Raw genomic sequence first — 116,292 nt, 5'->3', positions numbered from 1 at the left:
ACCATTTGCCTTGTCTTACCAAGTGCATGTCTTGCTTCTCACATTAAAAAAATATTTGTTTATGTATGTATTTGGTCGGGTCTTAGTTGTAGCATGTGGGATCTTTCATTTGTGGCGTAAGGGACCTAGTTTCTCGACCATGGATTGAACCCAAGCCCCCTGCATTGGAAGCCCAGTCTTGGCCACTGGACCACCAGGGAAGTCCCTTACATTTATTTTTAAGGGCAATAGGGTAGTCATTCTCTTTATAGCTTTTGTTTTACAAAATATTGTTTAAAAGTTGAATTTTAAAACCCTGAAGTTAAAAAAAATTATGTTCTCCCTTACTCATCCCCAGAGATTACACGAGGCAACATTTCCCAACAGTTTTTTCAGAAGAGGTACTGCAGCCAAAGGTGGGGAAAGGCCCAGCCCTGCTGACACCTGCCAGGTCTGGCCAGGATGCTTCTCCATTACAGACCAGGTCAGTGAAACAGACCTCCGTCTCCCCTTCCCCCGCTCTTTTGGTATAGATCTATATGGATCACGGAACAATGAGAAGCATGGACTAACTTCTTAGTCGTTGTTGTGGTTTCTATACTGAACTACACCAAAAGGGAACGTTTTCAACCAGCTTCACTCTCAGGTTGGAAAGGACCACTTACAAAATACAAAGTGCTTTACAGGCAAGATTTGGCCTAAAGTTTTGTGACTTTAAGACCTCCAGTTTTAATAGTTGCTCCTGCTATTGTGTAATGACACGTATATAAGTATGAACCCCCTGTATAGTTCCTAAATCAAGTCCCAGTCGTCACTGCTGATCAGGGAAAGGGGCTACTCACTTAACAGATGGTCAGGGTTTTTTTTCTTTTTGGTCTGCACCACATGACTTGCAGATCTTCCCCCTATCAGGGATCAAACCCAGGCTCCCTGCAGTGGAAGCATGGAGTCTTAACCACTGGACTGCCAGGGAATTCCCTAAAGATTATCTCTTGCTGTCTCATTATTTATGAAACCCCACACTGAAAAAGGCAAAGTATCTGAAGGCCGGGTTCATCTACACAGTGTTTTTATTTTTATTCAACTATAAGCAAACAGCAAAATTAACACAATATTCACCAACTCCAGACAGTTTTCTTTTTTAAACCAAAGTGTGATTAATTTAACAAGCACAGACTTTCAGATTCTGATAACCTCTTACCCAGCCCTGCTGCTCATCTAGATGGCCAGGCTTTAACAGCAAAGCAATTTCTTCTATGGAGCTTTTTCCAGTATTGCTCTTTAAAGGAGCCACAGTAGGACACTGACACGCAGTAACCAGCCTGAGACGTTGGGGTTCCCCTGGTTGTCTTGGTGAGACAGAGCCGTGAAAACACATGCCAGTAGGTACCTTCACACACAATTCTGTGCTCAGGGTCACAAAGGCGGAGACAGTCAATCTCTTTTTTGTTTTCAACCTCCCTTAAAGACTCTTTGAAGTTCTGTTCTAATACTGCAGACCTGGTCTTTTTACCAGAATTTTTTTTCTTCTTTAAAGTCTGGGTTGTTGTTCGTCTATTAACATTTGGATAAACTGCATCACAGTACCAAAGAATCCCCCCACCAAAATGGAGTTCAAATTTGATCAAAACATAACCCCCCTAAAATTATACAATACAGGCAGAAGGAAAGAAAAGTCACCCTAAATCTAAATCTGACCACTCAGGGCTTAGGCAGAGAGATGGGGGAAAATCTACATGCATCACTAAACTGAAACACTGTTTGGGAACTCTGGGACGGTGTCCATCTCCTCTACTTCCCAGACAGCTGCTCGTAGAGCTTGGGCACATAATCATCCCATTCGGCCTGGTAACACGTGCCGGCCACTGGGGCCCCAAGCTCGTACTTTTTGCGGAAAGAGGCCACCTTGAATTTGCCACGGTGGTCTCCAGATCGGTTGCTGAGAATGGGCTCATCACACTTCAGTGGTCCTTCCTGCTCGTAAACCAGCCAGACATAGCGGTGCAGGCCTGGGGGGAGAGGCAGAAGGGAAGACATACACATAGCTAAGCATCTGAGAGGGAGATGTCACCCATTTTCTGAGAATGCACCAACTCGGAGGGACCCAGACCACCCCCCATTTATGAGAGGGGGCTAAGTTCACTGCAACTTTATTCACAACAGCCTGGAGGTGAAAGCACTCCAAATGTCCACTGACAATTGAAAAGATAAACAAAATATAGTATATATGTACAGTGGAATATTATTCAGCCTTAAAAAAAAGGCAGGAAATCCTGTCCCATGCTACCACATGGATGAATCTTGGAATGGTTCTATCAATACATATGGCATGAATCTTATATGGAGCTACTGAAACTTTCTTTCAGTATACTGCTGAAATACTGCTGATTAGAGTATAGAAGTTTTTCAACCATTTTGGACTTCTATGACTCAACAATTCTACTCCTAAGTATTTACCCAAGGAAAATGGAAACATGCCCATAAAAGGACAAGAATGGAAATAGCAAATTTATTCATAATATCCAAACACTAAAATACAAGCCAAATGTCCAGGGAATGGCTACACAAACTGTGGTATATTTGCACAAGGGAATACCACTTGGCAATGACAAGGAAGGAGCTACTAATCTCACTTGGATGAGTCTCACAGACACTACCTTAAGTCCAGAAGACCAGTCACAAATGCATACTGCATGACACCATTTATAAGAATACAAGAACAGCAAGAGTAATCCATAGAGAGAAGAGCCAGAACATGATTAGCTCTGGGAAAATTTAACTTAAAAAGTCCCTTAAGAACCTTCTGGGGTGACAGAAACATCCTACATCTTATTTCCCATGGTGCTAACATGAATTTATGCACCAGTCAATATTTATTGATTAAACCCTTCTGATCTGTGTTTTATTAAATGTAAATTATACCTTACTAAACAAATGTGAAAAGGAAAAAGAAGTGAGTCACTGAAGCTTTTTTGGTTAATGAGAACACAGCTGCTACTTGAGAGAACTGCTTTATTCTCATAGGTATACTTTCCATAATTAAATTGCCTGATTTTATAACTGGCTCTAGAGAACTTAAAGAGATGCTTGGGACAGAGGTCCCTCTTATGAATGCATGAGAGGACTTTGAGCTTCTGGGCCTATAGATAAAACACCAGGTCCCTTGTCAGGGACCTTCTTGTACCTCTTCAGAGTAACTTATGGGTGAACAGTGTGTACAAGATCAAGTGTTCTGCCTCATTCCAGTTCCTTGTTCCAGGAAATGGCAACACCTGTCAGGCACAACATGATAACAGCGCATCTCCCACCATTAGCCTAGGCAGCACTGATCCAACTTGGCAAGGTCCAATACACTATTCTCTAAAAGAACGTCCATCTAACCAGTACCATGGTTCTGGCCACGTGACACTACAGTGGGTCTGAGTGTCCCCGACAGGCAGCTGCTTTAGAGGGGAACGGAGTTGCCTAAAATCTTCACTAGGGTAAGGGCTCTCATAAATATAAAACTCTAAAAGCTAGACTAGGATTTTGTAGCACTTTATATCAATCCTAATATGCACCCAGGCTCCCCTCCCATCTCCTTCCAAATGCAACCTTTACTGACCTGTGCCCTTGGGAGGCCCAGAGCCCACATAATCGGAGAGAACCGTGCCACTGCTGATGTTGTTGCCCTTCATGTTGACCACGAGGAAATGGTGCCATTCCCTGCATGGAGGAAGAGAGGACCATCAGCATCACAGGAAGTCGGTACATACTCACAGGCGAAGTCAGCCAACAGAACTTTAATTAGGGACACCAAAGTCTGAATTTCATGTAATGTCCACATGTCACAAAGTATTATTGCTCTTTTAAAAATGTTAAAATCATTCTCAGCTCATGGGGCTGTACAAAAACAGGCCTGGGCAGATCCAGCTCTCGGCTATTCTAGAATCTTGCTCTAGGGAGCAAAAAGCACACTCAGGTTTAAGCATGGAAGTGAACACCCCAAATCGAGTCTATTTTTTCCCACACAGCATGTCCAGCAAGGGACTTACACACTGCAAGAAGCACTGGGTCACACTGGATGGCCCACTATTCCCCATCTTTCTCCAACTTGCCTGTATTTGGGGTCCTTCCTGCTGGGAGCATCCGGATCTGTCAAGACCAAGGTGTACAATTTACCTGGATCAAGGCCATCCCATGTAATGCTGGTGGGCCGGTTTTTAACCTGTAGGAAGGAACAGATTTGGAGCTTAAAAGTCAGAAATGCTGAAGAAACCAGCACTCTTTCTTTGACCTTGGATTCCTCAAAGGTCAAGCACAGAAATTATTAATAAAAGCTCAACTGTACTGACTCAACAAAGAACCCAGAACTGATGTTTAATATGCGTTATTTATTTTAGTCCCAACAACACTATGGGGCTAGTATCCTAGCATGTTATTAACAGAAAGAGGTGGGTCAGGATTTCAAGGGTTGCTGACTACAACCTTACATTATTTGGAATGACACAATCTCTAGACTGGAGACCACATTATCTGGGGCCTGCTAAAGTGAAATCTGAATTAAGTGTATATTTAAAAGGGCAGAGAAAACCAAGATGGATAGACGTGGACAGTGAGTTTGGCAAAAAGAGGCTGCCAGACGGGCACTTTACACACCCAAAACAAGAAACTCTGTAAACATCTAAATTAATAAACCATCTGAGCACTGTTTATTCGCACTGCTGCCCCGAAGCTTCAGGACCAACTACTGGCCACGGTGTCCGGGCACCTAGTTCCCCCACTTGGCAGCAGCCAGAACCTGGTTAGGCCTTAGCCAAGTGGGGTTGGTGGGCCGGGGGTCAAAGGCCAAACCGTAAAACACGGCCGTTACCCTCGAGCCTTCCAGCTGCAGAACGCACCTACCTTTGGGTGGCTTCCAGCTCCAGACCGTTAAAAACAAAGGAGGAATCACAGGGCTCTACTGCTCACCGGTTACATAATGCGTCAAACGCCCTCGGGTGGGGCTTTTACTCCCCATACTGCGGCCTAATATTCCGGGCCGGGAGGGGACGCTCTGGGGGCGTGAGCAGCCACTGCCCACTTCCTCCGGGGCAAGGCCTCCTCCCCTGCCTGCTCCTCGAAGTCCCAGGAGAGTGTATCAATTTCTTCCACAGGGGAAGCCCCGCCCGCCACGTGCCAGGTTCCGGGCGCCGGTAACGGGGAGGGAGCGGTCAGCAGGCCTGCGGCTTGGGCACCGCGACTCCCTTCCCTAGGTAGATCCGGCGCACTAGAGACCGGAACGTCCTCCCCACTTCCACTGGGTCGCCGACCCACGGACCTGAGAGTCTCCCAGCCTCCAGCAGCTGCACCCCTTCCGCCCTCGGTACCTGGGTGGGTGTCAGCACTTTGCCCAGTTCGTCGACCTCCGCCCCGCCGTATTTGACCTGCAGCGGGTGCTGCGGCCGCTCATCCACTTCCTGCAGGCTCAGAGGCCCGGACCACTTGCTAAGGTCCACCGGCATCGCGGAGCCGAGCGGGTCAGACAGCAGAGAAAGCGGCTTGTGGACTCACAGCAGTCTGCACACTACCGAGGAACCTCAAGTCACACGGCCGAGGAGGGCATGCGCCTGAGCCACCGCCCCGCCTCATCCCTGCTCCTCCAGTCACCGGCGGGGAGGGGCCCCACTCTGCTCTCTGATTGGTCGAGCCCTGTATCGCGGGCCGTCCGGGGCTCCTGGGTCAATGCACCAAGCTTGGCCTTTCTTTTTGCAGAGGGAGATCTAGCTACTCGCTGCTGTAGGAGTTCCGAAGAGTTATGACTGAGCTTGCAAGACTGTTGTTTCAAGAATTGCAATTGAGCTACTTTCGATTTTTTTTTTAAGCTTTTTGCCTTTTTCTTTGTTCAACCTTATAAATGCAGAAATGGTAAGGCCTCGCTTTTCTCTCGCACTTCTTAAAGCAACCCACATTGCCCCGCCTCGTTGTACTTTCGCGCATGCTCACTGGCTTCGGTAACGGCCTGGAGACGGTCTTGCGGGGAGCTTGTCAGCGCTGTTCTCAACCGGGAGGAATATTTGCACATGCCGTTTGATTCTCCTATCCCCTCTTGCATCTGCCTCCAATGCGGGAGACCCGGGTTTGATTCCTGGGTCGGGAAGATCCCCTGGAGAAGGAAATGGCCACCCACTCCAGTACTCTTGCCTGGAAAATTCCATGGACTGAGGAGCCTGGTAGGCTACAGTCCATGGGGTCGCAAAGAGTCGGACAGGACTGAGCGACTTCACTTTCTTTCTGTCTGCGCTTTTCTCAACTGGCAAGAATATTTGCACATAGCGTTTGATTCTCCTATCCGCACTTGGTCTTGCCAAGATTTGGGGGAAAATTTTTTTTTTGAGAAATTATTTTTTAACTTGTGAAACGAGGAATGTTGCTCACCATCTAGTGTGTGTGTGTGTGTTTTTAATTAATTTTTATTGGAGTATAGTTGCTACCATCCGGTTTTAAAAGAATGAAGTCAGCCACTGCAGTCCCCGATTTACAATATAGGTACCCTGAGAGGTATTCGGGACAGAACGAGGCACTTTGTGCTTTGGGGAAGAAAAGGCAAAACTATTAGATAATTAGATATATTCTAAGAATTTTTTTTAAATTAATCCAGATTCTTGCATCTTTCCATACTTCTTTTAAAAAGCGCTAAAATCATGAACTATTTGCTCCTAGAAGCAACCTTATACTAAGACTTAAGCTTGATCGCACATACCCCTTTAGCCAAAATTACATATGTACTGGCTTCTCCCCCTTCCTCTTCCAAGCAGTTCCTCAGAGCTATGCTGTGCATTTTTGTTTTAGTCAACAAACCATAGTTACTATTCCTCCTTTGTTGACAAGTGACTCTGCCTCAAAACTGCTTTCGTTGTGGCCACCAGCTTTATTTTTGCTAAATATGATGGACACTATTTACTAGTCCTTACCTAATATGACCTTAAGGCTTCCCTGGTGACTCAGACGTTATAGAATCCATTTGTAATTCAGGAAACCTGGATTCAATCCCTTGAGGAGGGCATGGCGACTCACTCCAGTATTCTTGCCTGGAGAATCCCATGGATAGAGGAACCTGGCAGGCTACTGTCCGTGGGTTGCTAATTGTGGGACACGACTGAAGAGACCATAGGACAATTTTTGACATTGATCACTACCCGCCCCCCAAGTTGTTTGTTGTTTTTTAGTTACTACTAGGAAATAATACAAGTGCTTTGTAGAAAATTAAGATTAAAAAAATCCAAAGAAATAATTAAGAATTGCTTCTATTCCACTATTTAGACATAAACATCGGTAACAATTTGGGACATATCTTTCCAATTTTAAAATTATGAATAGAAATAATTTTGTTCGTTTGTTCACCAAAACAATTACATTTACTTTACCATTGTAGAATATTTGTTTTAAAAATAGATCTTCATGATACTTCCCTCTAAGTCCATTGGTTAAGGCTTCTCCCCAAATGCAAGAGGTGTGAGTTCAGTTCCTGATGATTGGGGAAATAAGATCCCACATGCCTAGCAGCCAAACAACCAAAACATAAAACAGAAACAATATTGTGACAAATTCAGTAAAGACTTTAAAAATGATCCACACCCTGAAAAAAATTTTTTTAAAACTTCATTACTTTAATGGTTTAGATGCACCACAATTTATTCACTTCTTTATGTTGGACATTTGTGCTTTTTTGGTTGTTTTTTCATTTTACAAACTGAAATGAATGTGTGTGTGAGAGAGAGAACTAGAACCACTTCCATTAAAACAATAGTTGAAAGTGAAAGTCACTCAGTTGTGCCCTACTCTTTGTTATCCCATGCACTATACATTCCTTCAATTCTCCAGGCCAGAGTACTGGAGTGGGTAGCCTTTCCCTTTTCCAGGGGATCTTCCCAACCCAGGAATTGAACCCAGGTCTTTCGCATTGTGGGCAGATTCTTTACCAGCTGAGCTACAAGGGAAGCCCAACAATTCTGCAGTGGGTAGCCTATCCCTTCTCCAGAGGATATTCTATACCCAGGAATCAAACCAGGGTCTCCTGCATTGCAGGCAGATTCTTTACCAACTGAGCTATCAGGGAAGTTGGAACCAGCCAAACTATATTTACTACCATCCATTGTGTGCAGATCAGCCTGTTCCCATAAGGACTGCTGCCATTACCAAGTGCATGCTCCCTATAGGTCAGTTCATTCCAAGAATGACTAACATTTACCAAGCATCCACTGTAGGTATACCCCAGTAACAACAATTATCATTACTAAGCACTGCGTGCAAGTCAGTGTGCTCCAGTGAGAACAACTTCCGTCACCTCATGGTTATCACTTCCCCATGCGAGGCCTTGCCCAAAGACCCTGATGCTCAGAGTTTCATTTCAGCCTCACACCAATCCAGTGTGCGAGGCACTGCTCTTCACCCGTTTCATAGACAAATAAACTGAGACTTGGAGAAGTAGAAGTGACAAAGCAGGTTGAAAGCCCACCTGGCCCCCAGTGTCAGATGGACACAAAGTCCTTAAGCATGCTTTAGCTGGAAGTGCTGGCAGTAGATGAGGCAAGCATGGTCTTTGACTCCAGATAACTTTCCACTGGTGAAGGTTTATACAGTAAATCACCATTACGACCCTGCCCGGCTGCCATGAGAATGCAACTCTCACACCTCTGACTGCAGGGAGAGAAGTTGGCCAGGGCCCCCACTGCTGGTCTCTGCTTTGAGGCCAAGACTATGCTTTGGCAGACTGCCCCCAGCCCATGACCAAACTTGGCAGGGTTAAGCTGCCACAGCTGGGAGGCTCAGGGCTTCTCTGTGGTCAGAACCAGCTTGCCTGTTTCCTTGGAACTGCACCTCAGGCTAGGTTACTACCTTCCCTCGCTCAGGTTCTCTCCCCTTTTTTTCTCAGTCATATCTCCTAATAAATTCCTTGCACATTGAATCCCATCTTGTCATCAGCTTCTCAGATGACCAAGAGTGACACTCCCAAGTTTAAGAGACAGTATGAGGACCACCTGCAGTGGAAGCAAGCTTGGGGTGTGTTTGAGGATGCTGGGCTTGGACCAGTGAGCAGACTGGTTTTGCTAGAATGGGAGATTTAGGTAGGGGCAGATGGATGACATAGCAAAAAAAGCTGAAAGGACAGCGAAAGGAAAGTCCTTTTATTTTTTTTTCAACATATAAAAAAATTTTAACCATCTTTAATATACAAGTGGGCTTCTCTGAAGGCTCAGTGGTAAAGAATCTGCCTAAAATGCAGAAGACTCAGGTTCGATCCCTAGGTCGGGAAGATCACCTGGAGAAGGAAATGGCAACCCACACCAGTATGCTTGCCTGGAAAATCCCTTGGAAAGAGGAGCCTGGTGGGCTACAGTCCATGGGATTGCTGGAGTCAGACACGACTTAGTGGCTAAACCACAACCACTGATACACAGTTAATCAGCCAAATAACATAATCTAAGGGCACAGGAATGGAAATCAGAATGCATTCACAGTTCTAATTCATCACCTAGTACCTATGAAACCTTGGGCAAGGGGAACAGGCAGAAGAATGGCTTCTCAGAGATGGCCACATCCTAATTCCCAGAGTCTGTGAAAATATTCCGTTTATATGACTAGGGGGGATTATGATACCAGATGGAAATAAGGTTGTTAATCAGCTGACCTTAAAATCAGGAGTTTACCCTCAATTATCTGTGTGGGCCCAATGTAATCACAAAGGTCCTTAAATGGAGAAGAAGGCAGGCTTGTTAGAAGGAGAGGGATTCCACGTGAGAAAAACTTGACCAGCCATTGCTGGTTTTGCAGGTGGAGGAAGGGGCCAGAAGCCAAGGAGTGCAGGGAGCCTATAGAAGCTGAAAAAGGCAAGGAACCAGATTCCTCTCGAGGCTCCAGAATGAATGTAGCCCAGCTGACACCTTGATTTTAGCCCAGTGAGACCCATTTCAGACTTTTGACGTCCAGAACCGTAAGATAATAAATTCATGTTGCCGTAAGCCACTAAGTTTCTGGTAATTTGTTGTAGCAACAATAAGAAAGTTATACAGAATATGACCTTTCCTCACTAAGCCTCAGTTTTCCTATCTCTAAAATGGGTTTGTCAACACCCCTGAAATGATCATAGTGAGAATTAAATGAAACACAGGTGGTATGCTTCATACACAACCTAGCACCTCCTGCTGCTGCTGCTGCTGCTGCTGCTGCTAAGTTGCTTCAGTCGTGTCCGACTCTGTGCGACCCCATAGACGGCAGCCCACCAGGCTCCCCCATCCCTGGGGTTCTTCAGGCAAGAACACTGGAGTGGGTTGCCATTTCCTTCTCCAGTGCATGAAAGTGCAAAGTGAAAGGGAAGTCGCTGAGTCTTGTCCGACTCTTAGCGACCCCATGGACTGCGGCCCACCAGACTCCTCCATCCATGGGATTTTCCAGGCAGGAGTACTGGAGTGGGGTGCCATTGCCTTCTCCGAGCACCTCCTAATGGGAGGCTATTACTATTTTTACATTATATAAAACTCATAAATACAAACATAAAATTAATTAACTAATTGATTAATAATCCAACCAACCAAAAGCAATGAGCATCTTATGATTTTCCTTCCAGACTTCGTTGTATATAAATGTGAATATGCATATATGATAATTTGGATTCAATATGAACTGGGTCAAATTATACATGCATGCTACCGTGTAATTTGCTGTTCTTCACTTCCTCCTGTCATGTCCGTGAATAAACTACTACAGCAACATTCTTAATGGCTGCACAGGATTCTATTGTGTCTATCAATCCCTTGTTTAAACACAACATTTGCCATTTGGGAATACTTTAGGTGATCTCACTAGTAGGCTCTAGAAACATCTCACAATGTGTGTTCTTTTACATGTACATATTCTTTACGTGTACACTTACTTGGTTGGTTGTTTTCTCCTAAGGACAAAAATCATAGAAGTGAGCCAAACATTTGCATTTTAAGTTTGGGATACCATATTCCATACTGTGTGAAGTCTCTGTGACTGACTGATTTTTAAGCCAAAAGGAAACCTTGTGATCAACAGATTTATTCTGTTGTGTCTTTTCTTTTTTTTAATTTGGCTGTGTTGAGTCTGAGTTGCGGCACACAGGATGGGCCTTCTCAGCAGTTGTGGTGCTCAGGCTTAGTTGCCCTGTGGCATGGGGGATCCCAGTGCCCCAACCGGGGGTTGAACCCACGTCTCCTGCATTACAAGGCAGATTTTTCTTTTGAACTTTTTTTTTTTAATTTTATTTTTAAACTTTACATAATTGTATTAGTTTTGCCAAATATCAAAATGAATCCGCCACAGGTATACATGTGTTATGGGTATAGCTGATTAATGGGCTTCTATGTTAGCTCAGCTGGTAAAGAATCCACCTGCAATGCAGGAGACCCGGTTCAATTTCTGGGTCGGGAAGATCCCCTGGAGGAGGACATGGCAACCCACTCCAGAATTCTTGCCTGGAGAATCCCCATGGACAGAGCAGCCTGGCAGGTTACATCCCATGGGGTTGCAAAGAGCAGACAGGACTGAGTGACTAAGCACAGCGCAGCACAGCATAGCCGATTAACAGTGTTGTGATAGTTTCAGGTGAACAGCGAAGGGACTCAGACAAGGCAAATTCTTAACCACTGGACCACCGGGGACATCCTTCTCTCATGGTTTTTGTTTGCTTGTTTTTGTTTTACCTTCTCATTTGTCTTTCAATGTTCCTTTCTATCTCCATGAAGTTTTATATTCATGATTTTAACAATATATATAGAATATATTCGATCCACATAAGAACACAAACTTCTGTATTATCTCTTATTTAATATTCTATGTTGAATATTTTCTGTTACTAAATACATTTGAAAAAATTGTTTTTTAAAACAACTGTCAATTATGATGTCATGAATAATTTGATCATGCATTTGTTGTTAGATATTGAGACTGGTTCTCATTTACCCTCCCATAGTTTAGGAAACTGATGTTCAGAAAGCCTCAGGGACTCGCCAAAGGCTGAAATCCAACTGAAAGGAGAACATATCTTGTATGTGGAGAGAGGACTTCTGCCAGCCAGAGCGGTGGAGCCAGGCACACTTGCAGATGCCTCCGGAAAGCCTTGTTTTTGTCTAGAAACCAAGAAGTGCTTTAAAAATCCAGGTAAAAGCTCAGCCCTGGGGGACTTTTTTAGCTCCTGACACTTATTGATGACTCAGGTCACGGTAGAGGTCTTAAAGGAGGTGGAAAAAGCAATTTTTAAAAAGAAAAACAATGTTAGTATTTATGGACACACATCTACTCTGTACATTTGCCTTTCTGGGTTGTAAATTGTCTGTGAGTCTGGGCAAGGAGCTTTTGTAGGGCTGCTCTGGGTAGACTAGAATGAATGAGCCTGTAAAACCACAGGCTGTTTTTGTTTGTTGAGTAAGGGCAGGAAATTCACTGATGTGGTTATTCAGCGGAATGGCTTCATTCCAGTTTTACTCTAGTGCTTCTGCTAGAGAAAGTGTTCATAAGGGAGGCCTGAACAAAGATAAATCTCCCACCTGTGGCCAAAACTTGAGTTCATAAACTGTCATCAAGGCCATTTCAGTGACCTTGGAACTGTGACTCCAGGGGTCCAGGCTCTGGCTCTTGGCCAAGGAGATGGACTGAGACATTGTTCTAGAAATTGACCTTCAACTGGTTTCCATCATTCCACTTGTTAGTTTCTTTTTTTGAGATTTTTGCTTTTCCTCTCCGAGAATTTCAAAACATTTTAAAACACACTCATTCCCATTGGCACCTTCTGCATAAAATAGTTCAGGAAAGAGGCAGAAAATTAATTTTAAAAACAAGGAAATTCTAGTTCTTCAGAAAATTAAAAATGGAATTACCATATGATTCAACAACCCCACTTCTGAGTGTAGATCCAAAGGAACTGGAAGCAGAGTTTCAGAGAGATCTTTGTAAATCGTGTCCACAACAGCCTCATTCACAATAGCCAAGAAGCAGAAGCAGCCAGTGTCCATCGACAGATGAATGAATAGACAAAATGTGGTGTATACATACAATGAAATACTCTTCAGCTTTATAAAGGAAATGCTGACGTAAGCTACAACATGAATGAAACTTGAGCACATTATGCTAAGTGAAATAAGCCAGAAACAAAAGGACAAATACTGTATGATTCCACTACATGAGATATCTAGTGTTGTCAATTCATAGACACGGAAAATAGAATAGTGTAGCCAAGAACCAGGTAGGGAGGAGGGGATAGGGAGTTGTTTAATGAGAATAGTGTTGCAGTTTTGCGAGGTGAAAACGTCCCAGAGGTTGGTTGCACAATGGTCTAATATAATAGCACAATAGAATATTGTAGGCTGCAGTCCATGGGGTCACTAGGAGTCAGACACAACTGAGTGACTTCACTTTCACTTTCATGCATTGGAGAAGGAAATGGCAACCCACTCCAGTGTTCTTGCCTGAAGAACCCCAGGGATGGGGGAGCCTGGTGGGCTGCCATCTATGGGGTCGCACAGAATCGGACAGGACTGAAGCAACTTAGCAGCAGCAGCAGCAGCAGCAGCACCACCCCCCGAAAAGGAATGAAGTGCTGATATATGCTACCATGTAAATGAACCTTGAAAACCCTGGTATAAGTGAAAGAAGCCAGACACAAAAATCAAATATTTTATGGCTCTATTTATGTGAAATATCCAGAATAGGTAAATCCACAGGCACAGAAAGCAGATTGATGGTCACCATGCCTAGGAGTAGGAAATGGGAAACTACTACAGTTTTATTTTGAGGTGATAAAAATGTTCTGAAACCTGATAGAGGTGGTGGTTATACAGCACTGTGAATGTATTAAATGCCACTGCACGATTCATTTTTTAATTTTTATTTATTTTTTGGCCACATCAAGCGGCATGTGGGATCTTAGTTCCCCACCCAGGAATCAAACCTGAGCCCCACGCAGCACAAGCTCAGGGTCTTAACCACTGGACCACCAGGAAAGCCACTCCACACTTTAAGAATGGTTAATTTTTGTTACATGAATCTTCAGTTCAGTTCAGTTCAGTTGCTCAGTCGTGTCTGACTCTTTGTGACCCCATGGACTGCAGCACACCACGCCTCTCTGTCCATCACCAACTCCTGGAGTTTATTCAAACTCATGTCCATTGAGTCAGTGATGCCATCCAACCATCTCATCCTCTGTCGTCCCCTTCTCCTCCTGCCTTCAATCTTTCCCAGCATCAGAGTCTTTTCAAATGAGTCAGCTCTTCACATCAGGTGGCCAAAGTATTGGAGTTTCAGCTTCAGCATCAGTCCTTCTAATGAATATTCAGGACTGATTTCCTTTAGGATCCAACTTTAGGTTGGATCTCCTTGCAGTCCAAGGGACTCAAGAGTCTTCTCCAACACCACAGTTCAAAAGCATCAATTCTTTGGTGCTCAGCTTTCTTCACAGTCCAACTCTCACATCCATACATGACTACTGGAAAAACCATAGCTTTGACTAGATGGACCTTTGTTGGCAAAGTAATGTCTCTGCTTTTAAATATGCTGTCTAGGTTGGTCATAACTTTTTTTCCAAGGAGTAAGAGTCTTAATTTCATGGCTGCAATCACCATCTACAGTGATTTTGGAGTCCAAAAAAATAAAGTCTGTCACTGCTTCCACTGTTTCTCCATCTATTTGCCATTAATTGATGGTACCGGATGCCATGATCTTAGTTTTCTGAATGTTGAGCTTTAAGCCAACTTTTTCACTCTCCTCTTTCACTTTCATCAAGAGGCTCTTTAGTTCTTCTTTGCTTTCTGCCATAAGGGTGGTGTCATCTGCATATCTGAGGTGATTGATATTTCTCCCGGCAATCTTGATCCCAACTTGTGCTTCCTCCAGCCCAGCATTTCTCATGATGTACTCTGCATATAAGTTAAATAAGCAGGGTGACAATATACAGCCTTGACATACTCCTTGTCTTATTTGGAATTAGTCTGTTGTTCCATGTCCAGTTCTAACTGTTGCTTCCTAACCTGCATACAGGTTTCTCAAGAGGCAGGTCAGGTGGTCTGGTGTTCCCATTTCTTTCAGAATCTTCCACAGTTTGTTGTGATCCACACAGTCAAATGGAGAAGGCAATGGCACCCCACTCCAGTACTCTTGCCTGGAAAATCCCATGGACGGAGGAGCCTGGTAGGCTGCAGTCCATGGGGTCGCTAAAAGTCAGACACGACTAAGCGACTTCACTTTCACTTTTCACTTTCATGCATTGGAGAAGGAAATGGCAACCCACTCCTGTTTTCTTGCCTGGAGAATCCCAGGGATGGCGGAGCCTGGTGGGCTGCCATCTATGGGGTTGCACAGAGTCAGACACGACTGAAGCGACTTAGCATAGCATAGCATACACAGTCAAAGGCTTTGGCATAGTCGATAAAGTAGAAATAGATGATTTTCTGGAACTCTCTTGCTTTTCTGATGATCCAGCAGATGTTGGCAATTTGATCTCTGGTTCCTCTGCCTTTTCTAAAACCAGCTTGAACATCTGGAAGTTCATGGTTCACATATTGCTGAAGCCTGGCTTGGAGAATTTTGAGCATTACTTTACTAGCGTGTGAGATGAGTGCAATTGTGTGGTAGTTTGAGCATTCTTTGGCATTGCCTTTCTTTGGGATTGGAATGAAAACTGACCTTTTCCAGTCCTGTGGCCACTGTTGAGTTTTCCAAATTTGCTGGCATATTGAGTGCAGCACTTTCACAGCATTATCTTTAAGGATTTGAAATAGCTCCACTGGAATTCCATCACCTCTACTATTTTGTTCGTAGTGATGCTTCCTACGGCCCAGTTGACTTCACATTCCAGGATGTCTGGCTCTAGGTGAGTGATCACACCATCGTGATTATCTGGGTCATGAAGATCTTTTTTTGTAGTTTTTCTGTGTATTCTCACCACCTCTTCTTAATATCTTCTGCTTCTGTTAGGTCCATACCATTTCTGTCGTTTATTGTGCTCATCTTTGCATGAAATGTTCCCTTGCTATCTTTGATTTTGTTGAAGAGATCTCTAGTCTTTCCCATTCTATTGTTTTTCTCTATTTATTTGCACTGATCACTGAGGAAGGCTTTCTTATCTCTCCTTGCTATTCTTTGGAACTCCGCACTCAAATGGGAATATCTTCCCTTTTCTCCTTTGCTTTTCACTTGTATTCTTTTCACAGCTATTTGTAAGGCCTCCTCAGCCATTTTGCTGTTTTACGTGAATCTTACTTCAATTAAAAAAATAAGCAAATTCTAGAAGTCACCTGCAGATGTTTTTAGGCTCAGAGATTGCTTACATGGTTACTCTGCAATTGGCATGTGCTTTCAGAGACTGGGAAACAACAATAGATTAAGGAATACAGACACTGGTGTTGCCTTTGCCAACACCCATTTCTCTTTCAATTAATATCTCCCCACTCTTCCTTTGGAATCATCCTTCTGTCACTCTCAGTTCCTGTGGTTTAGGTGGGGCTGCAGGGATAATCACGTGACCCAACTCTAGCCAACCAAAGCATTGGATCCCTCTTGTCTAGCCATTGGTTCAGGGATGCACAGGTGTGTCAAGCCAAACCAGTGAGACTCAGTTCCAGGACACTGGGAAGAGTGAATCTCTCTTCCAGCAGTGCTGCTGAAGATAGAATATGTCAGCCTAGAGATGTTGGTGGTCATCTTCCCACCAGGACCAAAGAGGCTGCCTGGGAAAGGAGCCAATACAGAGGAAAGTATCTCTGAGATAGTCATCATGATATGATGACATTGACACTGTTTGACTCCTAGATGGAGCCAAGCATGAAACAAGATCTACCCTTGGACTTTTCAGATACAGGAGCCAGCAAATTCCATTTTGGACGTGTGCCTATTTAAGTTGAATGATTTTCATTTGCAACAGAATGAGTCCTTGATCACTGCAGATGATCTGCTCATCAAAAAGTAGCTAGAAATAGAAACAAGGTCTCCCAAGTCATGCTAAAACTAAGTGAAGCCTCATTCTTTCAGACCTTAAACTATCAAGACAGTGATTATTCAAACTGGAATCTTTACTATCTTCATGAAAAATGGCTTGCCTTATGTCTTTTTTAAAAATCCTAATCTCTGTATCCAGGAATCTGTATTTTTATTATTATTATTTTAAGATTTATTTATTTATTTTTGGCTTTACTGGATCTTTGTTGCTGTGCACCAGGCTTTCTCCAGTTGCAGCCAGAGGGGGCTACTCTTGGTTGCGTTATGTGGGCTTCTCATTGCAGTGGCTTCTTTTGTTGTGGAACACAAGCTCTAGGCATGCAGGCTTCAGTAGTTTCGGTGCATGGGCTCAGTAGTTGTGGCACATGGGCTTAGTTGCTCTGCAGTATTTGGGATCTTCCCTGCCCAGGGATTGAACACATGTCCCCTGCTTTTGGCAGGTAGATTCCACTAGACCACCAGGGAAGTCCCTTGCCTTATGCCTTAAACAAGAGAAGCCATAGAATGCCCAGCCTGCCCACAGCCCCTGGGAAGCCCTCATGAGTCCATTCCTGCCCCACCTGATAGACAGTGCACAGGCCTGTCAAACCACCTGTGAACTAGCCTGGCTCAAAAAAAGTGATGCACACCAATCAGATTCGACCTCTTGAATCTGCACTAGTATATGAGAAGGAACAGGCAGGTGTAAGTAACTGGTAGGAGCTAGCGCAGAAAGGAGAAGATGTACAGATGGTGCAAAGGGGCCATTAAAGGAGTCTTGCGCAGGCTAGAAATCGGAGGCAACAGGGAGCGTGGGTAAAAGGGTAAATAGTATGGAGAAGAAATGGCCCACAGATAGTGGGAAAACAGCAGATTCACAGGGAACAGTGAGTACCGAAGAAATGGCTTCCCTTCTCCAGAGCTGACCACTCCACAAAAAGGCTCCAGGTGGGTTCCAGACCACCAGCACCCTTTCAGCAAACATTTTGGTTTTTAAAATTTATTTTGTCTAACTAAGTATAGTTGATTTACAATGTTGTGTTAATTTCTTCTATATAGCAAAGTGATTCAGCTACATATATATATATATATATATATACATTCTTTTCATATTCTTTTCCATTATGGCTTATCACAAGATATTGAATATAGTTCCCTGTGCTATACACTAGGACCTTGTTGTTTATCCATTCTCTGTATAACAGTTTGCATCTACTAATCCCAAACTCCCCATCCATCCCTCCCGCCCCCATCCCCTTGGCAACCACAATTCTGTTCTCTGTGTGAGTCTTTTTCTGTTTCATAGATAAGTTTGTGTCATATTTTAGATTCCACATGTAGGTGATAGATATGGTATTTGTCTTTTTCTTACTTAATATTTTCTAAATCCGTCCATGTTGCTGCAAATGGCATCATTTCATTCTTCTTTATGGCCGAGTGGTATTGCACTGTATGTATGCACCACATCTTTACCCATTCATCAGTCCAAGGACATTTAGGTTGTTTCTATGTATCGCCTACTGTGAATAGTGCTACTATGAACACTGAGGTGCAGGCATCTTTTTAAATTATGGTTTTGTCCAGATACATGCCCAGGAGTGGATTGCTGGATCATGTGGTAACTCTATTTTTATTTTTTTGAGGAACCTCCACCACACTGTTCTCCACAGTAACTTTCTCAATTTACATTCCTGCCACCAAAAGAAACACCTTATTCTTAAGGTGACCTCAGCACTTCTCTGTCCCAAGAAACCAAAAGAACCTGCCCACGTTATTTTTATGTTAATCAGTACTCTTTCAGTTGCAAGTGACTAAAATGCAGTGCAAATGGAATCCTTAAAGAAGAAAAGGTATTAGTTCTGATACTGGGATGCCAATGGATAGTTGACTTCAGAAGTATCTGGATCCACAGGCTTAAATGGTGCCATAAGTATCCCTTCTATTTCTCAACTTTCTTGGCCTCTGGGCTGGTGTCAATCCCGAGTAGACTCTCCCTTAATGTTACCAGACAGTCATTGTGGTCAGCTGCTTCTAAGACAGCCCCAGTGATCCCCCTACCTCCTGGTATTCACAGCCTTGTGCAATCCCTTCCCCTTGAGTAACCTGCTTCTAATCAATGCTGCTGCTAAGTCACTTCAGTCGTGTCTGACTCTGTGCGACCCCAGAGATGGCAGCCCACCAGGCTCCCCCATCCTTGGGATTCTCCAGACAAGAACACTGGAGTGGGTTGCCATTTCCTTCTCCAATGGATGAAAGTGAAAAGTGAAAGTGAAGTCACTCAGTCCTGTCTGACTCTGCGATCCTATGGACTATAGCCCACCAGGCCCCTCCATCCATGGGATTTTCCAGGCAAGAGTACTGGAGTGGGGTGCCATTGCCTTCTCTGCTTCTAATCAATAGACTGGAGGAAATGGCAACCCACTCCAGTACTCTTGCCTGGAGAATCCCATGGACAGAGGAGCCTGATGGGCTACAGTCCATGGGGTCACAAAGAGTCAGACACGACTGAGTGACTTAACACTGTCACTGTCGCTGTCATGTTAATGGAGGTCACTTCTGTGATTAGGTTATATAAGACTGGGACTTAGCTCTTACTGGCGCAGACTCTATTGCCATCTCCTCTGGTTAAATTTCATAAAATCGCCTGCCAAGTAGAAAGACTCATGTGATAAGGAACTGAGGGTGGCCCTTGGCCAACAGCCAGTGAAGACTTGAAACCCTCAGTCCAATGTCCCACCAGGAACTGAATCCTGCCAACAACCACCGGGTGAGGTTGGAAGCAGATTGCTCCCCAGTCAAGGCTCCAGATGAATGAACTGTCTGGCTTCCAGCGAAAAACCTACGTGTAATTTCTCAGGCCATAGGCAATTCAAAGGCTTTACCTGGCAGGCCTCTGGGAGGAAAGCTGCCCTTCCCACACCAGACCTGGTGCATGGGCAGCAGATTGCTGTCTCTAAGGGAGTTGCATTCAAGGACTCAGCCCCTCTTACCTGTCAAACTCTCATGTATATTGTGCTCCTTGCTTCCTGGGTCCCTTTATCTGAGGTCCTAGGCAGAGGTCCTCTCCAGGCACCTCTGCCAAGGCCTTCTTATGGGGGAGGGTGGGGCATGACCTTGCAGTCACTTGCTCACTCTGACCTCATACCCAGTATTCTTCTACTCTATCCCTCCTCTCTCTCCGTCCCCACCCTGAAAGTCCCAGGGGCTATAAAATCTCTTCAACCGTGAGATGTATATAGGGGAAAATTCAACGGGGAGAGTAGGTACTTCCTCCAGTTTCAGTCTCTTCTCTAAACCATCTAAGCAAATGATCAAAGGCTTAACTTTTTCATTTTCAGCTTGTAGCTTTAATTGGCTACTTGCACACCTGACACTTGAGCACTCTGTCCCAGCTAGACTGGGATCCTGACAAGGAGACCCGCCGCCGCGCCGCGCCAAGTCGCTTCAGTCGTGTCCGACTCTGTGCGACCCCACGGACTGCAGCCTACCAGGCTTCTCCGTCCATGGGATTCTCCAGGCAAGAACACTGGAGTGGGTTGCCATTTCCTTCTCCAAGGAGACCCCAGCTTATGCCAAATCTTCACCAGGGATTGAACTCATGCTTCCTATATTGGGAACATAGAGTCTTAATCACTGGACCACCGGGGAAGTCTGACACATTGATTGCAGTCTTTTGAAAGACCCTGAGGCAGAGCTCCTGGTGCACAGAAATTGTGAGATGATATATAATATAGTAATATTATTTTAAACTGCAAAGTCTGTGGTGATTTCTTATGCAGCAATAGCTGACCAATGACAGCCACCAGCTACTTCAGGCCTGAATTTGTTCAGGTTAGCAACTCCAGCAGGAGGAGGGGTTGCCAGCGGAATACAGGGACTGCCTTTCACTAAACCAGACCAACTGTGGGCCCGCCTTAACCCACTCATTATCACTCTGACCAGCCTGGGTCCTCATCCCCTCCATAGCTCCATTCCAACCCTGTTTGCTTAGAATTGGGGCGGGGCAGCTTTCCAAAGGAAAATAATTGTGCCAATACCAGAAAGAAGAGAAACAGAGGCAGAAAAGCAAAAGCAAGACATATATTCTACAGGTAGCAAGGGAGTAAAAGTATACACCTTTGCAGAGATCTTATTAACCAGCTCAAAAGAGCAACTTTCAAGCACTGTGTTAGTAAGCTTTTTGCATGAGTTCACAGCTAATACTAATACTAATTACTTATGATACTGGCCACTTTTTTACACTCCATCATTACTTATTAAAATTTTATGAGCTTACTAGAACTTTCTGCATACTCCAGAAATTAAGCAACTCCAGCTGACCCTTGATTTGAACTGTGCAGCTCCACTTACACATGGATTTTTTTCAGTATATATATTGAAAAATGTTTTGGATATTTGTGACAATTTGAAAAAACTGGCACATGAACCATATAACCTAGAAATATAGAAAAAATTAAGAAAAAGGTAAGACATGAGTGCATAAAATGTATGTAAATAAATAACATACAGAATTTTAAAAATAAAAATATCACATACAAAATATACATTGACTGTTTATGGTATGAGTAAGGCTTGTGGTCAGCATTAGCCTTGACCATGAAGGAACTGGTACTCCCTAACCAGTATGTTGTTCAAGGGTCAACTGTACATTTATTAAAACATATTAACCTACCATTTGCTTTGACTTCCCCAACTTGTTCAAATTAGGAAGGTTTTGCTGTTAATTAACATTTGTCCAGAAGTTCAAGGCAAGTGAACAGAGATTAGATAACCAAAGGTGCCCAGCTATTTCCCTTAGTCAAAGTTCTAGAAGGTCAAATGTCACAAATACAGAAATATATATGTATATGAAATAATAAATGTATTATCTACATAGACAACTTTTGTAATTTCCACTTAGGAAAGAGAGTTTAAGTTTACTTAAAATGAAATTTACTTTAAAAAAAAAATTATTTCATTTTTTGGCTGTGGTGAGTCTTCATTGCTGCACACGGGCTTTCTCTAGTTGTGGTGAGCAGAAGCTACTCTCTAGCAGCGGTGTGCGGGCTTATTGTGGTGGCTCCTCTAGCTGAGGAGCACAGGCTCGAGGTGTGTGGGCTTCAGTAGTCACAGTGTGTGGGCTCAATAACTGTGGCACATGAGCTTAGTTGCTCCACGGCATGTGGGATCCTCCCGGACCAGGGATCAAACCAGTATCCCTTGTATTGCAAGGCAAATTCTTAACCACTGGACCACCAGGGAAGCCCCCTGCTGAAAAAAAAAGAAATTTACTTTTAAAATTCAAATTGACTATAATGTAAGTAGTTTAGGGAGCTACATGTTTGGCCTTGCTATGCTATCCTATGCTAAGTCACTTCAGTCATGTCCGACTCTGTGCAACCCCATAGACGGCAGCCCACCAGGCTCCCCCGTCCCTGGGATTCTCCAGGCAAGAACACTGGAGTGGGTTGCCATTGCCTTCTCCAATGCATGAAAGTGAAAAGTGAAAGTGAAGTCGCTCAGTCGTGTCCGACCCTCAGCAACCCCATGGACTGCAGCCCTGCAGGCTCCTCCATCCATGGGATTTTCCAGGCAAGAGTACTGGAGTGAGGTGCCATTGCTTTGGCCTTACACACTGACTTTGGACTCCTACATAAGATATGGTATATTCTTCTTCTCAGTTTCCTGTGAGAACCCTTGACTATGATTTTACATCTCAATTGCTGTCATCATCTCTGTAACTCAACCCCTCCTCCACCCACAAAAATTCTAGATAACCCCCTTACACAGAAATATATGTACATATATATGTATATACACACACATACTATCTTCCAATAACCTTTTAGACTAAGATAGAGTGGTTCCCACACTCATATTTTTGCTGAAAAAACTACCCCTAAAATGGTTCTTTGGAGAAGATATATGTGCCTGAAGGAAAGAGATGCAAGAACTAATGGAGATGGGGGTAACAGGGAGGATAAACTGGGAGATTGGGATTGATATACACTACTATATATATAAAATGGATAACTGATGAGGGCCTACTGTATAGCAGAAGGAACTCCACTCAGTGCTTTGTAATGACCTATATGGGAAAAGAATCTGAAAAAGAGAGGACATATGCATATGCATAACTGATTCACTTTGCTATACACCTGAAACTAACACACCATTCTGAACAAACTGTACTTCAGTAAAAGTGAAACAAACGGGACTTTCCTGGTGGCCCAGTGGTTAAGACTCTGCACTCCCAGTTCAGGAGCGCAGGTTCAATTCCTGGCTAGGGAATTAAGATCCCTCATACCATGTGGTGCAGCCAAAAAATAAAATAAGTTTTAAAAAATTAAACAAAGAAACAAAAAAGAAGATTTGGAGAACAAAGAAACTGGTAAATATATGGATAAATATCAATGTGCATCGATTATAAAAAGCAATAACAGGACATTCGAAAGAAGGATAGAGATCATGGTTAACTCTAGGGCAGCAGCATCCAATGAAATAAAAGTTGAGCCACATATGTAATTTAAAATTTTTCAAGTAGTCACTTTTTAAAAATGTGTTTTTTTAAAAAAGCTGGTAAAATTAATTTTAATATTATATTCCAGTAAACTCAATGTACCCCAAAATATCACTACTTCTACCACAAAATCTGGTGTGATTGCAAGTGGGCTTTGAAGTAACTTCTCTTTGAAGTCTAAAATGTACAGCATTTGGACTGTGCACTTCCAATGCAGGGGACACGGGTTTGATCCCTGGTTAGAGAAAATCCTACATGTTGTGTGGCATAACCAAAAAAAGTAAAGAAAAAAAAATATATATCATTAGTAAGGGTCGGCGGGCAATGGTCAGCTGACATACTGTTGGCAGGAGTAGAGAGTAGTATAACTTTTTTGATGAGCAGTTTGGGAAAATCAATCAAAATTTCAACTATTCATGCTTTTTTATCCAATAATAATACCTCTCCTATAAGACTTTTTCCTGCAGGAAATCTCATGAGGTTCATAAAGCCTGAACATTGCTGTGAAGCCATGGGTGTTCATTGCTTTGTAGTTTGTGATAATGAAAAAGAGGAAGCAATTTAAATGACCATTGAGTGGAGGATTAACCGAATTACGGTGAAGCCACAGTATGGAATCATCATAACTACAGAATACTGGGCAATCTTTAAAAGGTATTAGCTGAACCTAAATATAGTGACAGGAAGCCAGACACAAAAGGCCATAGATTATATGATTCCACTTATATGAAATATTCACAGTAGACAAATCCATAGAGACAAAAATTAGATTAATAGTTGCCAGGAGCTGGGGTTGTAAGGGGAGGAAATGGGAAGTGACTACCAGTGGATATGAGGTTTCTTTTTGAGGCGATGAGGATGAGCTGGAATTAGTGGTGATGTTGTACAACCTTGAGAATTTATGAATACCCACTGAATTGTACACTTCATTTAAAAGGGTAAAAAAACAAAAAAAGCAAGCTGCTTAAAAATATATAGTGTGTGATCTCATCTATGCTTTAAAAAAAATCTATTTGTTTACATGTTGTATATAATGTGTGTACAGAAACACACAACTGGAAGCATGCTGCTGCTGCTGCTGCTGCTAAGTCGCTTCAGTCGTGTCTGACTCTGTGCGACCCATAGACGGCAGCCCACCAGGCTCCCCTGTCCCTGGGATTCTCCAGGCAAGAACGCTGGAGTGGGTTGCCATTTCCTTCTCCAATGCATGAAAGTGAGAAGTGAAAGTGAAGTCACTCAGTCATGCCTAACTCTTAGCAACCCCATGGACTGCAGCCTACCAGGCTCCTCCGTCCATGGGATTTTCCAGGCAAGAGTACTGGAGTGGGTTGCCATTGCCTTCTCCGAACTAGAAGCATAAATAACACTTAACTGTGGTTTTCTTCAGCGAGAAATCTAAAATTTAAGAAGATTTGTTATAGGGACTTTTATTTCCCACAAGTGGACTAAATTATTTTAAATTAAAGATTTATAAAATTTCCCTTTAAGACAACATAGCTCTTCTTAGGTGACAAGCAAAAAGCATTTTAAAAGATAGGAGACTAAAGTAATCCAGATCATTAGTATGGTCGTGTAGATTATTTAATATATAAAATGTAGAGAAAATTATAATTTTTATAATTGTAATTGAAAGTATTATAAATTGTAATGTATTATAAACGTACATACTTATAATGTGATATTTACTATCCTATTTTATGAATATTATTGCTGAGGCAATCTGAGCACGGGTTGGAAAAGAATTTCCAGACAGAGTGCATTTCAGAAGGGAGTGAGTTTTTTAAGAACAAAGAGCAGAGATAATGTGAGCACTCTGAGCGCAGGGGGCTGACCTCCTGACAGAGCACGGAAAGCCAACTTTGTGTGGGTTAGTAGCCACTTTTTATAGCCTCGAGACAAAATCCCTCCTGGAAGGCTGCCGTTAGGTGGCTGGTTAGGCTGCTATAGGCTATATAAGGTGTTTACTGAAGTGGGCATCTTTGACTAATTTGGCATAAGAAAGCTTGTTGCTAATGATCAGGGGCTTTTGACAACAGTTACAAAGGAGCTCAATTAGCTTTGGAGGTGTCCTTGGTTCTGGGCTCCATTTCTGTGGCCTTGGGGCAAGACTCAACAATTATCTTTTATATAATTATAATATTATCAGTATAATAAATTATAAAATAAAATAATATTATGTATATTGTGCATGTCCCAAATGACATAATGATATTTATTCAGCTTTCTTCTTTGCCAGGTTCCATGCTAAGCATCTTATAATGATTTTCTCTTATATAATCCTCTCAACATATCCTAAGGTAAGGGCTATACTTATTATTCCCATTTATAGCAGAGGAAACTGAGGCTCAGAGAGATCTCTTAGGGAAGCTTAGAAGCAGTGGGATAGAGATATAAATCCAAGTGTGTTTGATACCAGAACACAGGGTCTTATCCTGCATCCAGTTAGAAAAGATTGGAATGCAGACCAGGGAATAGCGAGCATAAGAAAAGTGAAATGCCAGGGAGTGTTTCTCAGGCTGTACATGGGGAATGGGGGCTAATCCATTGGAGCCTTGGTAATCCAGACCAGGTGACATCTGGTGACCCCGGGCCTAGATCGAAGGTGCTGGCCCCACTCTTTGTGCCTCATTGCCATGTCTGCAAAATTGAGGAAATAAGGACTTACTGTTTACAACCAGGCAAAAGGACCTCAAGCCTGTCAAGATCAAGAAAAATAAGGATAATGTGAAGTTTAAAATTTGATGCAGCAGATATGTTTACACCTTAATTATCACAAAGAGAAGGCAGACAAACTGAAGCAGTCCCTTCCTCCAGATTTGACAGTGAAGAAGCTGAAACGAACCACGTGTGCTGGTTTGAACTGTATTAAAACTTTAAAAATTAAAAAAAAAAAACGAAGTCACTAAGGAGATAAATGTTGAGGACAAGAGCAGTGAAACTTACCTGTGACTTTATATAAACTGAAATGAAGATGACCCATTAAAGATGATCAAAAGACAAGCTGAGCCTGAAGCAGGGAAGATAAGCAACTCCTGGGGAGGCCAGATGTCCCCTGGAAAGGGACAAACTGAACTGATTGTCAAGAAGATAGTTTTGGGCAAACAAGGAACATCATCAAGATTCCAGATCTTTGTGAGCATGAGTTGCCAAAATAAATCCTCTCCTGAGTGCTATATTCAGTTTTGCCATTTGCTTCTGTTGGGACCAACACTCTATTTGTTCACGTACCATTTACTGAGGGCTTCCCGGGTGACGCGAGTGGTAAAGAGCCCACCTGCCAATGCAGGAGACTTAAGAGATGTGGGTTCAATCCCTGTGTGCGGAAGATCCCCTGAAGGAAATGGCAACCCACTCCAGTATTCTTGCCTGTAGAATCCCACGGACAGAAGAGGCTGGTGGGCCAGAGTCCATGGAGTCGCAAAGAGTCAGACGCGACTGAAGCAATTTGGCATACCATTTACTGAACATCTACCAAGCCCTGTGCTAGACTCTGAAGGCAGAGACATGAATGAAACATTGTCCATGCCTTTAAGGAGATTCCAGACTGGAGCAGGAAGACAGACATGGAAAGTGATTCTCACAATTCAGAGTAGCAAGGATTCTGATATGAATTTCCACAGAGTGCTACGCGAAGGCAGAAGAAGTGTATCTGTCTCTGTTGTGTACATTAAGGAAGACTTCCTGGAAGAGGTGACCACTTGAGCCCAAAGAATTGCTGGAAATTAGCTAGGTGGAGAACAAGTAACAAGTAGTAAAGAGCAAGAACATGGGTAAGGGATAAGGAGGTGTAAAGAGTACACCACAGTGTTCATTGTCAGACATGGCTGGAGCTATGGGAATGAGTGTGGGCTCCACCAGGGGAAAGCCCACTCTGTGTTTTGTTCTGCTTTGTTACTGTAGTATCCAGCACAGTGTCTGGCACATGCTTCCTTCTATTTCCACAAATGCTCTATATCCTGTGAAGGTACCCACCTGGAACCCCTGACTCTCCAGAACCCAGTCAAGAATAGAACTGCTAAGTTACAATACAAGGGCATAGAGTTCATAATGGAGCAAGTATTTTTCTTACTTGGTGTCTCTGTATTCTTACTGATATTGTGTGTGTGTGTGTGTGTACACACTTGCTCGGGTGTGTGTGTGTGTGTGTGTGTGTGTATATATATATGTGTATATGTATATATATACACATATATATATATTTAAAAGGTCAGAACTCCAGTGAGGAGTGTAGGAACAGAGGGAAGAGATGGAGAGGGAAGAGATGGGGTCTTCATCTTCCCTTCATGGGGTCTTCAGTTATTCAGTGTGAATAACTTAAGGGTGTACATCTCTAAAAGAACTTTGGCAATAAACATATCTACTGAAAAGTGAAATTTCACATTTCTTAGAGCTTTGCCTTTTGGAGATCTCCTATTTGTAAAAATACAATTTCATTGCTATTTGACATTGGAATTGTACAACAAAGAATGTTGCTCACCATCCGTTTCTACAAGGATTAAGTCATTAGCCACTCCAGTGATTGACCAACAGTGCATCCTGATAGGAATTCAGGATGAAAAACAGGATGGGGCTCTCTATGCTTTGGAAAACAGGCCCCTTAGTTAGGGTGTATTTTTCAGGATCAATTTTAATGAACCCAGATTCTTACATCTTCCCATACATAGTAAAGCACTAAAATCATGAACTAAGATACCTGTTCCTTATGACTAGCAATCATCATTTTACTAAGATATATGCTTGACTGCACGTATTCCCTCTCCAAAATCATACATATATTGGCCTCTCCTACACCTTTGGAGCAGTTTCTCAGAGTTACAGAGAGATACTTTCTCAGACTGTATTCCTCAGTAAGATCCCTGAATAAAACTGAAACTCACAAGTCTTTACGTTTTCTTCTTTCTGTCCACAGAATGGTCAGAAATACATGTTGAAAAGAAAGAAGAGGTCTAGGGAAGTTAAACTTAAAAGTAACTTGCTTGTCAAGAAGTTTAATCTTCCATCTCCCTTCTATGTCCACAAATGCTCTATATCCTTTGAAGAAGGTTCCACCTGGAACCCCTGCCTCTCCAGAACCCAGCCAAGAATCCGAACTGCCAAGTTACAAAACAAAGGTCATAGAGTCCATAATGGAGCAGGTAATTTTCTCACTTAGTGTCTCTGTATTCTTACTGATGTTTTGTGTGTGTGTTTGTATATGCTTAGTCGTGTCCCACTCTTTCTGACCCCATGGACTGTAGCCCGCCAGGTTCCTCTGTCCATGGAACTTTCCAGGCAAGAATACTGGAATGGGTTGCCATTTCCCACTCCAGGGGATCTTCTCAACCCAGGGATTGTCTCTCCGGCATTAGCAGGCAGATTCCTTAGCCCTGGACTACTTGGCAAGTCCCAGATATTTTACCCAGGTCTAATAAGTTTAGTTGTCTGGGTTCTAAGGTAGAGAATATATAAAGCAGTAAATTGACTGGAGCAAGAACAATTATATCAGTAGTTATCAATTACTGAACATCTATTGTCTACAGGGTACTTTACTGGCACATGCCTCATCAAATCCACTCAATAACCCCCGGAAACAGAGGCTCTAAGAGCGGGAAATAACTTTCCTAAAGACACAATGAAATGTAAGCAAATCTGACAGATAGGAAGACCCAAACCCAGTGCCTAATCCGCAGGAGGAATTAACAATGAAACAGCAGTCTGGGGCCATTCTGTGTGTGGGATAAGCTCTTCTAGTTCCCACAGTTAGCATGGTAGCCAATGTTCACATGCAAAAAAGCTCATTCCTGGAATCGTTATGAGAAAAGATTGCATTGTGTCCACTGTGCTCTGTTCAGAGTAAGAGAACTGTGTTACATTTCAGAAATAACAGAATTTGGATAAGTGGGTGAGTTTTGGCTTTGTCCACGAGCTTTGACCTTGAGCAAGCTGCCTAACAACTCTGGGCCTTGTTTCCTCCCCTGGATGGTGAAGGTTATTGTTTGAATCAACAATCTCTGAAATTCTTTGAGTTCCAGGCAACTTGGGCCAACTCCTATCTCTTGGAAGACCTTGGCTGTCGAACCCGAAATCCATTCAGGGCTGAGAGCGCCACCTTGTGATTCAAACTTGTGAGTGAGATTTTTCACTTCCTGTGCCCAGCTAACCCAGTTGACAGTTCCAGTTTAGACCTGCAGGATGGTTTTTTCCCCTAACTCCTGGAAATTGCTTTTTAAAATGTTGTGAATATGTCCATTTTCCTGGAAAGAGGGTATATAGTTTTCATCCAACATTTCTTAGTCCCCCCTTTCTTCAATCGAAGTTTTTACTTCTGTCATTGAATGTGAGGCCCAGAGCAGAAGTGATTCATTCGATAAGCATGGGCTTGAGGCTATGACTTTGTTTGGAAAGTTATTTTATTTCTCTGAGCCTCAGCTTCCTCATTTATAATATGTAGATAAGATTAGTGCCTCCTTCTGAAGTTTGCTCAAAGGATAGGAGAAAATCCATGGAAAGTGTGCCTGGCAAGAGCAATTAGTATATATTATGAGGAAATTTTCTCAAAACTCTTACAAGAGGGACTTCCCCAGCAGTCTAGTGGTTAAATTCTGCCTTCCAATGCAGGGGGCATGGGTTCTGTGCCTGTTGGGGGAATTAAGATCCCACATGCCATGTTGAGCAGAGACAGGGAATTCTCCCAGAGAGGGAATGCAAAAATCTTAGAGTGGAATCAGGCATCATACACTTTGTATTTGAGAAATGTGATAGAACTTATGCAGCACACAGGAGAAAGAACCAAAGCAAACAAAGATCAGATGCTGGGACCCTAAGAGGTTGGGAATTCCTGGCTACACAGCCAAAGGAGTGTGACTTTGGAAAAAGAAAAAATAATGGCATAAAATGCTACTTGACCACATTCCAGGCAAGTGCCTTGGCATACAGAGAGCCCAGTCTAAGTGAAGAGAGGCAGGCTTTTGTAAAATGCCAGCATCTCAGCCTCACAGAAAGTGAGAACAATCTCTTTCCAGAAGATGTGAGTGGAATTATGGTTGAGGCAGAGAGGAAATTAGAAAAGAGGTGCCCCAAGTTCTCTGAGTCCCTTCATAGCTTCAATGTCTGTTGAATGGCCATCACGTGATGAATGGGTTAACACTATGTGGTTATCTCCGTACACTGGAATATAATTCCACCATAAAAAGAAAAGAAGTACTGATACCCGCTACAACATGTTTTGCTAATTGAAAACATGCTAAGTGAAAGCAGCCTATTGCAACATATTCTTTGATTCCACTTATATGAAATGTCCAGAATAGGCAAATCTGTAGAGAAAGAAGGTAGGTTAGTGGTTGCCAGCGTTTGCCTGTTGCAAGTGGAAGGAATTGAGAGTCATAGCTGAAAAAAGTCTGAAACTGATTGTGCTGATAGTTGGATAACTCTGTGACTATACTAAAAAGTTATAGATTTTAAATGGCAGATTGAAAGTATGGCATATGAAACATACCTCAATCATTATGTTGAAAAAAAATTTTATTGAAAGTCACACATCTGGGTAATCCTAATAGATGGATCTTCTATCATTACCTGGGCTTCCATGGTGGCTCAGCTGGTAAAGAATCTGCCTGCAGTGCAGGAGACCCAGGTTAGAGTCCCTGAAAGAGGAAATGGCTACCCACTCCAGCATTCTTGCTGGAGAATCCAATGGACAGAGGAACCTCGCAGGCTACACAGCCCAAGGGGTTGCAAAGACTTGGACATGACTGAGGGACTTTCACTTCACTATCATTACTTCCTATCATAAACTTTGAAAACAAGTGTTACTGGATATATAATATTTCAATGGGTGCATATTAGGTAACCAGCAAAGACTAGTCTCTGGAAGTTGCTGGGTCTGGTTGTCTTTGGGGAAGAGGATAGAAGCCTGGGGGAGGTGGGCAGATGACTTACTTTCAAGATATAACTACATTATAAAAGTGCTTGGATTTTGTTTGATTTTTTAAAATTAAAAATCTTATTTTTATTTTAATTTAAAAATTAAAGTCTTATTTTAGGCTGTTCTGGGTCTTCATTGCAGCGCTCAGGCTTCTTACTGCAGTGGCATCTCTTGTTTCGGAGCATGGGCTCAGTGGTTGTGGTGCTCAGGCTTAGTTGCCCTGCTGCACATGGGATCTTCCTCCACTGGAGACTGAACCTGTGTCCCCTGCGTTGGCAGGCAGATTCTTAACCACTGGGCCACCAGGGAAGTCCTGATTTGATTTTTTCGTCACATCTATTGAAGTATCTCTGTTCTCTGTCCTGTCTATGTATCATTTCTCCCTTCATTGTTTTGTCACTTTCCCATTTTTTTCTGCATTAAAAAAATTTGTGGTAAAATACACATAACATGGGACTTCCCTCGTGGTCCATGGCTAAGAGTCAGCGCTCCCAACGCAGGGGCATGGGTTCCATTCCTGATCAGGGAACTAGATCCCGCATGCTACAATTAAGAGTTTGCATGCTGCAACTGAGACCAGCACAGCCAAATAATAAATAAATAATATACTTTTTAAAGTATACATAACATAAAATTTACTGTTTTGAGAATTCCCTGGTGGCCTAATGGTTAGTATTCTGGGCTTTCACTGCCATGGCCCAGGTTCAACCCCTGGTTGGGGAACTGAGATCCTGCAAGCTGCACGGTGTGGCCAAAATGAAAAACTAAAATAAAATTTACTGTCTTAACCTTTTAAAGTGTGTGGTTCAGTGGCATGAAGTACATTCGCATGGATGTGCCACCATCACCACCAACTATCTTCAGAATTCATCTTGTAAAATGCAAATGAGAGACAAATTAAATATCTCCTCATTTTCCTATTTACCCCCTCTCCCCCTTTACTTTCTGTGTCTAGGAATTTGACTTCACTGGGTACCTCTGAAATAACTGGTATCATACCGTATTTATCCTTTTGTCACTGCCTTATTTCACTTAGCACAGTGTCTGCAAGGTTCATCTGGACTTTTTTTTTTTTTAGCCACTAGCATTTTATTAATTTTCCAGTTTAAAAAAAAATAGTTATCAAAAACACACAAAGTCTACTTTTAATACAGAATTAAGGGAAAAAAGCAGGAATGAAAACTCCCTGTAAAATGTCATCACAACTTTGCATTTAAAAAATCATATATTGGAACTCAGCAGAAAATACTAGAAGTTTCTAGTGATGATGGTAATTACTTCTGGATGACTATGGTTACATTTTATTTTCTCTTTTTTCCCCCATTAGTCTAGAATGAGCATAAGATGCCTATGTTGATAATCAGGAACACAGCAAAAGCTATTTAAAAAACAGACAACTTTGGGGAAATGCTTCATCAAGCTTTCTCAGGGTACCTTGAGTTTGCTAGTTTTTTCTGACCCCGTGGATTCAATACATTTGTAATTGTCAATCCATATGTCCGGATTTGGAATTAAGAAGATAACAGTTATGTTGGCCAACAGATGCACTCAATAGGTGAGGGTAAAGGAATTTCCTGGTGGTCCAGTGGCTAAGATTCCATACTTCCAATGCAGGGGGTTTGGGTTTAATTCCTGGTCAAGGAACTAGAGCGCACATGCCATAACTAAGAGTTCGCATGCCACACCAAAGATCACAGATTCTGAGTGCTGCAACTAAGACCAGGTACAGCCAAATAAATTAATTAATTTAAAAAAAATAGGTGAGTGTGAGAGCAGAGAATAGGACTTCTTTGTTTGTTTTCCCTTGGTCACACACATGCAGGATCTTAGTTCCCCGGCTAGGGATTGAACCCATGCCCTCAGCAATGAGGGTGGCTGTCCTAACCACTGGACCACCAGGGAACTCCTGACAACAGGAGTTTGATGGGAAAATGTATTCACCTGAGGCATCTGATACAGCTGGCTCCCAGGCATTCTCCTCCTGGGTAATCCTGGCAAGTTTCCCACCTTGGAGTCATCTCATAGGAACAAAGTTCCAGTGGTACAGGCTTGGGAGAGCTGACTGTGCTTATGGCTCAGTAACTTCACAGGGATAACTTGTAATTGGCTGTTGTGGAAATATTTACACTATGGAAACTGACAGACACTATACTCTCTTCTCACTGCCAGGAGTGATTCCATGTTCACCAGCACATGACTGGGCTCCTTTCACCCCTTAGGATGAGTGAGTCTTCCATCTCTTGTCAGTCCCTGGTTAACCCTTTCTCAGGGGACTGGTAGGATATTGTCATCCGCCTTTTAGTACTTCTTGAAGCAAGGGGTTCGGAGCCAGACCCCAGGGCCAGGCTGCTACTCAAGCTATTCCTGACTGGCCCATCCTTTCTTGAGCCCCCAAGAGGTTAAACAGAAAAGCAGGTTGTTGCTAAGAAACCTTTCAGCGTTACCTCTAGGGAGGGGACTTGGCAAGAGGAGTAGTGGGGCAGAAATAATAGGTGGCTGGATGGCTTCAAAGACCCAGGATGCTTCAAAGACTGTTGGCTCTGGAGTCAGGCAGGAGCCCCAGCACAGTCCTCCCACCAAGACTGATCAGGATGACACTGCCTCAGATATATGTTCAAATCCAGATTCCCCCTTTAACTTGAGATGTAAATTGGTTTCTCTGAGCCATCTGTCAATTGGAAATTTTAATGCCAACCTCTTAGGGTTGTGCTAAAGATTCAATGAACAGACACAAAGCACCTAGCATAGAGAGAGTTTTTTCAATTCTTAGGAGGTGAAAATGAAAGAAAACAAAAGTAGCCATGCATAGCAGCCTGAGCTAAGAGGTGTTTGAGCCTCATGTTTAATATCTAATTGTGCGATTTAAAAGTCCTGACAGGTTCTGACAGGGTGCATCTCAAATAGAAACCCTAAAGCGATGCTTTAAAGACTGAATCCCTCACTTTATTTTCATGACAATCTCATGATGTAAACATTGACCATGGGGCTTCCCTGGTGGTTCAGTGGCAAAGAATCTGCCTGCATTGCAGGAGATGCAGGTTTGATCCCTGGGTCAGGAATATCCCCAGAGGAGGAAATGGCAACCCACCTAGAGAATCCCATGGACAGAGGAGCCTGGGGGACTACAGTTCATAGGGTCACAAAGAGTCAGACACAACTGAGCACGTATGCAAATACAATAAACATTGACCGTAAGGTACAGATAGCGAAACTACGGCTTTGAAAGACTCCTATCTTGCTAGAGACCCCATAGTGAACCCCCAACTCACCCCCAACATCACTGTACTAGGTAGGGCATTTTCTACTGTCCAGAGTGGCCTGGAACACAACCGGATGTTAGGGCAGGGTGTTTCCTAACAGGTCCTCTCTCAGAGTCAGTCACAGCCTTGCTCAAACCAGAGAGAGTGGGTGTTACCTGCACCAGCCCTGTCCCAGCTCTGAGTGGTCTGGAGGCTTCCTTTGAGCATTGCTTAGGGGAATGCCCATGTCTGTTGGCCTGGTGACACCCAAAACATCCAGAGTGTAAAGAAAGAATTATTGCCTGCCATTCCAGTTCTACAAGGATCAAGCCATTAGCCACTACAGTGGCCCATGACAGTGCACCCTCCAGGAAATTCAGGATGGGAAAAAAAAGCAGGAAACGTTCTGTGCTTTGGATATACAGCCCCTTGAATAGTTAAGATGCCTATCTAGGGACTTCCCTGGTGGTCCAGTGGTTAAGAATCCGCCTTGCAATGCAGGGGATGTGGGTTCAATCCCTGATCAGGGAACTAAGATCCCACATGCTGTGGAACAACTAAGCCCTCACTCCACAATTACTGAGCCTAGGTGCTTGAGTCCTTGTGCCACAACTAGAGGGAGAGTCTGTGTACCCCAAGGAAAGATTCCGCATGACACAACTAAGACCCGAAGCAGCCAAAAAAAAATTTTTAAGATGCATATCTAGGGAAAATTTCAAATGACCCCAAATTCTTGCATCTTTTCATACACAGAAAAAAACATTAAAATCGTTAATTTGATATGTCTGTTCTTCATCATTAGCAGTAATCTTTAGAAGCTTGACTACTTGTTTTTCCCAGCAAGAAAGTTCATATATAACCTGGCTCATCCCTTACCTCTTCAAGCGGTTTCTCGGTGCTATTTGAGAGACTGTCTCTATGGTTGTGATCCGCGGCTGTGCACTTTTCTTTCAAGTCAACAAGACTCTGTATAAGCGACAAGATTGGAACTTGCTTTGGCAGGAATTGGAGTCAGACAGACACGGGTTCCAGTCCTGGCTTTACCGCCAACTGGAGCTTAATCTCCTGGCTGTACTTTCTCGGTGAAAATGGGATTGAATGATTTTTAGGTCCAAGGGTTGGAGGGAGGGACCAGTGAGATTAAGTTTCTAAAACTGCTTTAGAAAAAAGCCCCAGCTATGCAAATATGAGGTGCCTATAATCACTGTTGTAAAACATTGTGTAGGAGGTTGATCCTTCTAGGAGTGGAAAACTGGGTGTAAGAGCAGTGTGTTTGATTCAGCAAATATACCAGGAGGGCGTGCTCTGAGCAAGTTCCCTGTGAGGCACCAGTAGGGTCACAGAAAATTCCAGACCCTCAGCTGAAAAACTTGCCCCCTATTGATTTTATTTGTATCTTGTTAACTTCAGGTGAGGATGTGAGATGTCTGTCAGAAAAGTTTGAGGAGATGTAATATCAAAACCAATGAACTCTCATTTGTTTATTTAACAAATATTCATTGGGTGGTACCTGAGGTAACAGGTGCTAGGAATACAGGACCTGTGCGTCCAGGATAGACTTAACTTTCCATCACCAAGTAAAAGATGAAAAACAAAAGGAGAGGAACGAGGAAAACTTTCAGGAGCTGGCTGAAGACATAAAATCATTGAACAAAAGAGGGAGGAAAAAAAGGGACTGTGCAACTTTATGTCTCAGTTCGTGGGCAAAACACATTTTTATTGGTTTCAAGAGGATTTCCTGATGGAAGAAGTATTTCAATAAGGGGTCTTCCGGCAACAGAATGAATGATTTTCTTAATAGCATTGTTTTCTTTATTTTTTCCCCAACAAAAATTTACAATGAGATGATGGGGAAATTTTCAAAGATAGAAAAGTTGAAAGGATGGGAGCTCTCATATATTCACCTCCTAGTTAATTCACAGTTAATATTTCACTATGTTAGCTGCAGGTTTTTTGTTTGTTTGTTTGTTTGTTTTTTAAGAGTAAGTTTCTGTTAGGCTGTTTCAAGGATCATCTCTTCCTCAGGATGTCATAACCGCATTTTCCCTAGGACAGAGGATGGGTTAGGGGTGTGGCAGGAAGAGGGGGATTTTAGTGTGGGAATGCAGTTCTCTGGGAACCAGACTGGATGGGGGGGGGCGGGGCGGGGGACGACTAGAAAAAACAAAAAAGCTCCCAGCACCCAGTTCCGCTGCCCTCGCGCTTACTGTGTGGTCTCTGCCGGTTAGCCAGAGGACCAGAGTCTCGTGGCAGCTCTTGGCTGGAAGTTCTAAAGGATCATCTTTCTCCTGCTCCAGACCTGCCGTCCTTCTGCAAAGGGAGAGAAAGGCAGCGATGGCGGCCCAGGAGTCCGCCCGGGGCACAGGGAAACAACTGGGAATCCCTAGAACAGCTAAACCGAGGGGACCGTGAATTCTGCAGCTTGGCACCAGCCCGTCCGAGTCGAGACGGTCCTTCGAGTGCCGCAGCCTGAGCGCCCGGGAGGGAGCAGCCGGCGGGTCGAGTGGGGATGCCGTCCTGCGGCAGCTGCAGGGCTCTGCGCCGCCCAATTTCCCCGCGACTCAGGGCCGCTGTCCCGGGCGAGTGGGCTCGGGGAGGGACCAGCCTCGGCGCTCCGCCCCCGGCCTGCCCCGACCCGACTCGGCGCGCCCGGGCGCGCGCCCTTTGCATAAAGCCCTCCTCCTCGGCCAAGGTAGAGGAAGTTGGGCTCCCGCCTGGATGGGAGGCGGGAGGGAACTCAGCTCCTGTTGTTTTCCGTCAGCGGGAGTGGGTGGCGGGCGCAGGGGGCGGGGTGCGCCCTCCCACCACGGGCTGGGCTCTCGGGAGGGACAGTGGCGCTTGGAGCCCGGCGCAGCTTCTAGCCCCTGACATCGGGCTCACCCCAAGCATCCTTCCTGGGGGCTGCGGAAAGTGGAGCTACTCTGCCGTTCCGAGGACTTGGGAGGAGTACTGGGTACCCCTGGGGAGTGCACATCCAGCCGAGCCGGAGCTTGAGTTTCCCGAAGGGCCCCTGCCCGCATCTGGGGCGAGATGGCCGCAGGCGTCCGGGCGTCCGAGTCCTGGGTTCTCGTCTGCTTCGGAGCGCTGCTGGCCCGCTGGGTCGCCGCAGGTAAGGGGAGACGATCTGGAGGCAAAAAGTTGATGCGAGGCAACGGTGGGGAGGGGAGAGCCGGGGACCGAATTCCCTCCGACTCCCTGGATCCAGTCGTGGCCGAGGCCTCGAAGTCGCCCTGGGAGGGTCTTGACTTTCCTGCTCGCAGCTCAGCTTTTTGCAGGAAGGAATTTTACCGAGCCCTTGATAAAGGGCAAGACATCCCTACCCTCCTTAGAGTGGGCAGCAGGCGAGGCTGCAAAGGGCCTGCGGAGGTGAAAATTGGGGAAACTGAAGATGGAAACGTTGAAGAGGTGTGAAATGTTTATTTTTATTCTTTTTTTTTAAAACGGCGTATGTAAATTCGTGGTTTGGTTTTACGTGCTGCGCTGGTTCTCAAACTCGAGGCTCCTTCAGTTTCCTCTCCTCTCCTCCCTCTGCCCAAGGTTGAACTCGCCTTGCACCTGTAACCTGTGATTTCCCTACTCACTCCCGCAAGCCGACCGGTGTGGACTATGGCAAAATTATGCTTTTCTCCATTACTGAAAAGAAACGAAAAAACTTTTACTTTGAAATAATTTCAAACTTATAGGAAACTTCCCCTACACTTGACATTGCCTCTTACTCTTGATATGATTGGCGAAGAGTCTTAACTTGCTTCATCTGTGATCTGCCTTGGAGCAATAAAGAACAGACGGTTGCTTACAAAAACATTTTGTTGTTGCTGTTGTCTTGTCGCTAAATCCTGTCTGACTCTTTTGTGACCCCATAGACTGTAACTTGCCATGCTCTTCTGTCCATGGCGTTTCCCAGGCAAGAATACTGGAATGGGTTGCCATTTCCTTCTCCAGGGGATCTCCCTGACCCAGGGATCAAACCCATGCCTGCTGAATTGGCTAGCAGGTTCTTTACTACAGAGCCACCAGGGAAGCCCTTACAAAAACATACAGAATTTTTAAAAGGTTGAAAAAATATTTTTGAACTTAATTCACCAGTAAATGCATGTCTTTTGCATTCAGGGCAGTGTGACAAGCAGTGAGAGGACCTGAGGTGAGGGAAGGGAGATGGAGTTTGCCAGAATACTTACAGAGCCCTATTTTCAGGAGTCACCCAGTCCAGTGTGGTCTGCTGATCTCTTGTAGGTGCCTAGAGGAATTGCCCGCTGTGAGCTTCCCAGCAGCAAGTGCCAAAAGTTCCTAATTGTGAGGTTCTCACAAGTTTTTGTTTTGCTTTCTTTTTAGCAATTATTTAAAAACAATAAAATTCTCATAAGCTAGATTTCTAGTTTAGGTGGGAAAATCTGAGGATCTTGCCGCTCAGGGCCTGCTTTCCCAATGGAACTGAGTTGTGGTCACCCGTTTTCATCTAGGATAGGTGACTTCAAATTTGTTCCCCGCTCCTGGCTGTAGTATTAATACTAATGCTTCCCCCTGGCCCACTGAAGTCATAGACATGACTGGGCTGGCACCTCCATATGGAGGGGTGGTCACTGTGCTTTGGGGAGGAGAAGTGGATATACCGTCTCCAGTCGGCTGACCCTCAGAGTTAAAGGTGATTGTGTATTCCCTACTTCCCAGCTGTCTGCAGTGTTTACTGTACTGTGGATATCAAGGGCCTGGGGACCTTTCAACCCAGAACCCTGGGTTGAAATCATCATTGTGGAATGAACTGGCTGTAGCTCTCCACACGAGGATGTTTCCTCCATTGCCATGCCCAGGTATTTTGACGCCCAGGTCAAGTTCACCTTTGTGTACAGTGCCGGAGGGCTTTCCTTGCTTGATGTATTTTTGTTCTTTGTTTTTCAAGCTGGGAGTTGTTTTGGGGGAGAAAACCATCTTTCTCCTGTCACTTAACTCCAGACAGTGTTCAAGGCCCTGCTGTCACCTCAGGTTGTAAATCTGGGATCATTCTTGAGAAAAGAATAGGAAAAAAAAAAATAACTGTTTGATATAGTCCCAACTCTGTAAATGTTAATATGATGGCAGCTTTGGAAAAGGGTTGTTTATATTGTTTCTTCCTCTGGTACATATTCTTCTTTTTTTAATTGGATATAACTGTTAGTTTCTACAGTACAACATTGTGAATCAGCTATATATATACATATATCCCTTCCTCTTGAGCCTCCCTACCACCCCTACCATCCCACCCCTCCAGTCCATATTCTGAATTTAAGGTTGGGGGACTTTCAGGGGCCCTCTGGATACCTTATGGACCACTTCTAGTAACGTAGAATGTCTCACTCTTCTGGTTGGGAGACCGAGTAAATTCCTGTGACCTGGCGCATCGAAGATCTGAATGACAGTCCCATCTCTCCCAGTGGCTTTTGTGGGAGCTTAAGTAAATCACTTCGGAGAAGGCAATGGCACCCCACTTCAGTTCTCTTGCCTGGAAAATCCCATGGACGGAAGAGCCTGGTAGGCTGCAGTCCATGGGGTCGCTGAGAGTCGGACACGACTGAGCGACTTCCCTTTCACTTTTCACTTTCACACATTGGAGAAGGAAATGGCAACCCACTCCAGTGTTCTTGCCTGGAGAATCCCAGGGATGGGAGAGCCTGGTGGGCTTCTGTCTATGGGGTCGCACAGAGTCGGACACAACTGTAGTGACTTAGCAGTAAGTAAATCACTTCAGCTTTCTGGACTTAAGTTTTCTCAGCTATAACATGAGGTTTAGGATGATTAAGCATGGAACCAGTGCACCCTCAAGGACCACCCATTCCTTCTCCCTATCAGACATCACTAGTTGATGGCTATGTTCTTCCCTACCGAGCCCTGACTCAGCTTGTCCTGAACTCAGCCCTCAGGACTGAGGGCTCTCTAAGGTCACCTTCAGCGTCAGTGTTTAAAAAGAATGGAGTGAGGAAAGCCAGGAGAAGGGAAATGCCTTAAAATGGTGTAGTTTGTGGTTATGTCATTCTTGTCCTTGGAGGAAAAGACAGTGTTAGCTCAAGTTCCAAGACTAAAGTTTCACCAGGGCTTTTCCAAGGCTTTTTTTATTCCTTTGCCAAAGGGCCTGGGAAGGGCAGGTCTTCAGGTCTCACTAACACATTGTTGCATCTGTAATTCTGCAGTTTTTTTCTCCTCACTGGGGATTCCACTGACAACTTGGGTTCCCAGGCCTAACTATTTAAAAATAATTCTCACTTGTTTTTTAAAGTGATTGTTTTGAAGTGTTTCTTGCTGTTTTGGAATCTCCATCATTAGGTCACATTTTCTGCCTTCCAACAAGTGATTAGAATTTATTTATTTATTTATTTTTTCATTTTACCCTGGCTTCGGGGAATGGTGTAGCTACAATGGGAGAGTGTGGGAACATGCTGTAGCTTCAGCTGTCCTGTGATTTTTCAGAGGTAGCCCCTTCCAACCAGATAAAAGCCCAAATACAGATAACGGTTACTCTTTGTTTTATAAAAGAGAATGAGTTCCAAAGGCAGGTAACAATTTTTTTACAACCTAATTGAGATATAATTTACTTACATACTATATACTTTACCCTTTTAACTGTACAATTCATTGGTGTTTAGTATATTCACAAGATTGTGCAACCATCACCATTAGTTCCAGAACATTTTTATCACAAAAAGATGCCCTCTACTTAAGTATTAAGTCTCTCCTGGGCTTCCCTGGTGGCTTAGTGGTAAAGAATCTGCCTGCCAGTGCAGAAGACACAGGTTTGACCCATGATCCGAGGAGATCCTACATACCATGGAGCAACTAAGCCTGTGTACCACAACTGTTGAGCCTGTGCAGTAGAGCCCAGGAACCACAACTACAGAAGCTCGTGCACCTAGAGCCCATGCTCTGCAACAAGCGAAGCCACCACAATGAGAAGATCCAGCCCTGCAACTAGAGAGTAGCCTCTGCTCACCGCAACTAGAGAAGGCCCAAACGCAGCAATGAAGACCCAGCCAAAAATAAATAAAATTTTTCAAAAGTCACTCCCCACTACGTGCCTCTGCCCCCAGACAAGCCACTTCTCCAGCCCTAGACAACAGCTAATCCACTTTCTATCTCCGGAGATTTATTTATTTGGACATCTCTGTATGTTTGCCTATTTGGACATCTCATAATTGGAATCACAAAATATGTTGTCTTTTATGACGGCCTTCTTTCACTTAACACAGTGTTTTCAAGATTCATCCATGCTATAGCTTTTGGCCTTTTTTATGGCCAAATAATATTACCATTATATGGATATACCACATTTCATTCATTCATCAGTTGATGGGCATTCAGGCTGTTACCACCTTTTGGCTATTATGAATAATCTGAGCATGCATGTACAAGTTTTTGTGTGGACAAGTTTTCATTTCTCTTGGTCATATACCTAGAGGTAGACTTGCCAGGGTAGAGTCATATGGTAGCTTTACCTTGCGAGGAAATATCAAACTGTTTTCCAATGTAGCAGCACCATTTAAAAATCCTGCTAACAATGTATAAGGGTTCCAGTTTCTCTACATCTTTGCCACACTTGTTATTGTCTTTCATTTTAGCCATCCTAGCAAGTGTGAAGGAGCCTGGTGGGCTGAAGTCCATGGGGTCGCTAAGAGTCGGACAGGACTGAGCAACTTCATTTTCACTTTCACTTTTCAAGCATTGGAGAAGGAAATGGCAACCCATTCCAGTGTTGTTGCCTGGAGAATCCCGGGATTCCAGGGATGGGGGAGCCGTCTATGGGGTTGCACAGAGTCGGACACTGTTGAGGTCCTTTAATGGACCGGAACCTGGTGGTCCGGAGTTGACGATAAGAAAGTAAAGGAAAGAAAGAGGCTGATATTCCTTGGTTTGCACAGAAAGCCAATAAAGCCCCTGGCACAGGGCTTGCTCTGTTCACAGAGGCTTCAGGCGCCCTCTTGATGGGGTGAAGGCACAGAGCGCCTTCTCGAGATGGTCTTAGAAGCCTGGGCAGGAAAGTGAACTCAGAGGGCCTCTGTGCTCCAAAGAAATAGCCTAAGAGACAGAGAGAAAGAGAAAGAAAGACATGGGGACTAGAGCTCTGATGGAGCAAAGGTGTTTTATTCAACATTGTGTAGGTATTTATACTGTCTTACAAGATAGCTGTTTTCAGCAGAGATAAAGTCAAAACTTCCAAGTTATCAAGAAAACATGAGGTCATCCATATGAAAGAGAGGGTTGTAAATAACCACTTTTACCATATGGTTCATAAACAGGAAGAGGGTACTTACCACCGTATAGAAAAACTAACGAAGGAAATGCCTGGATTCCTTAGTCCTGGGAGAGGCTTGCCTCTCCTCTTAATTTCTGAATATTCAGGAATTAATAAGGAACAGAGAATTCCTGACAGATCCAAAACAGCACACAGGAAGCCTCCTGTTAAATGCTTCCTGACAGGACACGACTGAAGTGACTTAGCAGTAGCAGCAAGTGTGAAGTGTTAGATATCTTATTGTAGTTTTGATTTGCATTTTCCCTAGTGACTAATGTTGAGCTTTTCATGTGCTTATTGGCCTTTTATTTATCTTTCGGAGAAATGTCAATTTAAATCTTTTGTTCATTTTTACATTGTCTTCTTATTGTTGAGCTTTGAGAGTTTTTGTATATATATATTCCACATACAAATCTCTTCTCAGATGTGATTTGCAAATATTTTCTCTCAGCTTGTGGGTCTTCTTTTCACTTTATTTTTTTGTATCCAAAATGTGTTTATTGGGATGGTTTCCCATTCATCTTGTTTCAGGGTGCTTTTTAAAAAATATTTGTTTATTTATTGGCTGTGCTGGTGTGGGCTTTCTCCGGTTGCAGTGCGCAGGCTTCTTATTGTAGTGTCTTCTCTTGTTGCGAAGCACAGGTTCTCGGGCACCCTCAGGCTTAACCCAAAGTCACAAAGATACATTCTTTTGTTTTTTTTTTCTAAGTAATTTATAGCTTTTATCTAAGTATTTTATAGACCATATAGATCTATGGTCTATTTTGAGTTCCTTTTTTTTTTTTTAACCTCTCTGCCTGGCTTGCAGAATCTTAGTTCCCCAACCAGGGATTGAACCCAGGCCACAGCAGTAAAAGTGCTATGTCCTAACCACTGGACTGCCAGGGAACGCCTGATTTTAAGTTAATTTTTATATGTGATGTGAGGTAAGGGGTCCATCTTCATTCTTCTGTGTGTGGACAGCCAATTGTCCCAATACCACTGTTGAGGGCAGTTTATTTTGTAATGAAATACCATCTTTCACAAAACCCCAGAATATTCACATACTTTGAAAACTTCCAGTGTGGTGGAAAAAGCACTGAATGGAGCAAGAAATCTAGACTCTGGTCGCACACTGCTACCTTCTCATTGTAGGACTTCAGGCCAGCCCACTTCCCTTCTTTGCATCACAGTTTTCTCATCTGTTGAATGTGACAGCATGAGTAAGACTGGTTCTGCCCGTTATTCCTGCGCCTGTGACCTCTTTGTATATGGGTGCTGATTGTGGAGGGGGCTGAAATATTAGGACATTTCTCAGCAAAATGGGCTGCATTCGCTTCTTGTTACCTGGTGGCAGTCTTAATGCCAAATCAGTTGCCTGAGCATTTGTCAGTCTTGAATGCGCATCAGGGTCACCTGGAGGGCTTGTGAAAATGCAGAGTGCTACCTCCCACCCCACCCCTGGGTTCTGATTTAGATGTTCTGGGTGGGACCTGATAATCTGAATTTCTGACAGTGCTGTTGCTGATATGCACTTTCCATTCTGCCTGGGAACACCAGCTTCATCTCTACCTAGCTAGTTCTTTCCTGACCGTCAGATCTCAGTGTGGCTTCCTAGAGGAAGCCTTCCCTGTCACAAACCACAGCTAGACTTAAGAGCCCCTTCTCCAAGCTCCTATCATGCTATTTATCACACTGCATCCTAATTGCCAGTTTATTGCCTGTTTTTTTTTTTTTTTTTGCCATGCTGCATGGCATATGGTATCCTAGTTACCTGACCAGGGATCGAACCCATTCCCCTGCAGTGGAAGTGTGGAGTTTTAACCGCTGGACTGCCAGGGGAGTCCCTATTGCCTGTTTTGTCTGTCATTGGCTCCCCAGTGCCTAGCTCAGAGCATGCCCCAAAGTCCCCACTCTGAGCCCATTCCTGCATGGAGCTGCTGAGTGGTGTTGCATTGTACCTGAGATGGAGAAAGACAGAGAGCAGCAGGAAAGAGGAAACAAAGCCAGAGCCCTCTTCCTTCCACCACTCTGGATTTCTAGGCAAGTAAAGCCACTCGGGTTCTGTATCAGCTATTTATTGCCACAATAATCTGTGTAACAAAGCATCACAGAACGGCAATGAGTGCTTATTTCTGAAGGGCCTGGGAGTATTGGACAGTTGGCCCTGCTGTTCTTGCCTGGGCTCACTCATGTGTCTGGGCATCAGGTGAGTGGCCATAGCTGAGAGGATTGAGGCAGCTGGAGTCCGCACCATGTATTTTTCACCCTCCCCTGCTACCTAGCCCAGGCACATGCATCTCAAGGTGGTAGCAGAAGGTGAGAGTGAGCAAGCCCAATCACACCAGTGCTTTTTAAGTCTCTGCTTGCAACACATTTGTTAACACCCCAGTGATCAGAGTAAGTCACATGGTGCTACCAGAGTCAAGAGTAGGAGGGCTCTGTGGAGTGACATTGTGAAGGGCATAGACAGTGGAGGAGGGGCTTATTAGGACTGTTTGCAGCTGTGATCCACCACAGGTTCACTACTGTCAATTACTGGCCAATAATCCCAACAGGGTGGGGCTCGATGTATTATTGCATCTCAAACATACATGCCTGTTTTGTTTTTTTTTAAATCTTAATGCAGGGGAACGGCAAGAAAAGGAGATTATCTAGGATCAAGAAAGATAGTAACAGCCTGACCTTTCCTTGCACAGGATTGGAGGCTGTCATCATTGGAGAAATTCATGAGAACATCACCCTGCACTGTGGCAACATCTCGGGACCGAGGGGCCTCGTGACCTGGTGCCGCAATGACTCGGAGTCGGTCTTCCTCTTGTCCTCCAGTTCCAGCCTCCCACCAGCCCAGTCACGCTTCTCTCTGGTGAATGCCAGCGCCCTGCACATTGAGGCGCTGAATCTGCAGGATGAGGGGAACTACACCTGCTCTGAGGTCCTGAACAAGACCGAGACCCGGAGGTTCCAAGTGTGGCTGCAGGTGGCCAGTAAGTGGTGGGTGGGGATTGCAACTAGTGGGGAGGTGCTCAGAGCCTTGGACCTGAGGAGGCCTTTGGAGTCAGTAGCCTGGCTTTCATTCTGGGCACTCGCACGTGCAAGCTCTCACATCTGTCATTTCCTCATCTGTATAATGGGGATAATAGGAATTCTTGCCTCATAGAATTGCTGGGAGGAATAAATGCCAGTATATCTACATATATACTCCAATACTTTGGCCACCTGATGTGAAGAACTGACTCATTTGAAAAGACCCTGATGCTGGGAAAGATTGAAGGAGGGAGGAGAAGGGGACAACAGAGGATGAGATGGTTGGATGGCATCACCGACACAATGGACATGAGTTTGAGTAAACTCCGGGAGTTGGTGATGGACCGGGAGGCCTGGCGTGTTCAAGTCCATGGGGTCGCAAACAGTCAGTCACGACTGAGCCACTGAATTGAACTGAACTGATACCTATGTAACTTGCTGTAAATGGCTCCTGGCATATTATTTATTAATAGTTAGCTATTACTTTTAGCTTATTAATATCATCCTTGCTATTAATCTCATTTTATTATGCAACAAACTCAAAGTATAACATAAGCAAGTCAGACTGCCTGAGTTCCAACCCTAAGGATAGGTCATCTTGAGTAAGTAACTTAATATCTCTGAGATTCAGTTTTTCTTATTTGTTAACTGGGGACAATGCATTGCATGCCTTACCAGATATATGCTCTTATGCTCTAGTGCTAAATACAGGGCTTAGTATGAACCACTATTACTACTATCTTTCCTAAGTCAGTCTATCATGTCTGTCAATATATATGCATGAATTTAGACCAATAGTTGGCAAATTATAACCTGTGGGCCATTTTTAGACTGTTGTATATTTTTGTATGACCTGCAAGCGGCAAATATTTTTTTACATTTTTAATGGTTGAAAAAATCAAAAGAAGAATGATACTTGTGACATGTGAAAATTATATGAAATTCAACTTTAGATTCAAATAAGGTCTTATTTGAACATAGCGATGCTTATCCAGTCACATATTATCTCTGATTGTCTTTAGTGCTATAATCTCAGAGCTGAGTGACTGTGAAACTGATTGTATGTCCCACAGAACCTAAACTATTTACTCTCTGGCCCCCACAGAAGAGTTTGTTGATCACTGTCTTAGAGGGATATCTACATTCTAGTTGAGTGGAAATACTCATGTGATCATCTTATTGCTCCCTGATTTTCTCATCTATAAATTAAAGAATTTACTCATTCTCTTAGTCAATATATATTTACTGAGAGCCTGATGCCAGACACTGTTCCAGGCACTGGGCCACAGGAATGGATTGGACAGAGACTGTCCCTACCCACACCGAACTGACATCCTAATGGGGGAAGACAGACAGTCAGCAGGTAAAAAAATGCATCAGGCAGTATCAGAGTGACAGGTGTTGTGCAGAGAATTGAGGTGGCGTGATGTGACTCTCTGAAACACTTTACATGGGTGGGTCAGGAGCTTTTGGAAGGAGTGACATTGGCAGTGAATGATATGTTGGAGCCAGTCACGCAAAAGAGAGAGAGGGATCCAGGCAGAAACTGAACTGGTGCAAGACGAGTTGAACATGGTACATGTGTAGGTGAGAAGGCAGCTGGTGTGGTGGGAACCCAGGATGTGAGCAGGCAGGACGTGTGAGATATGAGAGGCAGGGCCAGACCACGTGGGGCTGGGTAGGACTGGTGTTGTGGGTTGAATTGTATCCCCCAGAGAGATATGTTGATTTCCTAATCTCAGTACTTGTGAATATGACTTTATTTGGAAATAGGCTCTTTGCAATTACCGTCAACCTAAGATGAGGTCATCGTGTGCTCAGTCACGTAGTGGTGTCCAACTCTTTTGTGACCCCGTGGACTATAGTTAGCCAAGCTCCTCTGTCCATGGGATTTCCCAGGCAAGAATACTAGAGTGGATTGCCGTGCCCTCCTCCAGGGGATCTTCCCGACTCAGGGATTGAACCTGCATCTCTTGCATTGGCAGGCAGATTCTTTACCACTCTGCCACCTGAGAAGCCCAGAAGATAAGGTCATTAGAGTGGGCCCTAATTAAAATTGACTGTTATCCTTATAGGAGGAAAATGCATGCAAAGAGAGAAAATGCATGCACACAGGGAGAACTCACACAGTGGCAGGCAGAGATTGGAGTAGTGCAGCTGCAAGCAAAGGAATGCCAAAGACAGATGGCCACAGCAGCAGCCACGAGGAAAGAGGCAAGGAAGGGTTCTCTCCTAGAGCCTTGAGAGGAGTATGGCCCTCCTGACATCTGATTTCATACTTCAGGATGGTGGGAGAGTCAATTCTATTCTTTTTTTAAAAAAATATTTATTTGTGTATTTGACTGCACTGAGTCTTAGTTGCAGCATACAAACTCTTTAGTTGTGGTATGTGGGGTCTAGTTCCCTAACGAGGGGTCAAACCCAGTGCCCTGTGTAGGGAGCATGGAGAATAGCCACTGGACCACCAAGGAAGTCCCAATTTCTGTTCTTTTAATCTGTCTAATTTGAGGTACTTTGTTAAGGCAGCCCAAGGATACTAATACAACTGGCAAAGATAATTGGGACTCTTATTCTAGGTGTAGGAGGCACCCCTGCGACTGTAAGCTAGCAGGGGTCTTGTATCATTTAAATTACACATAATGGATGTGTCTCATCACAAAGAAAACTGGTAACATAAAAAACAAGGAAGCCAGTCAGAGGTGCAAGATGTTAGTGGTCAGAGTCAGGGTGAAAATGTACAGTTCAGAGAATATTTTGGAGGGAGACTGCCAAGATTTGCTGCTGGGTTGGAAATGGAGGATGAAGGAAAGAGAGGCTTCGAGGACATGTCTAGATTTTTGGATGGTTTCTAAGGTTCCCACCAACTCTCAAGGCTTATGGAATTTGCAAATACAATGTTTTTGGGTCTGGATAAATTGCTGAATGACCCAGAATGAATGTGGGTGTATCAAAAAATGTCACCCAATTTGGCCCAGTTCTTATTTGTTCCTGACAGGTGCCAACAGACCTCCCTCACTCCAGCTGCCAAACAGTAATAATTCCTTTGGGACTACCCTGGCGGTCCAGTGGTTAATACTGTGCTCGCACTGCACAGGGCACAAGTTCAATCCCTGGTTGGGGAACTAAGATCCTGCATGCTGCATGATGTGACTAAAAATAATAATAATTCCTTCATATCAATGTCAATAAATGTCTTTTTTTTTTTTTTTTTAAATTTTTGGCTGCACCATGAGGCATGCAAGATCTTATTAGTTCCTTGATCAGGGCTTCAACACACACCCCCTGCAGTGTAAGTGTGGCGTCTAAACCACTGGACCACCAAAGGAGTCCCTAAATGTCTTTGCTTTTGACCTCAAGGAGTAAGGTGGCATTACAACTTTGGGTTTTATTTTATCATCACTCTCTCTGATTTATGATGATTTTATCTGACACTAACTTATTAATCATTGGCTAAGTTTATTGGAGGATGGATTAGTTTCATTATTGCCCTGAGGGAGATAAATGCAAGGTCTTCTTGTGATGAAAGTGAACTTATGTTTTTTTAAAAAGTCACTAAACTCAAATGGTGCTTTGAGCTCTCTGAGTTACTGTGGTGTGATTTGTGTTATGGAAACTTCATTTGGAAACATATGGTGTCCCTGACTGGTGTAGGGCTTGTTCATGAAAACAGGACATAGGCTATCTTAGTCAGTTTGGGCTGCTATAACAATAGCATAGACTGAGTAGTTTAAAGAACAAACATTTCTTCCTCACAGTTCTGGAGGTTAGAAAGTCCAAGATCAAGGTGCTGGCAGATGCAGTGTCTAATGAGGGCCTGCTCTCTGATTGGTAAATGAGTATCTTCTCTCCTTGGTAGAGAACAAGGAGGGAGGAAGCAAGCTCTGGGGGCCTCTCCTTATGAGGGCACCCATCCCCTTCATGAGAGCTCTTCTCTCAGGACCTAACCCCCTCCCAAAGGCCCTACCTCCAAATGCCATCACACTGGACACAGGCTTCAGCATATGAATTTGGGGGGGAAACAAGCGTTCAGTCCACAGCACAGATATCGTCTGGTTTCACATACACCAAAAGGAACCCTCTGGAACGTCAGGCTGTGTTCCCATTTCAGAGAGACCCCAAGCTATACCATACCCCTCCAAGCACCAGGGAGCCCCTTCCTGCTCCTCAGACAGTGGCTGAAGGCAAGCCCTTGGCATCTCAGATTGGAACTCAGCCCTCATTTCTGCATGGGAGTTTCAGAAAATGGACTGGGCTTGACCCCAGAAGTTTGCACCTTCATCCAGTTTCCCTTCTTCCCATCAGCCTACCTGTGGCAACCAGAGATCTGATCTCTTTTTCTATGAGTTTGTTTGTTTTTGAACTATTGGGTTGGCCAAACTTACGGATAAATCCGAACAGACTTTTTGGTCAACCCAATATAGTTGACCTACAACACTATGTTACACAACACAGTAGGTTGATATTTCCATACTTTTCCAAATGATTACTGCAATAACTCCAGTTATGATCGGCACCAGACAGATCAGATCAGATCAGTCGCTCAGTCGTGTCCGACTCTTTGTGACCCCATGAATCGCAGCACACCAGGCCTCCCTGTCCATCACCAACTCCTGGAGTTCACTCAGACTCATGTCCATCGAGTCAGTGATGCCATCCAGCCATCTCATCCTCTGTCGTCCCCTTCTCCTCCTGCCCCCAATCCCTCCCAGCATCAGAGTCTTTTCCAATGAGTCAACTCTTCACATGAGGTGGCCAAAGTACTGGAGTTTCAGCTTCAGCATCATTCCCTCCAAAGAAATCCCAGGGCTGATCTCCTTCAGAATGGACTGGTTGGATCTCCTTGCAGTCCAAGGGACTCTCAAGAGTCTTCTCCAACACCACAGTTCAAAAGCATCAATTCTTTGGCACTCAGCCTTCTTCACAGTCCAACTCTCACATCCATACATGACCACTGGAAAAACCATAGCCTTGACTAGACGGACCTTTGTTGGCAAAGTAATGTCTCTGCTTTTGAATATGCTATCTAGGTTGGTCATAACTTTCCTTCCAAGGAATAAGCGTCTTTTAATTTCATGGCTGCAGTCACGATCTGTAGTGATTTTGGAGCCCAAAAAAATAAAGTCTGACACTGTTTCCACTGTTTCCCCATCTATTTCCCATGAAGTGGTGGGACCGGATGCCATGATCTTCGTTTTCTGAATGTTGAGCTTTAAGCCAACTTTTTCACTCTCCACTTTCACTTTCATCAAGAGGCTTTTTAGTTCCTCTTCACTTTCTGCCATAAGGGTGGTGTCATCTGCATATCTGAGGTGATTGATATTTCTCCCAGCAATCTTGATTCCAGCTTGTGTTTCTTCCAGTCCAGCGTTTCTCATGATGTACTCTGCATATAAGTTAAATAAGCAGGGTGACAATATACAGCCTTGATGAACTCCTTTTCCTATTTAGAACCAGTCTATTGTTCCATGTCCAGTTCTAACTGTTGCTTCCTGACCTGCATACAAATTTCTCAAGAGGCAGATCAGTTGTTCTGGTATTCCCATCTCTTTCAGAATTTTCCACAGTTTATTGTGATCCACACAGTCAAAGGCTTTGGCATAGTCAATAAAGCAGAAATAGATGTTTTTCTGGAACTCTCTTGCTTTTTCCATGATCCAGCGGATGTTGGCAATTTGATCTCTGGTTCCTCTGCCTTTTCTAAAACCGGCTTGAACATCAGGAAGTTCATGGTTCACATATTGCTGAAGCCTGACTTGGAGAATTTTGAGTATTACTTTACTAGCGTGTGAGATGAGTGCAATTGTGCGGTAGTTTGAGCATTCTTTGGCATTGCCTTTCTTTGGGATTGGAATGACAACTGACCTTTTCCAGTCCTGTGGCCACTGCTGAGTCTTCCAAATTTGCTGGCATATTGAGTGCAGCACTTTCACAGCATCATCTTTCAGGATTTGGAATAGCTCAACTGGAATTCCATCACCTCCACTAGCTTTGTTCGTAGTGATGCTTTCTAAGGCCCACTCGACTTCACATTCCATGATGTCTGGCTCTAGGTCAGTGATCACACCATCATGATTATCTGGATCGTGAAGATCTTTTTTGTACAGTTCTTCTGTGTATTCTTGCCATCTCTTCTTAATATCTTGTGCTTCTGTTAGGTCCATACCATTTCTGTCCTTTATCGAGCTCATCTTTGCATGAAATGTTCCTTTGGTATCTCTGATTTTCTTGAAGTGATCCCTAGTCTTTCCCATTCTGTTGTTTTCCTGTATTTCTTTGCATTGATCGCTGAAGAAGGCTTTCTTATCTCTTCTTGCTATTCTTTGGAACTCTGCATTCAGATGTTTATATCTTTCCTTTTCTCCTTTGCTTTTCGCTTCTCTTCTTTTCACAGCTATTTGTAAGGTATTATATAATTATTGACTGTATTCCCCACATTGTATATTTCATACCCATGACTCATTTATCTTGTAACTGAAAGTTTGTACCTCTTAATCTCCTTCACTTATATCTTTCCTCTCCTCACCTCCCTCCCCTCTGGCAACCACCTATTTGTTCTCTGTATCTGTGGCTCTGTTTCTGATTTTTATATTTGTTCATTTGTTTTATTTTTTAGGTTCCACATATCTAAATCATACAGAATTTGTCTTTCTCAATCTGACTTATTTCACTTGATATAGTACTCTCTAGTTTTATAGTGTCACAAACGCAAGCTTTCATTCTGTTTTATGGCTGGATAGTATTTCATTGTATTATGTGTATATATGTGTACATACATGGTATGTACATGGTATATATACCATTTTTCTACTGCAAAATTAGTTGTACATTTTTGAGTGCTGCTCTATCACTAAAAGATTCAAGTTAGGAGACTGAAAAAAAATGTTTTATATCTGTGTCTTTTAAAAAGAATCTGATGATGGACAAGGAGGCAGGCATCGGTTTCTTATGGGAGGGACACTATCATGGAGGCACTGTCAGGCCACGTCAGTCCACTTCGTTTCTGGTTATTTAACAGATTCTGTGGTGCTGCTCTTGTCCTGTTCGGGTTCAGGAAGCTCATTCAGTGGCCTTGCAGCATCATCAGTCAAATCCAGGATCTTCTATCACTCTTCTATCAGTGTTCTATCACTGTCCATTCTGTTACAACTCTGGTCTTGTCAGACACACAGTTGTGACTGTCCCAATGCTCGGAATGCTGTCTTTCTTTTTTTTCCCCAGTAATTTTTTTTGGATATGTCTTCTCAGGCAAGGGGAACAAAAGCAAAAATCAACAAATGAGACTACATTAGACTGAAAAGCTTTTGCACAATGAAAGAAGCTATCAACAAAACAGAAAGGCCAACTACTGGATGGGAGAAGACAGTTGCAAGTGATAAGGGATCAATATCCAAAACATGCAAAAAACTGAGAATGACCTTGAATGTGTGAATGGACAGAAACGCTGCAGAAGCACAAAGCTGGCTGTATGAGGGCTGGTAGCTTTCACCCTCCTTACCACCTGGATCTCTTTATCCATCAGTGGGCATTTGATGCCTCTATCTTCCAGGGAGGAAGGTTTTCTATAGGCTAGGGGTGATTCAACCTTCCTGGAATGGGCACTGTAATGTGCTTTTGTTAGTTGTTTCAGGAGCAAGGGCTCTGCACTGTTCCTTATTAATTTAATGATGCAGTTGAAGAATCTAGCCATCAGGATTGGGGCTGCTGCTTCTGAGGGTACAGAAATCCCTTATTCCAGAGCAGTTCAGGATTCCCATGGCTGTTTCTTCCATTGCCTTACCCGCCCCCTTTTGCCTCCACACTGGGTGGGCATGATGGCAGAACTGCCGTGTGTTCACCTGCAGAAAGGCTGGGGGGCTAGCTATTGTTGTTCAGTCACTAAGATGTATCCGACTCTTTGCAATCCCATGGACTGTAGCATGCCAGGCTGTTCTGTCTTCCACTATCAACCAGAGTTTGCTCAAATTCCTGTCCATCAAGTCGGTGATGCTATCAAACCATCTCATCTTCTGCCATGTCCTCCTTTTGCCTTCAATTTTTCTCAGCATCCCAGTCTTTTCCAGTGAGTCAGCTCTTCACATCAGGTGGTCGAAGTATTGGATTTTCAGCTTCAACATCAGTCCTTCCAATGAGTATTCAGGATTGATTTCCTTTAGGAATGACTGGTTTGATCTCCTTGCAGCCCAAGGGACTCTCAAAAGTTTTTTTGTCCAGCACCACAATTCAAAAGTATCAATTCTTCAGCACTCAGCCTTCTTTATGGTCCAACCCTTACATCCATACATGGCTACCGGAACAACCACAGCTTTGATTATAGGTACCTTTGTTGGCAAAATGATGTCTCTGCTTTTTAATACACTGTCTAGATTTGTCCTGGGCTTCCCAGTTGGTTTCCCAGGGGGTAAAGAGTCTACCTGCCAATGCAGGAGATGCGGGTTTGATCCCTACATTGGGAAGATCCCCTTGTGAAGAAAATGGCAACCCACCTCAGTACTCTTGCTTGGGAAATCCCATGGACAGAGGAGTCTGTTGGACTACAGTCCATGGGGTCGAAAAGCAGTTGGACATGACTTAGCGACTAAACGACAACAAACAACTAGGTTCGTCATGGCTTTTCTTCCAAGGAGCAGGCGTCTTTTAATTTCATGGCTTCAGTCACCATCTGCAGTGATTTTGGAGCTCAAGAAAATAGAATCTGTCACTGCTTCCACTTTTTCCCCTTCTATTTTTCATGAAGTGATGGGACCGGATGCCACTTAGTTTTTTAAACGCTGAGTTTCAAGCAAACTTTTTCACTTTCCTCTTTCACCCTCATCAAGAGGCTCTTTAGTTCCTCTTCACTTTCTGCCTTTACAGTGGGTAGCATGGACCTTAACACATTCCAGTAGACTTTGTGCTTCTTTCAAGAGATCATTTTGTAGCCACTGGGGAGTTGAGTGGTACACTATGCCAGCCTCTCGCTGTGTCTGTTTTTCTCAGGCCAGGCAAGTGTTGAGGGAGCATTGGAGCTGGTGAGCACATGAGCAATGAGGAAGCTGGTTTGTATCCACCTCCAGGAGCCCCTTTGGATGATTCAGTTGGGGTTTGGAGGATAGGAGTGCTTCTGGCTAGCCAGGGATGTGACTGCCATGCCAGACTTGGAGGAAAGGGAGCCTCGAGAAAGCCCCATGTTCTCTGACTAATTGGGCCCTTCTGATTTGTACACGTTCTGTGATGGTGGTAGTGACACTGTACCCTGTTACTACATAAGGTCCTAGGGAAAGGGGGTGTTGGGTGTACTGAAGAATGATTGCTGGCCTCATCAGAAGATGGAATGGCCCTTGCCCAAGATTGATTAACTCAAGTCTTGCCAAGCTCATCTGAAGCAGAGACGTATGCTTGTAACAGCCTCTGGGTTTTGGCCTTTTGAACAGGAACAGTGGCCAGTTGGGAGATAGGGAGTCAGTGGGGTTGTTCCATTTGCCTCTATATTTCATCTCTCTCTTTTTTTAATTTGGCTGCTGCACACGGTTTGCAGGATCTTAGTTCCCCAATCAGGGATTGAAGCCACACCCTCAGCAGCGAAAGCATAGTTCTAACCAATGGACTGCCAGAGAATTGAGTACTCTTTGGTAGTATAGGCCTATTAATTAGAACAATGGAATTCTTTGTCGGGGAGATAACATTTCGCTTAGTTGAGGTTCAAAGTTAGTGTTTTCTCTCAAATCGATTTTGAAAGTTCATCTGTAAATACTGTCTTAGTTTGTGGACTGTACAAAAAGAGACAGTGGACTATGATTTGCTGATGCCTGTTCTAGAATCAGTCCACAGGTGTACTATTGATACAATGTTAGATAACATGTATAGAATATTAATGAAGTGAAAGTCGCTCAGTTGTGTCCAACTCTTTGCGACCCCATGGACTATACAGTCCATGGAATTCTCCAGGCCAGAATGCTGGAGTGAGTAGCCTTTCCCTTCTCCAGAGGATCTTCCCAACCCAGGGATCAAACCCAGGTCTCCTGCATTGCAGATAGATTCTTTACCAGCTGAGCCACAGGAGAAGCCCATAGAATGTCAACCACATGTCAAAATACCAGGGTAAGAATTCTTCTTCTTTCACCTCATTGGAGCCTTTGGTAACCTGGTGGTAGAAGCTACTCCTTTTCTTTTCATTTCACAGGAAGCACAGGAGGCTGAGAGAAGGGAAGGACACTTGCTCGAAGTTGTCCGTCTAGAAGTGGCAGTAAGATTTACACCTGGGTGTGTCTGGGTCCAGAGTCCACACCATAACAATTAGGCTAAGGTGTTCATCCGCAAGTCCGAACTTGACATGACCATGGCCTCCATAAGATGCTAAACCTTTGTAACCACTCTATATTTTGTTTATTTGTTTGCTGTTTTATTTTCGTTTCCTCCCCATCTGTCTCTTTGAATGATTGCCGCCATCACCCTGCAAGCAGAAGTGGCTGGTGGTTTCTGTTTTGGAATAGCAGCAGGGTGGAGAGAAAGGTAGGAGGGATGGAAATAGGTGCCGCCTTCTTCGTAGTCAGAATAGGGGAAGAACCCCAAGGGTTTAAGAAGATGGCATCAGCTTTTTTGTTATTTTTTTGGTGGAGCAGTTAAAACACGCACATTTATTAAGTTCATCTTATATGGGTGGCATCAGCTTTAATTAAGAAAGCAGACTCAGGGCTTCTCTTGAGGTCCAGTGATTAAGTCTCCATGCTTCCAATGCAGAGGGCACAGGTTTGATCTCTGGTCAAGGAACTGAGATCCTACAAACAAGTGGTGTGGCAAAAAAATAAATAAATAAAATATCCTCAAATAAAACTGAGGATAAACTGACTCCTAAGCCCTAGGTTGGGAATGAGGAGTCCTACGTTCTAGAACTATTAAAAAAAATTTTAAAAAAAAGCAGACTCAACCCAAGGGTTTATAGATGAATTGTTACTTTTGAACACTCAATTCAGAAAACCCTTCAGTTTCCCTCATTTAATTTTTTTTAACCCTTCTATCTGCTTCATTTCATCTATTCCTTGTATCCAACACCATTTTTTTTTCTGAGGATTGTGCTGGTCAAAAGCCCTTCCCAGTCAGTTTCTGGGGGTCTGCACTGTTCATGACAGGCCTCTGTGACCCTCCAGACCACAGTTTGGTAGACCCCGGCTGCCCAGCCTACCACAATACCTCTGCTGGTCCAGACGTGGCTAATACCACAGAGATACCCTGTGCTTGACCAGGGCACACCATCTGTGGGCACTCCCTAAGACCTGCTGGTCCACATACCTACCCCGCTAGTTGCCAACATTCAGTGGGAGATTTGAGCATCTCTCAAACCACAGTATAACTTTTCCCCAGACCCTCCATGGGAAGTGACATGATTCCAGCAAATAATTGTAACTATTAGAAGCCAGCTCCAACTAAAAATGCATATTGTCAAGAATAGTTTTCTCAGAAACTCACAATTCCTATAGTTACACAGTGGCCCCAAAATAGGTGAAGTAGCTTCTGTACTATAAGGGACTCTGGGAAGGCTGTTTGCTCCCTCTAATAATGTATCCCCCTGGCATTAAAAAAATTGTTGATTTATATTTTTGGCTGTGCTGGGTCTTCATTGCTGTGCACAGGCTTTCTCTAGTTGTGGGGAGTGGGGATTACTCTTCATTGTGCTTGGGCCTCTCATTGCGGTGGCTTCTCTTGTCGTGGAGCACAGGCTCTAGGCATGCAGGCTTCAGTAGCTGCAGCTTGAGGGCTCAGTAGTTGTGGCACATGGGCTTACTTGCTTCGCAACATGTGGAATCTTCCTGGACCAGGGATCGAACACATGTCCCCTGCATTGGAAGGCAGATTCTTAATCACTGGACCAAAAAGGGAAGTCCTTGCCGGCATATTTTTGTTCAGAATTCTACAGTCATAGATTTATTCATTTGGCCAAGCATTGCCGTTTCTGAACTCTTCTTAAGAGGAAGTCTCTGGCAGTGGTAACACTCTACAGGACTTTAGCATAAATAGGTGATGGATCTCTTCATCAAAGAGGGTGTGGCATCTTAGGCGCATTGGGTAAAAATGGTGGGAGGACAATTCTGGCACTATTTTGAATACTGTATAATGGTAATTCATTTAGTTGTCATGACAACCCCATAAAATGGGTTCTAGCATCCCCCCATTTTACAGATGAGGAAACAGAGGCTTAAGAGAGGTTAAATACTTTGCCAAAAGTCACACAGCTAGTAAGTGTAGTTCAAGATCGGGGCTGGAACCAGTGTTCCTTCTCTTTCAGTGTGACACTGTGTGGGGGGTCCCCAAGACCACCCCCTGGCTCACTGATTCCCTAGGAGAATTCACAGGACAGCCAGGAGCACACTTCCAAGAGTCCTTTCCCAGTGCAGTCACATGGGTCATGCTTAATTCCTCCAGCAACAAGTTGTGACCACACGTGTGAAATATTGTCTGCCAGGGACACTCATCAGAGACACAGTGCCCTAGGTTTTTACTGAGGCTGGTCATGTAGGCATCCTGTGCCCAGCACATACCAAAACTCCAGACTCTCAGAAGGAAAGCAGGTGCTTAGCATAAACCCAGTGAACCCCAGTGAACCCCATTCTTACCAGTTCTGGGAATGGTGGGAACCCCCCTGAAATCCAAGGTCTTAGTCACCAGCCAAGGCCAGCCTTATAGACTGGCTTTTCTAAGGAAAGCATACCCAGGTCTGTTACCTTAACTCTCTTTTTGTCTGTTTGTGGTTCCCTGGCCAGGCAGTAAGAGCACAGAGTCCTAACCACTGGACTGCCAGGGAAGTCCTGCTATGTTAACTCTTTAAAGCACAGATACCTTTTTTGCTCATCAGTGTTTTTGAAAAGGATCAATTTGCATTTTCCCTATTGTATGAGGATTGATCCCCTCTGTAAAGCTCATGTCATTGCTCAGGAGTAAATGAGAGCATGCCTAAGGGCACTTGGCACAACATTTGTCACATAAGTGATATCATGGGCTTCCCAGGTGGCTCACTGATAAATAATCCACCTGCAATAAGGGAGACAGACGTTCAATCCCTGCTTCAGAAAGATGCCCTGGAGAAGGCAATGGCAACCTGCTTCAGTATTCTTGCCTGGGAAATCCCATGGCCAGAGGAGCCTGGCGGGCTACAGTCCATGGAGTTGCAAAGAGCTAGACATGACTTAGCGACTTAACAATAGCATGCCTAAGGGCACTCAGCACAGCATTTGTCACATAGTAAGTAGTATTGTCATCTTCACTGGCTGCTGCTTGATTATTTCTATGTCCCTTAATTCTGATGAGGGGCTCTAGTTAACTCTTCTGCCTTCCCCACTGCCCTGTTGTCTGCAGACGGCCCCTCTCAGGTTGAGGTCAACATCTCCAGCACTGGCAGGCTCCCCAACGGCACCCTCTATGCAGCCAAGGGCTCCCAGGTGGACTTCAGCTGCAGCAGCAGATCCCAGCCTCCGCCTGTGATTGAGTGGTGGTTCCAGGCCCCAGATTCCACCACTGAACTCTTTGGGAACAACCTGACAGCCAGCTGCTTCACGCTGTTACTAATGTCACAGAACTTGCAAGGGAACTACACCTGTTTGGCCAAAAACGTGCTCAGCGGGAGACATCGAAAGGTGACCACCGAGCTCCTGGTCTACTGTGCGTAAGAAATGCGCCCCTCCTCTACTCCACCTTGACCCTTGGTGACCTGTGTGTTTGTGCCTCCCTTTGTGCGCAAAGACTTCCCTGATACACGGGTCCTAACCTGCTTCTCTGGTTCCCTTGATACACGGACACACCCAAACTGCATGTCAGAGAGAATGTTACCTTTTCTGACAGCTCGCTGCTAACTAGGGGTACAGGAGAGTCCCTGTGAGCCACAGAAGGGAATTTATGCCAGGTTTAAAGTATTTTTTTTTTTTTGAGGTGAAACTATATAATGTATAACCATTTTAAGATGTACAACTCAGTGGCATTGAGTCTATTCAGAGTGTTGTGCAACCATCATGTTTATTTCCAAAACATTTTCATCACCCCAGTTTGGAAACCCTGTACCCATTAAGCAGTCACTCCCATACCCTCTTTCCCCAGACCTTAGCAACCACCAACCTACATTCTATATCTATGAACTTGCCTATTCGAGACATTTCATATAAATGGAATCATACACTATGTGACCTTTGGGGACTGGCTTCTTGTGTTTTTGTTTTTTTAATGGAGGTTATTTTTGGGGGGAGGGGCTGCAATGAGAAGGCAATGGCACCCCACTCCAGTACTCTTGCCTGGAAAATCCCATAGATGGAGGAACCTGGCGGGCTGTAGTCCATGGGGTCGCTAAGAGTCCGACACAACTGAGCAACTTCCCTTTCACTTTTCATTTTCATGCGTTGGAGAAGGAAATGGCACCCCACTCCAGTGTTCTTGCCTGGAGAATCCTAGGGACGGGGGAGCCTGGTGGGCTGCCGTCTATGGGGTCGCAGAGTCGGATACGACTGAAGCGACTCAGCAGCAGCAGCAGCAGCAATGCATGGGATGTGGGATCATTAATTCCCCAAACAGGGATGGAACCTTCACCCCCTGCACTGGGAGGACGGCGTCTTAAACACTGGGCCACCAGGGAAATCCCTGGGACTGACTTCTTTCACTTAGCATCATGTTTTCACAGTTCATCCCTGTTGTAGCTTGTGTCAGTACTTGTTTTCATCTATGGCTGAAGAGTATCTATTTTATGGATCTACTACAATTTGTTTATCCATTCATCTGTCCTTACTCACGTTGTCCGTTAACTCAGGCCCTCTAGCGCTGTTAAGAACACGTAGTTCATGAAGCTTTATTTTGCAGGTGAGGAAACAACCAAATACACTCATGCACACATTCAGTGGAGGAAAACCACTGTAGAAACACAGGGTGCACTCATAATCCATGCTAATGAAAGGGAGCATGAGAACAACAAATTAGTAGGCAGGGTAATGACACACTTACTTTATATGTTATTCAGAGCCTTTGTTAAGTCTCAATGCTCTCTATCATAAATGACATTTATTGTGTATAAAGTTATATAAAGTCATTTCCTTGTTGCGGGAAACACAGATGAGTAGAAAGAAGAAAATAATCACATGTACTCTCACCATCGTTTGGATGTATTTCCAATAATTCTTCTTGTAGATGCCGCATATCTACCCATATGAGATCCAAATTTCTATTTATGTATATTATATAAAATATATAAAGTATTTAAAATATCTACATATTATAGAAAATACTTCTATATAAAATATTTATATATTATATAAAATATATAAATATATTATATATACATAATACATAACTATTTTTATGTATAATTATGAATACATGGGTTACATTACAAGTTTGTAATTTGTTAAATTATTATATATATTTTTTAAAAATTGTATTTGCACATAGCAAAAAAAAAAGTGTGTGTTGAGGATAGGGGATGAGTAAGTCTCTCTCTTCCTGTTATGCCCTCCAGGGATCAGCAGTGTCCAGTAGAACTTTCTGTGATGATGGAGATATTCTCTTGTGTGTGGTCTACTTCAGTGGCCATCTCCTACCTGTGATTACTAGGAAATGTGGGTAGTGTGACGGAGGAACTAAATTTGTAATTAATTTAAATCAAATAGCCACATGTGGCTAGTGAGAAATGCAAATCTCTTCAGAGACTTAACACCCAGCAGGAGAAACCCGACTTTTGCCAGGCACTGATTTGTGCTAGGATTTATTTCAAGGTACACTAACTGGAGTTGCTGTTTCTCCGATACCCTCGTTCTGTAATCCTTAGACTCAGCCCAGTGGCTCATTTTAGCCTGTGATTAAGGCCATGTTCTCTGGTATTTTGCAGCTCCCCCTCCGTCAGCCCCCCAGTGCTGGGCAGAGGTGTCACCAGGATTGTTCTCACTGCAGCTCAACTGTCGCTGGGCTGGGGGATACCCAGACCCAGACTTCTTATGGACAGAAGAGCCAGGAGGTGTGGTCGTGGGAACGTCAAAGCTGGGGGTGGAGATGCTGAGCCAGTCCCAGCTGTCGGATGGCAAGAAGTTCAAGTGTGTCGGGAGCCACATAGTGGGGCCGGAGTTGGGAGCCAGCTGTGTGGTACAGATCAGTGAGTCTGCCTTGCCTTGTCCTGGGGTTGGGGTCCTCTTACCTTCCTGTCTTCTGGGACAACCCTTTGAAAGAGGGTCTGGGAAAGAGATCCCAGGGTGTTGGAGTGAATTGAATTCCTTTCATATCTTCCTCCCATTTTCTTTTTTAAAAAAAAAAAATATTATTTATTAACAAAATCAATCATTAATTTAATTTATTGATTAAAATTATTTTTAAAAATGGAAGTATAGTTGACTTACAATATTGTGTTATTTTTGCTGGGTAGCAGAGTGATTCAGTTATACACACACACACATATATACATATACATATTCTTTTTAATATTCTTTTCCAATGTAGTTTATCACAGAATATTTATTTATTTGACTGTGCCAGGTCTTAGCTGTGGCACACAGGATCGTTAATCTTCACTGTGGGCATGTGGGATCTAGTTCTTGACCAGAGATCGACCCTAGGTCCCCTGCATTGGGAGTGTGGAGGCTTAGCCACTGGACCACGAGGGAAGTCCCCATCGCAGGATACTGAATATAGTTCCCTGTGCCAGACAGTAGGACCTTGTTGTTTATCCATTCTATATATACTGGTTTGTATCTGCTAACTCCAAACTCCCACTCCATTCCTTCCCTACGCCCTTCCTTTTGCTTTATGCTTCCTTCATTTCAAACTTTAAAGATGCGTAATGAAACTTCTTGGTTCTAGTCCAAGCTGGTTTTCTCTTGACAAATACTAACTGAGCACATACTACATGCCAGGCATAAGTTTCTAAGTCCTGGAGATGGAGCCGTGAACAAAACAGACAAGGTTCATTTATCTGTTGACAAATGACAAAGGTTCAATTTGTTCATGGAACAAATTATCCCTAAACGTAATGGCTTCAAACAACAATCATTATCTCATGATTTCTATGGGCCAGAAATTCATACAGGGCAAGGTGCTAACACCTTGATTTAGGACTTCAGACTGTCTGAACTGTAAGAAAAAATGTCTGTTGTTTTAAGCCACACAGTTTGTGGTCCTCTGTTCCAGCGGCCTCAGGAGACCAATATAATGAGTAAGCCAGGGCCGACGTATGTTGGGTTGTGTTGGCCCTGGTGAGGTTGTCCTCACAGGTTATGAGAATACTCCTCAGAGGTGCGTGTGGACAGTGGACACGCTGAGAAGTGAGCCCTGCTGTACCAGCAAGTGCTTGTCCTCCTAGGCAAGTGGCATTGGAATGGCTGACCCTTCCCACTAACTGAGCACTGTCCCCAGGTGCCCCTCTGTGTCAGGCACTGTACCTGGCCTTGGGCAACATAAGGGACCAGGACTCACTTTCTGTCCAAGGACAGGGGTTGGCAAACTATGCTCCATGGACCAAATCTGACTGAACTGTTTTGGGGCAATTTTTAAGAAATGAGATATAATTCACATAATGTAAATTTCACTCGTTTTTTTGGGTGGAGGGAGGTCTGCACCATGCAGCTTGTGAGATCTTAGTTCCCCAATCAGGATGAACCTGAATCAGCAGTGAAAGGATGGAGTCCTAACTACTGGACCACTGGGGAATTCCCTAAAATTCACTATTTTAAAGTGTATAATACCCACTCCAGTGTTCTTGCCTAGAGAATCCCAGGGACAGGGGAGCCCGGTGGGCTGCCGTCTATGGGATCACACAGAGTCGGACACGACTGAAGCGACTTAGCAGTAGCAAAGTGTATAATTAAGTGGGCTTTATTTATTTATTTTTTTTAGTATATTCACAGTGTTGTACTACCATCACCATTCTAATCCAGAACATTTCCATCACCCCAAAAGAAACCCTGTACCTACTGGCAGTCAGTCTCTCTAGAAAGACCATGCAAAGATATTTATTTCCCAGTATCTCCACCAACATTGAGTCTTATTAATTTTTTAAAACTTTTCCTGTTTGCTAGTTGGGACATGGCTGATTATTTTAATCTGGGTTTCTTTGATCACTGGTGGGGTTGATAATTTTTATACACTTATTGGCTTCCTATATTTTATTTGTGAGTTATCTGTTCATATCTTGTCCATTCTTTTTTATTGGTTTCTTCATCGTTTCTTATTATGTCACAAGAGTCACTTAATTTCATAGAACTGTCATGCACATTATAGATATTATTCTGGCATATCTTGTTCCTAAACCATATTTGTGACATTTCTGCTAGTGATGAGCAATTTCTGATTTTGAAAGGGTCGCCTCTGTCAGTCCTGTTTTAGGTTTCTGTGCTCAAAAGGTCTTTGTCTCTTACTTGTTAACTTATTATCTGTAATCCTCATCAGTTCAGTTCAGTTCAGTTGCTCAGTTGTGTCCGACTCTTTGCGACCCCGTGAATCGCAGCATGCCAGGCCTCCCTGTCCATCACCAACTCCCGGAGTTCACTCAGACTCACATCCATCGAGTCAGTGATGCCATCCAGCCATCTCATCCTCTGTCGTCCCCTTCTCTTCCTGCCCCCAATCCCTCCCAGCATTAGAGTCTTTTCCAATGAGTCAACTCTTCGCATGAGGTGGCCAAAGTACTGGAGTTTCAGCTTTAGCATCATTCCTTCCAAAGAAATCCCAGGGCTGATCTCCTTCAGAATGGACTGGTTGGATCTCCTTGCAGTCCAAGGAATTCTCAAGAGCCTTCTCCAACACCACAGTTCAAAAGCATCAATTCTTCAGCACTCAGCTTTCTTCACAGTCCATCTCTCACATCTATACATGACCACTGGATAAACCATAGCCTTGACTAGACAGACCTTTGTTGGCAAAGTAATGACTCTGCTTTTCAATATGCTATCTAGGCTGGTCATAACTTTCCTTCCAAGGAGTAAGCATCTTTTAATTTCATGGCTACAGTCACCATCTGCAGTGATTTTGGAGCCCCAAAAACTAAAGTCTGACACTGTTTCTACTGTTTCCCCATCTATGTCCCATGAAGTGATGGGACCAATGCCATGATCTTTGTTTTCTGAATGTTGAGCTTTAAGCCAACTTTTTCACTCTCCACTTTCACTTTCATCAAGAGGCTTTTTAGTTCCTCTTCACTTTCTGCCATAAGGGTGGTGTCATCTGCATATCTGAGGTTATTGATATTTCTCCCGGCAATCTTGATTCCAGCTTGTGCTTTTTCCAGCCCAGTGTTTCTCATGATGTACTCTGCATAGAGGTTAAATAAGCAGGGTGACAATATACAGCCTTGACTAACTCCTTTTCCTGTTTGGAACCAGTCTGTTGTTCCATGTCCAGTTCTAACTGTTGCTTCCTGACCTGCATACAGGTTTCTCAAGAGGCAGGTCAGGGGGTCTGGTATTCCCATCTCTTTCAGAATTTTCCACAGTTTATGGTGATCCACACAGTCAAAGGCTTTGGCATAGTCAATAAAACAGAAATAGATGTTTTTCTGGAACTCTCTTGTTTTTCAATGATGCAGCGGATGTTGGCAATTTGATCTCTGGTTCCTCTGCCTTTTCTAAAACCAGCTTGAACATCTCAAAGTTCAAGGTTCATGTATTGCTGAATCCTGGCTTGGAGAATTTTGAGCATTACTTTACTAGCGTGTGAGATGAGTGCAAATTGGGATGATTTGTAACTTGTAGATGATAACATGTGTAAACTAATTTACCCAGGATCAGCGACCTCTTAAGTGATGGAGCAGCACTAACCCAGACTGGTCTGACGCCAGGGCCCTTGCTTTTATCCAGGTGACCTCTTTCCAGACTTGATCTGGCAAATCTTTTCTTCATGTGGAATTTAGGTACTCAGCATGGTGCCAAGTGGGCTTCCCAGGTGGCTAGTGATAAAGAACCAGCCTGCCAGTGCAGGAGACAGAAGAGATGCGGGTTTGATCCTTGGGTCAGGAAGATCCCCTGGAAGAGGGCATGGCAACCCACTCCAGTATTATTTCGAGGAGAATCCTATGGACAAAGGAGCCTGACAGGCTATATAGTGTTGCAAAGAGTCAGACAAGACTGAAGGCAGACACAATGCATGTATGGTGCCAGGTGCTGTGGAAGAATACAGAGTCCTTCCCTTTAAAAGACTTAAACTTGGAGAGGGAAGTCTGGCACACTTAAACCAGAAAATGGCAATATCACAATACAGCTGATCCTTGAACAGCACAGGTGGGTTTGAACTGCGAGGTTCCACTTACATGTGGATTTTTTTTCCCCAATAAATATAGTACCTATATTTTCATTTTATAGATCTTTAACTCAGTGTGCGGAGAAGGCAATGGCACCCCACTCCAGTACTCTTGCCTAGAAAATCCCATGGACAGAGGAGCCTGGTAGGCTGCAGTCCATGGGGTCGTGAAGAGTCGGACACGACTGAGCAACTTCACTTTCACTTTTCACTTTCATGCATTGGAGAAGGAAATGGCAAGCACTCCAGTGTTCTTGCCTGGAGAATCCCAGGGATGGGGGAGCCTGGTGGGCTGCCGTCTATGGGTCGCACAAGGTCGAACACGACTGAAGTGACTTAGCAGCAGCAACTCAGTGTGGGAGAAGTTTGTGTCTGATTAGAAAGCATAAGATGTGGAATCAAAAGAACTAGGGTTTGAGTCCTGATGCTATCCAAAACTGTTTCAGCTTCCTGTCCTTGGGTGAGTCATTTTCTTTGTGTTTGAGGCAGAGATAGCAGGACATGGATTTTAGATTCCACACAGACTGGCCCCCCCAACCCCCATGTTGTTCTAGGGCCAACTGCAATAGAGACAGTAATGTTTTATTGAGTGCAGACCCTGTGCAGGTGCCGAGTATTTTGCACACAGCATCTTGTTCAGTCCTCAATCAGCTGGTGAGCTGAGCCCTTGCAGTATTATCCCCCAGAATCAGTTTCCCGGAGTTGCAGTACCACAAACTTGGTGGTGGCTTAAAACAACAGCTGTTTATCCTCTCTCAGTTTTGGAAGCTAGAAGTTTGAAATCAAGGTGTTGGCAGGGCCATGCTCCCATCAAAGCCTTTGTGGCAGAATCCTTCATGGCCTCTTCCACTTCCTGATGGCTCTGTGTGTTCCTGCGGCTCCATCACTCTGGTGCCTGCGTCTGTCTTCATGTGGCCTTCCTTTCTGTGGGTGTGTCTCCCTATGCCTTCCCCTCTTCATTTTTCTTTTTTGGTACATGGCACATGTGATCTTAGTTGCCTTACCAGGGATCTAACCTGCACCCCTGCAGTGAAAGCATGGAGTCTTTAACAACTGGAGTGCCAGGGAAGTCCCTCTCCTCTTCTTACAAGATACCAGTCCTTGGATTTTGGGTCACCCTCAATCCAGGATGATTTCATCTTGAGATCCTTAACTAGTTACCTCTGCAAAGACTCCATTTCTGAGTAAGACCACATACTGGGCTTCTAGATGAACACAAATTTTGGGAGGACGCTCCATTTTACAGAAGGTGAAATACTTGCCCAGACTCATGCAGCTAGAAAGCAGTAGACACACTCAGGGTGGTACATAACGGGAAATGCCCAAAGTGTGTTGTGGACCGTAAGTCCCAGGAAGTGAATAAATGATGGACTGATGCTGAAAGAGGTTGAAATTGGCAGAGGCAGCTGGCGAGTTTTGTTATTTTGCCTTTACCCTCTCATTTTATTTGCAGATCTTGCCTAAGTCATTATTCCTATGGCCCCTGAGACTTGACCTGTAATCTGAATCTAAATATGTGCTCAGGGCTAAGAAATGTGTCTGGAAAAGGGAGCTGACCAGAAGTTTTCCCAATTCCAGGAGCACGGGAAATAGCCAGGACCCTTCTCAACTCTGATGCCATCCAGTTCTCCCCGCCTCACTCATGGGCACTCGACCCTGGATGTGCATGCTGGTCACCTGAGGGGCTGGTCAAAAATGCAGATTCTGACTCTCTGGGTCTGGGTGGATCCAAGACTGAATTTCTAACTGGCTCCCAGGAAGTGCTGATCCTGCTGGTCTGAGGACCACACCTTGCGTAGCAATGCCTTCGGGGTTGAGGGGCTCTGGATTATTCCACACAGAAGGACTAGAGCATCACTGAAGGGCAATCCTAACATCCACCCAGGGATGCAGGGCAGCATAGCCCCCAAGCTGATGAAAAGCAGTGCTCTCAGGGATTCCTGCTGCCCAGATCTCTCTTTATTTTTCTCTTCCTTTCTTTTTTTTTTTTGGGGGGGGGGCGGTGCTCTGCTGCATGGCTTGCAGTATATTAGTTCTCCAACCAGGGATTGAATCTGGGCCACAGCAGTGAAAGCGCTGACTCCTAAGCACTAAACTACCAGAGAACTCCCCAGATCCCTCTTTATATGGCGTGTTCTGTTCAGTTCAGTCACTCAGTCATGTCAGACTCTTTGAGACCCCATTGACTGAAGCACGCTAGGCTTTCCTGTCCTTTACCATATTATATGGCATGTAGGCCCCCTAAAACTGAAGAAACCAACTCAACTCATGACAAGCTGCAGTGTTATGGAACCCCAGGTGTGAGGGCTCTAGCATGCTGTCCATCTCCTGCAGATCTGTGAGGCTCCGCAGCACCAACCCCACCCTTGCCCCACCCTTGCATGCAGCATCGTCTTAAGCGAAACTCTGAATTTCTAACCGAGCTGGCTGGTGACATAGCTTTTTGAGGGGTGAATGCTGTGTTTGGTGAAAGTACGTATCTTTGGGTTGCAGGGGAGGTGCACTGGGGGACTGTTTGTTTTGCCTTTAGTAAAGGAAGAAGGGGCCATTTCTCAAACTTTGGCTTGGGACCCTGAAATACAAACATACTGATGAGGCTTGTCACTGCTGCCGGCTTTGTGACCCCAAAGGAAATTCTGGTTAACCACAAGCAGGGAAGGAGCAATTTAGCAACAACATGGGGGGAATCTGATAGTTGATTCAAGAAGGGGTGTTCACAGGTGATTTTTCTGAGCAAAACCAGGTTTGGGCGATTCTCCTCTGCTGACCCGACCTAGAGAGAGGTTGTTCCACCCCCAGCCCCCTCCCCCTTCCCCCTTCCTTCTTCCCTGGACACCAGCAGTGAAACCCTAGATTTCTCTCTTGGAACAACTGCCAAGGGAAGCGTGTAGTTTCACTTTCCTGGGCAGGAACCCAACATGCTGCTCTGTATTCCTCAGCTGCTGAAAATATGGATTTAATAAGTCCTCCCAAGATGAATTCACTACCCTTCCCAAGAGGATATGCATTAGGGGGAAAGGCTTCCCATGTGAAGGCTACAGACTGATCCTCATAGTAGATCTCATGGCTCCCCGTCACCCCCTTAAATCAGACCCCAAGGCCACAGGGATGCACAGTCTTGAGTTTTCTAGGACAGACCTATGGTAGACAGAAGAATAGCCTCCCAAGGATATCCACATCCTAATCCCCAGAGCCTGTGAATTTGTTTGCTTACATGGTAAAGGGACTTTGCATCTGTGATCAAGGATATTGAGATGGGGAGATTGTCCAGGATTCTCTGGTTGGGCCCATTGTGATCCCGAGGTTCCTCATAAGAGGGAGGCAGGAGGGTCAGTGTGGTAGTGATTTGTTATGACAGATGCGAGCAGAAGGAGTAATTCAAGGAAGGGGCCATGAGCCAAACAATGCAGGTGGCTTCTTTCTAGAAGCTGAGAAAAAAGGAAATGGATTCTCTCCTTGAGCCTCCGGAAGGAACCAGCTCTGCCAACACCTTGACTTTAGTTCTGTGAGATTAGTTCAGATGCCTGGCCTCCAGAACTATAAAACTAAGAGGATTAATTTGTATTGTTTTAAGCTGTTTGTGCAATTTGTTACAGCAACAACAGGAAACTAATTCAGGTGCCCTCCTGTCCCCTGAAACACCCTTGTCAGGGTGTGTGCCCGTATTTTATCTGATCAGTGTGGTTATTACACACAGAAGCCTAGTACATAGGAAGTAAGGAGAAGTGGATCACAAAAGCCTGACTTCTTGGGTTCCATTCTTACACAGACCAGTTCATCCTGGTTTGCCTAGGATTTCACAAGCCTTGAAAGCCCCAGGTGCTGGGAATCCCCTCAGTCTTGGGCAACCCAGGACAGGTGGTCCCCCTAAATTTTAGTTGCTCACTTCCTTAGTTGTGTGACTTTAAGTTACTTGACTTTCTGTGTTCCTCAGTTTCCCCATCTGCAAAATGGGAATAACAAGATTATTGTTGAGAACTAGTTGGGTTAATACATAGGGTGCCTAGCCCATGGTAAATGCTCAACAAATATTATCTTTTATTATTATACGAGACCAGGTGTGGTACAGATATTCCTGGAGTTTCTTTGTTCCAAAACAAGTAACATTCTTGAACTTCTCAGGTCACCGCTTGAATCTCCTTAAATGTTTCTCTTTCTTTACTTTCTCCTGATGGCCAGGGAGCCCCTCCCTTCTCTCTGAGCCCATGAAGACTTGCTTCGTGGGGGGCAGTGTGACGCTTACCTGCCAGGTGTCTGGAGCCTACCCCCCTGCCAAGATCATGTGGCTGAGGAACCTCACCCAGCCCAAGGTGGTCATCCAGCCCAGCGGCCACCACCTCATCACCCAGAGTGGCCAGAGCTCCACCCTCACTATCCGCAACTGCTCCCAGGACCTGGATGAGGGCTACTACGTCTGCCGGGCTGAGAATGCTGTGGGGGTGAGGGAGGTGGACATCTGGCTGAGCGTGAAAGGTGAGTGATGGAAGTGACCCTGGAGGAGTAGAGCTTCAGAGGACCAGCATGGGGACAGCTTGTTGCTTCCCTCTACTTGTGTCACTGCCATCAGGGAGGAGGCATATCTGCTTACCTGTGGCTTGACAAGAGGGATGGGGAAATTACTGTCCAGTCCTAAATCTCTATTGTATCAAGATAAAAACTTTATTTCCTCTCAACCCAGGGATCAAACCCGGGTCTTCTGTACTGCAGGTAGATTCTTTACCACCTGAGCCACCAGGGAAGGTACAAAAGTTATTTAATATCAGTTACATCCTAAAGAAAAAAAATGTATATATATATATAAAAACATATATATTCAAATACATGTCTAAAATAAAAGATATAATGATATTTTTATATATTGTAAGCTGTGAAACATAACAGCAAAATGAACACCTAAGAAACTACCATCCCACTTAAGATATAGAACAGTAACCAGCACTGCTGAAGTTACCTGTAGGTAGTGTGGCAGATTTAGAAAACAATAGCAGCAAAGCTAAAAAAACATGCTGCTCACTTAAATTTGCACTTTAGAAAAACAAAGAATTTTTTTTTTAGTGTTATGTCCCAAATATTGCATCGGACATAACTTTTTAATATTTAAAAGTTTTATTTTTTATTTGGCTGCACTGGGTCTTAGTTGTAGCATGTGAGATAGTTTCCTGACCAGGGTTTGAACCCAGGCCCCCTGCATCGGGAGCTTGGAGGCTTAGCCACTGTCCCACCAGGGAAATCCTGGGACATACTTATTCAAAAAAAATTATTGTTTATCTGAAATCCAAATTTAAGTGGGCATACTGTATTCTATCTGGCAACCCTACCTGTAGGCCTGTTTTCAGTCTCATCCTGAGCCTTCTGAAAAAGGTAACTCCTGAGTTTCATGTTTTATTTAAGAAAAATTTTGCTGCATATGTACACATTTTTTTTTCACATTTCTTGATAATATATTGTTTAGTTTTTGTTTTAGAGTTTTGAAAAAAATGTGTTATTATACAAATGTAGTCTTTTTGTAACTTGCTGTTTTTACTCCACATTTTGTTTTCCGGGATTTATTCATGCTGACATTTGTAATTATATTTTATGCCTCTTCCTGGCTTCTTAATTTTCCACTGTAGCACTATTCCACAACTAAACTGTTGATTTTCCTGCTGATGGACATTTGTGTTGTTCTGATTTTTTGTTATTGTGATGAACAGTCTTGCTGTGAAAATCTTTTACCCAGCCCCCTGTGCACATATACCCAGGTCCCCAGGCAAATATGTCTCCAGCATATCTGTACCAAGAAGTAGAAATGAAGGGTTATGGGTTATGTGCATTTTTATCTTTATGAGGTAATATCAAATTATTTTCCAAAGTGGTTATACTAATTTCCATTTGCAATGGCAGTTGTCCCAGATTTTCAACCACAGATTTTGTGATTTTTGTCCATCAAGTAAGTGCAAAATGAAATCTCACTGTGGTTCTAATTTGAATTTCTTTGATTACTAAGAAGGCTGAACATTATTTCATATGTTTATTTGCTATTTAGTTTTCTTCTATGAAATATATAATTGTGCTTTTTAAAAAATAGTTTATTTAAAAATTAAAAAAAATTTTTTTCTTTTGGTCACATCATGTGGCTTTCTAGATCTTCCCCAACCAGGGACTGAACTCAGGTCTGGAATCCTAACCACTGGGCTACCAAGGAACTCCCCATAATTGTCTCTTTTGATGTTTTCCTCTTTATTATAGATATATAGGAGTTCTTCAGAAATTCCACACACTAATTCCTTGTTTTACATGTTACAAATATCTTTCAGTTAGTCCTTCTTGCTTTATTTATGGTATCCTTTGATTTGCAGAGGTTCTTTAATGTGGTTGATTTTATGAATATTTTCTTGTATCACTAGCATTTCTGTGTCTTAAGAAATCCTTATCTATCCTATGGTCATGAAGGCATTCTTTTATATTGTCTTCTTAATGTTTTATTGCTTGCCTTTCACAGTTAACTCTGTAGTCCATCTACAGTTGACTTTGGTGAATGGAGGAAGTAGACATCAAGTTTCCTCCACCCCCAGTTTGGATAACCATTTGGTCTAATATGACTTCCTAAAGAGTTCCTTTTTTACTCACTAGTCTGTCCTATATCAAGTTTCCTTTTGTTCATAGACCTGTTCTTATTGAACCCATGCCCTGTAGAGTAGAAGCCCAATGTCTTAACCACTAGACCACCAGAAAAGTCCCTTCCTATTCTGTTCTGTTGATCATGTCATTGCGGCACTAGTAATTCACAGTCCTAATTATTGTAGCCTTAACAGCAGTCTTGATGTATGAAGACAGAGATTTTAACTTTCCAATGTTCTTTTGTATCACATGCTTCATTTGATTCCCACAAACTGTATGAAGTAGGAAAATGAGATATTTGTCTTGCTTTACAGAGAAGTCAATGGCACCCCACTCCAGTCCTCTTGCCTGGAAAATCCCCTAGGCGGAGGAGCCTGGTAGGCTGCAGTCCATGGGGTTGCTAAGAGTCGGACACGACTGAACGACTTCACTTTCACTTTTCACTTTCATGCATTGGAGAAGGAAATGGCAACCTACTCCAGTGTTCTTGCCTGGAGAATCCCAGGGACGGGGGAGCCTGGTGGGCTGCCGTCTATGGGGTTGCACAGAGTCAGACACGACTGAAGCAACTTAGCAGCAGCAGCACAGAGAGGTCATGAGGCTTCCCTGTAGCTCAAACGGTAAAGAATCTGCCTGTGAAGCAGGAGACCAAGGTTCGGTCCCTGGGTTGGGAAGTTCCTCTGGAGAAGGCAATGGCAGTCCACTCCAGGATTCTTGCCTGGAGAATTCCTTGGACAGAGAAGCCTGGTGGGCTACAATCCATGGGGTTGCAAAGAGTCCAACACAACTGAGTGACTAACACAGTCCACAGAGAGGTCATATGCCTCACCCAAGGTCACAAAACCAAGATAAGAGCAGGATCCAGGCAGGGGAGGAGAGGTGTTGTGCTCCTAGCTGTGTGTATCACGTGGATAAGTGAAGGGTGTGGTGTGTCTGCAGAACCTCTAAACATCGGGGGAATCGTGGCCACCGTCGTGAGCCTGCTTCTGCTGGGACTGGCCATTATCACCGGGCTCCTGTTGTATTACAGCCCTGTGTTCTGCTGGAAAGGTAAGAGCTTCCCGGAATGGTAAGGACTTCCTGGGCCCCTTTGTTTCTCTTGCAGGCTTCCTGAGAGGGTGTGGGTGGGGGAAGATGGTCCCTGTTATGCTCCCCCCTGAAGCTCCATTCTGTAGGCTTCCAAACTGGGTCCAGATTTGCAATAATGAAGCACCCAAGTACCCTTCCTGAGCACCCTGTCATCTCTCGTTTTGGGTCAGTTTTCTCATTGCCCATCGTTTTGTAACTGTTAGCTGGCTTAGAAACTTCTGTGAGGCCGAAGTAGATCTTATTGGATATTAATGTTTTTTCCTTTCTCCTTTCAGTAGGAAGCACTTTCAGGTGAGTGTCCCCTAGACTCAAATCAGAAACCAATTTCCATAATCTGTTTTCACTGATGTTTTGTTTATAACATTTCATAAGAGCAGTAGTAATCACTACCACTGGGCACCCACCAGGGGCCAGACCCGGGGCTGGGGCTTCCTCAGGCGTTATTAGAGACCCCATCATACACTCCTCAGGGTGCTGCTGGCATCGCCGTCTTCCAGATACGGTGAGGGAGGCTCACTGAAGCGAAGCAGTTTCTGCAGGCTCATCTAGGAAGTGATGGTCATACCTGCAGTCAGACCCAGGTCTGATTGACTGCAAAGTCTGTGCTCCTTTTTCAATGCCAGACCTCAGGGCGAGGCACGTTGCTGGTTTGTTGTTGAGGCATAAAGACAGCATGAATGTGTTGAGCTCAGTCATTCATGTATTTATCTAATTTTCTGGAAAGAGCTAAAAGGAAGAATAAGTCATAGTCTTACAGCGTGCTTTGGAAAACTAGTCTGCGTATGCCCAGAAGCCCCTCCCAAAAGGAGGGAACCTTAGTAGGAGAGAAACAACTAAGTGGAACTTGACTTCCCAGGAGAGCCTGCGCGAGGAGCTCTTCTCTTCGCTTCTCTTATCCGCTTATAATTTGGGGTATTACTGTTCTGGGACAAATAATGAGATTTCATTGTTCTGGCACCGTCTTTCATGGGAGAGTGTTACCTGTACTGCCCCATTTTTGAGGGTCATTTTGGCATGAGTCTGTCCTTCCCAGGCTTATTTCTCACAAGAGGGAGCAGCTTGGCATAATGGGAAAAGGCTTTGGAATAAGTGGACCTGGGTTCACATGGCTGCTCTGCCCTTCAAGCCTGAGGCTCCTGGAAAAGCCCTGACCCTCTCTGAGCCTTTGTTTCCTCAACTGTTTCTCAGAGGCAGGATGTGAGGATTAAATGAGAATGTCATGCTCACAGGATTGTGACTGGCCCATGAAATGTACAGTCTGGCTGGGGAGGCAGAACTAGCAATCATCTAGAGGACAATTAAGTGCCAAACCGCTGGCTGTGGATGCCAAACTCAGTCACAGCTCAAGGCTGCAGGGCGAGGGAGAGGACTTTACTAGGGCTTTGAATAATGAAAAGGAAGAGAAATTTCAGTAAGTAGAGGAGAAATAAGGGCATTTCAGGAAAGGAACAGAGCATCTCTGTGCGTGCTGCAAGGGGAACTGAAATGGTGAGAGCTTGGGACCCTGAGGTCACCTGCCAGACGAACAGTGGGGAGAGGGGACGGGGGATGATGAAATTCACCCAGCACACAGTGTGATTATCTAGACAGTCTGTGGCAGCACCTCTTTGAAAGGTCATCATCTCCATCTCACAACTCAACCACGTTGAGTCCATGAGGAATTGTCCATGTTACCAAAGGGGCTGCAGAGAACCGAGTGTTCCCTATTCAAGTGAGGGCTGAAGTTGGAGAAAACAGGGTATCTTCTTGATCATTTCTTCCCTTTTGGAAATTAGGAGGCAAGACATGGGTGATGTCATGGTTTTGGTGGATTCGGAAGAGGAAGAGATGGAGGAGGAGGAAGATGCTGCAGAAGAGGAAGAGGAGGAAGCTAGTGAGAGGGAGGAGTCGCCAATAGAAATAACCAAGTATGGCCACATTCACAGAGTGACCGCGCTGGTGAACGGGAATGTGGACCAGATGGGCAACGGACTGCAGGCTCTGCAGGGTAAGCTCTTTGCCCTTTAAAGCACTCTGCAAGGTCGTGGTGGGCTTCCCAGGAAGAAGTCTCCAAGGGTCTGCTTTTTAAGGGCTGGGAAAGACAGTTAAAGTTTAATCTAGAATCTAAGAATCTCCCATTAACTACCAACATAACAATTAAACTGACAAATACCTACTGCGGGCCAGCTCTGGGAAAGACACAGATTGGTACTGTCAGGCACCAGAAAATCAAGACCAATGGTGATGGGCTTTACAAAAGCAGTTAGCATGAACAGACTGAAATATGAAGGGAAAATGAAAATAGAAGGAAGACTTAACCAACCCTTTGCAAGGGTAGTAGAGTTGTGGCACAAAGGAACGATTACTTGCCTGATGAATGATACTTTTACAATTTACAGGACCTCAGGAGAAAGATGAGAGCCCAGAGGGATGCATTGGTTGGGAGACATTTTATGAAAGATGTGGGCTATGAGGCATGTCTTTCAGGACAGTTAAGTTTGAGCAAGCAGAAAGCAGAGGGTGGTCCAGGTGAGGGGAATGTCAGGAGCCAAGAAATGTGGACAGTGTCAAGCAGGTCAGTGGATTCTGAGTAGAAAGAATGGGTAAAAGGCAGGGAAACCCACCCTGCTCCAACTGCACATTCATGAAACTCACCAGTAAAGGACTGGAAATCAAGGCGACTGAAAACTGATGGGAAGGACTTCCCTGGTGATCCAGTGGTTAAGACTTCCATTGAAAGGGGCACAGGTTCAATCCCTGGTCAGGGAACTAAGACCCTACAAGCAAGCCTTAGCAGCCCCTAACTTCCTAAAAAAGAAAACTGAAGGGGGAAATGGAGTCATCTCTACTGAGAGCACCACTCAAGAGTTGGGTCTACTTTTCCCCCCGTACAGATGACAGCAGTGAGCAGCAGAGTGACATCATTCAAGAAGAAGACAGGCCAGTGTGAAGAATACAACTGTCCTTTGATATCCTGTCTTAAAAGCTTGGAAAGCTATGTTCAAGATGAGTTTCATATTCTGCTTTACTTGACTTGCACCCCTGCCTGAGGGCTGCAATGGGTTTGGAGGTTCTCAGCAAAATAGGAAAACACACATACATCTTTCCTACCCCCCCTTTTTTTTTCCTAAATTGGTTTGATTTACTGTAACTTTTCTCAACAATGGTGAAAAGCTTTGGGAATGGGTAGTGTGTGGGGGGAAAGCTACATTTGGGCTTTCTCCAGGTTGACTGATGCTGAGATGGGGGAGCAGGAGTAGGGGGAGGCAGTAGGCCTCACTGTCCTTTGTCACTATTAAAGGTCTGTAACTAGCCCGTGCCGGTACACAAAGGAACAGTGTGGGCTGATAAGGACATTTCCTTTCTCACTGCCTAGGTGAGCTGAAGAACCAGGTGAACATCAGCTCTCTGAAAAGGTGAAGAGGTGCCAGTTACTGCTGTTAATCAGAGGGAGGCAGTTTGCTTTGGGTTTTGAGTTGGAAACACCCAGGCTTCAATCTGGACCTGGCTCCTTGCCTGTTTCATGGGCTTGGGCTTTACCTTTCCCCTGAGCCTCAATTTCCTCATCTGTGAAATGGGTGAAATCACACTTACTTTACAGGGTTATGGTGGGGACTGAGGTCCTGCAGGATGTGAAAGTGCCTAGCAGATGCTCCTTCTCCTTTGCCTTCTCTAGTGAAAGGGAAAAAGATGTCCTCGGTTCAGTTACAAACTGCTACCTGGGCCTTTCATTCTCTGTAGAATGGTTCCAGACCAGGGCATCATCAGAGCTCTCCTGCGGATTTTTGGTCTCCTGGAGATGAAATTCTTTTCAAAAGAGATGGGGCCAATAAGAGGAAGTGCCTTTCACCAGAACCTCACGTATGTCAGAGCTTCATATTTATAGACAAGCCTCTTAGGTGATGCACTATTAATTTTGACTTTCTCACCCTTCCTTTCTCCTGTGGCTTTGAAAAAGGCAGGAGGAATGTTTTGTAACATAGTAGACCTGTGGCCTCGGTTTCTTTATCTCAGAAATGGGATTAGGAAAATGTATTTCCTTCCTAAGGATGTTATGAGGATACGCTGCTCAATAATGCTAAATTCTGAATGAAAATAACATGTGATGAGTTGAAGCTGCTATTGTTTCCAGTAGATCCCTGTATAGAGTTTTCTTTTCTTTTCTTTCTGATTTCATCCTAATCTCTTAAATGTCAGGGACCTTCTAAGGGTATAAAATATGTGTGCTAAACTTGAAAATCTGACTTGAATTTGCACTCTTTAATACTGCATATTCTGCTCTAACAGGCAAGACTTAAAGGAGAACTTCCCTCTCCAATAACAGGGCCTGGGACTTCTAAGATGAGAAGCTGGTTATCTGCAGGGTTACCCTGCCGGTGTGGTTGGGGCAGGTCAGTTTTCTTGGATGAAGGAACAAAACTGAGGAAGTCACCAGAAGTGAGAGCCCTGTCCTCAGCTCAGAACACTGGGGAAGTCAGAGGCTGGTTGCAGGGTCCACCCCTCAGGAATACCTGTGGCCTTGTTCTCTTGATGGGCTGGATCTTTTGCTGCATGGAATCTCATGTACTTAACCACTCTCACCAGTCTAAGTGTCATTTCAGAATGGGATACTTAAGACAGGCTGTGTTTAAAGTCATTGAACACTGAGCTAGTCTTTGATGAATCCATTTCTGGATCTGACAGTCCACTGTGCAGAGGCAACCATATTTTAAAAAGGAAAAAGCAGAGAAACTGTAGGCAGGGGGAAAAAGAATTCCCTACCTGGAAGGCACACAATGATTTGCAATATGACGGAAATGCTCCCCGTGACTTCCTCTTCTCTTGCATGCACACCTGATGATAGGAAATCTTCAAGAAAGGATTTTCCCCTTGCAAATGGGAGCTTCGAGGTCTTGGTGCCAAACATGATAAACCCTTGTCCAGCTGAGCTGTGACTGCTGTCACGTATATCTGAGCCCTGTGTGCACGGATAATATTGTTGGGTCAGTTAAGAGCTGAAGTACTGGGGGCGGGGGGCAGTGTCTTCAAGCTTTAAGGATTTTTAAAGAATTAGGGCTTTTTGTTTGTTCTTCAAGATGACCCATCCCCAACTCCACTAGCACGTCGTCGACAGTGGTTTGTAGACTTTCTGTGGCAAAGTCCAACTCATTACATTGTGCTTTAAAAAAAAAAAAAAAAACTTAGCTGAATGAATTGTGAACTGGAGACCAGGAGATATAATTCTCAGAACTTAGAAGATAAATACTTCCGGGCCATTGCAACTGACATTCCTTTTCCACAAAACCTGGTGGACCTTGGGGAGGGGGGTCCCATAATCCTGTGGCTTTGATATCTGTTCCCATTCTCACAAGCACATACCTATTACTATTACTGCAGCAGGAAAGCCCATGATGGAAAATCTCCCTAACCTAGGCACTGAAACCTGGAAAATCATCTTTATTGGGTAAAATTTATTATGATGCAACATGTGCCAACTGGTATTTCTCACCATGGTCCTGGCCAGGAACTGATGCAAAAAGAAACAGCTCTCTCTGCACTACTTGCATTTTAATATTTGGTATGGAGGTGGGGGGTTGGGAGAAATTCATCCTGATGTTAGAACATGGATTTGTTTTTTTAAGATAATAGAATAAAGTTATTTTTAAATAAATGCTTTAGTGATCTTCATTTAGGCCTGATTAGTAAACTAAAAAATTTGGGGAAATGGGATTGCCATCCACAATTTTTTTTTTTTTTTAACTAGCTTTCCCAACACTGGTAACAATATTGTTCTTGCTGCCATTTTATTATTTTCTATGACTTGTAGATGCTACCTACTCTCTCATCTCTCCATTGTATTTGCATATCCTCAAATACATATTTCTTTTTGGTCAGATTGCCTGTTTTCTAACGTTAAAGGGTTAGGGTAGGAATCATCATAGAGCAGTAGATTGATGGACTGTCTGGAAAGACAGTTTCTGCAAGCTGTTGGGTCACTGCAGTGGCTGGTGGTTTTGGAGTTTCTCACTGGGCTCAGCTAATAGTAGTCCCCATACTTCTGCTTCATTGACTATGCTAAAGCCTTTGACTGAATGATAACAGACTGTGGAAAATTCTGAAAGAGATGGAAATACCAGACCACCTTACCTGCCTTCTGAGAAACCTGTATGCAGGTCAAGAAGCAACAGTTAGAACTGAAGATGGACCAATGGACTGGCTCAAAATTGGGAAAGGAGTACATCAAGGCTGTATATTGTCACTCTGCTAATTTTAACTTATAGGCAGAGTACATCATGCGAAATGCCAGGCTGGATGAAACTCAAGCTGGAATCAAGATTGCTGGGAGACACATCAATAACCTCAGATATGCAGATGACACCACACTAATGGCAGAAAGTGAAGAGGAACTGAAGAGCCTCTTGATGAAGATGAAACAGGAGAATGAAAAAGCTGGCTTAAAACTCAGCATTCAAAATGCTAAGTTCATGGCATCATCCCATCGCCTCACGGCAAATAGATGGGGAGAAAAATGGAAACTGTGAGAGATTTTATTTTCTTGGGCTCCAAAATCACTAAAGATGGTGACTGCAGCCATGAAATTAAGACACTTGCTCCTTGGAAGGAAAGCTATGACAAACTTAGTGTATTAAAAAGCGGAGACATCACTTTGCCAACAAAGGTTTGTCTAGTCAAGGCTATGGTTTTTCCAGTGGTCATGTATGTTGTTGGAGAAGATTCTTGAGATTCCCTTGGACTGCAAGGAGATCCAACCAGTCTATTCCGAAGGAGATCAGCCCTGGAATTTCTTTGGAAGGAATGATGCTAAAGCTGAAACTCCAGTACTTTGGCCACCTCATGCGAAGAGTTGACTCATTGGAAAAGACTCTGATGCTGGGAGGGATTGGGGGCAGGAGGAGAAGGGGACGACAGAGGATGAGATGGCTGGATGGCATCATTGACTCGATGGACGTGAGTCTGAGTGATCTCCAGGAGTTGGTGATGGACAGGGAAGCCTGGCGTGCTGCAATTCATGGGGTTGCAAAGAGTCAGACAAGACTGAATGACTGAACAGAAACAGTAACAAAGTCTCACCTCAACTCCCACTTGAGGAGGCCCAGCTCCACTCCCTATCCCTGTTAGAGGCTTTTTTCTTGGGTCATTGTCTCTCCTGTGTTTCTCTACTTCACTCCAAGCTTCCTAAACTCTAATCAAAGCTGTCCCATTTTCAAGTCCCTTACCTTCTAACCAAACCCATGTTTCCCAGGTTGTTTTAAATCCAGTCTCTCCATGTGCTGGGGCTTCCCTTATGGCTCAGCTAGTAAAGAATCCGCCTGCAATGCGGGAGACCAGGGTTCTCTCCCTGGGTTGGGAAGATCCCCTGGAGACGGGAAAGGCTACCCACTCCAGTATTCTGGCCTGGAGAATTCCATGGACTGTGTCCATGGGGTCTCAAAAGTCTGGACGCGACTGAGCAACTTTCACTCCATGTTGTGTGTGTGTTTATTACCAGCTTCTGTTTTTCCAGCCCAACTCCTCTTTTTCTCTGGCTGTTTGCCCCTTGCCTTCTACCCCTCATAACCACAGCATTTCCGTTTTCATCCTCCATTTTCCAATGGGCTTTCTTTTTCTGGTTCCCATTTTTTCATAAAACGACCCCTTCCTCTGACCCTGCACTCAGCCCTTTTATTCCTCTACCGCGGCTCCCATTTAACCTCTGAGCTCCCTGCCGCCTCAGGTCCCCAGTTTTATTCCTCTCATTTCTTCCCTCTCTCCGGAATTCCCAGACCCTCACCCTCCCACCCCAATTATTTCCTCAGGCTTCGCTTTTTGTTTTCCCAATACTGATTCCTTGGGTCTTCAGGTTCACCTTCCAAACTGATTCCCGCCCCACCCCTCACTCCGATTTTCACCCTGCCCCATCTCCTCAGCTCGCCGATGCCTTTCCTTACCCCAGCCTTCGTTTTTCCCTCAGCTCCACCGCATCCCTTTTTTAACCCACACCTCCTCCCTCCATCTCCGGTCCTTATCTGGCCCTTATAGTCCTCCCCACTCCGTTTGACCCATCTCTCCCCCAACCCGGATTTCTACCCCAGCCCCCGCCTCCTCTTCACCCGAGCCCCGCTCCTCTCAGCTTCACCACAGGCGTTCCCTCTGCCCCTGGGTTCTCCCACCACCGTGCCCTGCCGGCCCCGGTTTCCCTTCAGCCAAGCTCTCCGAATACCCCCCACCGCTCCCTTTTTATTCTGCGGGCCTCACCTGCCCGCCTCCCACGCCGGTTTTTCCCTCAGTACCACCCTCGCCCGGGATTACTTCCTGTGCGCACCGACCCCCGTTTTCCTCCGAGCCCCACCCCCACCCCTGGGTTTTACGCCGCCCCGCCCCCACTTTCCCCTGGTCCAGGCTCCTCCAAACCCCAGGTTCTTCTGCCCACCACCCTCCCCATCTCCTTATCAGCCCTGCTGCCCCTCCATCCAAGCTCGATCTTGCCCGAGGCCACCTGCCCCCACATCCCCGACTCCCCCTCAGCCCTCGCCTCCCCCGGGCCCCCAGGGTCCACCTGCCCGCCCCGCGTGGCCAGCAGCCAGGCTCCCGGCTTCTCCCCTGCGTGCCCCGGCCCCGCCCCCCGCGCGTCCCCGCCCGCGCCCGCCGCCATGTGACGGGAAGCAGCTGATGGCCTCTCCGGGTGGCGGCGGGCGCGGCGGCGGCGGCGGGGCCGGGGCGGGGGCGGGCTGCGTGGGGGCGGCATGAGGGCCGGCGGCCCGGGGGGCTGAGGCGCCCGCCGCCTGCCGCGAGGCCGCGCGCGTCCTCCATGGAGGCCGGAGGTGAGTCGGGCCGCAGCGCGCGTTCCCCGCCGGCGGGGCAGGGCCCGTTCCCCTCGGGGTGGGGGGTGCAGGCTCGCCCGGGAACGGTCCGCGGGGGTGGGGTGGCATGGGCCACCGGGCCTGGGACGACCGCGTCGGCCGGCGGCGAGGTGCACGCCCGGCGCTGAGCTTTGTTTCACTTTCGCTGTCAACGGCCCCCACACCGTCTCCAACCTCTCCCGTTTCCCCGCCGGACCCGGGGACTACGGGCCTCTGTGCAGCAGGGATCCCCACCCCCGGGACAGTTGCGGGGGCGCCTGGGGCCAGACGCCACCGCCCGGTTGGGACGCCAGGCCCTCTGAGGTGTGGGTGTTTTGATTCCCGAGAGGGGGTGGGTGCCCAGCTGTCATGTGACGCACTCGAGGTCTGGGTGGGAGTCCGCTCTGCCCCATAGAAGCTGTGTGATCGTGGACGAGCCATTTAACACAAGTCTCTTTTGTATCTGCAAAATGGGCTAATAATAGTATCTGCCTTAGCGGGCGGTTGGGAGCTTCTCAAACTTGCCTGCGCATGAAAATCGGGTCTGGAATTCCATTTGAAAACCCATATTGCGAGCCTGGTGACATAGATGGGGGGACAAGTTAGGATACACCGATGAGTGAGGTACTTGCCTTTATCCTTGTTAACAGCTGTATCAGAAAATGGTGTGGAAGTCAGAGAATATTGGAAGCACTTGGAGGGTCAGCCCAAATGAACTTAATAAGCCTCAGGGGGAATGGTGTGCTTGTGCTAAGGCCAAACCTCAAGGCGCGTGCTTCAGAATCTTTCCAACCACTTTGCCTCTAAACCCCACTAATATAGAAATTTGGGGTGGGCTTGTGGTTTATTTTGGGAGTCCCAACTCTTGAATATACTCCCTTGCTTAAAGGCAGTTTCCCTAGGGGAAATTTCTCTGAAGGGGTCAAGGCCTGGACTCAGAATTTGTTCCAGAACCTCTTTGTATTCTTCCAGTGAAGTGCAAGCTTCATTCTGGTCTGGAAGATTATGATTGTGGGTGTTTTTATGTTTCCCTGACTCCTTGGATGGAATAGGGATTACTGGTGGGTGGGTGGGTTGAAATCAGGGGATTCCCCCAGGGTGGTGTAACTTTTTAATTTGGAAAATGACATTTCTTTGTTTGCTGGAGTCAGGCATTCAATACCAGGTGTAGAGGTAGCTCTCTCTACTTTCCCATCTAGATAAGGGCTTTCTTTTCAGTGAGTGTGTTACCCATAGAACTCTTGTTAAATGGCCTCTAGTGTTTGCCTGAAATCTTATGTGAATCTTTTTCTAGCTTCCGCTGTCATTTCCATTGACTCCTTTTAGTTTATATCTGACAGTGATCTGGAGCTAGTCTCCCTTTTTAGCAGGAATCTGTTTCCAGTTCTGGATTTTTCCTAATGATTGACGACTGTGTTTTGGGGTGTGGGCTGAGCTACTGAGAGCTGCCAAGCTACTGTTTTAAAAAAAGGTCAGTTTTATGTTCTTTTGAACCTGAATAAAGGCCATTGTGATGGGATTACAATGGGCAACAGTAGATATCTTCAGAGCAGTGGTTAGAATGCATTTATACGTTGAAATATTTATTGAGTAACTACTGTATGTCAGGCACTCTCTAGGCCGGCGCTGGCTGAGAGAACTATAACCTCAAGCCACATATGCAATTTGAAATATTTTAGTAGCGGTGTTAAAAAAAGTGAAACAGGTGGATTTAACCTTAAAATTAAATGTTTGTCAATCCAGCATATCTAAAATGTCATCTCAACATATAATCTTGGTAAATTATTGAACATTTTTAGATTTTTGTTTTTGTACTGAGTCTTCAAAATAAAGCATGTATTCTGTAACTAACAACCCATCTTAATTGGGACTTGCCACATTTCAGAAGGTTAGTAACCACATGTGGCTAGTGGCTACTGAATGGGACAGTGCAGCCTGATAGCAGTGAACAATTTGAAGTAAGGATAGGGAAGAGAGAAACTACAGTCACCTAAAAACAAGCAATCAAGAGAAGATGGGTGAGTGACGGTTAAAAGGAAAATTCAGTGCAGTGAACGCAAGTCACTAGGCCACTTTGGGTAGTGAGGCCAGGAAGGTCTCTCAGACGTTGACATGGGCACTGAGGCCCAATCTGGACACGGATCTGGAGCCAGCCAGGCAGAGTTTTCTAGGATGATGGAACAGCTAATGTAAAGATCCCAAGGCAGGATAAATCGTAAAGCTTCCTGCCAGCTAGAGTCCTTCATAGCTTCTGTCTCTGTGTACAGGCAAATCTCCTCCCACAGAAGAGGCCCATGGTACGTATTTTTCTACTCCACCTGATTATCCAAACACATCCCAATGTTTAGTTAGAAAACTCGGATCCATAGGCCTTTTCACCAAGAAGGTCCAGGGCAGGTACAATCCCAGATGAAGCTGGATCCTCTTGCCTCTGGGTTTTTTGTTTTGTTGTTGTTTTTTTTTTTTAAGTTCTGCACTAATTATGGCTTTCTCTTCCAGCTGCCAAGTTTAGTTTGGGCCCAGACTCCCTTTCAGAATCTTCATAGTTCCTTCATTTTTTTTTTTTCCTCCTTATTTTAGTCTTTGAATTCCCGAGCCTAAGATAGCAAGAGATTAAATCCCCAAATGACAGAAATAGTGTGTGAAATCTGGATATGGCTTATGTTTAAGAAGCATTTCATGTTAAATTTTTGGCAAAGGCATCATAACAGTCTAAGGGACTTCATTTCATGTATATTATAGACAGATACCATGTATATTTATTCCACAAATATTTACTGATGGCCTGCTCTCTGCCAGGAACTCTGCTAGGCACTGGAGATAAACATACAAGGTCCCGACTCTGTGGCATTGATGTCCTAGTTGGAAGGTGACAGATAATGATCACAATGGTGTTTGTGCTGTAGAGAAAATGAAGTGAGAAGTTTTGAAGAACCTTAACTTGGAATCAGAGAAGGGCTCTCTAAGGAGCCTTTCTTCTCTCTTCACATATTCTACAGTGAAGAGAATAGCTGGTGCAATGGCCCTGAGGTTGGAACTAATTGAGCACCACCAAGGGGTGAGAAAAGGCCTATGTGCAGGACTTCTAGGGCAGGGTGAGGTTTTTATTATGAGGTGGATTGAAACTGATCACTGAGAGGTGAGGAGAATAGGTGGTGGGGGCCAGAGAGGGGGCTAGGAGAGCAGTCGGAAGCTGCTTAGAGATAATGTTGGATAGATGAGCTGATGCGGATGAGATGGTGTTACATAGTTGAGAATAAACAGCCATGAGGTGGAGGGAAGTTAGGTTTGCCAAGTCTTTTGGGAGCAGGCTCGATAGAACTTGTTCGTGGGTCTGGATTGGGAGGTCAAGAAAAGAGAGAAGTCGGGGACGACCCCTTTTCATATTGTGTGGAGCCTGCGTGGCGTTGAAAGGATGGATGACATGCATATCCTGGAGGAAGTGAACCAAGTGTGGCTGTTACCAAGATGGAATAAAGTCAGGTGATAAAAATGTACCTCCAGGTCAATGTCATTTAATATTTGACTACTCTGGTTTCTCAGCCTCAACACCATTCCATTGACGTTTTAAGCAAAATAATTTTTTCTTGTGGGAGTTGGGGGCAGTCGTCCTGTGTGCTGTAAGATGTTTAGCAGCGTCCCTGGCCTCCTCCCATTCGATACTAGGAGCAGCACCTCCCGGAGAAGGCAGTGGCAACCTACTCCGGTCAGTACTCTTGCCTGGAAAATCCCATGGACGGAGGAGCCTGGTAGGCTGCAGTCCATGGAGTCGCAGAGTCGGACAAGAAAATTTTCTTTACTGAGCGACTTCACTTTCAGTTTTCACTTTCATGCGTTGGAGAAGGAAATGGCAACCACTCCAGTGTTCTTGCCTGGAGAATCCCAGGGATGGGGGAGCCTGGTGGGCTGCCGTCTATGGAGTTGCACAGGGTCAGACACAACTGAGGCAACTTAGCAGCAGCAGCAGCACCACCACCCCCAGTTGGGACAACCAAAATATTTCCAGATATTGCCACATGTCCCCAAGGGACAGAAGTGCCCCCAGCTGAGAACTGGATTACATGAAGGAGGCGTTGACAGGGTAGGGCCTTGTTACCTTAAGATACCTAGAAATAATGAGAATAAAGAAAACACCACAGGATTGCTGCCTAACATTGAGTCTTGTTTTCGATTTGAAATATAAAATAATGTCCTACCATGCAAATATTCACATCCAGAGGAGAATGCTCGATTACACAAGTAATTGTATAAGTGAAAGGGTCACATATACAAAAATACAAATTTCTAGGAGGAATTACCTAGGCCTGTACAAATGCCAGTTTAGACAGACCTAGATTTCCACATAGAACCTCAGGGAATGAATATTCTCTTTACAAAGGAAACTTTAAAAATTTTCTTTAAATAGCAAAGCCACAAAGTCTTGATATAATTTATTAAAATTCTATTTAAAGAGAATTTTCAGCAAAATATATCCATGTAAATAAGATGTACCCCTGTATTTTCCTATAATGCATACGTCAGGAAATATTATATATATGCACACATAATATTATATACATATTTGCATGTTTACTATCTGATTTATTGAATCTAAGAGATCATGGATTGTATTGCCATATGTATCACTGAAAAAATACTGCCTATTAAACTATGAGAAGTCATCACTTGACACATCCTGATTTTAACAAGGTCAAACTACGAGAAGACATATAGAGATATGTCCTAAAATACACAAAACAGGAGCTGTTAAATTAGTATCTATCTGGTAACAGCTATAAAAGGGTCAGTCTCAAAACTGCTAAAGTGGAACATACTCATCAGACAGTGACCTCATTCAGGATGGAAGCCAGTTTTTGTATTCATATGTATTGCAATCAGAGGATCAGTTCTGAAGGCCTTGAACTTAAAGACTTTGTCAGCCATTGAGAATCTTCTGTCAGAGGATGGAGTTGAATTAGGGACTGCCCTTCAAGTCAATGAAGAAGCACCAGTCCAGCCCCCACCCTTCACCCCGAGAAACAAGGATTGAATTGGCTTGGTGTTTGAAGGAGGCTGTATAAATCCCGAGCTGGAGATGGGGTTGGGGCAGAGGGAATTGATAACTACAGGAGAGCAGTGCAATAAACAGGGTAGGACTTATTTCCGCTTTGATAGTGTGAGATCTGGGTACGCTTCTCAGTTGCTAATCTCAGTGGGATTCTCATAAGCAGAATATGAGTCCAGGTGTGAACTCGAATGAGCTACTTGGGGCATGACAAGGAGACGTGTGTGGCTGGCACGCGGTATGGACCGGAAAAGGGAGGCTGGGGCCAGTGGGGTGGGGAGGAAGGTTGCCTTTAGTGGTAGGTAAGTGGGTGCCTTGGAATGTATTTGAAAGAAATGTTGTGATGTAATATGTGTTTCAGTTTTAGCAGGGTCCCTAGGGGCAGGGAAAACATGAATCTTGTAAAAAATATGGGCAAGAGGGGATGAAGATTTAAGCCAGAACAGAAAGGAGATGGAAGAGGAGGGCAGATCAAGAGGTGGTGAGCAGGGCCAGTGTTAGCCTTGGTGATGGGAGGGATGCTGGCAAGTGAGGGGAAGCCTGTGTTTCAAATACTCCTTTCGGGAGAGAACTTAAGTACATCTGAAGGCCTCCTGATTAGTACCTTCTAGCTCAATCCTTGTCTGGCATGCCTCCTTTCTTCCTCTTTGGGCTTTCATGGGAAAATGAGGCCCCCCTTCACTGGGTTCACCCTGACAAAGGTTACTCTGAGTCATGGTTAACCAGCAGTGCCAGAACTGAGTAACCCCACTGGAATTTGGCCTGTGGCTACTGTTATTGCCCTGGGTCATTTAAATGACAACTCCCTCCCGGAATCCAGACTGTCACTTTTTGCCAGGGGACGACCTCTGCTTTCCTGTGTCTGAGTCAGCAAGGTGCTGGGGGACTGGGCTCTGCCCTTTCCGGTGAGGCAAGGGTGCCTTATTGAAGTATGCTATCTCCTGCCCCAGAGGAGCCGCTGCTGCTGGCCGAACTCAAGCCCGGGCGCCCCCACCAGTTTGATTGGAAGTCGAGCTGTGAAACGTGGAGCGTTGCCTTCTCCCCGGATGGTTCCTGGTTTGCCTGGTCTCAAGGACACTGCATTGTGAAGCTGATCCCCTGGCCGCTGGAGGAGCAGTTGTAAGTTCTTTCACACCCAAAGGAATGCGGATGTCCTGGGGAACTTTCCCAAATGACATCCTGCCCAAGAGCAGAAGAGGGAAGCTGGCCGAACAGTTCAGAAATTGATCATCGGGGTTTCCAGGGTCCTTCATCCTGTACCTGTGAAACCTCATTCTGTTGATAGCCCCAAGTGTTTTTTTTTTAACAGCTTTATTGAGGTATAGTTTACATACTATACAATTTTCCCATTTAAAGTGTACAGTTAAGTGACTTCAGTATATTTACAGAGTTGTGCATCCATCATCATGACCAATCTTAGAATGTTTTTGTCACCCCCAAAAGAAACCCATCATTCTTTAATACCTTTCTCCTATCCATCCCTGACCAGCTTCTAATCTACTTTCTGTCTTTAAAGATTTGCCTGTTCTAGGCATTTCATATGAATTGAATCGTACATTGTCATCTTCTGACTGGCTTCTTTCACTTAGGGGACTATTTTCATGGTTATCTGTGTTTTAGCATGCTCCGTGACTTAATTTCCCTTTATTGCCAAATGATATTCCATTTTATGGAGACATCACATTTTGTTTTATAAGTTTATCAGCTGGTGAGCACTTAGGTTGTTTTCACTTTCTGGCTATTAGAAATAATGCTGCTGCGAACACTTCCGTACTGGTTCGTGTGTGGATATGTTTTCGTATCTTGTGTGGATGTATGTTTTCATGTACGTTTAACCATTTGAGGGCGTGTCAGGCTGTTTTCCAGAGTGGTTGTACCATTTTATAATCCCAGCAGCAGTGCTGGAGATTCCCAGACTTCCCACATCCTCACCAACACATGCAGCATGGCCATCGGAGTGGGTGTGAAGTGGCATCTCATTGTGGCTTTGATTTGCATTTCCCTATTGACTGCTGATCTTGTGCCTCCCCGCCCCTCACAGCCCTCCCCCCCCATGTGCTTACTGGCCCTTTGCCTATCTTTTTGGGAGAAATGTCTATTCAGATCCTTTGTCCATTTTAAAATTGGCTAGTTGCCTTTTTTGTTATCAACCAAGTTGTTTCTGATATTAACTAGCTTTTCTTTCTCTGTGCTGGACAAGTCTCAGTGTTTGAAGGCTGTGAGCTCCCAGTCAGATGGCCTAGCATCTGCATTTTTTTCATTTGTCCCAGGGCAACTCTATGTCTGTATTTATTTATTCAGCCAGCATTTTTTGCAAATCTTCCTTGCCTGACCAGGAGCCAAGGGCTGAGAATTCTGAAATATATTAAACATGGCCCCTGCCCTTGAAGGTCTCATTTGTTTTGCTTTAAGCATTTTAAAAGTCGCATATTAAAGTTTTTCATAAGTCCAGTCTGAAGCTTGTTGCCTTGATAATAGGTAATGCTGATGCAAATTTGCTGAGATGAGTACTTTGCACGCTGCAGGGGTTGAGGGGTGTACATTTGTGCATTTTCTGGAAGGAAGGCCATTTCAACAATCTTAAAACTGTTCTTCCTGCAATCAAAAAATCTCAGAAATGAGGTCATCTATTTATTTGTTTTTAAAAAAAATTTTATTGGCATATAGTTGATCTACAATGTTGTATTATTTTCTGCTGTACAGCAGAGTGCATCAGTTATACGTACACATTTATCCACTCTTTTTTAAATTTTTTCCCATATAGGTTATTATGGAATATTGAATATAGAGTTCTCTGTGCTGTATAGTTGGTCCTTATTCGTTATCTATTTTATATATAGTAATGCATATATGGAGAAGGCAATGGCAACCCACTCCAGTACTGTTGCCCGGAAAATCCCATGGATGGAGGAGCCTGGTAGGCTGCAGTCCATGGGGTCGCTAAGAGTCAGACACGACTGAGCGACTTCACTTTCACTTTCCACTTTCATGCATTGCAGAAGGAAATGGCAGCCCATTCCAGTGTTCTTGCCTGGAGAATCCCAGGGACGGAGAAGCCTGGTGGGCTGCAGTCCATGGGGTCGCACAGAGTCGGACATGACTGAAGCGACTTAGCAGCGGCAAATGCGTATATGTCAATCCCAGTCTCCCAGTTTATCCCTCCCCTTTTTTCCCCTTAACCATAACATTATTTTCTACATCTGCAGCTCTGTTTTGTAAAATAAGTACATCTGTACCTTTTTTTTTTTTAGATTCTACATATAAGTGCTATAATGTGTTATTTGTTTTTCTCTAACTTACTTCACTCAGTATGACAGCCTCTAGGTTCACCCATGTTGCTGTAAATGGGAGGTCATGTATTACTTACACTGCTTTTCAATATGAAATTAATCATATGATAGTTAAAAGTCAGAAATAGCTTAAAATCTGGTAACAAGAATGGTTAAGGAAATTATGGCATTGCCATCTGATATTTTTGCAGCCATCGAAGATTGCATGTAGGCTTTTTTTTTTTAATGTTTATTTATTTACAGTTGTGTTTGGTCTTCATTGCTGTGCAGACTTTCCGCTAGTTGTGGCGAGCGGGGGCTACTCTATAGCTGTGGCTCGAGGGCTCCTCGTTACTGTGGCTCCTGTTGCAGAGCATGGGCCCTGGGTTGCTGTGGCTTCAATAGGTGCCACACGGTGGGCTCAGTAGTCACAGTGCCTGGGCTCTAGAGCACAGGCTCAATAGTTGATCCACAGCATGTGGGACCTTACTGGATCAGGAATCATACCTGTGTCTCCTGCATTGGCAAGGGGGATTTTTTACCACTGAGCCACCAGGGAAGCTCTGTTTTTTGTTTTTGTTTTTTTTTTAATCACATTTTTCAGTTCCTTCTATACTCGTTTAATGAAAATGTCAAGATCATTCATTATTTATTAATCCCCCAGTCTAAATGCTAGAGATTCAGCTTCATATCCAGATTTGGGTATGATGTATATTTAGTCTGAAAAATAATTTTTTAAAAAGCATAAAGTGGGAAATCTGTTATTTCCTTGAAAATCACTTCTTTTTTTTTTTTTGAAAATCACTTCTGTATTCAAATATATATATATATATATTTTTTTTTTTTGCTAAGTCGCCAGTCGTGTCCGACTCTGTGCAACCCCATAGACGGCAGCCCACCAGGCTCCCCCATCCCTGGGATTCTCCAGGCAAGAACACTGGAGTGGGTTGCCATTTCCTTCTCCAATGCATGAAAATAAAAAGTGAAAGTGAAGTGTCTCAGTCAGGTCCGACTCTTAGCGACCCCATGGACTGCAGCCTACCTGGCTCCTCTGTCCATGGGATTTTTCAGGCAGGAGTACTGGAGATATGTATATTACTAGACATAAATATAACTTTCCCATATTAATTAGGGAAAATAGAAATTTGAGCATTAGCCCTTTTTGTGTATCTTTTGTTTAATATAATGGAGGGAATATTGTTTAGCGTGTTAAATGGCATGTTACTTATTTTAGGGAAAAACCATATATTTTGAAGAGTAATAACTTGAGGAAATATTTACAGTATAAGGCTTACTCAGAAAAGCAAGCTATGAAACTCTATGCAGTATGATCCCAAATTTGTTTTTGAAAAACATGTATATACATAAATAAGAATTCATGGTACTGTGCTTACTGTGGTTAGAGTGGTGTTCAGTCGCGTCCGACTCTTTGCGGCCCCATGGACTGTAGCACGCCAGGCTTCCCTGTCCTTCGCCATCTTCCGGAGTTTGTTCAAACTCGTGTCCATTGAGTCAGTGATGCCATCCAACCATCTCATCCTCTGTCGTCCCCTTCTTCTCCCACCTTCAATCCTCCCCAGCATCAGGGTCTTTTCCAGTGAGTCAGTTCTTCGCATCAGGTGGCCAAAGTGTTGGAGTTTTAGCTTCAGCATCAGTCTTTCCAGTGAATATTCAGGGCCGATTTCCTTTAGGATGGACTGGTTAGATCTCCTCGCAATCCAAGGGACTCTCAAGAGTCTTCTCCAACACCACAGTTCAAGCAGCAATTCTCAGTGCTCAGCTTTCTTTATAGTCCAACTCTCACATCCATACATGACTACTAGAAAAACTATAGCTTTGACTAGACGGATCTTTGTTATTGGGCTTCCCTTGTGGCTCAGACGGTAAAGTGCCTGCCTACAGTGCGGGAGACCCGGGTTCAGTCCCTGGGTCGGGAAGTTCCCCTGAAGAAGGAAATGGCAACCCACTCTAGTATTCTTGCCTGGAAAATCCCATGGATGGAGGAGTCTGGTAGGCTACAGTCCATGAGATCTTCTCCAACACCACAGTTCAAGCAGCAATTCTCAGTGCTCAGCTTTCTTTATAGTCCAACTCTCACATCCATATGTGACTACTAGAAAAACCATTGCTTTGACTAGACGGATCTTTGTTATTAGGATCTGGGTAATTTTTATAATTTTCTCATCTCCAAAATTTCCCCATTTTCCACTATTATTTTTATAGTTTGAAATAATTGTTATTTTAAAAGTTCTTTAAAAGAGAAAATCTGAGTCCTTTATATTCTTGTTAGGATTGTTACACACTTAAGAAATCATACAGTGCTTTCAAGATTGAGCAAATAATTGATATTAACGAAATAATGTACTACTTTTAGAAATAACATTTTCAGACACTTTAATTTTGATGAATTTAAGTTCTAATGACTCTACCCGGGTCCCCAGCTACCCCCTACCTTCCATGTAGCTCACCCTTTGAATTCATTGCAGACTCTGAAGTCCAAGGCATTTGCTGGACACTAGGCTGGGACACCCAAGACTTGGCTCTGATTCTGCCTGCAATTCTGTGGCCCTGGGAAAGTTATCTCTATCCCAAGCATGGAGATTTTAATATCTTGTTCTAGAGAATCTATGATGTTAAAATGAATTAATATATAAATGTGCCTTAATTCCTTTGGAGTAAAGTAGCTACAGATGCATCTCTTAATTCAAATACAGAAGTTAGGATTTTATAAAAGAAATAAAAGGTAACTTTGGAGGTTCCAAGCTGTCCTGCAGAGCTCCATGGCCAACTCGGGCTCCCAAGTCAGAGCCGGGCAGGTCTTTGAAGTGCATGTGTCGGCCTGTCTGGGCCACGTGTGCACTGGGCGGCCTTCATTGAAAAGAAGTTCACTGTCATACTCAGGTGTTGTGTCAGAATGACAAATTTTCAGAGCACATTTGGCCATTTAGACCGGGAGTCAGCAAACTTTTTCTTTAAAGGCCCAGATAGTAAATATTTTGGCTTTGGGGGCATATGTCTCCATCAGGACAAGTCGGCTCTGCTGCTAGAGGGTCTAAGCAACCCTCGATGAGATGCAGGCAAACAAGCAGACTTCATATGCAAAACAGACTGCCTACCTGGGCACTCCCTGCCAGCTTCTGCTATGGAATAATAGGGTTTCCAGAGCTGAAAGAACCTACACTGGCCTCAGTCTCTTGCTGCCAGTTTTGTAGGTGAACTTGGTTAAAATTCTTTAATATATTTCAACCAAGTGATTGACAAAAGTATGATTTACCTAACTTTTGGGGAACAAATGTAATACAGAAAGAGGTTCAGCTGCATGTACGTCGACTATAGGATTTTTCATGGAAATGAGTTCCAGCTTTATCATCACCATTCCTTCAGTTTGATAAACCCAAGAGTGTGGTCAGAGTCAGGTAGAAAAGCAGGACTGAGTACTTGCACTGATAAAGTATACCACAGACCAGAAACTGCGTTTGCGGGCTGAACTGCAGGGCAATTTAATTGCTTGTTCCTTTGAGAGTTATGTGAGGCAGAGTGTGGGCAGGGCCCTGTTTCTTAGGGACAGAGTCTTATTTAGCTTGTCTAGGCCTGTGTTTCAGCATAAGTAGAAGGTAAAAGGCAAGGCTTGGGCTACAACATCTTTGAGGTCGGCGTACCTGTGAACAGCTCTGAGTTCTTTCCTTGATGCCCTGCTGACTGGTTCCTGGGCTGGAAGAGTCATCAGAAAAGAAATGAAAGAGCCCCACTCATGGATCAGAGCAAAGTGAGGGAAGGTGGAAATCACGTGTATTAAGCAAACTGTTGGGCTTCCCTGGTGGCTCAGACGGTAAAGCATCTGCCTACAATGCAGGAGATCCGGGTTCAATCCCTGGATTGGGAAGAAATCCCCTAGAGAAGGAAATGGCAACCCACTCCGGTACTCTTGCCTGGAAAATCCCATGGATGGAGGAGCCTAGTAGGCTATAGTTATGTGACTCCGCAAAAGAGTTGGACACGACTGAGCGACTTCACTTTCACGAAAACTGTTGTCCAGAAAGGGGTTTATTTTTCTGCTCCTAGGGTGCTTTCTAAGCTAGAGATAAAGGAATGCTACAAGGCAGAAGAGTAGCAAATGCGTAATCAGGCTCTAAGTTCTGTCCTAGTTCCAGACCTACAGCATGCTTTCTTTCTCATGAGGAACACTGAATGTCTCTCTCCTTCCATGCACCAAAACCCAGGAAAACTTTCCAAAGAAGAGAATGACTCCCTGGAGCATCTGTGATCTAGTTCTCCCACAAGGCAGGTCACGCCACTGCAGGGCTGTCAGAAGTGGAATGAGCCACGGCCAGTGAAGTCCCTGTTACAAGCATTCTAAAAAGAAACAAAAAGAGAAGTCATGTTGCTGCTGCTGCTAAGTCGCTTCAGTCGTGTCCAACTCTGTGCGACCCCATAGACGGAAGCCCACCAGGCTCCCCGGTCCCTGGGATTCTCCAGGCAAGAACACTGGAGTGGGTTGCCATTTCCTTCTCCAATGCATGAAAGTGAAAAGTGAAAGTGAAGTCGCTCAGTCATGTCTGACTCTTAGCGACCCCATGGACTGCAGCCTACCAGGCTCCTCCGCCAATGGGATTTTCCAGACAAGAGTACTGGAGTGGGTTGCCATTGCCTTCTCCGAAAGTCATGCTAGAATTCACCAAAGTTGTTTCTAGAACTTCAAAGGCTTAGATGCCCCAGAGTGAAAGATTGGTTGACTTGGCAGTTTCAGATTCATTAAGAACTCTTCTGCTTTCCCTAGCATCCCTAAAGGGTTTGAAGCCAAAAGCCGAAGCAGCAAAAATGAGACAAAAGGGCGAGGCAGCCCAAAGGAGAAGACACTGGACTGTGGGCAGATTGTCTGGGGCTTGGCCTTCAGCCCATGGCCTTCTCCACCCAGCAAGAAACTCTGGGCTCGCCACCATCCGCAGGTGCCAGATGTCTCTTGCCTGATCCTTGCTACTGGGCTCAACGATGGGCAGATCAAGATTTGGGAGGTACAGACAGGTAGGTCATTTCTGGCTGGGATCAAGGACCCCAGGGCTCGCTTGCACATTCTGATCAGGGACGGCCTGTTGACTGAGGGGTGTGGCCGTGACCCGAGGACCAGGGCTTCCTCTCCCCCTGACTTAGTGCCCCGCTCTCTCACGCTAGGGCTCCTGCTTTTGAATCTTTCCGGCCACCAGGATGTCGTGAGAGATCTGAGCTTCACACCCAGTGGCAGTTTGATTTTGGTTTCTGCATCTCGGGATAAGACTCTTCGCATCTGGGATCTGAATAAACATGGTATGGAAGTGAAGGGATGACTTGGAAGCCCCCATATACTCTTTATTTGCCCCCCTCTCTGCTTGACCAGTGTCATTTTATCCAGAACAGTGTTTCTTAACCTTTTTTCTATTAGTGCCTCCTAAGGAGACTTTTTAGACATACTTTTCCTAGTCACCACCTCCCCCCGCAACTACCTGGGAGATTTTCATACCAGAGATACAGAGATACACTGTGTATCTGTTCAGGTGCTGAATGCTTATCTATGCTTTGTACATAAAAAAGGTAAGATTTTTCTGACCATCAAGAACCAGTTTTCACCGCTGATGAAAATACATGGTATAGAATAGGTTTTCTCAGCTCTGGCACTCTTGCACTTTGGGCTAGATAATTCTTTGTTATGGGCCAACCTTTGGGTTCTCGATTGTGGAGCAGTATACTTCTGGACCCATGAGATGCCAGTAGCACCTTTTCCAGTGGTAACAACCAAAAATGTCTCCAGACATTGCCTGGTTTCCACATGGAGGGCCACAGTCTCCCTGGGTTGAGAACCAGTGATTGAGAAGAAATCATCCATGTTGGGTACTTCCTGTTAGAGATACAGTTAGAAAGAATCTAGGTTAGAAGAATTCTCTCAGGCTAGGGGTGGGGCGGAGCAGGGTGTTCATTTCTCCTTTAAGCAGAACAGTATCCAGGAGTGGCCTGATGAAGAATTCCATTCATCTCTGGTGTTGATCCTTAGCTGGAATGGTGACACAGGGAAGAGGAATTTATTTCCAGGATATTTCTCCCTCATGTGGGCAGGGACGTGGGTGTGGAGGGAGGTGGCAGAAAGAGGAAGTGGCGACGTGGCCCGTGAAGAGCGCACTTGTCCCCCTGAAGAGCGCACTTGTCCCCCTGACAGTGCAAAGTCCGAGTCGTGACTATTGCAGCTCCCGCTTACCTGTCCCTTTCCTCTCAGAAACAAGCCTGCTAGCTTGTCAGACAACTAAGGAGGTGCTTGTGGTGGCCTTCCCTGGAGGCATCTCATCACCCAGACAACCCTGGAGCCTCTTCTGCCTGTTGCTGTGGAGCTTGTAGTTGCGTGGTCCGAAGTGGGCCTGCAGACTGGGAACACTGCTCAGAGGCAGCACCATTTATAATGTGTGTCCACAGGCAGCTGGCCACCACCTAAGGAAGGAGGGGGAGGGGACCGAGAGTGGGCAGAATGGCCTAGGCCAATTACTAGGGCTTTTCAAGGAGAGAAGGGCTAGAGTTGTGTCTCTACCCGGCCCTGCCGTGCTACCCTGCCTTGATATATTCACTCACACCTACCCGGGGGCAGGTGCACTTCTTACAGCTAAAGAAACCATGACTGACTTTAAAAAATTTTATTTCCAATGTATACTCACACATACACATAAACTCATAAATGCATATATATGACCATAGACATTTCCCCCCCCTTGTTGGGGTTTCTCCCCCTAAGCGGTCTCACCCTCCCCTCAACTGCATTCCTCCATGATCCTCCCTGTAGTGCTGTCACCCATGCTAAGAGCCTTCCACATTTCCTTCCATGTTTTTCTCTATACTTACATAATCTATTCAGACACTCACGTTTCCATTTATGGATTTGGGGGTCATTGTCTCACAAAAATGGAATCTCATTTTTTACATTTTTTTGCATCTTGCCTTTTTTTTTTTAATTAAACACTCCATAGAAAATCTAGTTCCTTAATTTCATGTGACTTAACAGATGGAATACTACCCTTTGTCCATCCGTTCCTCTGTTGATGGGCATTTGATTTTTTCCCAAAATGGAGACCTGGAGAGATGAAATGAGTGTCCCAGCATAATGCACTGAGTAGACAGTGGAGCCAGGGTTCAAGCCCAAGTTTGCCTGCCTCAGAGCACGTGGCCCTAATGACCCTGCACCACTACTCATCCATTCATTCTGGCGAGGTGTGGAGAATGGGGTCCTGTAACCGGGGGAAGCCATTACAGAGCATGAATGACAGAATTGAAGGGCTCAAATTTGGGAGGATGCTTCAGAGTAATCCAGGTGGTTGGAGGACCTGAAAAGAATAGTCTGCTATAAAAGGAATGTGTCCAATCTAATCTGTGGCCAGCCCTTATCCCATTGACCTTGTGGATTTTGGTGAAGCAGTTGGTAATGATTTCCTGTGGGCATTGTAATGTCACGTTAATAGGTTTCAGGCATTTAAATGACAAGTCTTGTCATATGTCTCTGCATTAAAAAAGGAGCCCAAATCTAGAAAGATGGTACTGATAAAACCTATTTGCAGGGCAGCAGTGGAGATGTAGACAGAGAACAGACTTGTGAACACAGTGGGGGAGGAGAGGGTGGGATGAATGGACAGAGTAACATGGAAACAGATACACTACCATATGTAGAAGAGATAGCCAGTGGAAATTTTCTGTATGACTCAGGGAGCTCAAACCTATGCTCTGTGACAGTCCAGAGTGGGTGGGATGGGGTGGGAAGGAGGTTCAAGAGGGCGGGGACGTATATATACCTATGGCAGATTCATGTTGATGTATGGCAGAAAGCAACACAATATTATAAAGCGACTGTCTTCCAAATAAAAAGGGGGGAGTGTGGGCTCAGCTGCTGGAGAACCATTGGATACAGCAGGTAGGGGGGCCAACACCACTGGTTTTGGGGCTTCCTGCTTTGTGGTTCAGGAGTTGGCTAACTGTGTGCTCCGACTTCTCTGCTAGGTAAACAGATTCAGGTGTTATCGGGCCACCTGCAGTGGGTTTACTGCTGCTCCATCTCACCAGACTGCAGCATGCTATGTTCCGCGGCCGGAGAGAAGTCGGTGAGTCTCAAACTAGGGGTGCCCTATGCTGTGTTGCTTCAGTTCCATGAGACGTGGAGGCCTGTGTGTGAGAGGGTAAGCGAGCCAGTGTCCTTGAAACTCGCCTGCAGATCCACCCCAGCGGGAGCCGCGCTGCCCGCTGAGGCCCCTCCTGCACACCTGCCTTCTGATTTGCATTGTGACACGGACCCGCTGCACCACTGGAGGGCCGTTTGCCTTCACAAGATGGGAAAGTGGTGCTTTTTAAATGTCTTTCCCCCTCAAAGTCTAAGATTTTAAAAGTTGAAACCCACACTTGGATCCATATTTTCTTCGAACCATCTAATCTGAATCCATCTGATTAGGATCTCCATTTCAAATCATAAAATATATAGAACCTTCTTGAACTTTGTCCTGAAATCCTATCTATTATAAGAAAAGTACTGGAAACCCAGGAACAGGTTGGAAACCGTTTGAGTTTTGTATCTGCATCGGGCTGTTGGTTGCTGTGACTGACTTGGGAAAGTTAAGAGTCCACTATTTGGTACAGCCCAGGAGGTTAATCATTGGTTTGAGGTTTGGAACTAGGTGAAAATGAGAATTTTCTTAAAGGAAAGAAAAAAATTATTCTTTTAATGATTCTCAGAAGTTTTAAGTTAATGAGCTAGATCAGACCTACAGCTCTGGGGCAGATTTCTGTGGTCCTGTAAACCAAAGCGGGGTGTCAGATGGCTCTGTTGGGTGCCCTGGAATTCACCTCTGACACCTGTTTTTAGTTTTAAGTGAAAGGGCAAGATAGCCACTGGCTTAGGTCTTTAGCATGCATTGCCCTACTTGCTAAGAGAGCTCAGAAGCAGAACCCAGATGCCTCCCCTGAGCCATGTTGGCAGCCATCTTCCTAAGGTCAGTCAGTTTATCTCCCTTAAAGTAAGTGTCTTGAGCATGTCCCTTGCTTAGGCGTCTCAAGAATTCAGACCCGTCACTTTATTTAAGCCCAAATGACACACACTGGAAGAAACGTGGAAGAGCAGGTAGAGAGCTTGGCTTCCCCTGGCTGTCGAGCTGGGAGAGGCCCGGCTGTACCTTCCCCTCGCTGGTCATGTCCTGAGTGCTGTCTCCACCCTGACCAGGCACCTGCTCTTCCCACAGGTCTTTCTGTGGAGCATGCGTTCCTACACGTTAATCCGGAAGCTAGAGGGCCACCAGAGCAGTGTGGTGTCTTGTGACTTCTCCCCTGACTCTGCCTTGCTCGTCACGGCTTCTTACGATACCAATGTGATCATGTGGGACCCCTACACCGGCGAGCGGCTGCGATCACTCCAGTAAGGACCACTCCCCTGCTTCAGCTTCCTGGTGGGGTAACCGATGAGAAACCTATCTTGGTGCAGGACCCAGTGCGGTCCTGCTTATTCTAAGGCACTGGTGTGCAGCGGTGTTTGTCAGTGAAGTTCTCAAATGAGCCCCCAGTGCCTTCAAGTCTCCTGTGATCGGAGGCTCACTGTATTGCTTGGATTCAGCATTATGAAACCTCACAGTGACTCTTTCTTTCCATTTACTAATAACTGTAGTAACAGGTTCAGAATGATCCTCTTATCGAAACTGTTATTTCCAAAGTGAGTTTTCATGTTCTCACCAACTTGGTCTCCTTTTCCCCTTTGTCTCTGTTGTTTTCTGAAGCAAATAATAGGTAGTCCTATAATTATCATGTATCTTAGCCTAAAAAAGACTTTCAGTTTGTACTGGGGCATACAAGTGAGGGCTGACCTACTTTGCATAAGGAAATTAGCACAGGGAGTGTTGGTAGCTCTTCAGCCCTCTCCATGAGACACTGGAGCTATGAAATGCACTTGTTTCCAGTTGTCTTTTACCCAGTCTGCAAATCCCCAGGTTTTCCACATAGGATCTAAGACATGTCTGGAACCTCTTGGTGGCCGAGGCAGTTTGGCCTCCTGCCTGGGACACTGAAGGGTGGAGGGTGGCCGAAACTCCAGGCCCGCCTACTGTCCTGTGTCCTTCTCCTCAGCCACACCCAGCTCAACCCCCCCATGGATGATAGCGACGTCCACATCAGCTCCCTGAGATCTGTGTGCTTCTCCCCCGAAGGCTTGTACCTCGCCACGGTGGCAGATGACAGGTAATGAAGAGAAACCTCTTTACGCAGCCTCAGAGCCAAGTGCTTGAAAGGACTTGTACCATCACCTTCAGGGTCTGACCTCAGGCCTACTGACGTGTCCCATTCTCCTCCAGGCTCCTCAGGATCTGGGCCCTGGAACTGAAGACTCCGATTGCATATGCTCCTATGACCAATGGTCTTTGCTGCACATTTTTTCCACATGGTGGAGTTATTGCCACAGGGTATGTATCTGTTAGCTGAACAGATGGGTAGCAATTTCTGCTGAGTATTCCATGCAGCTTTTTAAGGAAAGCAAGCATCTAGAATTTTCTTGCCTATGAGGACGGCTGTAAGGAAATCTGAGATTACATAAAATTCTAATATTTACTTCTGCCAGTGTAGTTTATCATTCACTTTTAATATTTAACCTAAATGTAATGAAAAATCTACAATTCATGCTACCAAACAGGCCAAGTCTGCAAGGAAACAGAAATTAAGATGATGCAGAATTTATATGGGAAACCATTTGGGGCAGAGACCACCTGACAGGGAACATCTGTAATGCAGTAAGTGGCACTCTGCCCCATTACATTTGAAGCCATAGAATGATTTATAAAGGCCTGCACTCCCAGAGATAGCACTTTGGACTCAGAGGTGTCTAGAGTTCTCTTAGTGCTCTCGGCAGCCTTAATTATTCAGCGCCACACCCTTCACATGTATTTCCAAGGTCCAGGTTGCATTTCACTCTCTGCAGTCTCCTGCCAGTGCAAGTCAGTAGAAACGTTAATAACTGTCACGGTGAAAAGACAACTCCTAGGTCTGTCTTTCGTTTCATTTCAGGACAAGGGACGGCCACGTCCAGTTCTGGACGGCTCCTCGGGTCCTGTCATCACTGAAGCACTTATGCCGGAAAGCCCTTCGAAGTTTCCTCACGACATACCAAGTGCTAGCACTGCCAATCCCCAAGAAAATGAAAGAGTTCCTCACGTACAGGACTTTCTAACCCAGTCTCCATAGTCTTACTTGTTTTCTTTGTAGCAGGATAAATCTTCCTGACAAAGGAGTAGGTGGAATAATGGGCCAAACATCTGGCCTTGGCTTGAAATACAATTTCTATTTGGGAAGCTGTGAACAGAATGTAGCAAAGCCAGATTCCAGTGGACCCGCCGGGGTCTCTTCCCCAGGACACAAGAGTGTCAGTCTTAGAAGAGGGACAGAGTGATGGAGCCTGAGCTTTACCTTCAGTCCACTTACGCACAGCAGTGCTGGGCCCTCTGGTCATTTTAATTCCAAGTGCAGTTAAGGAGTTGTTTCACAGAGAGGAGCGCCTGGGCCTCACACCTCTGTGGCAGCAGGAAAGTTCCCACTCCCTTGCCTGGAGTGTGGCTTCTGCTAAGTGTCTGTCACTGATCCAGATGCAGAAGAGGCCTTGGTTCTGTCCTGCTGGTCAGAGCGGCTCTGATGTGAGTGAGCAAGGGCTTTCCTTCTCCCTGCTCCCCTCTGGCCCGCAGGACAGGTGTCATAGAGATGTCTGGTGGGAGGCACTGTCAGCTCAAGTCCAGGTGACTCAAGAGGCCGTGCTCCTGCTAGTAGATTTGGCTTTTTTTTAAATAATGGTGTGCATGTGCCGGAGGTGTCAGATTTGTGTGTCGGGTTACACAGAACGTATTCCTCAACTGCATGACTGTCCCAGTGGCTACTGAGTTATCTGTCAGTTGTTTGCCAGTTAGCATATTTATTTGTATTTCCTCAACAGATGTTAAGGTACAGCTGTGTTTTTGTCAATGGTATCTAAAAACCATAGTACTCAATTTCAACAGTTGTGAAGATGTCTCCTTAATTGTGTGAAGAATTGGTGTCATCATTTCAGCTGATTTTCTTCTGTACGAGATCTGACTTGACTGCTTCAACTCATTGGACTCATCAGCCAGTCTCAACTCTGCCCCTAAACACAACTAGCTCCTTAAAAGTACTGTTCTCCTTCAGTGGTGTATAGTTATCTAATCAAGACACCTCATTCAAACAAAATCTGCCTTTGGAAAATTTAATATATTTTAAATTATTTTAAAAGAAATGCAACATCTTATCCTTTGGCTTTCTTACTAGGTGCTTTGTAGAGGCCTGTGTATTATGAAAAAGCGTGTTGAAAAGGTAGAGGAGCCTCTCCTCTGCTGCCTTTGTTGCTAAAAGAAAAACTTTTGTTTTCAGGATGAGAGGCTTTCATTGAAGGAAAAAAGGTAGAAAGCTTTTGGCTCACCGTTTCATTTTTTCCATTAAGAAAAAAAAAAATCACCTTTTAAAACAAGTGGGACTAGATCGGGCAGCATTTAGATTTCGTGTTCATCTTGAAATATCATACACGGTGTAGTCTGAGAGGCCCTGGGCAGCTACCTTGAGACAATCCCCCACCCCCACCCCCAGGCCATTAGCTTCAGACAAGGCCCACCTGAGTGATGGGTGTAACCAACTTCTCCCTTTTGACAGTATAAGAATTAGACACCTTTATAAAGAACAGCCTCCAGAGAAAGTTAATTCTGTGATAATCAGGGTCGGAGGCGGCTTTTTCATATAAATGCAAGTCGAACAAGTCAGCCTCTGTGTAGCCGGCTAAGGAAAGAGGAGTCACTTAAACAGTAAGTAAGCTGCTTTATTTTTACTGTGCAGAACCCTGTCACAGATGCAGCACAAATGCTTGCAGATAAACTGTCTTCTATTTAAATACGAGGAGTTCCAATCCTTTCAGCACTGGCAGGCTTAGTCAGGCTTCATCTCATGTGCCCTGGGTTAAACAAGTCAGTGTTGGATGATCTCTGGCCCCAGTGGCATCACTTCAAACGTTTTCTCTCCTGTCCACACTACAATTAGGAACTGGCAAGCAATTATTCTACTTCAAGAGCAAAAATAAAAAGTCCAGGTTTTAAAGGAAGAAAATTGAGTTCATTTTATAAAAGCATAATGGCTTGGGCCAGAAACCCATTAACACCTGTTTAAAGTATAGCACAGATTAGATTTACAAACGTGACTTTGGTGATGTTCTTTTTACCTTGTGTTGGAAGATACTTGGGCCGTATTAGATTTGAAAGCCTGATGTTCCAAATAGGGTACGCCAATTTCCTATCATCCAAGCAACTGAAGGGTAAAAGCCTTAAGGCTAAAAATGGGTTTTGCTTTGTTCCCTTGTAAGACACACACGCATAGTGCAGTAAGAGAGCTGGACTTTAAAACTGCTTTGTACAGCCCTGCTCCAAACAGCCACAAACAGTATTTAAATGTCTGCCCATCCATGCCTGGAACAATTTTACACAGGTGGGGGTGACTGTGTAAACACCCAGCCCAGGCAGCTGTTCACTTGTGTCCCCTGCTCTCCTGTCACTTCTGGGCCTGAGAGTTAGTTGGCAGCGTGTGGTCCCCAGCATCTAGGCCTCAGTGACAATCAGGTCTCTGGTGACTTGAAAAGCGGCAATGAGGGAACTCAGCTGAATCTTCTCACTGGTGCCAACAGCAAGTCTGTACCTAAAAGAAAGCAAACCGAAGTAAGGAGAGAGAATAGCACGGCAGCTGCCTTTTGACCACAGAACAATAGCAATCAGACCTAAAGTCGGCTGCAGGGCTGGAAGGAGGGAATGGAAATTCATCCCAGGCAGCAATCTTTTGTGTTCCCTGACATTTTCTTTGCTGCCTCAAATATTCATCCATAAATCTGATTCAAAGTAAAAATTTTTTTAAAAATTGTTACCAGTAGCAGTGATCTGAACTTAACTTTGTTGAAGCTCTATGTGAATATGCAAAATGCGTGTGACTAGGGATTATTTCTTCACCTACAAAATGCATTGAGAAGGATTTTAATTAAGTTTCCTTTCTCCTAATTCACTGGGAAGTTTGGTTTGCCATATCTGTGGTTCTGTGGTCTAGTCAATAAAGCAAGACACTGGTATTTATCTTGCAACCTTTTCAAGTGCCCAGCTACTCAAAGTAAAACTGCAATTCACAGTATAGCAATAAGAAGTGACCTAATTGGTACGTGTGAATACCAGTGATGGTGAATTGGAGCTGGCTGATGTGGATGTCTATTTTGAACCCAGTGCTTTTTGTCTACTCAGATGAGAGCTGCCAGCTTCACTGGGGGCTAATAACTGTGTTTACTGAAGCAGTCAAAGTGGAAAATTGAGTTTATGTTTACTTTCCCTGCAATATGCTTTCATATGCCAAAATGCCTTAATAACAGCTGGATAGCTGGCTGTCCCCAAACAACCTAGATGTTTGAACTAAAGCAGACCTCCCAAATAACAAGAGCACGTGGAGAACAAGGGTGGACCCGGCCTCCGAGGCTGATGGAGAGGCCTTTATCTCAAATATGTAACTGAGCTGTACCTGTCCTTGCTTAATCCCTGTGCTTTAAAAAAGCAGCTCATACCCTTCCCCCCGCTTGGTTCAGTAATCCCACCCAAAACTAGACTCCACCAAGTATGAATGATTTAGACCAAACCGTTGATCCTAAACAAGTAGAAACAAAGAACAAAGGGAAAGCAGGAAAACAAAACCGGAAAATAAATACTCACTCAATGTCTGCCATTTTGGTCAATAAATGTATTCGAACTGAAGATGGAAAGTCAACTGGGAGAAAAATCAAATGAGTGGGGTCTGTCATTTACTGTTAAAAACATCACAGAGGACAAGTATGAGTTTCCACATCAGATAAGACTAATCTCTTGAAGCTACAGATCTTGAGACACCATGCTTCTAGAAGTACAGTGTGTAGGTTTTCAAAGTTTTTATTCTTTTTTAGTCTGTAGGGCAGCTAAAAAAATGAGCAGGTTCCAGAGTGATCATGAGAAGGTGGAAGAGCCGTCCATAATGCTGTCAGCCACTGGGTCACTCTACTGCTGCTGCTGCTAAGTCACTTCAGTCGTGTCCGACTCTGTGCGACCCCATAGACGGCAGCCCACCAAGCTCCCCTGTCCCTGGGATTCTCCAGGCAAGAACACTGGAGTGGGTTGCTGTTTCCTTCTCCAGTGCATGAAAGTGAAAAGTGAAAGTGAAGTCGCTCAGTCGTATCCGACTCTTAGCAACCCCATGGACTGCAGCCTACCAGGCTCCTCCACCCATGGGATTTTCCAGGCAAGAGTACTGGAGTGGGGTGCCATTGCCTTCTCTGCTGGGTCACTCTAAGTTACCATCAAAGCTGAGTTCTCACTTGCTATCCCAGTTTTAAAAACGATTGATTTTTAAAGGTCGATTCATTCTCAGTGTCCACAAAGTGCAGAGCTGGGCCTGAGCCAACCATGTTCTTGGGCAGAATTTCACACCAGCCAGCGGCTTAGAAAGGAACTGGCAGAACCAGTGTTCATGGACCAGACGGTCCGCAGGTGACTGCAGGTCAGGGAGGAGCTTCTCCATGAGGCTGAACAGCAGACCACTCAGAGCTTGGAAGACACAAGTGTCTGGTCCTCCCTCAAAGGGCTAACTGGATTGGCCTGGGGTGGGTTGTATATGGGCCAGGGTCGAGAAGCAGTTCTCTGTACATAACATACAACCAAGTGGGGAACTTAAAATGGTTTAGGTGAGACCACTCTGGCTGATGTGAAGCTAGATCTTCCTTCTCCCTCTCTCCTTTTGGGGAAAATACCCTTTTAGAAATACGAATTACAATATCCTACTTTTTGCTTTAAAATATGAACCCTTGGAGGACATAAGTTAGCCTTTCAGAAATTTCTTTTCTTCTTTCCCCCCAGCATTCTAGAGGTCAAGAGTATTTTTAGAATAAGGTTTTAAATAGCAAGATAAAACAAAAAATGAGGGACCAGGTTTACACCTCTTCATTCCTGTTTCTTTGTTTCCAAAGTGGACAGTGGAGCTTCAGGTTCCCTCTCCAATCACCCCCAACCTCAAAGAATGCTGCTTTATACATAGCTTCTGAACCAGGGAGGAACATGAGTTACCTCTGTGCACGAACAGGTGTATCTCTGTCAGGATGTCGTGTAACGCCAACCCCTTCAGAGTTTTTAACTCCATGATATCTAGAGAGGAACAGTTAAGGCAAAGGGACCAAGTTCCAGGACAAACACTGTAGAGAGTGACTTTTGAAAGCAGGGCTTTTCACCCCAACACAGCTGTTGCTTTCCATCTGAAGTGGCATATGTTGGACCCAAATTCTTATTTTTCTGTTTTCATCTCCATCCAATAAGAGTTTTCTGAAAGATAACAGTTGTATCTGTCTAGTAGAGAATAGAACCAAATGCATTCCCCAAAAGGCTTTACATCACTACACCTAGCTCTTAATTTTACAGGAAAACAAGAGTAACAGTGACATCTTGAAAATGACTGCATCTTCTACCCAAGGTCTAAGTGCTTCCCTCCCATCTGTGAGTGGAGCGGCTGCAAGCCACACCCAGGTCAGGGCCCTTCAGGAAGAACTCTGTGACATTAAAGACAAGCACTCATTCCACCCACAGACATCGTGTTCCATCATGAGCTGAAAAGAGTTCCATGTTCAGACCCTGGACACTTAATGCACCGACTGCAGGGCAAGAGAAAGGATATTCCTGTAGGCCGTGGTGAAGTCTTGATTCAACATCCAGTCCAGAATGTTGGCGATGTCTGACTTGAGCGGGTGCCCTGTGCAGGTGTAGACAGTCTCCTCTGTGACCTTCCCAAAGGCCATGTTGGTGCTCTGTGCAGTCAGAGGGGGAGAATCACCATGGCTGCTGCAGGCGGATCAGGAGGCAATTGCGGAGGCAGCAATGTGGGGGTGGGGAGGTACCCGACAGGCCGAACCCTGTACTTCTTACACTGCTAAGATCTGGCCATGTCCGGAGGATGCCGCTGCCAGTCAGCTATGTTACTGCTGCAGAGTCCTTCCCTATCTCTCCCTTGTTTGCAACAAATTATTCTTTCAGTTAATCGAAACACAAGGGTGGGGGTACATCTTTAATATATAACAAGATCAAGTTTTTACCAGTTCTGTTGTACTGTTACTCATGTCTTTCTTGGAAAACTATTCCAAAGCAACTAGAGATCTGCTTGGAGTGGTGCCATACCTGTAAGATGTTCAGAGCCCTTCGCATGTCTCCACTGGAAAGAGTTATGAGCGCTTTCATCCCATCTTCACTTATATCAACTCTGAAAGGAAACAGGCAGAAGGGATTCAGAGGTCCTGAGAGCACAAGTGCTTATGGAGAGAACAAGACGGCCTGGGATGATCGAGGCATTTAAACAATGAAAGAAAGAAAAGGGAAGGATGGAGTTAACAATACTCTCCTGATCTACAGACTCCAGAATTCACTGGCTTTTGGGGACATTGGCCTCATGTTGAGTCACAGTCCAGTTCAAGTCTAGAAGGACTCTTACTGGGATCAAGTGTTGCTCTGTTGCGCAGGTAGCTTTGAAATCTGTTCTCTGGGAGGATAGGGTCCTGATGAGATCTGCAATTGCAGAGCCAAGGCACCTGTTAACAACAGCAGCGGCTCGGGCTGGTTACTTGCTTGGCATCTGATTACACAGAATGTGATGACTCAGGACCCTCCCTTCTAGTCAAGAAAGGCTAGTGGCATCTTAGCAGAAGAGACTTGGCAATGTGCAGTTCCCAACAACAAAAGAAGAGCAGGAAGAAGGTGGGACAGCTTCCAGGGGAGAAGGATGGAATCCAGTGAAGAACCAAATGACTTTCATGAAGAATGTCTGTGAGATGCCAGGGCAGCTAACAGACAGGGAGGCTTAACCTGTGCCAGGTTTCCTGAATTGTCTACAAACGGTATCACCTTGAAACATACCAGCCAGTCGCCTTACCCAACACCCAGTCTCCCAAGGCCCACCCCCTTCCCTGCTTTTCAACATACTTACTTCTCTTCTTCTACGACGTGTTCCAGGCGGGGAACCATGAGTTCGGGAGTCAGTGGTCCGAATCGGAATCTTGTACACCGGGACTGCAAGGCAGGGATGATCTTTGACAGATAGTTACATATGAGGCAAAATCTGGTATTTTCAGTAAACTTCTCAATCACTGGCAAGAGAAAAGAAAACCACCTCATTTCCATTCTGATTCTTCAAGGGACCCAGAAACCCTGCACTTTTCTAGGGTCATGTGAAAGGTACAGAAAACAAGAATGCAGACAAGTGGAGATGCTATGGTAGTGATAGAGGATGTCCCTGGAGACCAGCCATTCTTTCCCAAGCTGATGAACAGGACGGTACAAAAAGCTTCCTTTTCCACGATTGGCCATGATTCTGGCGCTCTTGCCATTCTACTCCATTAAGATGTGAAATCCAGTATTCCTTCCCTTTTGCATAAAATTCTACTTGGCAGATGGATGATGCCCCAACTTTTACTGGGCAGGGGAGGAGAATGGCTTTTTGAAGACTTTCCAGTGGACTTTGTCTCAAACTCTTAAAGCATTCTCGAGAGCATTAAGCTGAATTCAGAGATGCCTAAGACATCAGTTTCATTCTGTACCAACATTCTCACGCTGGGATCTGCCCAGACTGACTCAACAGAACAAGATGCTGCAGAAAGGCTGCCAACGCCTTTAGGACCAAAAGATATTCTGTTCTCCTCCTCCTTAAACATGGGCTGCAATCTACTCCTCCCTAAAATTCTTAAAGATTCTCTTCTCTCTTAGCTGTTCACTGCAGAATCTTAATGAGAGATTAAGAATGTCCTTGCAAAGAAACTACCTGCACCGGGCCCCTTAAGACTGACAAATTACAGCATACTCTCCCTTCCTGGCCAAATCATTCTCCTGGCAAGAAGTGAAAGCATGTCAGCTTTCTGACATGACTGATGCAACTAAATTTCTAGTATTATTTTCCTGGCTCCTTTGTATCTAAGGGTACCAATAGCAGAAAGGCCTATCTAGCAGTTTAGAAATGAACAACTTCCTACCTGCCCCCATCCATCAGTACAAATTCCCAACTCTGAAACTGAACCCAAGGGAAAAGGAGGATAAAACACCAGTGTCTGGTCATTACCTAAGAGTCCCCAAAAGGTTTATGTCTTTAAATTACTAAAAGAGGTAATACCCCAGTGCAGAGATTTTTGTCTAGATCATCAGATGGGATATGCAGTGAAAGGCATACAGAAATTTCTTTGGGTCAGAAGATGAATGAAAACTGAAAAGTACCCATGTCCTATCTCATGTCCAAAGATGCTAATTCTCCTCTAGAGCTGTCCTCACCAACCACTGTACATGGCCATACTCCTTACCTCTCCTCAGGGCGTTCTGGGCATCCTGAGTCATGGCATCGGCCTCATCCAAGATCACCAGTTTAAAGCCTTTCCTGGGAAGACAAGTGGTACTTTCTAAAAGCTGCTTCAATCTCACTGTGACTTCCAGGCCCAAACCTACACCTTCACATTTGTGCCACTGGGCCCCGGCTCACAAAGTTCATTTCTCCTAGAACTCTGACCAAAGCAGACATTTGTGGTAACACAGAGCAAATACCCCACTGCTCCTTCAACTCTTAAAGGGAACAGAGGTCTAACCTCTGTGTCAGGTTCTGTCCTCTGGCACCTTCATCTTTCTTCCTCCCAGAATCCTATTATCCTAGTGCTGCCTTTTCCCTACCACCTTTACTTCTGCCTGTCTTTTCCTCTCTTTTTTCACTACCATCCTAGTTATCCACCCTGATCTCAATTCATTTTTGTTTAAATTCAAACTAGCTCACCCAGTCTTATGATGTAATCAGTTCTCTGTTAACCAATAAAATGGAACTAATGCTTCCCCAGGGTACTTGCAAATAGATTTAGATAATATTTTCATTTTAGTATTTCTTACCACCATTCCTATACTTTATGTCTTTCTCATGGCTGCTTTTGACAAAGCCTTCCCCGCTCTTTTTCTTACACTTTTATAAACTGGCAAAGGAGAGGATTTAAAAAACTCAACTCACTGATCAAAATCTTTAGGGAGAGAAATCATGCAAAGAATTCTTACTTAAATATTGTCCTTGTGCTAGCAAAGCTCAGGATTGGTCCCCGAACGATATCTATTCCTCGGTCATCTGAAGCATTCAGCTAAACATGAAAGAAGCCAGAATAAATAGAAAACATATTAGTGTGCTATGAATTAATGTATCTTTTTATCAGTCCTGCTCAGCAAGCTAGGTCTCTAGGTCTAAGGACAGATAAAGAGATGATCATTAAAAAAAAGATTGCAATTATATTTAAAACTCACAGCTCACTAGATCATTCCACTATATTCTGAAAGGCCAATGACTATCTTTCTTCTCCCTTTTGAGGACAATCACTGACATGCTTTGGAGGAATAATTAATTGGTCTGGTCACAGTGAATAGCACCCTAGGCAGGAGCAGAATGATACTAATTTTAGCTACCACAACCCAGAGCAACCCAGAAGTTAACAAGTTTTTAATAAACTGAAGTAAGAACAATTAAGAATCTTGGTAGCAGCAAGATTCTAAGATCTATAACAAAAAAAGTAAGTTAAACCATTTTTTTTCTTAACAATAGACAATATTTAGAATTCCATAATCTAAGTGGATCAGTTGTGTCCCAGCAGTAAACAGACAGCACACTCAAATTCAGTAATTTGAAGAGAACTAAATGAAGAGAGATTTTAAAAGGTGCTTATGAGGTGTGGGAGAAACCACAAGAGCTATGCAATACCTTACGGGCTACTGGGGCCCATTACCACTCCCAAGTCTTAAGGGGTTGTTGGGGGAGTGGTGCTGGCTCCTGGGGAAATGCTGGGTGCTGTGCCCTGTGGGAGGGGACATTGTCCATCTGTGTAATGTGGTGACCCGGGGCTGGACCAGGCATCATTTTTCCCCCAACTCCTGCCAGGGCCCCTATGGGCCAAACCCAATAGGAGCCAGAGGGCAAGAGAGCTTGTTGGCAACACAGCCCAGTCTTCTGGGACAAGAACAGTGTGGAGCAACATGCAGAAGGGCACATGGGAGACAGCTAGCAACCAAGTGACCCCTGAGTGTTTTGAGTAAAAGTTGGCAACAGCAAACAAAAACACCTGGCCCTACCACTGCCCTCTAGCTACACCAAAAATCTCCAGGCAAAAATGTCAATTATAGGAAAAGTGAATTGAAATATTGTACATCTGCTTCTTTCCCAACCACCAGCACGGCAACTAACTTGGAAAACAAAACTAGCAGAACTAAAAATAAGAGACCAGAGTTCTTTGAAAGTTAAGGGTAATCCTCTCATTTACCTCCAAGACCATGGAGCCAAATTCCTTATCTTTGTACAGCTGTTTAGCACAGGCCAGGATGGTGGATGTCTTTCCTGTCCCTGGAGGACCATACAGAAGGAGGTGCGGCAGGCGGTCCTCACTGATAAACTTCTGAACTGAAGATGGGGGGAAAAAGAGAGATGCTATCAGTCTTAGAGTCGCCTCATTCACTGCGGGCCAGAGTTGGACTGAATCTACTTCAACTCTATGTTCAAATCCAGGGCGTGGGCAGGAATGAAAAATCTGAAGGATGCAGCTGTCAAAGCCACATCCCAAAGAGCTTAATCAGATTCTTTAAAGTTATTACAGCAGAAACAACATCCCTAAGAAATATATCCAGGTCCTTCAACTAGGATACCAGCCACTGACACATGGATACTTACTAGTACTCAAGATGTCCTGATGAGAAATGAGATCATCCAGTGTCTGTGGCCGATATTTTTCAACCCTAAAATACAATGTAGCATGCATTACAACATATATAAAGGCAAGAATATTTTGTTATGTGCAAAAGAATCCTTTCATACGTATCCTACCTAAAAGAAGAGAGAGCTACAAAAACCTGTAACCCAGTGGTTCTCAATCGGGGCAATTTTGTCCTCCAGTGAACTCTTGATAATATCTACAGACTTTTCCCGTCAAAACTGGGTGGAAGGTGCTATTGGCATCTAGTGGATAGTCATCAGGGAAGTTATTAAACATTATGAAATGCAAAGGCTAATCCCCGTGGCCATGCTCCCCCCTCCAATATCTGGTTAAAAATGTCAATAATGCTGAAAAACTGCTCTCATTTCACCTTTCCAGCTATCTGCCTATAATCTCAACCTGGATGGGCACCTAAAGTTAATCCAAAATTGAACCTGTATCCAAATATAAATTAACAGATGAATGGATCAATAAATGGTGGTATAGCCATACAGTGGAATGTTCTTGGCAATAAAGGACATGAATTGCTGATCTAAGAAGCCAGTCACAAAAGACTACATATTGTATGATTCAAATTACATGAAATATCCAGAATAGGCAAATTCACAGAGACAGAAAGTAGATTAGTGGTTGCCAGGAGCTGAAGGAGAGGGGAATGGGGAGTGACTGCCAACAGGTATATTGTTTCCATTTGAGGTATATGAAAAATTTTGCAACTAGATAGTGGATGATCACACAACATTCTGAATGCACTTAACACCACAGAACTGTCTGAATGCACTTAACACCACAGAACTGTACACTTTAAAATCGCTACAACTGTAAATTTCATGTTATGTATTTTTACTATAGTAATAACAAACCGAACTCATTATCTTGAAAACTTTTGAAAAGAAACAAGAGTTTTTCAAAATCAAGCCAAATCCCATCAGTCTTTAAAACAACACTGAGACACAGTTGTGGAAGCAGGCTGGCTAAGAGTGCAAGCTCTGAATCTGGACCACCTGGGTTCAAATCCAAACCTATTTTCCAACTCTAGACCTTAAGCAAGTCATTTAGCCTTTTGGTAAAGCTGGAATAACAGTGCCTTCTTCCTAGGGTCTTTGCAAAATTCCAACATTTAATAGGGTGCGTGTAACGAAATCACTGAAATGAAAGTTAACTAGGAAGTGCTGTTATCATCATCATCATCATTATTCTAGCTTAGAATGTGACCAGTAATCGCACCGAGAGAACAGACTATTTTGGCAAGAGAGAATATTCTGCCACAGAGGCCAAGGCAATGTCAGAAGACATGGGATCGAACCCCCGTGTTGCCACCCAAGTGGGGAGGCCGTTTTCCTCTTCCGCAACAGGAAAGGGGGCCCAGGGTTATGGGTGAAGGGAGACCTAACTAGTTATAAATAGAATGGAGCAGGACTGGGGAGTTGAGGGGAGGTGAACTTATGTGGTTCCACCCCGGCCTCAAGTCTGGGGACGGCGGGGCGAGGTCGGACTGGGGACTGGCCACTTGTTCACTCGGGCCACCGCCTCCGCGCGCGGCCGATCCCCTTCCCCGCAGCAGCCAGGCCCCCTCCTACCAGGGCAGGTTTCTGATCTTGGCCGCATCAGGCTGCTGCTGCTTGCGCGCTGAGGTCTCCATAACGGAGTGATGATGGTGGCCGGTGGGCTTGTCGCGTTTCCCAGAGGCCCAAACCTCGCCAACAGCCGCAACTAGACCCCGGGACCCTCGCACTTAGAGTTCGCGCGCAAACGCAACTCTCGCGAGATTTAGCGGCAATCGGACTTCCTCCCTAGGTCCCGCCCCCTCCCCGTTGCTAAGGCCCCTGTTGCCTGGTTGCCGGCAGGCCCGGGCCGACGCCTCGCGCCAACTCCGCCCTTCTCTAGTTGGAGCTGCCCTCTCCAATGTGGACCAGAGTCCTGAACCCGGAGGGAGCGCGCGCCGGAGAGGGACGGCCACCCCCTACAGCCACCAGTCGTCATTACAAATTAAAGTCTCACGGCCAAAGCCAATTCCAGTCGTCACCAGAGTTCTAGCTGTTACCGTTCAAAGGAACGAAAAGTGGCCAGCGCTAAAAAATTCTGAGGTAAAACAACCCCAAATGACACGACCAGTTCTTGAATACAGATGCCATAAGAAACAAGGCTTGAAATACTTTTTGCCCCCAAAGCTAGGAGGTGAGCACTTCACATTGAAAAACAACTCTAAGCACAACTCCAACTTCAGTCCGTCTCTCAAATCTATGCCCCTCACCCAACAAAATTTACAGAACCGACCTCCAGAAACAACTCCAGAGAGAAAAAATAAATAATAAGTAACTTCCCGCCAGGTTAATATGTGTAACTGGACAGGGCTAGTTAGTAAGCGAAGAGGACAGGGTCCCTCTGACAGGAAGCTGCTGAGGAGAATTGGTATCAAAATGTTAGTATTGTTTTTCTGAGGTAAGGGGATTATGACGGAGAAGGCAATGGCACCCCATTCCAGTACTGTTGCCTGGAAAATCCCATGGACGGAGAAGCCTGGTAGGGTGCAGTCCATGGGGTCGCTAGGGGTCGGACACGACTGAAGTGACTTAGCAGTTAGCAGGGAATTATGAACCACTTCTGTTTTCTATTTTGCTGGTCTGTAGTTCCCAGCAATAAGTGTGTATTATATCTGTAATAAACTTTGGCTGTTGTTTTGGCTGCGCTGGGTTTTCGTTGTGGCACGCAGTATCACGCGAGATTTTCATTGCCGCCTGTTGGATCATTGTTAGAGCATGCGGTCTCTTCATTGTGGCATGTGGAATTTAGTTTCCTGACCAGGAATGGAAGCCAGGCCCCTGCTTTGGGAGCTCGGATTCTTAGCTACTGGATCACCAGAGAAGTCCCTGTTTTTTGTTTGTTGGTTTGTTTTTTGGTTTTTGGGGGGTTTTTTTGCCATGCTGAGAAAGACAACAATCCTGAGAGGAGATGAGGCTGACCCAGGATTACAAGTGTTCTGATTTAGAAGTAGCTACTGTTCAGTTCAGTCGCTCAGTCGTGTCCGACTCTTTGCAACCCCATGACTTGCAGCACGCCAGGCCGCCCTGTCCATCACCAACTCCCAGAGTTCACCAAGACTCACGTCCATCGAGTCAGTGATGCCATCCAACCATCTCATCCTCTGTCGTCCCCTTCTCCTCCTGCCCCCAATCCCTCCCAGCATCAGAGTCTTTTTCCAATGAGTCAACTCTTCACATGAGGTGGCTAAAGTACTGGAGTTTCAGCTTTTAGCATCATTCCTTCCAAAGAAATCCCAGGGCTAATCTCCTTCAGAATGGACTGGTTGGATCTCCTTGCAGTCCAAGGAATTCTCAAGAGTCTTCTCCAACACCACAGTTCAAAAGCATCAATTCTTCGGTGCTCAGCCTTCTTCACAGTCCAACTCTCACATCCATACATGACCACTGGAAAAACCATAGCCTTGACTAGACGAACCTTTGTTGGCAAAGTAATGTCTCTGCTTTTGAATATGCTATCTAGGTTGGTCATAACTTTCCTTCCAAGGAGTAAGCATCTTTTAGTTTCATGGCTGCAGTCACCATCTGCAGTGATTTGGGAGCCCCCAAAAATAAAGTCTGACACTGTTTCCTCTGTTTCC

The 116,292-nt window shown here is 44.6% G+C and overlaps 4 protein-coding genes and 1 non-coding gene across 13 annotated transcripts; 2 read left to right on the top strand and 3 right to left on the bottom strand.

The window, feature by feature from the left end:
- Positions 1-1,026: 1,026 nt before the first annotated feature.
- PEBP1 (phosphatidylethanolamine binding protein 1) lies at positions 1,027-5,577 on the bottom strand. The gene is made up of 4 exons (XM_005911921.3): positions 5,328-5,577; positions 4,077-4,186; positions 3,584-3,684; positions 1,027-1,988 (listed from the first exon to the last, which is right to left on the bottom strand). The coding sequence occupies exons 1-4, from the start codon at positions 5,460-5,462 to the stop codon at positions 1,771-1,773; spliced, it is 564 nt and encodes a 187-aa protein (XP_005911983.2). The 5' UTR covers positions 5,463-5,577; the 3' UTR covers positions 1,027-1,770.
- Positions 5,578-5,668: 91 nt separating this feature from the next.
- Positions 5,669-79,772, top strand: VSIG10 (V-set and immunoglobulin domain containing 10). Of its 7 annotated transcripts, XM_070386111.1 has the most exons (12): positions 5,669-5,865; positions 11,933-12,120; positions 25,662-25,722; positions 28,335-28,560; positions 45,503-45,790; positions 59,157-59,459; positions 61,663-61,923; positions 70,233-70,526; positions 73,593-73,703; positions 74,018-74,033; positions 75,518-75,729; positions 76,616-79,709. In XM_070386111.1, exons 3-12 carry the CDS (start codon positions 25,684-25,686, stop codon positions 76,669-76,671), a joined length of 1,806 nt encoding a protein of 601 aa, XP_070242212.1. In that variant the 5' UTR covers positions 5,669-5,865; positions 11,933-12,120; positions 25,662-25,683; the 3' UTR covers positions 76,672-79,709. The 7 variants fall into 7 exon arrangements, 6 of the variants coding, with proteins under 6 accessions (XP_070242212.1, XP_070242214.1, XP_070242213.1 ...); XM_070386110.1 differs by lacking the exons at positions 5,669-5,865; positions 11,933-12,120 and adding an exon at positions 23,916-24,079 and having other exon boundaries at positions 76,616-79,711; XM_070386112.1 differs by lacking the exons at positions 5,669-5,865; positions 11,933-12,120; positions 61,663-61,923 and adding an exon at positions 23,907-24,079 and having other exon boundaries at positions 76,616-79,768.
- Positions 43,641-43,712, bottom strand: TRNAK-UUU (transfer RNA lysine (anticodon UUU)). The gene has a single exon. It is a non-coding gene; the product is annotated as a tRNA-Lys (tRNA).
- Positions 79,773-82,368: 2,596 nt separating the features above from the next.
- On the top strand, positions 82,369-103,472 carry WSB2 (WD repeat and SOCS box containing 2). 2 transcript variants are annotated; one of them, XM_070386115.1, is made up of 9 exons: positions 82,369-82,522; positions 88,535-88,703; positions 95,631-95,875; positions 96,023-96,154; positions 98,855-98,955; positions 100,084-100,256; positions 100,958-101,068; positions 101,182-101,289; positions 101,888-103,472. In XM_070386115.1, the coding sequence occupies exons 1-9, from the start codon at positions 82,510-82,512 to the stop codon at positions 102,048-102,050; spliced, it is 1,215 nt and encodes a 404-aa protein (XP_070242216.1). In that variant the 5' UTR covers positions 82,369-82,509; the 3' UTR covers positions 102,051-103,472. The 2 variants fall into 2 exon arrangements, with proteins under 2 accessions (XP_070242216.1, XP_005888371.1); XM_005888309.3 differs by lacking the exon at positions 82,369-82,522 and having other exon boundaries at positions 88,501-88,703.
- Positions 103,473-103,818: 346 nt separating this feature from the next.
- On the bottom strand, positions 103,819-114,439 carry RFC5 (replication factor C subunit 5). 2 transcript variants are annotated; one of them, XM_005888307.3, is made up of 11 exons: positions 114,251-114,439; positions 112,628-112,692; positions 112,224-112,360; positions 110,977-111,056; positions 110,247-110,320; positions 108,887-109,046; positions 108,085-108,166; positions 107,588-107,717; positions 106,987-107,064; positions 105,607-105,661; positions 103,819-104,560 (listed from the first exon to the last, which is right to left on the bottom strand). In XM_005888307.3, the coding sequence occupies exons 1-11, from the start codon at positions 114,310-114,312 to the stop codon at positions 104,464-104,466; spliced, it is 1,020 nt and encodes a 339-aa protein (XP_005888369.1). In that variant the 5' UTR covers positions 114,313-114,439; the 3' UTR covers positions 103,819-104,463. The 2 variants fall into 2 exon arrangements, with proteins under 2 accessions (XP_005888369.1, XP_070242217.1); XM_070386116.1 differs by lacking the exon at positions 105,607-105,661.
- Between the last annotated feature and the right edge of the window lie 1,853 nt (positions 114,440-116,292).

Source organism: Bos mutus, chromosome 17 (genome assembly GCF_027580195.1).
Source record: "Bos mutus isolate GX-2022 chromosome 17, NWIPB_WYAK_1.1, whole genome shotgun sequence".
NCBI lineage: Eukaryota > Metazoa > Chordata > Mammalia > Artiodactyla > Bovidae > Bos > Bos mutus.
Note: the sequence above shows the minus strand (reverse complement) of the source record. Positions and strands in the feature narration are given on the sequence as shown.

Bases quoted from the DNA above. Each gene is read 5' to 3' on its own strand.
- WSB2 (XM_005888309.3), top strand. From the start codon at position 88,516: ATGCTATCTCCTGCCCCAGAGGAGCCGCTGCTGCTGGCCGAACTCAAG. The intron at 98,956-100,083 runs GTGAGTCTCAAA...CTCTTCCCACAG, and splicing joins CCGCGGCCGGAGAGAAGTCG to GTCTTTCTGTGGAGCATGCG. The intron at 100,257-100,957 runs GTAAGGACCACT...CCTTCTCCTCAG, and splicing joins GAGCGGCTGCGATCACTCCA to CCACACCCAGCTCAACCCCC.
- VSIG10 (XM_070386110.1), top strand. From the start codon at position 23,991: ATGACCATTGAGTGGAGGATTAACCGAATTACGGTGAAGCCACAGTAT. The intron at 45,791-59,156 runs GTAAGTGGTGGG...TGTTGTCTGCAG, and splicing joins AGTGTGGCTGCAGGTGGCCA to ACGGCCCCTCTCAGGTTGAG. The intron at 59,460-61,662 runs GTGCGTAAGAAA...GGTATTTTGCAG, and splicing joins CACCGAGCTCCTGGTCTACT to CTCCCCCTCCGTCAGCCCCC.
- RFC5 (XM_005888307.3), bottom strand. From the start codon at position 114,312: ATGGAGACCTCAGCGCGCAAGCAGCAGCAGCCTGATGCGGCCAAGATC. The intron at 107,718-108,084 runs GTATGGCACCAC...CTGACTGCACAG, and splicing joins GGGCTCTGAACATCTTACAG to AGCACCAACATGGCCTTTGG. The intron at 104,561-105,606 runs GTGAGTATTTAT...GCTTTCTTTTAG, and splicing joins ACCAAAATGGCAGACATTGA to GTACAGACTTGCTGTTGGCA.
- PEBP1 (XM_005911921.3), bottom strand. From the start codon at position 5,462: ATGCCGGTGGACCTTAGCAAGTGGTCCGGGCCTCTGAGCCTGCAGGAA. The intron at 4,187-5,327 runs GTACCGAGGGCG...TCCTTCCTACAG, and splicing joins AAGTGCTGACACCCACCCAG to GTTAAAAACCGGCCCACCAG. The intron at 1,989-3,583 runs GTCAGTAAAGGT...CTCTCCCCCCAG, and splicing joins TGGGCCTCCCAAGGGCACAG to GCCTGCACCGCTATGTCTGG.